At 49.2% G+C, this 142947-nt stretch overlaps 3 long non-coding RNA genes across 5 annotated transcripts; all 3 read right to left on the bottom strand.

Moving 5' to 3' along the window:
• Positions 1 to 54977: 54977 nt before the first annotated feature.
• Positions 54978 to 59342, bottom strand: LOC141408350 (uncharacterized). Its single transcript, XR_012422440.1, has 2 exons — positions 59214 to 59342; positions 54978 to 57791 (listed from the first exon to the last, which is right to left on the bottom strand). It is a non-coding gene; the product is annotated as an uncharacterized lncRNA (long non-coding RNA).
• Positions 59343 to 96598: 37256 nt separating this feature from the next.
• On the bottom strand, positions 96599 to 114580 carry LOC123568293 (uncharacterized). The gene is made up of 5 exons (XR_006691480.2): positions 111800 to 114580; positions 109890 to 109985; positions 107044 to 108153; positions 99156 to 99236; positions 96599 to 97768 (listed from the first exon to the last, which is right to left on the bottom strand). It is a non-coding gene; the product is annotated as an uncharacterized lncRNA (long non-coding RNA).
• Positions 114581 to 125094: 10514 nt separating this feature from the next.
• LOC123568392 (uncharacterized) lies at positions 125095 to 129815 on the bottom strand. Of its 3 annotated transcripts, none has more exons than XR_010580483.1 (3): positions 128684 to 129247; positions 126526 to 126900; positions 125095 to 126266 (listed from the first exon to the last, which is right to left on the bottom strand). It is a non-coding gene; the product is annotated as an uncharacterized lncRNA (long non-coding RNA). The 3 variants fall into 3 exon arrangements; XR_012421761.1 differs by having other exon boundaries at positions 125098 to 126266; positions 126526 to 126632; positions 129168 to 129815; XR_010580482.1 differs by having other exon boundaries at positions 125099 to 126266; positions 126526 to 126632.
• Between the last annotated feature and the right edge of the window lie 13132 nt (positions 129816 to 142947).

The raw sequence follows: 142947 nt of genomic DNA, 5'->3' as shown, positions 1-142947 counted from the left end.
AAAACAGTGATTCAAATAAGAAATGGAAAGTTTGTCCCAAGGTATATATGGTTAATAGTGAGTGTTACTGCTTTTTCTTTCTAATGTAAGCATTTATTGAGCTGGGACAGTAGGATTGGAAGGTTGGGGTTGGGAAGAGGGAGTAATGAAAATGATGAACATGTTTTCTCTGTTTACAAAGAGGCTTGCCATCTGAGTGGGGGAATGAAAGCAGACAGATGACATGAGTGACTGAAGACCCAGTGTGGAAGCTGCCAGCCTTGGTACTTCCAATAACAGCATTGGAATTAGGCATATGTGATAGGGCTGCCAATTCCTGACCAACTCTCAACTCTCCTCTGTTATATAGAATCTCAATTCGTTAGGGTTGGCAATTGGCCCAGCTAAAATACTTCATTTTCTAGTCTCATCTTGAAGCTAAGGCTAGCCACATAATGCAGTTCTGGATAATGAGATGAAGCAGGAGTGGTTGGGTTGAGCTTCCAGCAAAGTTCCTTAAAAGGTGGACATTCAGCTAGTGCACACACTAGAGCCATTAACCTTCCCTCTTGCCTGGATGTGATGGTGGTAACTTCAGTAACCATTGTGTGAGCATGAGTTCAAAAGTCATACCTTATAGTAGCAGAAGAAAAGGCCAGGATGAGCCCAGGATCTGGACAACATCGTGGAGATGCTGGGCTGCCCTGAATTTCCAGCCTTTGACCTTTTCATCATGCGACAGAAAAATGAGTTCCTATTTTGTTTATGCCTCTGTGATCTGGGTTTTCTGTTCTATGCAGTCATTCTAATTCCTGAATGCCATTGAACGTATCATGCATATATCAATGCTCTTGAGTTCTGTGTACCTATGGCAGGGAGAATGTGACCCCAATTTTATTGGGATCTGGGGCCAGAAGGTCACATGAGAAGGATGGGGCACTCTTAAGCCCCATTCCAGTAGGGTGGGTGATGGTGAAGTATCCTTCCTTCCTTAGGAGGACAAGGACAGCAATTGATCTAAGAATCCCAAAGAAGGAGAAAACAGAAATATCACAAGGAACAACATTAGGAGAAGTGGGTTGTAGGCACTGAGTGGTGCCAGCCCACCCTACTTCATAGCCCTTCTGTAGAAGGTGATGTAAGGGGAAAGTTAATTGGCAACATACATTGATTTGAATTTTCTATTTTTTTCAAAAAATTTGAAAAATTAAAATCTAAAAAATTTTAAATTTAAATACTTTAAAAACCTTATGGTTGGCAGCATGCACCTGGACCCAGCCTTGGCCTTGCAGGATCCAGGGATCGGTGCCTGGGGTCCTGGGTGGGGGAGGCAGGGGACACCCTTCTGGAGCTGGGCTTGGAGGGTCCCTGTCCAGCCTCCTACCGTTGGCCTCTTGGGGTGTCCCTGCAGGGCTGCCCCGTCTTCCTCATCTGTGTCCTCGAACTCTTCTCTCTCTGGCAGTGTTAGTGAGAGACCTTGTTCTATTCTGCTGTGTCTTTTTTAGTTTTCCTTTGTGTCTTCCTCTAGATTTCTCTTGATTGACCCCAGCCCTGGTTGGTGCCTGTCTGCAGACAGGGCAGGTAGGGCTGTGGGTTTGAGAACTCCTCTATGTCCCTGTGTCCTTTCTAGTCTCCAGGGCCCTGGAGAAACCTATGCCCACTGCCCCCCACAGGAGCTGGTGGTCACTGGGACCTGGTTCCAGATTTGGCTGTAGCCTCTGAAATGCGGGCAGAGGAGGAGGGTCCCAAGGGACTTGTGCTTTCTGTGGGTCGTGTCCCCACCCCCCGCCCTGCCTGGCCTCATCCTTGTATTTAATTACTTGAACAAGCTCTTTCTCATACCCCGTCTCCCCTCCCCTCCCCGCCCCACAAAAAACAACAGCAGCAACAACAACAAAACCAAAAAACCCCTTGTGGTGAAAAAACACATAGTAATACTTATCATCAGTAAAATATATCATTTTAACAATTTTTTTTTTTTTTTGAGACAGAGTCTTGCTCTGTCACCCAGGCTGGAGTGCAATGGTGTGATCACAGCTCACTGCAGCCTCCACCTCCCAGGTTCAAGTGATCCTCCCACCTCAGCCTCCTGAATAGCTGGTACTACAGGCATGCATCACCATGCTCAGCTAATTTTTTTTTTTTTGGTAGAGATGAGGTCTCGCTATGTTGCCTAGGCTGGTCTTGAACTCCTGGGCTCAAGTAATCCTCCCACCTCAGCCTCCCAAAGTGCTGGGATTACAGGCATGAGCCACTGCACCTGGCTTATCTAAATCATTTGAATGGATTTCTTTTTAATGTCACCCTTTAAATCCTGTTTCCTTGCAGCCTTCCACCTCAGAGGATGAGCCATGAGACTGACTGCCACAAGAAAGGAAAGGAAGGTAGCCATCTTTGGGCTCAAAGCTGACTTCCTTGACCTCATTATTGAGATACTGGTAGGGAAACTCAGGCTTTGTGGAAAGAGCAGGGGTTTTGCTAATGGAGATCTTCCTTTAACATCTTGAGGGTCAGGCCTGGTCACTTAGAGAACAGAGTTCACCACAACCCAGGTGGGAAGGAGGTGTGTTGGTCTGGTTGAGGGGCCACCGAAGGCAGGGGGGACTTGTTCTATCTCACGGTGGGTCTGGAAGAAGTCACCCTGAGGTCAGCCCTCCACCACCCACTGTCGGTGGCCAAGCCAGAGCGCAGGCTCAGTGGGGCTGGGCCCAGGGGGGCCTGAGGTTTGCTTCTCCAGGTGCCCTGGGCTCTGGAATGTCCATGTGAGCCCCGGGAGGCTGGGAATTGACTGAGAGTTAGGCTGAGAAGATTCTTCTGGGGGCTGTGGCAGCAGGGTAGCATACCCCATACCTAAGCATCCCAGGACTGACCACCTACATACACTGAGCATCACATGCGAGGCACAGCCAGACCTGAGGGCCCCTGTATGTGAGATGAGGCCTCTGCACAAGACACAGAAACCAGGATGGGGTTCTCTGGCCATGGACCACAGGCAAGTGGACAAGAGACATTGCTTTGGAGATGGAGGATTAGGAGGAGAACAAAGTCCCACATCACGCAGCTTTTGCTAGGTGAGGCTGCAGTCACAAATGGCCCTGTATCGCTATGTCCTAAAACATAGCAGTTTATTTCTCGCTCATCTTACATGTTGGTGGCTGACATTGCTCCCATGACTGAAGGAGCAATTCCCATCTGGGTCCTGCCCTTCCCAGGGCAGGGGAAAAGAGTAGGAGAGTGGGCAGAGGCCAACCTTGGGTTTTAGCGCACCTGCTGGGACATGGCCTACATCCTGTGCTCTCACCTGCCACTGGCCGAGGCTGGGCACGTGGCCAGTTCAGTGGAGTGGGGAAGGATGCGCCTTCCACGGATGTCATTGGAGGTCCCATGGCTACAGCGGGGATGCATGACCCACTTTCAGGAAAGGTGAGAGAGTCGGTGAGAATAAGAATGGAACCTACCAGAGGGCTAGGCTGCCCTCCTCCAGTGTGGGCTCACATCAGCCCCCTCTGCTCTCCTTGAGTCCCCAGACACCTTGAGAAGTGGGGTAGAGGCCGGAAGACTAAGGACTTACCTGCAGAGGCCGAGTCCCTGGAAAGACAGCTTGAATCACCAGATCAGACTGAGTGTGCCTGGCTGGACCGACTGTGGGGAGAGTGCCTGGGAGGATCTGGTGATGGCGGAGAAAAGCAGGTGGGTCTTCTCTTCACCTTGGAGGGCGGCATGAGTACCTTGGATTCCCAGCCACAGCACCGAAGGCACAGGATAAAGGGCTGCCTCCACCCCTCGCCAATAGAGGGGCTCTGCCTCCCTCGCTGCCTGGCCTCACTGCCCTCCAGCTCCCTCTCCTCATTCCTAGTCAAGGCACACACAGACATTCGTGGACTTTTTGTGCTGCAGGAGGTGTTTTCTCCAAGCTGATAGAATCAATTTTTTCCTTATCTCAAACCTGTTTTTAAAAAGACGATCCTGTTTCTTTTTTCTTTAATTGCAGAACATTTTAAATAACCTACTTTGAAAGGAATAAACAGAACCTATCAAAAACAGTTATTAAAGAACTATAAAATGGTTTCTTCACACTCGCCACCTTTTACTTCCTCCCCATTCAGGTGGGTTCGGGCTTGGTTAGGGCCTCAGTGGGTGCATCAAGAGGGGGCCATCTGACCAGGTGCCCGGCCCCCGCACCCACATCTAAAGGAGCTGGGCTCACCCTCCCCCAGCCCTGCAAGCCCATTCTCACCCATCTACATTTTGTTACTTTATAGGCTATCTGGCTTTCAGAGTTCCCTGGTCCTGGGGCTATGGGACTGGGCTGATTTTACAGCAGGTGCAGGTGGCCATCAAATGAGACTGGGAAGCCCTTTTTTCTCATCGGCCCCACGATGTCACACCACCCTTCTTTCAAGGTGCCTAAAATTCCACCATGATGACTCTATGCCTTTTGAGTCTTGAAGATGTGTTCAGGCTCCTCCCAGGAAGGTCCCGAGTAAAGCCATGAAGACCGAGGGGTGAATGAGTCCCAGCTCTTTTCATGTCTCAGTCTGCCCCATTCTCAGGATCCTCGGAGCACAGAACTGAAAGGAAAGCTCGCAGAGCCTGGAGACACCATTTTTGATCATGTCTTGTGTGATACATCAGGGCAGGCTCTTGGACACCTTCTGCTGTAATGTTCCCCTACCCGTTCCTGAGCCCTGGGTGGCTGATAAACTCATTTACTAAGAGGAGCTCATAACTGATAATGTTTAGACATGTGTCCTAGCCCAGGGGGCTCTGCCCTTTATTTATTTATTTATTTATTCATTCATTCATTCGTTTATTTGTTTTTTTGAGATAGGTCTTGCTCTGTTGCCCAGGCTGGAGTGCAGTGGCACAATCTTGGTTCACTGCAGCCTCAACCTCCCAGGCTCAAGCCACCTTCCCGCCTCAGCCTCCCAAGTAGCTGGAATCACAGGTGCACACCACCATACTCAGCTAATTTTAAAATTGTCTGTAGAGACAGGGATCTCCCCATGTTGCCCAGGCTGGTCTCAAATTCCTGGCCTCAAGCAATCCTTCTGCCTTGCCTCGCAAAGTGCTGGGATTACAAGCATGAGCCACATCGCCCAATAGGATCTGCCCTTTAGTAAAGACAAAAGACTCACCAGAAGCTGAATTGCCAATGGCAGGGAGGAGAGGGAGATAAATTGAGGCAGGAAGCATTCTGCTCCCTCCCATTGTGAAGGTAATACTGGGCGGTCCCATAATCGGTAAAGCATGTCAGAATCTGCAAAGCCATCTGATTCTGCCATCAGTTGATAGAGGCACCTATATAGATATATAGGTTGATGCAAAAGTAATTGCAGTTTTTGCCACTACTTTAATGGGCAAAAACCACAATTACTTTTGTATCAACCTAATATCACCACTTGCAAATGAAGAAACTGAGGCCCAGAGAGAATGCAGGATGTGGCTAAGGCCATGCAGCCAGCTGTTGGCAGAGCTGGGACAGGGACTGGAGACTCAGCCTAGGCAGGGGCATGCAGAGAGGGCAAAGCCCAGAAAAGGCCTAGGAGGTGGCAGATGGGGCAGGAGATGTGGAATTAGAGGGCCTGCCTTAGGATACTCTCCTTAGCACATTCTCATTAGTTATTGCCACTGAGCCTCAGTTTCCTCATTAGTAAAATCGGGATAATAATCCTCTGTGGGCTGAAAGTCTGTGTCTGCCCCACATTCCTAGGTTGAAATTGTAACCCCCGATGTGATGATATTAGGAAGTGTAGTCCTTAGGAGGCAATCACATGCTGAGGGTGGAGCCCTCGTGAATGGCATTAGTGCCATATAAAAAGACACAGACACAAGAGAGTTCCTGCCACAGGAGGATACAAGGAGAAGGCAGCAGCCTGCAACCCAGAAGAGAGCTCTCACGAGAACCATCATGCTGGCACCCTGATCCCGGGCTTCTGGCCTCCAGCACCAGGAGAAATAAATGTTTGTTGTTGAAGCCACCCAGGTTGTGGTATTTTTGTTATAGCAGCCAGAACTGACTAAGACAAACCCCTTTCCATCCTCACCTAACCGGGTTATTGTGAGGACCAAAAATGAGATAACGTGATTGAAAAATAGTTGCAAACTGCAAACTATTGACCCACATGCTCTATTCCAGGAAATGAGGGCAGGTCTCTCTTCACACCATTCCCACCCTTCCTTTGGGGGAGGCAGCGTCTCAAAAATAGCCTTCAGTCCTGTCCTCCCTGTTTCCCCCCGCTGGGAGCAGGGCTGAATATTTTCTTCTTGACAAACAAAAAGGCAAAGCTAGTGCAGAAAAACCAAAGCCTGCTTCTGCTTCCCCTTGGCGCCCTCTCTGCTCTCCGGGGCCAGGAGGGGAGGATGTTGCTGGAGGCCTGGGTTCAGGTGGGGCCGTCCAGAGTCCTTGCTGCCCTGCAAGGGCTGCCAGGGGAGGCCCGGATGATGTTTGTCATCTGTTCAGCTGGCCACAAAGGGCAGAGGCCACAGTGTTAATCCTCTGAGTTGTGGGACCCCGATCTGCCTCCGGAGATGGGGCAGGGAGGAGAGGATCCCCGCTTTGTCAGGCCAGGCCATCATCGCTCAAGAACACCAAGGAATCGCTCTGGACATGCCCAGAGAAATCCATCCTGTCCTCTTCGCCAGAAAGAATTATTCATTTCCACTGACACTTTTCTGGCCATTTGTAAAGTAGAGTTCAGAATCCTGTGAGTCTGTTTTTTCCCTTCTAATGATTTGCAGATAGGTTTTCAGGGTGTGTTTATCTTTGTCTAGGAACAGAGAGAGACCAGTTTCAGAGGAGAAACAAAACCCACAGTGCATCTGTTGTGTGGCACACCAGAGAGACCCTGGATGGGAGTAGGAGGGTTCTGGTTCCACTCTGGACTCAGGATCTTCACTTGAGATGGTTAGGGGGCTCACTGTTCATCTGTGCCTGCTCAACAGTATCTGAGAGGGGCATCTTTATACTCAGAATTTGGCAACAGTGGCAAAAAGGATTCATTGAGAGGAACCTAACCTATATCACAGAACAGACTGTATACAGTTTCCTGAACAGGCACAAGCATATCCACAGCAATCTCAGACAGCGTCTGATATGAGTCTGGTGGTCATAATCCCTCCTCCCGAGGGGACTGAGGAAGCGATGCTCCAGTCCATGTGCTAGCCTAGGTCTCTGGCAGTGGCCGGGTTCTGCCTTTCGTCCGAGCCTCCTCTTGTTCCAGACCATTTGGGTCCCGTGTGGTTCCATGCCAGCTGCACCCTCTCTTCTTAGGGCACTTGGCCCAGGAACTCTTGGTTATTATGTTGCAATTTCCCAAGGTGAAACTTGAATACAGGGTTCACAGGCATGTTTTCACAGCTCCATTTCTTTGCCTTTTGCTACACCGCAGGCTTGTCTGAAGACTGAAAACACAGAGGGTGGGGCTTTCAGCCAGTGTACGTTCTGCCAAATCGGTCTGCAGTGCCAAGAGCCTTCTTTCTGCCACCGCTGTGGTAGGTACAGTTGTGCTGGCAGCTTTAGATTTTGATAGGAAAGGCATGACTTCTGAGATGAATATTACATCAAAGAATTTTCCCTCTATTTTACAGTAAGACCATTTTCTGAACTAATTACTGTATGCGGCTACTCACTACCTGTATATGGGCCCATGTGTGTTACTGTAACATGCTCATGCAAAGACCAGGTATGAGATAAAACTGGAGGCTGCAGACGCCTCTCTTAGTCTGTGTTATAAGGGCTGGGTAGAGGGCCACCAGGGAGGATCCGGGAAAACTGATCATCATGTAGTTAGAGAATCTTCATGGAGGGCTGGGAATTCATTAGGTGTACTGGGCTGTTTTTGTGTTGCTATAAATATCCAAGGCTGAGTAATTTATAAAGAAAAGAGGTTTCCTTGACTCATGGTTCTGCAGGCTGTACAAGCATGACACCAGCATCTGCTCAGCTTCTGGTGAGGCCTCAGGGAACTTCTGATCATGGCAGAAGGTGAAGGGGGACGCTGATGTATCACATGGCCAGAGAGGGAGCAAGAGAGCTAGTGAGGGTAAATCCCAGACTTTTAAACAACCAGATCTCGTGTGAACTCACTTAGTGAGAGCTCAATTATCACCAAGGGGATGGTGCTAAACCATTCACGAGGGACCACGGCCATGATCCAATCCACAGGGCCTGCCTCCAACACTGGGGATTACATTTCAACATCAGATTTGGAGGGAACGAATATCCAAACCATATCATTAGGAGATGGAGAAGAGTGCCTGGCTGGCAAACACATCAATTACCTGGTTGGGTACAGGGAGAAACCCACTGAGGCAGAACCCAGGATTCATTCATTCAATTAACTAGATACATATTGGATTCATTCATTCATTCAATTAATTAGATACATATTTATTGAGTACTTGCTACATGCCAAGCACTCTTCTAGGGGCTGGGGATACCGCGGTGAAGAAAACAGACAAAAGTTACTGTCCTCATGGGGCTGAATTCCCAGTGCTATGTTGTGGCTCCATTTGTTTGACTATGAAACCTAGTTTAGGTCTGAAGATCTTAGCCTCATCATTGTGCTTGGTTGCAAATGGCTCAGGTAGGATCTTCCCTTCACTCCCTCCTTCTTTCCATTTTCCTTTACACAACCCTGGAGTTATTATCATGTTTCTCAGTGGTCAGATCCAAGACTCTTCTTAAGAAAGATCTCAAGTTCTGATGGCCATCACTCTAGGGCTCCCAGGTATATAGTGACCATCTCTCAGGGCTTCCCTGGCCTTTGGATCTGAGGTCATAGAAGATACCTACCTACCCATCTCCTCCCAGGGAGACTGACTTCCAGGGAGACTTTTTAATGTTTGCAGAATCTGTATTAAAGTCCCCTTTTTTATTGCTGATATTGTCTGCCTTCCCTTTCTCTCTCTCTCTCTCTCTCTCTCTCTCTCTCTCTCTCTGCTTTTTCCTGGTTACTTTCACCAAGTCTTGTTAATTTTACTCTTTTCATAGGACCAGATTTGTGGACCTTTTCCATTGTTTTCTGTTTCGTTAATTTATGCTCACAGCTTCATTGTAACTATCATCATCTATCATTCCACTTTCATTTGCTATTATTTTTCTAACTCTTTGAGGGGTGTGTGTGTGTGTGTGTGTGTGTGTGTGTGTGTGTGTATATATATATATATATATTTTTTTTTTTTTTTTTTTCAGAGTCTCGCTCTGTCACCCAGGCTGGAGCACAGTGGCATAATCTCGGCTAACCGCAACCTTTGCCTCTCAGGTTCAAGTGATTTTCTTGCCTCAGCCTCCCAAGCAGCTAGGATGACAGGCAAGTACCACCACGCCCAGCTAATTTTTGTGTTTTTAGTAGAGACAGGGTTTTGCCATATTGGCCAGGCTGGTCTCCAACTCCTGACCTCAAGTGATCTGCCCACCTCGGCCTCCGAAAGTGCTGGGATTATAGGCGTGAGCCACTATGCCTGGCCTAAATTGTTGATTGTTAAGCCTTTTCTCATTTCTAATATAAGCATTTAAGTCCACGAATTTCCTTTTGAGTCTGGCTTTAATTGCATCCTACATGTTTCACAATGTGGTATTTTATTATCATTCAGTTTAAAGTATTTTCTGATTTCCATTGTGATTTCTTCTTTGACCATAAGTTTTTAGAAAACTATTGTTTAATTTCCCACATACTTTAAATCATCTCTCGGTTACTTGTAATACCTAACATAATGTAAATTCTATGTAAATCATTGTTATATTGTATTTTTAAATTTGTATTTTTTGTATATTTGTATTATTTCTTGTGGCTTTTTTTCCCGAATATTTTTGATACACAACTGGTTGAATCTGGAACTCATGTGGGATTGATAGATCTGGAAGGCCAACTGTACTCATAACTTCTAAAGAAATGGAATCCTTTCTTAATATTCTTCCTACAAAGAACACTCTAGGCCCAGATGTCTTCAATTGTGAATTTCACCAACCATTACAGGAAGTAGTAAGAGCAATATTACACAATCTTTTCCAGAGAATAGGAAAAGAGGAAGCATTTCTCAATATGCTTTATCAGGCTGAAAAAGCCTTGATACCTGACAAGGACATTACAATGAAAAAAAATCACACGCCAATTTCTCTAACGAATATTTCTTGGATGAATAAAATATTAGCAAACTAAATACATAGCTATCCAAAAAATATTAAATCATGACCAAATTGGGTTTATTATAGAAATGCAAGTTTGGTTTAGCTTCAATGACTCAATTATGTTCATGTTGTCCTATTAAATAAACAAAACAAAAAAACCCCACACAGTTTAGTCAATCACTTTTATGAAATAAAGGAAAAAAGCACAAGACCATCCTAATTGGTATAGAAACATTATTTGATAAAATTTATTTTGAAAAATGTATGCTTTTGAATTTAACATACAATTTGAAAAAACTTTTAATAAAATGGGAATAGAAAAGAATTTTCTTAATCTGATAAAGAGAATTGTATTAGGGTTCTCCCGATAAATAGAACCAGGAGAATGGATGGCCAGTATGTATGTATGTGTGTATGAATAATATTTACGTATGTATGTATGTATGTTGGCTCATGTGATTGTGGAGGATGGCAAGTTCCAGATCTGCAGGGTGGGGTGGCAGACCGGGGTCCCAGGGAAAAGCTGATGTGTGTGATAATGCTAAGAATTGGTAAGGATGTGATGTAACTATTAGAACTCTTATATCTTGATGGTGTAAGCTGAAAACTATTTGAACACATGCATACCTTATGACCCAGAAATTCCACTTCCAGGTATATACCTCCTAAAATGCATTCATTTGATGCCGAAAGTCATGTATGAGAAAGTTCTTAGGAGTATTATATAGTTACTCAAACCAGAAACAACCCAATATCCATCATTGATAGGCTGGATAAACAAATATTGGTATACTCATACTGTTACCCAAAAGGGGTCTCAATCCAGACCCCAAGAGAGGGTTCTTGGATCTCATGCAAGAAAGAATTCAGGGCGAGTCCATAAAGTGAGAGCAAGTTTATTAGGAAAGGAATAAAAGAATGGCTACTCCAGAGACAGAGCAGCCCTGAAGGCTGCTGATTGCCCATTTTTATAATTACTTCTTGATTATATGCTAAACAAGGGGTGGATTATTCATGCCTCCCCTTTTTAGGCCGTATAGGGTAACTTCCTGAAGTTGCCATGGCATTTGTAAACTGTCATGGCACTGGTGGGCGTGTAGCAGTGAGGACGGATGACCAGAGGTCACTCTTGTGGCTATCTTCATTTTGGTGGGTTCCAGCTTCTTTACTGCAACCTGTTTTATCAGCAAGGTCTTTATGACCTGTATCTTGTGCCAATCTCGTGTTTCATCCCGTGACTTAGAATACCTAACTATCTGGGAATGCAGCCCAGTAGGTCTCAGCCTAATTTTACCGAGCTATTCAAGATGGAGTTGCTCTGGTTCAAACACCTCTGACAATACCATAGTCTACTATTCAGCAATGATAATTAATAAATATGGCCACACCAAATAACATGGATGAAACTCACAAACAATATTGAGAGAAGAAACTAAACCTAAAAAGTACATACTATATGATTCCATTTATATAATGTTCAAAAACAGACAAAACTAATATAGTGTTAAAGGTCAGGGTGGAGGTTACATCTGGGAAGGAGGAAGGGGTGGTGACAGCAAACGGGCATCCAAAGGGTTCTGATACTGCTCATGCTTCATTTCTTCAGCTGAGTGTTGGTCACACGGTGCAGCCACTTTGTGAAATTCATTAAGAGTACATTGAAAAAAAGTAGAGAACTAACAGAAGGTTGACTGGAAACAGCAAATATAGACAACTCTTTCCGGAAAGTGTGCTCTCATGGGGAAGGGAGGGGGAAATGATCAGGAGCTTTTTTTTTTTTAAATTATTACTTTTTTAAAGGATGGGAGGATATGCTTGTTGCCGATGAGAATAATCCAATAAAGAGGGGAGAACTGATGCCAGAGGGAGAGGCAAGAACTGCTGGAGTGATATTCATGAGGAATGAAGGCCTAGGCTGTAGTGCAAGAATGGAGGGCAGGTCTCAGAGACAGGGCCCCCAGGTGCCGGGCAGAGCAGACAGGAAGGGAGGTGTGGAGCGGGGACTCGCCCAGGCGCCTCCTTTTCTAGTTGCTCAGGCCCTCTCCCGTGAGCACCGGGTGCCGTGTGCATACTCTCATTCCCAGTCTAGGCCAGGGATTAAATGGATTCTCTGCTTCCTGAAAGGTAGACAGGAACTGTCAGGTGGGAGCTCAAGGCCAGGTCTGTGGCCTTTGGGCAAAGCACGCATAGCTGGGGAGGAGGTGGAGGTCCTTGCCTGAAGTGGGCTTTGCAGAGGGTGTGGAGGCGGGGGTGGTGGGGGGGGTTCTGTGGATTTCTGCCATCAGGGAGCCCCTGTCCTGGTTGCCTGGTTAGGGGTAAATCAGGGGACAGCCACCAGGTGTCAGCTCCCTCCTCCTCCTCCTGGCCCCGTTTTGTGAGCAGTGGCTGCTGGGCCACCCACTACTCTCCTAGGACCCCAGGGCTCTCCCTATGAGCAGAGGGAGGGAACTTTGGCCGCAGGAAGGACTGGAAGCCAGCTCAAAAAAGCACATTCCTTGGCAGGATAAAAAACTTTTTTTTTTTTTTTTTTTAAATAAGTGTAAGGACTTAACCTTTGCTAGGAAATGGTTGCAGTATTTTCCTTTAAATGAAAAGAGACCATTGTGATTGCAACTTTGGAAAACACACAACATCCTGGTGCCGTTCTCCAGGGCCAGCTCCGGAGTTCCGTGTTGGGCTAGCTCTGGTCTTTCCTCCGGATAGTCTCTCCTTGCACTGTTGAAGGAGACAGATGCCTGTACTGGTCCCGGGAAGGCCAACCTTGGGCTGCTCAGCCCTTCCCTAGCAGGCAGAAAGGGCTTGTTGTTGCTTACAGTGACCTCCACTCAGGTCCTGCTCCGTAATTTGCGGGGCCCCATCAAAATGAAAACGTGAGCCCGTGCTTCAAAAAGTACTATGAATTTCAAGATGGCGATACCAGGGCATTAACCCAAGTGCAGGATCTTTCTGAGCATAGCCCCTTTTAAGTGCGGGGCATTGTGTGACTGCCCAGGTCGCATGCCTGCAAGCTGGCCCAGCCTCCAGTGGACCACTCTCATTCTGCTGGCCAGGCCTGAGTTTCTGCAGCTTCTGCCTCATGGGGCACCTGCAGGCCTAGACACAGACCCCGGAGGATTCAGGGCAGGACTCAGGGCTTCCTTCTGGGGTCCCACCCCCATCTTTGGCTCCCATATACCACAACTGGCAACAATTTCCCAACCTGGCTCTTCACTCAATTTCTCTCCCCTCACGGTTTAGAGACAGTGCTTCCCAATTGTGAAAACATTCTGCATTTCATCTGCGCTTGCTTGTAACCTGGGGGTCTGGAGTAATTGGGAACACAGAACAGCTGCATTGAGTGCTGGGCTATTTGGCGCTCCTCGAGCTCTTTACAAGGCTCCTCATAGGCCTACTGTAAATAGGAAAGTACAAACACATGCCAATTTTGCAGCAGATTAAAACCATCTCCTGCGCTCCCTGGATCGTAACACATAGCAGTTTGTGTTTATTCAGCATTTATTAGCTTGCATGCTACTTAGGGACTTTCATAGTTCTCTGCTAGGCGAGGCCTTAGTATTTGGGCTTTCCAGAGTCTTGGAGGCACACCATATGGAGAGCTCTAAAGCCTCATTTCCAGGGTCAGCCTGACCCCACAAGGCCAGAGCCTCTACAGAGCTGTGCTGTGCAATGCAGTGTGGCCGCTCGCCACTTATGTCTCTTGAGAACTTGAAATGTGGCTGGTCTGAGTTGAGACATGTTCATGTAGAGTACATACTGAACTTTGAAGGCTTAGTACAAAAAAAGAAATGTAAAGGATCTCATTAATTTGTTGTGGGGAGGTGGGCAGGGATAGAGTCTCACTCTGTCGTCCAGGCTGGAGTGCAGTGGTGCGATGTCCAACCTCTCCAATCACTGCAACCTCTGCCTCCTGGGTTTAAGTGATTCTCCTGCCTCAGCCTTCCGAGTAGCTGGGACTACATGTGCACACCACCATGCCAGGCTAATTTTTTTGTATTTTTTTTTTTTAGTAGAGACAGGGTTTGACCATGTTGGCCAGGTTGGTCTTGAACTCCTGACTTCAGGTGATCCACCCCTTCTTGGCCTCCCAAAGTGTTGGGATTACAGGCGTGAGCCACTGCACCCAGCTCTCATTAATTTTTCACATTCATTACATATTGAAATAATATTTCTTACATAATGAATTAAAATGCATTACTAAAGTCAGTTTTACATGTTTCTTTTTCCTTTTTTAAAATGCAGCTACTAGAAAATTTAAAATTATATGTATGGTTTGCCTTTTTTTTTTTTTTTTTTTTTTTTTTTCCGAGACAGGCTCTGGCTCTGTTGCCTAGGCCGGAGTGCAGTGGCATGATCATGGCTCACTACAACCTCCACCTCCTGGGCTCAAGAGATCCTCTCTCAGCTTCCTGAGTAGCTGGGACTACAGGCATGCACCACCACACTTGGCTAATTTTTGTAATTTTTGTAGAGATGGGGTTTCGCCATGTTGCCCAAGCTGGTCTTGAATTCCTGACTTCAAGTGATCTGCCCGCTTTGGCCTCCCAAAGTGTTGGGATTACAGGTGTGAGCCACCGCGCCCGGCCTATGGATTGCATCTTATTTCTATTGGATAGCTCTGCTTTAAAGCCTCTCCTTGTTGTATTTACATGTATACACACACATACACACATACACACACACAGACACACCACACAAACACATGCTCCTGAGCTACTGGCAGGATCTTGGAAAGAAAACCAGGGACAGTGAGATCATGTGGCTTGACCCCAAGTGCCACCCTCTCTAGGAACATTCTTCAGAAGATCCCAGGGCCACCTAATACTACCAACCTAGAGGCTTTTGTTTGGCCAACAGTAATCTGTCTGCCTTGCCTTTTAAAATTAAAAAGGATTAATCTAACACCTATTTATTGAACACCTATATTTGCAAGGGACTATGACATAGTGAGTTCAGAGTGCAGGCTCCAGAGACCACATGACTTGGATTCTAGACCTGGCCCTACCAAATGAGCTATATGTCCTTGAACGAGTGTGCCTTCTTCATGCCTTGGTCTTCTCATCTGCAAAATGGGAATTATGACATCCAAAGGTCAGAATCAAGATGGTGACCCAGGTGCCTACTTCATGGGCTTGTTGTGAGGATTGAATGAGATAAGGCACAGAACATCCTTGGCATGGAGTCATCCTGCTATAGGCAGCCACGGGCCTGATCTGGCCCCTGGACTTGCAAAGGGCTCAACAGACTCTGAGGAAGGGAGGGAACCATGATCCCAGAGAGACTCTAAGACAGATTGGAAAGACCATCCTAGGCAGGATGTAATGTCAAAAGTTAGGATTCGGAAAGGTTCCCAGTCACAATGTCAAGTTGGAAGGCCCAGTGTAGGAGGGTGTAGAGTGGGGCTAGGATTGATTCTGGGAAGCCAAAAAATGAGTGAGAAATAGACAGTTCTGCTCTTAGTCACCTGAACTCAGAGCATCCCCTCACTGGGGCCAAACCAAAGGCCAAGGCTGAGGAAGTGGGCCCAGTCACATTCCAAGTCCTACATTGGGCCTAGGTAGGCAGATCTGGAGTGTTGGACCCGTTTCCTCCTTACAGTCTTGTCCCTGTAAGGCAACTGCATTAGGGTAATGCGGGTTGATGAAACAAATCCCAAAATTTCAGTGGCTGAACATAATAGAGGCTACTTTTCACTCACATAACAGTCCACTGTGGGTGCTCCTGGTCGGTAGGAGGCCTTCCACATGGTGATTCAGGGATCCAAGCTCTTTGTACCTAATGACTCTGCCCTCTCTTAGGCCTGAGTCCTCTGCACCTAGAGAGCAGACAGGAAAGAGTGGGTGGAGAAGACACAACCTTTTCTAACCACCTTGGCCTGAATGTAACATCTGTCATTAACTTTATGTTCAATCTGTGACAAGTAGTCTCATGGTTCTGCCTAGATGCAAGAGTGGCTGGGAACTGCGGGCTCTACACAATAGAATAGAGAGACTCATTTCTGGTGGGCATCTCTGCCAGCTCCCACTCTGTAGGGAGAGCCAACCTAGCAGCCTGGCCTCCCTCTCACCAGTCCCCCTAACTTCTCTAAGGCACTTGCCAGTCATCATGCCCAGGCCAGGCTTCTGAAGGGAAATAGAGGGAAAAAATTATGAACACTTCTAAGGGAATAATGACACAATAAGCACACTCAATGAGATAGCACATACACTATAGTCTCAGCACTTCAGGCATCCTTGAGTGGTTCCAAAGGCCTCCTCCTTCTTAGAGCCTTCAAACCACACCCAGGCACTGGCCTTGAGAGATATTGAGCTCAGTGAGCCAAGCCAGGCCTGCAATGCTGTTCTGAGGAGGATGTAGGCAGGTGGACGCGGGACCAGTAAAGTCTTCCTAGAGCTACCCTGTCCTGGCCACAGGCAGCTTGGAGAGATCTCAGAGGGACCTCCTGGTCTGCTGAGCCACTTTCCCGGTGTGCCCTGGTTATTGCACTCGCAAAATCCCGAGTCCTTACTGGCCAGGACTGGATCAAGGAGGAGAGGTGTGGGTGGGGTCGAGGGCAGGTCTCATTATCCAACACAGGCTCGGTGCTTTTAACCAGTGCTTCTCCCACACCTGCTGGCAGCTGGGGAGGGGCGCAAAGAATAACCAGACCCACTGAACCTCAGGTTGCTCATGATTTTGTGAACAAGATGACCAGATATTAAGGACTTCTGTCTGATGCAGAGAATGTGTCATGCCCCTCAAAGAGCGGAAGTGGTGAATGCCAGAGGGGCACTCATAAGTGAGTCTATCTTCACTTTGGGGCATTAGGGGAAGGCTTCCTGGAGGCTGAGTTTTAAAGGATGGGGAGGGGAAGAATCTCCTTGGGATTCCCAGCAGTGTTTCCCAGGACTTCATGGTTGCAAAGCTAGTGAGGCAGGCAAGGCAGAGAGGAAGGCAGGGCCAGTCACCTTCACTGGACAGGGGAAGAGACAGAGGCCTAGAAAGGTGGAGCTCCTTGCCCAAGGTTGCACAGGAATATTGCAAGTAGGAATGCAGACATCTGGCCTACCAGTTCTGGGCTCTTTGTATGAGCTTGATAAGCACGTTTCTCCCTCAAGGCTGGTCAGGGAAGGTCCCCGGGTGGGGCAGGAAACTCTCATGCAGGGAGCAGGTCCTCCCGGGGGCTTCTCAGGGCTGGGTGCTCAGCCTCCCCCAAATAACATGTGTTTCCTGTTTTCCTGCTCCCTCTGGCTCAGGAAAGAGAACGGGTTTTCCTGAGCGGAAGAGCCTCAAAGACCTGGCCCAGGCCCAGAGAGCTCTACCGGTCAGCCCACTCAGGGCTCTTGTTCCTCAGGGCGGTGGGCCCCTCACCCACCCACCCAGCCTTCCAAGGACACTCGTGACCATTATCTCCCCTCGCTCTCCCCGGACTGTCTTGAACCCAGGACCTTGACTCCCAGCTTGGTATTCTCGAAATACTCTTTGCTGATCCTTGGCCAAACCTGGAGTTTGTGCCGGTTTGGAACTGAAAAGTCAGCGCTGTGGGACAAGGACTTTGGCAAACCCTACAGCTGCTGGAGATAGAGAGTCCTTATACCTCCCCACCCCTGTTCCCACGTTGTTTCCTGTTGTCCTGGGATGGAGGCAGGGGACAGACGGTCAGTGGCTGACATCGTCCCAGCTTTCCAGCTGACATTCTGCGGACTTGGCACAGTCTGAGCTCTGTCCGTAGCTGCTCTGAAGCACAGAGTGTTTGGATGTGAATGCAACATCTTTCCCCACTGTCTGGTCCAGGTTTTCCCTGCATCTTGGAGGAAGAGAGATGTTGTGTGAAAATGGAGGCAGAGCGAGCGATCAGCCCAGGTCTGCAAAGCCACGGAGCCCAGCGCCCAATGCAACATCTTTCCCCACTGTCTGGTCCAGGGTTTTCCCTGCATCTTGGAGGAAGAGAGATGTTGTGTGAAAATGGAGGCAGAGCGAGCGATCAGCCCAGGTCTGCAAAGCCACGGAGCCCAGCGCCCGTGTGAGCTAGAAAGAGGCTAGCGGTGCCTGCTCCTTGTGACTCCTTATCCTGTTGGTGGGGATTAAGAGGAAACAATTTTCTCCATTTCCTTAGCAGCCTCATCTCTCCCTACAAAGAGAAATCTTCCCATGTTCAGGCCTGTTGGAGAGCCTGGTTCTGTGTTTAGGAATTGCTGTTAGGCGGGTGTGTGTATGTGTGTGTGGTGGTTTCTGTAAGGCGAGGCACTGGCTATGGATGAGCTCTGGAGTGGTGGAAGGTGTGTCTGTGTATGTGAGACAGTGTGGGTGCTCATATGTGACCCATGTCATCCTGGGGCTTTGTGAGAGGTGACATTCAGGCCCTTCCTTGGCCTGAAGCCCATGGACAGGCCTGGAGTCCACAGTGGGAGACAACCAACTCTGAAGACTGGGCTATCGACTTTGAAGTCCTCCTTCCTAGTGAGGGCTCCAGGCACAAGCCGCCCAGGTTTATTAGGTACAGGTTTATCTGGGGATAATTTACCTTGTTAACATAATTGTGCCAGAGGATGCAGCCCTGAGGCCCCCGCCTCAGTAATTACCCTTCTCTTGATCTCTTTCATCTCTAAGGACTGTGCCTTTATGCAAAGCTATGATGGGCCCCCACTTGCTCCTTCCAAGGCCCTGGGAGGGGCCCTGGCAATGCTTTCACATTTGTAAAATTTGCAAAGGTATATTGTATCAACCACAATCATTTAAGGCTGCTGTTTCTTTTCACCCTGACTTCCCTTCTGTCACATTTCCCTTCTGCCAGAGGGTATCAGAATAACTGGGCATTTTGGGGATCTAGCTTAGGGAAGCTTGAATTGAGGGATGCATTTAATGTGGACAAATGGGATGTATTTATGTGGGATGCAATATATGTATATATTTCATGAATGTGGCTCTTTGTCACTTCCATGTATCATGACAATTATTGGGGAGGATTTGTTTCCAGGAATACTCCTACCACCCATGGTGTTGACGCACCTGGGGTGATGCAGCGTGAATGTGTCCTGTGGCTCTTAGTATAGGAAGCGTGTAGGAAGTAGAAATGAAACAAGATTGAAATGCATGGAGCCAGAAGCTGGTCTGTGGAAAAGTTCCTGTAGTCTTACAGGTCATGTTAGAGATTTGCTCCTAATTGACAACTGTGGTGGCTAATTCTACGTGTCAACTGGACTGGACTAAGGGATGCCCAGATAGTCGATAAACCATTATTTTGGGATGTATCTGTGAGACTGCTTCCAGAAGAGATTTATATTTGAATTAGTAGATTAAGAAGACTGCCCTCACCAATGTGGGTGGGGATTATCCAATCTGTTGAGGGCCCAAATAAAACAAAAAGGCATAGGAAGACAAACTTGTTTTCTGTCTCTGTTTGAACTGAGACATCCATCTTCTTCTGCCCTCAGACAGTAGTGCTCCTGGTTGTTGGACTGAATTATACCACCAGCTTTCCTGGTTCTCTAGCTTGCAGATGGCACATTGAGGGACCTCTGAGCCTCCATAATCACATGAGCCAATTCCTATAATCAATCTGTGTGTGTGTGTGTGTGTGTGTGTGTGTGTGTGTGTGTGTGTGTGTATCCTATTGGTTCTCTTTCTCAGGAGAACTTTTAGTAATGCAGATTTTAGTATCAATAGTGGTTCTAGGAGAACAGAATTTTAAGGTCGAGTTTCCTGAATTGGTTCTGAGGTTTATGAGAATGGCCCTCTAATCTGATTGTTCATGGTGTTAGCTCTTTATAGAGATATGCAAAATATCTGCATTGGATACTTCTAATCAACCACTTATAAGAAGCAAGGAGCTAAGTGAGTTCATTTAAGATATTTCAAACATTTTTGGAAAACTGAGGAATATAATGATATTGGTTACTTGGTTACTTGTTCCTAATGTCATTGGACATAGTTGTAAAAGAAAAGGATGAGATCATGGATTCAAATTCCTACCTCAAACAGTGCATAAAAGATCTTCTAGTTGTGCCCTGAAGGATAACCTTATTTCAGGACTGAAACTGCTGAAAATCACACGCAAAACAAATCCTGTGATTGACTGAATGACAACTTCCCAGCCTCACATGGTCTCTACTGTTACAGTGAGGGCGCTGACTGGGAAAGAATGATATCCTGTAAGTTGGGTTGGTGACCTATGGGAAGACCTTGATGAAGCTGGAGACCTTGAGCCTCTTAGTTCTGATAAGTCTTCTTTACCATGGAAGAGGTTGGCCTACGCCCAGTGAAAGTGGCATCCCTACCCCCAGTGAAGTTGCCTACCCACTCCTAGCAAAAATGGCTTCCTCACCCACAGTAGTGGGGATAAATCCTCATTGCCTGATGAACCGGTAATGGCCCTCCCTGAAGCAGTTGCTGTATAAGACAGGGCAGATTCACCCCTGGGCCCACCTCATCACCACTCTTTGCTTCTAGACCTATATCTAGACTCGAGTCCTAGAAGCCCCCTAAAGGTGAGGTACATAGTGTGACCCATGAGGGGGTATACTGCACCCCAAAATAATTCCTTTATACAAACAGAAATCTGGGGAACATGCATGGAAGTGGATATTAAGAGTGTGGGGTAATGGTAGAAGGAACATAAAGGTGAATCAGGCTGAATTTATTGCTATGGGCCCACTAAGCAGAAATTCTGCATTTAATTTTGCAGCTGGGGGAGTTACAAAGGATTCTAACAGTTTGTTTGGCTGAAATATGGATCGAAAGGTAGGCCACCAAGAGTGAATTGGAAATGCCCGACCTCCCTTGGTTTAACGTAGAGGAAGGGGTTCAGAGGCTTAGGAGATTGGAATGTCCAAGTGAATCTGTCATTTAAGACCCCTTCACCCACACTGAGAGAGTCCAGAAGACATACCCTTTACCAGTATTTTGAGGAATAGATTTGTGAGTGGAGCCCCAGCATCCTTGGAGAGCTCTGTGATCACTCTTTTCTGTAGGGCAGACTTCACATTGGAAACTGTAGCCACTCAACTGGAAGAAACCTACATGCAACGGGGGTAATTGGATTCCAAGGTGACAGGGCCAAGTGGTGGCACCCAGCCATCAAAGGCAAGGTGGGTATAGTTACCTTAATGCACAGCAGAGGCAAAACACCAATCAGAATAGTCCGGCTCATGCAGACTAGTATGGCATTGGCTAGTTAATCATGGTGTACCTAGGAGTGAAACAGATAAGAAGCTTACTAAGTTCTTTGTTGATTTTTCTAAGCAGAAATGTTTTAAGTCAAGAGAACAAAAGTGTAACCCAAATCACCAAAACAGCATCACAGCTCCTCGATTAGTTTTCAGACTTGACCAATTTATAGACCCAGAATCCCTTGAATGGAGGGGAAGCTGAGTCTCTTCAAGGAAGGACCCCATGCAATACCCAAAATTTATGCTATTAGTCTTTCTCCCAGCCTTCTTCAAAGGGACCTTCAGCCTTCACCAGGGTAACTATGCATGAGGGAGAAGGAAATAATCAAATTTTCAGGGACTACTGTACACTGGGGCTAAACTGACACTAATTCCAGGAGAACCAGAATGTCACTGTGGTCCTCTAGTCAGAGCAGGAGCTTATAAAGGTCAGGTGATCAACGGAGTTTTAGTTCAGGTCTATCTCACTATGGGTCTTGTGGGTTCCCAAACCCACCCAGGGTTATTCCTTCCATCCTGGAATGTGTTGTTGGAATTGACACACTTAGTAGCTAGAAGAATCTCCACCTATGGAATGAGGGCTATTATGGTGGGAAAGGCCAAGTGGAAGCCAGTGGAGCTGCCTCTACCCAGGAAAATAGCAAATCAAAAGCAATACTGCATTCCTGGAGAGATTGCAGAGATTAGTGCCACCACTAAAGACTTGGAAGATGCAGGGGTGGTGATTCCCATCACATCCCCATTCAATCGTCCTATTTGACCTGGGCAGAAGATAGGTGAATCTTGGAAAATGATGGTGAATTATCGTAAGCTTAACCAGGTGATGACTCCAGATGTGGTTTCATTGCTTGCACAAATTAACATGTGCCCTGGTACCTGGTATGCAGCTATTGATCTGGCAAATGCCTTTTTCTTTACCTCTGTCCATAAGGCCCACCAGAAGCAGTTTGCCTTCAGCTGTCAAGACCAGCAGTATATCTTCACTGTTCTACTGTAAGGGCATATTAACTCTTTAGCCTGGCTGGGCACTGTGGCTCATGCCTGTAATCCCAGCACGTTGGGAGGCCAAGGCAAGAGGATTCCTTGAGCCCAGGAGTTTAAGATAAGCCTGGGCAATGTGGTGAAATGCTGTCTCTACAAAAAATTACCTGGGCATGGTGGTGTGCACCTGTAGTCCCAGCTACTTGGGAGGCTGAGGTGGGAGGATCACCTGAGCCCATGAGGCCAAGGCTGCAGTGAGCCATGATTGTACCACTGTACCCCAGCCTGGGTGACAGAGTAAGACCCTGTCTAAAAAAGAAAAAAAGAAAGAAAGAAAAGAAAAAACCCAACTCTACAGCCTGTCATGATTTAGTTTGCAGAGCTGTTGATCACCTTTGCTTTCACAGAATACCTCATTCATTCATTTCATTGATGACATTATGCTGATTGGACCTACTGGGCAAGAAACAGCAATTATTCTAGACTTATTGATAAGACACTTGTGTGTCAGAGGGTGGGAAATAAACCCAACAAAAATACAGGGACCTCAGTGAAATTTCTAGAGGTCCAGTTGTACGGGGCATGTTGAGATATCTCTTTTTATAAGGTGAAGAATAAATTGTTGCATCTGGCCTGTCCTACAACCCAGAAAGAGACTAATGCCTGGTACATCTCTTTAGATTTTGGAAGCAACACATTCCTCCTTTGGGTATGCTACTGTGGCTCGTTTACTGAGAGACCTGAAAAGCTGCTAGTTTTGAGTGGGGTTCAGAACAGGAGAAGGCTCTGCAATAGGTCCAGGTTGCTGTGCAAGCTGCCCTGCCACTAGGGCCATGTGATACAGCAGATCCAATGGTGCTTAAAGTGGTAGTGGCAGATAGGATCCTGCTTGGAGCCTGCGGCAGGCCCCTATTGGTGAATGGCAGTGCAGAGCTTTAGGATTTTGGAGGAAGGCCCTGACATAATCTTCAGATAATTACTCTCCTTTTGAGAGACAACTCTTGGACTGTTACTGGGCCTTAGTAGAAACTAAACACTTGACCATGGAACACCAAGTTACCACGAGACCTGAGCTGCCCATCATGAACTGGGTGTTATCTGACCCACCTAGCCATAAAGTTGAAAGTGTTCAGTAACACTCCATTATCAATGGAAGTGTATATATGTGATCAGGCCTGAGTGGGCATGAAGAAGTGGCCCAAATACCCATAGTCTTGACTCCTGCTACAGTACTTTCTCTTCCTCAGGCTGCACCTATGGCTTCATGGGGAACCCCCTACCATCAGTTGACAGAGGAAGAGAAGACTTGAGCCTGGTTTATAGACGGTTCTGCATGATATCCAGGCATCACCTGAAGTTGGACAGCTGGGGCACTACAGCCTCTCTCTGAGACATCCCTGAAGGACAGTGGTGAAGGGAAATCTTTCCAGTGGGCAGAACTTCAGGTAGTGCAACCTAGTTGTGTACTTTGCTTAGAAGGAGAAATGGCCAGATACACAATTATATCCTGACTCATGGGCTGTAGCCTATGGTTTGGCTGGATGGTCAGGGACTTGGAAGGAACACAATTGGAAAATTAATGACAAAGAAATTTGGGGAAGAAATATGTTGATAGATCTTTCTGAATGGGTAAAAAATGTGAAGATATTTGTGCCCCAGTGATTGTTTATCAAAGAATAACCTCAGCAGAAGACAATTGTAATAGTCAAGTGGTGGCCCAGTGCGGTGGCTCATGCCTGTAATCCCAGCACTTTGGGAGGCCAAGGTGGGCGGATCAACTGAGGTCAGGAGTTCAAGACCAGCCTGGCCAATGTGGTGAAACCCTGTCTATACTAAAAATACAAAATTTAGCTGGGTGCGGTGGCAGGTGCCTGTAATCCCAGCTACTCAGTAGACTGAGGCAGGAGACTCACTTGAACCCGGGAGGCGGAGGTTGCAGTGAGCCGAGATCACACAATTGCACTCCAGTCAGGGTGACAAGAGTGAAACTCTGTCTTAAAAATAATAATCATCATCATCATCAAGTGGTTAGGGTGACTCATTCTTTGGATACCAGCCAGTCAAGCTCTTTCCCTAGCCACTCCTGTCATTGACCAGTGGGCTCATGAGCAAAGTGGCCATGGGGGCAGAGGTGGAGGTTATGCCGGGGCTCAGCAACATGGATTTCCATTCACCAAGGCTGACCTGGCTACAGCCTCCATGGAGTGCCCAACCTACCAAAAGCAGAGACCAACGCTGAGCCCCTGATATGACACCATTCCCCAAGGTGATCTGCCAGCTGCTTAGTGGCAGGTTGATTAGACAGGACCACTTCCACTGTGGAAGGGGCAGTGTTTTACCCTTACTGGAATAGATACCCTGGATATGATTATCTTCTTTGCACATGATACTTCTGCCAAAACTACCACATGGTGATTTACAGAATGCCTTATTCACCATAATTATATTCCACACAGACTCACTTCATAACAAAAGTGACCCATATTCATGGAATTCACTGGTCTTACCATCCTGAAGAAGTTGGCTTGATAGAACAGTAAAATGGCCTTTCAAAGACCCACAGCACCAGTGTGGTGGGAATACTTTGCAGGGCTGAGACAGGGTTCTCCAGAAGGCTGTCTATGTTCTGAATTAGCATCTTGTATATGGTGCTGTTTCTTCCAGAGCCAGGATTCATGGGTTCAGGAATCAAGGGGTGAAAATGGCAGCAGAACCACTCATCATCACCCCTACTCATCTACTAGCAAACTTTTGCTTCCTCTTCCCACAATTTTATGCTCTACTGTTCTGAAGGTCTTAGTTCCAGAGAAAGAAATGCTTCCACAAGGAGAAACAACGATTCCATTGAACTGGAGGTTAAAACTACCACTCAGCCACTTTGGGTGCCTCATGACTCTGAGTAAACAGGCAAAAAGGGAGTTACTGTGTAGGCTGGGGTGATTTACCTGACTGCCATTGGGGAAATTGGACTACTACTCCACAATAGAGGTAAGAAGGAGTATATCTAGGATACAGGAGATCCTTTAGGGTGTCTCTTAGTATTACCATGCCCAGTGAATAAGATTAATGGAAAATAGCCAGGCGTGGTGTAATCACGCCTGTAATCTTTGGGAGGCTGATGTGGGAGGATCACCTGAGTCCAGGAGCTCAAGAACAGCCTGGCTAATATGGTGAAATCCCATCTCTACTAAAAATATAAAAATTAGCTGGGCATAGTGGTAGGCGCCTGTTATCCCAGCGGCTCGGGAGGCTGAGGCAGAAAAATTGCTTTGAACCCGGGAGGTGGAGGTTGCAGTGAGCCACGCTGTACTCCAGCCTGGGTGATAGAGCTAGACTCCCTCAAAAAAAAAAATTAATGGAAAACAATAACACTCAATCTGGGCCTGAATACTAATGGCCCAGACATTTCAGTAATAAAGGTTTGGGTTACCCAGCCAAGTAAAGAACCACAGCCATCTGAAGTTGAGGTGCCTGCTCAACCTCGGAATAATGGAATAATGTGTAGTAGACGAGGTAGTTGCAAATAACAGTTATGACCATATTGTTACCGGGAAAGGGTCCGGATCCAGACCCCAAGAGAGAGTTTTCCCACAAGAAAGAATCTGGGGCAAGGCCACAGAATAAAGTGAAAGCAGGTTTATTAACGAGGTACAGAAACAAAGAATGGCTATTCTGTAGACAGAGCAGCCCTGAGGGCTGCTGGTTGGCTATTTTTATGGTTATTTCTTGATCATATGCTAAACAAGGGGTGGATTATTCATGAGTTTTCTGGTAAAGAGGTGAAGAATTCCTGGAACTGAGGATTCCTCTTTTTTTTTAAGACCAAATAAGGTAACTTCCAGATGTTGCCATTTGTAAACTGTCATGGCACTGGTAGAAGTGTCTTTTAGCATGTTAATGCATTATAATTAGTGTAAAATGAGCAGTGAGAAGGACCAGAGGTCACTTTCATCACCTTCTTGAATTTGGCAGATTTTGGCTGGCTTCTTTACTGCATCCTGTTTTATCAGTGGAATCTTTGTGACCTGTATCTTGTGTTTGACCTCCTATCTCATCCTGTGACTAAGAATGCCTAACCTCCTGGGAATGCAGCACAGTTGGTCTCAATGGAGTTGTTCTGGTTCCAGTGCCTCTGACAATGTGACCAGTTACAGAAATGAAAATTTTAATTGTCGTGAGTATTTTATGCTTATTTTGTTGTGAATATGTTTGTGTGAACATATACATACATTAAGCAAACATCTTTCTTTTCTTATGTAACATGAGGTATTGCCCTTATGTCATTGACATGTCATTAATAAGGTATCCACCTTATTAACACCTTATTAGTATTTGAGTGCTGTTAATTTTATATCATAGTATTTAAGTTGTGGGATATCAGAAGAGTAGACATCACTTAAGGACTTTACCTCCTAGGGAAGGAATGATTGCATTTTCAGTTGTATGGGGGATAGTTGTATCATATTAGGCAGAATTATTGTAATCCCCCGATAGTTTCTTCCTTCCCACTTCAAGACAAAACCAATTCACTGAGACCATGGCATTGCAATAAAGAGTTTAATTGACGCGAAGCTAGCCATACCACGTGAAAGACAGAGTTATTACTCAATTCAATCTCTCTGAAAATTAGGAGCCTGGGATTTTTCAAGGATAGCTTGTCAGGCCAAGGAATGAGTGCTGCTGATTGGTTGCAGATGCAAACACAGGGGTGTGAAAAATGGTCCTGAGAAAATGTGCTGAGTCTGCTTCTGGGTGGAGGTATGGGGCTGGGTGGAGTCATCAATTGTCAGAAATGCAAAAATCTGAAAAGACGTCTCAAAATGCCAATAATAGGCTCTAAAATAGTGATGTTATTTGCAGGAGTAATTGGGGAATTTGCAAATCTTGTGACCACCAGAGTAATGACTGGTAATCATTTATGTCTATACCTTAGCATGAATTCAGTCCTCCTAACCTGGTGGTCTTTCATTAGCTTTACAAAGGCGGATTAAAGAGCTGCTATCATTTAAACTGTAAACTAAATTTCTCCCAAAGTTAGTTTGGCCCAAACCCAGGAATGCCTGAGGGCAGTGTGGAGGTTAAAGACAAAATGGGGGGTGGTTAGATCAGTTCTCTGTCACTGTCATAATTTTCTTATAGTTACAATTTTTTTTTTGCAAAGGCAGTTTCATTATAACCTTGTTATTGAAACTATCTTTGCAAATTATGACTGAGACGGTGAAAGAGGTTGAACTTAACTGACTCCATCTTGCTTCTAACCTCCAAGCTGTCCTTGTTCATTCCTGGGCATAGGCTGAACTAACTGTAGGAGAAACTCAGTTTATAGTGCATAGTTTAAAACAAAAGACCGTAACAGCCCTTTCCCAAAGCAGACCTCCCTCTTGCCTGGGGACCAGATTGCCTTTATAGGGCTACCATTAGCCACAAGATTAGAAATTACGGTTTAGGAGTCATGCAGCTGGATTCTACAAGATTCTGACCCTCCCTAAACTGCTCCTAAGATCAGTGCTTGGGGTATTTTGCAGACCCTGAACTTGATAGATCAGCTGGCATCACCTAGATCAATAAACTGGCTCGTCTGATATTGTGGTCCCCACCCAGGAACTGACTCAGCACAAGAAGACAGCTTCAACTCCTTATGATTTCATCTTTGACCAATCAGCCTCCTGGCTCACTGGCTTCCCTCCACCCACCAAGTTGTCCTTAAAAACTTTGCTCCCGGAATGCTTGAATGCTTGGGGAGACTGATTTGAGTAATAATAAAACTCTGGTCTCCTGCACAACCAGCTGTGTGTGAATTACTCTTTCTCTATTGCAATTTCCCTGTCTTGATGAATTGGCTCTGTCTAGGCAGGCGGGCAAGGTGAACCCCTTGGGTGGTTACATTATTGTCTTTATTTGGTGATAAAGTGTGGTATAAGAAGATGTGTATGGGTGCCAAGTTGCCAAGGAGTGGACTTGGGATAGTTAATTTGATGTGTTAATATGACGGAGCTAAGGGACACCCAGATGGCTGGTAAAACATTATTTTCAGGCATGTCTGTGAGGATGTTTCCGAAAGAGATTAGCATTTGAATGGGTAGACGGAGTAAAGAAGATCCCCCTCCACTGGGGTAGCGACCATCCAGTTTGTTGAGGGCAGAATAGAAGGAAAAGGTGAGGCCGGGCACAGTGGCTTATGCCTGTAATCCCAGCACTTTGGGAGGCCAAGACAGGCAGATCTTGAGGTCAGGAGATTGAGACCAATCTGGTTAACATGGTGAAACCCCGTCTCTACTAAAAATACAAAATATTAGCTGGGCGTGGTGGCGGGTGCCTGTAGTCCCAGCTACTCGGGAGGCTGAGGCAGGAGAATGGCGTGAACCCGGGAGGCGGAGCTTGCAGTGAGCCGAGATCGTGAAGGAAGTGTGAATTCACTCTCTCTGGAAAGAGGCCCTGATAGGGTTCTTCGATTTCTCACAAGAAAGAATTCAGGATAAGTCTGTAAAGTGAAAGCAAGTTTATTAGGAAAGTAAGGAACAAAGAAAGGCTACTCCAGAGACAGAGCAGCCCCGAGGGCTGCTGGTTGCCCATATTTATGGTTATTTCTTGATTATATGCTAAACGAGGGGTAGACTATTCATGCCTCCCTTTTAAGACTATATAGGGTAACTTCCTGAAGTTGCCATGGCATTTGTAAAATGTCATGGTGCTGGTGGGAGTGTAGCAGTGAGGACGACCAGAGGTCACTCTCATTGCCATCTTGGTTTTGGTGGGTTTTAGCCAGCTTCTTTATTGCAGCCTGTTTTATCAGCAAAGTCTTTGTGACCTGTGTCTTGTGCCGACCTCCTATCTTATCCTGTGACTTAGAATGTCTAACTGTCTGGGAATGCAGCCCAGTAGGTCTCAGCCTCATTTTATCCAGCCCTTATTCAAGATGGAGTTGCTCTGGTTCAAACGCCTCTGATATCTCTGTTTGAACTGGGACATATATCCTCTGCCCTTAAACATCATTCTTGCACCCTCATTTTCAGGCCTTCAGGCTCAGACTGATCTATATATTGTATTGGTTCTGTTTCTCTGCAGAGTATTGACTAATACAACACTTATCCTGAAAATTCATTCATTGTGAAGCCGAAATAAACTTCTCTAAACTCTCAGTAACAAAGTATATATTTTTAACAAGGATGTTAGAGGCAGCACCATTCTATCTCTCTGTAGAAAAATATATTATGAAATCATTGACATATAGCGAGGCGATCAAAGAGAACACAAAGCCAAAAATATAGAGAATAGAGTGTTATAAAGGTGTGTCAGCAAGTCGATTTATTAAAATATTGTATTTCTGGTTTTTGTGTATATCTCAGCTTTGAAAAATGTGTTGGTTGATGTGATTTCTAGGAAAGAATGAGAGGCTTTTTAAAGATGGTGTGACCTTGGCTCACAGCAATCTCTGCCTCCCGGGTTCAAGTGATTTTCCTGCCTCAGCCTCCCTAGTAGCTGGGATTACAGGCACCCGCCACCATGCCTGGCTAATTTTTGTAGTTTTTAGTAGAGATGGGGTTTCACCATGTTGGCCAGGCTGGTCTCGAACTCCTGACCTCAGGCGATCTGCCCACCTCGGCCTCCCAAAGCGCTGGGATTACAGGCGTGAGCCACCGCACCTGGCCAAATATTCACTTTTTTTTTTTTTTTTTTTTGAGATGGAGTCTCGCTCTGTCGCCCAGGCTGGAGTGCAGTGGCCAGATCTCAGCTCACTGCAAGCTCCGCCTCCTGGGTTCACGCCATTCTCCTGCCTCAGCCTCCCAAGTAGCTGGGACTACAGGCGCCCGCCACCTCGCCCGGCTAATTTTTTGTATTTTTTAGTAGAGACGGGGTTTCACCGTGTTAGCCAGCATGGTCTCGATCTCCTGACCTCGTGATCCGCCCATCTCGGCCTCCCAAAGTGCTGGGATTACAGGCTTGAGCCACCGCGCCCGGCCAATATTCACTTTTTAACCTAGTTTTGTATTAATAATTTTGTGTTCTGTTTCCTAAAGAGAGTCCCCTAAGTTGTGTAAGTTCCAGGCTTTACAAAACTTGGATCCACCTTGGTGCTGCTGACATTTGTCTGTGGGGATGGGTGAGGGAGAGGCAGGTGCCTTGAGACTCACCCAAGGATGCCCTGCCTCAGGGAGGCATAGCTAGGGAGCAGCCCAGGGGACTTGCCTGCTGTCCTTGTGTTCCCTGGGGCCTCTGAGTGGCCCGGGAGGACCTGCTGGAACCACTGGGCTCCTTTGCAAGGCTCCCGTGGGCTGTCAGAACTTCCTGAAGGTAGGGGCTGGGTGAGCTGGTCTCCTGCAGGCCCTTAGATCTCTTTATGTGTGTGTCTGTGGTCAGGGGAGGAGGGCCACAGAGAGAGGGGAGATGCTCTTACCACCAGTGTCATCAAGTGTTTCTATCAGTGATTATTTCCTGAATGTCCTTCGCCCTGCTAGATTGTGAGCTCCATTGTCTCCCCAGAATCTAGCTCAGAGGCTGGCACAGAGAAGTGCTTAGTTAACCCTCACTCCCCCAAAATGAACTGAATAAACACAGGCATCACTACCTCCCCACACATTCATGTGTGCAAACTGTGTGTAAGTATTTGCAGGGAGGGTGTTAACGAAGGAGGGAAGCAGGGCTCTGAGCCCTGTCACTTACTTGGTTTAATGTTCCCCTGCTTTTGCTGTGTTTTGACATTTTGGTTCCCTCAACAGAGGATGTGGACAATAGAAGCCAGGCTCGGTGGCTCTTGTCTGTAATCCTAGCACTTTGAGAGGCCAAGGATTGCTTCAGCCCTGGAGTTTGAGACCAGCCTGGGCAACGTAGTGAAACCCTATCTCTACAAAATGTAAAAAAAGAAAAAATAATAAGTAGGTGTGGTGACATGTGCCTGTGGTACCAGCTACTAGGGAGGCTGAGGTGGGAGGATCACTTGAACTCAGGAGGTCGAGGCTGCAGTGAGCCATGATTGCACCACGGCACTTCAGCATGGGTGACAGAGCGAAACCCTGTCTAAAAACAAAAACAAAAACAAAAGACGTTCCCCACGAAAGAAAAGATTTGGAAACTACTGACCTAGAATAAGACATTACAAAACCAGTTTTCATTAGTCTTTCTATGTGTATTTTAAATTATCACATACCAGTTGCAATACTATTAGTTTGTATTTTTATAAACCTAAAATCAGAGTAATTTGTCTTAAAACTACCAAGAGGGTTATATGCTACATTAAAACTCTAAAGAGATACCATTTAGAAAGGTTTAAAAATAATTTTTATTTTTTATATTTCCGTAATTCTCAAGAGGAGAAAAAAATGCTAATCAGAATAGCAAAATAGCAAAACTGTTTCTGAAGCTCTAGTTCTAGTTCAAAGAACATTAAGACCACAATGGTGTGGACATCTATCTCCCTCTATACCTCTATACCCGATGAGAGTAAAGAAGGCTTAAAACAAAAACAAAACCCTAAATACACACTTACTATCAGGAAAAATATCTCAGTCTCTACCCACTCCTGCCAGAAAAAAATTCAAAAATATTTTCTCAAAGTTATTAAATGAGATAGATCACCCCCTCCTCCGCCACAATCCTGGTGTTAGTATCTGTTGTCAGTTTGTAACTTTCTCCTTGCTGTTCTTCTGAGACCGCTGTTACGGCAGTGGGGAAAATTTGCACACAAAATGTGCTTCATTTAACAATGACACCTTTAATTTTTTTTCTTTTTTTAGGATTGTACTAAAAAAGAAGTAATATTTGATTTTTTATTTTCACAGTTAATTACATATTCTTATCTTTTGAATGATGATTTATTTTTTAAAATTTTGTCTCAATGATTTGTTCTGATATGATATGCTTAATGTTTATATTTCTATGAATGTATATTTTACATAATGTTTTATAATGGGTTCATTAATTTTTGAAGTTAAATGTTTAGTTTCACTGATTTAAAGTTGTATTAATAATTCTGAACACTTAAAATACAAGGAGCCTCTCAGAGCCTATTCTGGTTCAGAAGCCGCTGGTTAAAAAATTAAAGAAAATACCTGTATTAACTCTGTGTTTGGATGTTATACAACAACTAAGTACAGCCCATGTTGCAAGGGCTATATAAAAAATAACCCCCTCCTTACACAGAGGACAAAGCAATGCTTAGAGAAGTTAAGGGGATTTACCCCAAGATCACATGACTTTTTATTATTTATTTATTTATTTATTTTTTAGAGATGGGGTCTCACTATGTTGCCTAGGCTGGTCTAAAACTCCTGGGTTCAAGTGATCCTCCCATCTTAGCCCCCTAAAGTGCTAGGATTATAGGCGTTGAGCCAACATGCCCGGCCACATGGTTATTTACTGAGTGGCAGAGGATGGTGTATGAATTCAGCTCCTCCTATGCTAAGTCTACAGGATGTGTCCCCACCCACACTGCCCCGGCCCTTCTGACTCAGGAACACCAGCGTGGTTTATCCTTATCTGTCTCCCTGGCTGCATCCCTGTTGAAACCTAATGCAGGACCACAAGGCTGGGTTCCACTGCTCTGAGGGATGATGAAACCATAGATCCCAATATTCCCTCTCTCACTCATCAGCTCCCAGGAACCCAAAGGGCCACATGGGGGAGGGAGGGATGCAGGACCCCAAGAAGAAGGGTAATTGGAAGCCAAGAGCCACTTGCCAGTGACAGAACTGGGTGATTTCTGCTGCTTGTCGTCACATCGCGGTACTGTGATTCATGGTATCCCACACTGTTTGCTATGTGTTGAGTTGGTGCTGTATTCTCACTATTGGGTTATATGTTGCAGGGAGTGGGGAACCTTCTTTCACTGCCCAGTCCCTGGGTGGCATTGTGTGTCACATGTGAAGGCCTAGCTTAGAGCACTTTCCCAGAGAGACCCCAGGGCTGGTCCTGGTGACCCTGATATATCCCATAGTTTCACTCTGGGTCTGACTCGCTCATAAACAGCTCCACTCTCAACTCCCAATTCGCAAGCAAAGGGCCCCATTCCTAGGCAGGCCCACCTGCTGGCCGTTCTACTAATTAATGACTGCTGATTGGCCCAAGAGGTGCACTCATTATGCCCAGTAGAGATCAAAGCCAGACCCAATAATCTGCTAAACGAGATGTCAGATTAGGGCATTCTTCTGGGCTATTAGAAAGATTTTTCTCCCTGTGTAAAGGCCTGTCAGGGCGTATGACCCCATCACTCCCCATGAGCTGAGCCGAGGGGGCTCTGCAGCCTTTCTATTCCTCTTACTTTGAATGTGTCCTTTTAATGGGACAGCCCTACACCAGCAGCCTAGGCATGATCCCTGGAGAGACCACAAAGAGGGGAGGGGATCCCCTAGGGAAGTAGTGTTTTGGCAGAGTCACATCTGCCTCTTTATTCTTGGGGCTGCTGGGTGATTAGAGGGAACTGCGGACTTCCCTGGGACTCTTTGCTTTCAGTTGTATCATGGACACATGCCTCAGTTTACCCCATAGGGCTGGGGATCAAGTTTAATGTTGATACCACTTTCTCAGGAGCTAGCCCCAGACTGACACTCCTTTCAAACCATTGGCGCACCAGCCTGACTTTCTCAACCCAAGGGTAATAATAGAGCCCCAGTTTTATTTATTTATTTATTTTAAATTATTTTTGGAGACAGAGCCTCACACTGTCACCCAGGCTGGAGTGCAGTGGCGCAAACTCAACTCACTGCGATCTTGGCTTACTGCAGCCTCCACCTCCTGGGTTCATGAGATTCTCCAGCCTCAGCCTCCCGAATAGCTGGGACTACAGGTGTGCACCACCATGCCTGGCTAATTTTTGTATTTTTATTAGAGATGGGGTTTCGCCATGTTGGCCAGGCTGGTCTTGAACTCCTGGCCTTAAGTGATTCACCTACCTCGGCCTCCCAAAGTACTGGGATTATAGGCATGAGTCACCACGCCTGGGCAGGGCCCCAGTTTTTAGCGTTCATGCTAATAGCTATTAATGGTTACCATTGATCAAATGCAGAGTGTATCAAGCGTTGTGCTAAGTACTGATTTTATTTATACTGCCTGAAAACATTACCAGTTAGGTATTATGAAAACCTGCTCTAATACACCAGGAGAGCGAGGCTCAGTCATTCATGAGTCACTCAATTTAGCAGCAGTTTCCAGGCTGGGTCTTGACTGGCTGAAGTCAATAAGCAGGTTGATTGGCTTAGAGACAGGCAGATGGCCTAATTTTGGCCAGTGAGGGAGAACAAATCACAAGTCCTGTAAGGGAGATGTTGGAAAAGGAACTACGTTTTCCTGGATGGTGTGGTGTGAGGAGGGTAGGTTTGGAGCTGCTGAAGCCATTTTTGCTTTCACTGGAGAAGAATCTGGGCTGTTGCAGGAAGGGGTAGCATGGGACCACATGAGGCCAACATTGTGAATCTTTGGAAACATAGTTTGGGCAGGCGGATTGAGCTAAACTAGATGAGTGAATACATTGCTTTGATTGTTTGAGCCGGGTTGAGTTGGGCTTTTGAAACTTGCAAGTGAAAGACCAGCACACGAATCAGAGACTATAGCCTCTGTCCTGGAGGAACCACACCTGCCCAATAGGTCTGGCCCCCAAGAGGTAGCCCTGGAGTGTGCTCACCTGGGAAGTCAGGAGACTGTTGAAAGCAGGTGCAACAGTCACCACTTGTCCTGATGGCCGCTGCTCATCAGGGCAGTCCATGGACAGCTGCCTGCTCTGCCAGCCTGACTGTGGCCTGATCTGTCACCTCTGCTTCTCAAGCCACACTTTGCCTGATCACCCATGGTGCAGACACCCTCCTCCATCCTGCTTGGCCTAGTTAGGGTGCCTGGACCCAGCCCAGGCCTGGCCTAGCCCTCTGTGTGGGTTAGGATTAGGTTTGACTGCAAGAAGTTTGACAGTGGCTTAAACAAGAGAGAAGGCTATTCCTTTCCCACATGACAGTTCTAGAGGTAGTGGGGTTGGGGCTGGTGCAGTAACTCAACTCTACAGAATGCTCATTTGTACCTTTGCTCTTTCTAGATCAATCAGCATTGCCAGCAATTTGTCTATTTTATCAGTCTTTTCAAGAGCCGTGTTTTGGTTTTGTTGGTGCTTGCTATGCCCATTTTCTATTTTGTTGATCTCTGTCCTCATCTTTATTATTTCTTTTATCCAACTTTATTTAGGTTTGCTTTGTTGCTCCCTCCTCCCTAAATTCTTGAGCTGGACACTTAACCCTCTACTCGTTTTCTTATATGTGCTGTAAATGAAGACTGCAATTTTCCCTCTAACATCTCTGAAACTGCATCAAGAAATTTAGAAATGTTGCTATTTTCATTACTGCTCAGTTCTAAATATTTTCTCATTTCTTAAATGTTTTGAACCAGTAAGTCTCTCTCTCTCTCTCTCTCTCTCTCTCTCTCTTTGATACAGGGTCTTACTCTGTTGCCCAAACTGTAGTGCAGTGGCAAAATATCAGCTCACTGCAACATCCACATCCCAGGCTTAAGTGATCCTCCCACCTCAGCTTCCTGAGTAGCTGGGACTATAGGTGCATGTCACCATGCCTGGCTAGTTTTTCTATTTTTTGTAGAGATGGGGTTTTGCCAATATTGGCCAGGCTGGTCTCGAGCTCCTGGGCTCAAGTGATCTGCCCACCTCAGACTCCCAAAGTGCTAGGATTACAGGTGTGGGCCACTGCACCCAGCCAAGTCTTCCACTCTTTGCCAATTGTTTCCCTGTGGATATCTTACTTCCTGGATCACCATCCTTATAAGTTTTTCACCAGTCTCATTTGCCCCATCTGTTGTCACTACTTCAGGTAGCTGTGATGCTGAACAGTTGTTGCTTATTGTTTTCTACAAACACCCTGAGGATAGGATTTTTTTTTCCTCAGTGCCTGGACTATAAGACCAGTAAGCTTATAGGCTGTCCATGTACCAGACGTAGGTACCCCCAAGCCCTGACCCTGTTGTCCCCCTGGAGTATGGTGCTGCCTTTAAGTGAATATCTTTAGCTCTTTGCTCTTTAGTTATCAGGGCCAGTAACTCCCTGCCTCCACCAGTCTCTACAACATCACTCACCACAGTTAAAATTTTGGTTTTTAGTTACTTCTTTGTTTTTGGCTCCAGAAGAATTCTCTTTACTTTATTGAAATCCAGCTGTGCATTTAAAAAGATGTAATATTTTACTCAGTATCTCTAGAAGAATGAAGGACTTCATTTTCTTAATGAATGAATGTATTTCAAACATACAGAGAAATAATCATATAACAAAAGCCCATCTGCCTACTTCTTAGCTTTAAGAATGTTTATATTTAATCACATTTAATTTAAAAATGTTAAAGGAAACAATGGTATAATTGAGGTCCCCTTTATGCTCCTTCCTTATCTCATACCCCTCCTTCTGTCCCCAAAGGTGATCAATATTCTGAAGTGAGTGGGTATCTTTTTCCCTTATGTACCGATGCATTTTTCACATAAGGAGTATGTCAATTCATAAGTTTAAAATTTACATAATGCCATCTTTGTAAATAGTCTTCTGTATTTTTTTATTGTTGACCAAAATGATTATCTAGGTTTTTCCATGTAGATACATCGAGCTCTGTATGTTCACTTCAACCTAGGTATAGTATTTCATTGTATGAAAATATCTCAATTTATTCATCCTTTTATCTATTAGGGGATATTTGGATTATTTCTAATTTTTTGACATTACCTCGAAAGCTGCATTGTCTTTGTGCATATTTCCTTGAGTTTGCCTGCAAGAGTTTCTACCATATAGATCTAGAAGTGGAATTGCTGGGTGGTAGGATGCACATCTACAACCGCAGGTGATCTCCCTCATAGAGTCTCCTGTGGTTCTCTGGCTGGAAGTAATATTCTCTTGCCCCACTGTGGAGTGCTGTTTATTTCTACCTCATTGCATTACCTTCACTTTGCCTTGTGCCATTGTTTGTATGCATTGTTTGTTCCCTCTCACCATTTGAAATCTACAAGGTTCAATTTTCTTGGAGGACATGTACCATGGCTTGTTCATCAGAGCATCCCCCATGGGGGCAGGTACACAGTAGTCACTGGATAAGCATCACTATTTAAAACCCTATACCAGGTCCAAGTTCATCAGAGAGGCTTCAACTTTCCCTCTTTCTCCCTTTAGTATTTAAACTCAGTTAAGTTCCTCAACTATTTTTGAGCAAGTCTGGAGATGAGTACCATGAGATGGGTTTGGGCTGGGATCAAGGTTGTCTCCATGTGGAAATTTTGGCTAACCCCTTCTTCCTGCTGTGAAATGCAAGCTTCCTCATGAGTTGCCAACTCAGGCAAACATCTTTGATTGTGGGGAAGTGGGCGTTTGAGGTTTGTAATAATTTGGATATGGCTGGGGGGATGTTAGCCTTTGTTGAGCCAACCCTTTCTTCATGGAAGTGCAAAAAAGGTAGTGAGAAAATGGTGTCAGGAGAGACATTCAAACAAGACATTTTAAAACACATGTGAAGCTCGCTCGTTCACATATAAACAACTGCTTTGCTGGTTATAGCTGATTCTTAGCTCGTCCTCAAAGCAGTTCCCCAAGGGCCTCTGCTGGTCACACCTGGTTCCCATTTACTGTATCTACTTGAAAGTCATAAAACTGCCTTTCTTCAAAAGTACTGTAAAGCACAATAATTCACTCTGATCTGCCCCTAGGTTGTCCAGATCAGCTCGTCTGACAGTTTCATGTGATCACAGTTATCCACAGCCCTTCATGAAGGCACATTCTGTCCAGACAGGAAGAAACCATTGGCCTACCAGCTTAAAATGCCAGCAGAGTTCAGTGCATACCTCCTTGGGCAGATACATCTGCCCTGTACACTCAGTTGGCAGCCTTGTCTCAGGCACCATCCCCTGCATGCAAGATGTACACGTGGCACTGCTCACTGTTGCCAGGGCCTCTGGATGGAAGTTCCGCCTTTCTGGTCAATATGAGAAGATGGAGAGAGCTAAGAGTTGGTGGTGTTTGGGGGAGTGTGCAGCTCTCATACAGAGGAAAACCATGTCTTCCCTTCCAATGGGCAGGGGGGAAAGAGCCCTTTCTCTTCCTTAAAATCAAAGAAGGGGAGGCCGGGCGCGGTGGCTCAAGCCTGTAATCCCAGCACTTTGGGAGGCCGAGACAGGCGGATCACGAGGCCAGGAGATCGAGAGACGATCCCGGCTAACATGGTGAAACCCCGTCTCTACTAAAAAATACAAAAAAACTAGCCGGGCGAGGTGGCGGGCGCCTGTAGTCCCAGCTACTCGGGAGGCTGAGGCAGGAGAACGGCGTGAACCCGGGAGGCAGAGCTTGCAGTGAGCTGAGATCCGGCCACTGCACTCCAGCCTGGGAGACAGAGCGAGACTCCGTCTCAAAAAAAAAAAAAAAAAAAAAATCAAAGAAGGGGATACCAAGAGACCCTTTCTTAAAAGTCCCATTATACATGTTTCCTGGATCAAAAAATCATTTGCCCACATTTAAATTTCTTTTTGGAAAGTTTTAAAAACCTTTTGAAGGTGTTTACAAAATGCTTTTTATAGTTTGAAGGTACTTACAAAATAGAAGGATGGAATTTCCAGTTCACCCCTGTGTGATCTGAGAGTTGGCAGAAGGAAGGGGAGAGTACCTCTCTCACTCTGGGCAAGGCCGGGGCTCCTGTCTTAGTTTGGACTGTCGGAACAGAATACCGTAGATGGAGTGGCTTAGAAACAACAGACACGTACTTCTCACAGTTCTGGAGGCTGCAAATCCAAGATCAAGGACACAAAGCAAGGCAAAGATGCCGTGGGGAAGAGGCTGGTCTCTGCTTTGCCTCAGTTCCAGTATCCATTTCTTGCCACACACATCCTTACAAACGGAATGCCTAGAAAGCTGCGACTCACGTGGTCCCTTCTCTCTGTGATGTTGCTTCAAAAGAACAGAGCTGAGAAACCAAATCTTATGTCATTATAACTTCAGTTCTTTCCTTGTGTTTTGCAGTCCCAAAGGGGGATAGCGGACCACATGGAGACCTCTTAGTCCACCCCCACCATTTCTCTATCAGCCTCTGTGCCTCCCTGGCACAATTCTTTCTCCTCCTACCTCAGAGCCATCCCCAGCACTAGCCCAGCACCTCTCTGATCTTCCTCCCCTTTCCCTTTTGCTTCCAAGTTTGCATTGTGTTCCAAAGAAACACCTTGCAAGATAGGCACTCTTAAAGGGCGAAGAGTGAAGGGACGGTGTGCGCCAGTCAGAGCTCCCTTAGCAGGAAGGGAGAGAAAGGCTTGGGGTAATCTCTGGTTAACAATTTTTGTCCTGTTAAACAATAAGCACGTAGGTTCTTTGCAGCCTTATGGCCCTGACAAGGACACTATGTGACCCAGAGCTGGTTATTCCTCAAGTATTTTTGAGCAAGTCTAGAGGTGAGTACCATGAGATGGATTTGGTACTCATCTCTAAACTTCAGGTTCCTAAGCCTGGACAACATAGTGAGAACCCATCTCTACAAAAATTTTTTTTAAAAATCAGCTGGGTGTGGGCTGGGCGTGGTAGTTCACGCCTGTAATCCCAGCACTTTCAGAGGCCGAGGCAGGTGGATCACCTGCGGTCGGGAGTTCAAGACCAGCCTGACCAACATGGAGAAACCCCATCTCTACTAAAAATACAAAATTAGCTGGGCATGGTGGCGCATGCCTGTAATCCCAGCTACTTGGGAGGCTGAAGCAGAATTGCTTGAATGCAGGAGGCGGAGGTTGCAGTGAGCCGAGATCGCGCCACTGCACTCCAGCTGATTCCTGCCTCATGGTGGCCAGGAGGGTTGAATGGATGACCTGTGAGAAGCAGTGTCCCCTTGACCCTAGCGGCTCTGTGGACACCTGGGAACACAGGAGTGCAGCTACTTGCAGCTCAGGAGATACTACTTCAGTAGAGCCCCACCTCCAGCCCTGGGGGCTTCTTTTCAGCCCCTGAACCCAGCTCCTTCAGGGCCAGAGTCCTTCTCTTGGCTGTTCTGGGCTCCTTGGTTCTCTCGATCCTTTCTTAAGACCTGGCCCGGCTTCGCCTCCTGTTGTCTCAGGCGTTGGAGGAAGCGACGTTCCTCTAGTTCCTGATCAGTTTGATTTGATGCTCCTTGATGGTGCTCTTATTGTGCCCCAGGCTTTGCTGAGGGAGCCTCTGGCATTAATTTTTGGAGGTGTCAAATTTGGGACTTTCGCTGCTCTGCCTGAGTCAGGTCCCCAGGGTCCTCTTAGCCGGGCCATGATCCTAACTTCCCAGGGCCCTTTCCTCCTGCCCTAGACAGGTACCCTGAGGGCCAGCAATCCTGCTGCTCCTGCCACTGCCCTGGGACTGACTTTTGGAATCAAAGGTGGAAAGCTGGGAGAAGGAAGGAAGGAGGCAGAGAGGGAAAGAAGGAAGGGAGTGGAGGGGAGGGGGGTAGGAGCCATCCCGATCGCAGGGCTGCGGTGAGAAGCTCCCAGTGTTTTATCTGTAGAGGAGCAAAGTGCCTGGCACATAGTAAGCCACCCGCAAATACGCCAGGGTGGCTGTGGGTCTCATGTGTCGGTTTATGCATTTCTGAGAACCCGGGGAAGGAAGAATGCCTGCTGTACTTGCCTCCCATTGCTTGGTTGGCCTGAGGGCCAACAAAACCAGCACAATAGGTGAACAGTCTAAGCCCCATGCGGGCTCCCCTCGGGTATGGGCTGTTCCAATGGTGCAGGGCATGGATTCACCTTTGCTGTCTGTGAACAAAGCAGGACCAGTGTCAACAGGACACTTGAGCAGCTGGGACTGAGAAGCGGTTTAACCCACTTAGCGAATCTGCTGCTTAGAAACACAAACAAATAACGAGTGTGCTAATTACCAGTGACAACAAGGCTTGATCATTTCAACACCCTTCAGTCATCTCATTTAAATCTCCCAACAGCCTGCGAGATAGGACAGTGTTCTTCCTCTCCAGGATCTACAGACGAGGTCACGGAGAGCCAGCGGGGTGAGGAAACTTGTGCAAGTCAACACAGCTGAGCCCAGATTCATACCCAGGCCTGAGCATCACCTCCTCCTGTCTGTTTCCCATCCCATCCACTCATTCCTGGTGGTCTTTGGCCAGCGAGGGAGCTGGTGGTAGTTTGGAGTGTCCGTCTCTCCCGATGGTGGAGTGGTGGCTACTGTCTCAGCACCCACAGGAGGGGAGGCCACCCCAGGATAGTCCCAGCATTTGGGCAGTTCAGGTCTCAGGTTCCCCGGGCTGTTATGCTGCTGGTGAACTGGGGATATGGAGTAGGGCAGAGGCAGGAACAAGGGCCTTGGAGTCAGACAGGCCTGGGATTCTAAACCCAAGGGCTTAGAAACCATGTGACTCCAGGTGAGTCACCTTCTGTGCCTGAACTGCATTTCCTTCAACTGTAAGCTGGTTGGGCAGGGGGTATAATGTTTCCAGTTTCTGATAATTGCCTTGAGTAGGTGCACAAGAAATGTTCTTTCATCTCTGTGGCCACGGAGCCCTCACAGCCACCCAGGAGGAGGCTGTGCAGAGTGAGGGAGGCCTCTGTCTGATGGCAGGTGAGAGGAAGGCCAAGGGCAAAGAAGGCTGGAAAGGGAATAACGTCTCAGCGTCTTCCCCAGCCAGAGACCCCTTGAACGTGTCTGCAGCCCTCCGCAGTCTCTCAAGTGCTAGACACACTTAACTCAGGATGGTCGTCAGCCCATTTTACAGTTGAAGCTGTGGCCTGGAGGCAAGGGAGTTCCCTTTACATGCCCAGCTTGCTCTGGGCACTCTGGCACCTTATTTCATCCTGATATAGACCCTACGAGGCAGTCTATAGTATATCCACTTATTGCTGAGGCAACTGAGGCTCGGGGAGGAGTAATGACCCAGGGTCACACAGCTCCCAGATGGGGAAATAAGGTTGATGCTCAAGGGAATCTAACTACAAAGCCTGTGCTCATTCTGCTCTGCCACGAGGACGGGACAAATGCCCTGCTCCCTTCTGGATGGACTCCCAGTCCAGTGCTCTTTCCGTGGCCCATATTATCCTTTTCTGTGCAGGGCCTTCAGGGGACACTAAGTTAAGAGACAAATGGCTGTGTTTTTGCCTTCTCAGGGCCACCCCATTTCCAGTGGGCTCCCACTTGGCGATGGCTTGACTTCCTGGAATGAGAGTGAAAGATCAGTGCCCTGAGAACCCCCACTGGGCAGCTCAGCTCTGCAGCTCTCACATGACCTCTTCCCTGTTTGGAAGAGCCGGCTCTGGTTTGCACAGTCCTGCTTCCCAGCTACGAGCCCTTCCATTTGGCAGGGCTGCTGGGTGGGCGCTCCTCGGTCACCAGCACCGTGATTTGCACCTGCGCAGGATGGATGCCTGACCCGTCGGCCCTGCCTGGGGAGGCCAGGTGCTGCTCTGGATCTAGGAGCCCATACCCTGGGGCCGAGGTGGTCGCTTCTCCCAAGTGGTCATGTGTTTCAACGCTCTGATTTCTGTGGCCCTGGAAGGCGGGTGGAGGAGCGGGTGTGAAAGGGTTAACGTAATTTTGGCTGTGATTCCATTTTGGCATCTGCGAGTCAACTTAATAGGCTCTCAGTTTTCATGTTGCCTCACCAATGAAACAGAAACCAGACCACAAGGGGGTCTGGAGATGGTTAACCGGCGATGCCTCCTGGTGGGCAGCAGGGCCTCCTCCGAGATAGCACCAGAAATGACTGCTAGAAATTCGGCCGTGCTGGGCTCCTGGGTCACCAGGACAAGGGAAGGGGCAGGGAACTGGGGTGCCCCAGAAAGTTCAGCTCCGGGCAGAGGGGAAAGAAGGTGGCTGCAGGGTCCACAGATTCATGCTGGGATCCTGGCTTCTGGACCTTGAGATCTTTGATCCTTAGCCTGCCACGGGTTTCTGCCTCTCAGGATTCAGTACCTAAGAGAGCACTGAGCTGGGCACAGAGTATGTCCAGCTCAGTAACTGCCGGCCCTGCTGTACTTCTGGCTTCCCTCTCTCCTGCTCTCTTGCTCCCTGGGCCTTTGCAATGTCTGTGCTCTCTTCCTGAAGCCCCATTGCTTCTGTTCATTTCCTGACCAGCTCCTACTCATTCTTCAGATCTCAGTTTGAATGTCACTTCCTCCAGGAAGACCTCTGCAACTGGACTAGGGATCCTACCTTGGGCCCCATGTAAGCCTCTGGGTGTCCTGAACATTCCCTTTCAGCCTCGTCCCCACCCCATCTCTTAGTCCCCTGCCCTCACCCCCATCACATTTCCCTGGTCTTCCTGGGCCTGTGGGGCGGGGCTGGAATGTGGCTCAAAGCCCAAGCAGAGGTTCTGCAGAAGGGCTACCCGTTCACTACCTTGGATGGAACCGGGGAATGACTGGGGTCACCCCCTCGGATGGAGCCGGGGAATGACTGGTCACCAGTACCCTGACCCACCCAGGTGCCCTCTGGGAGCTGTGAGCAAGGGGATTGAGCCAATCCCAAGGTCGGGACTCTCCTGCCAGGATCGCTTTTCTCTCCGAGGTGGTTTTCATTATTTTTCATTCCCAGACTATTTTGGAAGCTGGCTGCCATGGGAACTGAGTCTTTGGAAAGCCCTGGCCGCTTTTCTCCTCCTGCCCCCACCACTCCCTCCTTCCATCTCCATTCCCTCTTAATTGGTTTCTAGTTCCCTGGCTTTCAGGCCCGTCTGTTTATTTTGATTACAACTCCACAGAACAAATCTTTAATGAACCAGCTTGTGGGGAGAGCCATTAGCAGCCGCCTGCCTCGAGGGAGTGGGGGAGGTGCCTGGTCAGGCTACAGCCTCGGCTGCCCCAGGGTGGAGGCGGTGGCCAGGCACGGGGTAGCAGCCCCACGTTTTGGGCTCAGTCTTCCTTCGGGTACAGTCTGGAGGTAAAGGAACAGAGTTTGCCCTTCCTAAGCTGTCTGGACCCTCAGCCAAGATGACCTCACAGTCTTTTAAACAACCCCGGGGGCCTTCAGAGGGTTCCCCAGTCCTCCCAGTGGCCCCGAGAGGGATGTCCTCTGAGTAACCTCACTACAGAGGAGGGGCGTGAGGCTAAGAGAAATTGAGAAGCTCAAGTCACCCAGCTAGCAACCCGTGGCTCCATAAACCCTGACCAGGGGCTTCCCCATCACACCTAGGATAAAGGCACCCTCAGTTTCCCAGGAGTATCACTTGTCCTTAGGCCAAATTGGCAGCTGATAGTCCAGGCTAGGCTCTACCAGGCCCTAGTTTTCTGGAGCAAATACCTCCTTGTCTTGTGCCTTGGTTTCCCCATCTCTAAAATGTAGACATATGGGCCTCACACTATTTATAGGACTTCTTCTTAGACTGGATGAGATTGTATGTGTGCGAGATCCTGGAAAGCAGAAAACGTGTGTGTGTGCGTGTTACTGTTATGAGCAGAGTACAGACGATCCATGTAGTTCCCGTATCTACAGCAGGCCTATTGCCTGGCCCCGTCTTCAGGGCGACCTCAGTAGATGTGGTTAGTTTTCCTTGTCATATTGACCCTGTTCTGCCAGAGCCATTAATCTTAGAAGCACAGGGTAGTAGAGCAGGGAGGTGTCTCAGAGATCAAGTCCAGCAGTTTTGGAACTTCTATGACTGGGACCTTGAGGAATCCAGGGGTGGGCTCCAGTCTCCTCCCCATCTTCAGTCCAAAGGGTTTTGCTTTTCTCTGCTCTCTGTCATGGGGACTTGTGGTATTTCTTTAGAAAGGAAGCCTCCTTTGCTGTTGGCTCTCCAACATATGTTCACACCAGACAGTGATCTCACTTTCCTGTTCAGTGATTGGTTTAGGAATAGGCACTTCCGGCCAGTGGAGGTAAAGAGAAGTCTGCTAGGGGCTCATGGGAAAGGTTTCTTGCTCTTAAAAATGGAACACAGGCCAGGCTTGGTGGCTTACACTTGCAATCCCAGCACTTTGGGAGGCCAAGGTGGTAGGATGGCTTGAGCCCAGGAGTTCAAGACCAGCCTGGGCAACATGGTGAGACCTTGTCTCTACAAAAGTCTTAAAAATTAGCCAGGTGTGGCGGTGCACCCCTGAGGAGCTGTGGTCCCAGCTACTCAGGCAGCTGAGGTAAGAGAATCACTTGAGCCCAGGAGGTTGAGGCTGCAGTGAGCTGTGTTCATACCATGCACTCTAGCTCGGGCAACGGAGTGAGACCCTGTTTCTAAAAAAAGGAACACAAAAAGATGAATTCTCTTCTTCCTTGACTGCTATTGTGCCTGGTGCTGTGGGAGCCAGCCTGTGCCCATGAAGGAAGCCAGAATCCATGGAGAACGCCTGATGACCTTGGGAAGCAGCTACCCAAACCATTTCCGAAGTGTCTCTGGACTTCTTGTTACCTCCAATGATAAATTTCTTTGTTGTTTAAACTGTTATGCTATTTTTGGTTTTTGTTTCTCTCTGTGTGTCCTTTTATGGTTTTGGTTGTTTAATTTTGTCTGCCCGCTTGCTTTTGCTATTTTTAGCCCAATGCAAATCTGCCCGCTTGCTTTTGCTATCTTTAGCTGAATGCAAACTAATTTATATAGTTTGAAAACTACAGACCTAGCTGAATCTCCTCTTTTCAAAGATGGGGTGACTAAAACCTAGGGGGATGGAGAATGACTGGGTTGAGGTCATGCCATGATTCATGGCAGAGATGGGTTGGGATCCCAGGATTCCTGACTGCTGGCCTAGCACCCTTCTCTTAGATTCACAGCCTGGGATCTTGTATGCAAGGTTGTCTCAGCTAGCATTGTCCTCTGGTCCCAGGAGGATCCAGACAAGCCAGGGAGGCCCTGCAAGGCTGAGGGAGTTGGGACCAAGGTGGGAAGAACAGACTGAGAGCCTCTTCCGCCGTTCTCATAGGCAGCTTCTGAAAAGCGCACAGCAGATGCATCACCCGTTCCTGTACCAGCTGTGGGCTCATGGAAAGAAGAAAACTGAGGCATTCAAGGTTTCCATGTAAATCAGTTAGGAGTTACATTTGGCTACTTAAGAGAAACTTTAAGTAAGGGATTATTTTTGTCCCATAGTTGGAAGCCTGGGTATAGGCAGTCCAGTTGGGTGCAGTTGCTCATTAAGAATCAAGACTTGGCCAGACGCAGTGGCTCACGCCTGTAATCCCAGCACTTTGGGAGGCCGAGGCAGGCAGATCACCTGAGGTCGGGAGTTTGAGACCAGCCTGACCAACATGGTGAAACCCTGTCTCTACTAAAAATGCACAATAAGCTGGGCGTGGTGGCGTGTGCCTGTAATCCCAGCTACTCGGGAGGCTGAGGCATGAGAATCGCTGGAACCCAGGGGGCGGAGGTTGCTGTGGGCCGAGATTTCGCCACTGCACTCCAGCCTGGGCAACAAGAGTGAAACTCCATCTCAAAAATTAAAAAATAAAAATAAATTAAAAAAAAATCAAGACTCTTGTAACCTCCCTGTTCTGCCATTCTTGACTTAAGCTTTTGTTCTCATGGTTACAAATGGCTGCATCACTTTCAGGTATCACATCTGAGTTCCAGGCTGGAGGAGGAAGGTGAGGAAAGCTGGGCAAGCCCATTCTGTCTTTTTATCAAGAAAACAAGACCTTTCCAGAAGCCCCACTGTAAAATTCTTTATATACCTCATTGGCCAGAAATGGGTTACCTGGACATCCTAGCTAGATTTGGGGGCTGCGAATATTTTTTTAAATTTCATAATTCAACTTGAAAGGTGAATATTTTTAACAGAGAAGCTTGCTGCCCCAAACAAATTCAGGATTTTGTGAGAAAGAAGAAAGGGTTAAATGGATATTGGGGGGCAATCAGTGTTCTTCCACACAACACTGCAACAGACACTCGACAGGGCATCCAAGCCAAGAGTAAAAGCAGAGGATAATATGCCCTCTCTGAAAGCTCTGAAGCTGCTCAGGCTTCTAGCTGCTGCCGCCAGCGTCTTCTTCTGTAAATCGTCTCTTCCGCAGATGTCAGACTCATCTTCCCACAGCACCCACTCTGTCATATTGCTTCTTTACCTGAAATCTTCCTTTGCTCGTAGGATGTGGTCCTGCTTCCTTGGCCTGGTAGTCAAGGTTCTTCCGGATCAGGCTGTAAACTACCTCTCTGGGCCGATTCACCTCCTAGCCCCATCCTCAGCTTGTGTTCTGCACCACTTAGGCAGTGCCTTCGCTTGGTTTCGGGGGCCATCTCCTGTCCTTCTTGTCTGACAGAATCCTACCACCTTTAGGGTCACCTCCTCCCCAAAGCTGACACAACTGCTCTAGACCTCCCTGTGGCTTCTGGAACATACCTTATGCTACTCAGATCAACTATTTGTCATATATAGCAACCACTTCAGGATTTAAGATTTTTGAAGGGTGAAAACCCACCCGCTCTGTTTCTATACTCACATCTTACATGTAGAGGCTCAATAAATACTTTTTCACTCAAAACAGTTCTTCTCTGGCAACGTCAAGCCGAAGGCCCTAGAAGTGTCCTTGGAATTTGTTGGGTTTCAAAATACAGACTTGAGAATATGCTTGCAGTGATTTGAAAAACTGGCAATGTTCAAGTTTGCTTAATCTGCTGTGACTGTTATTAATAGATAGGCAAGGATCCTATCTCCCTCGTCTACCGCTGTGTTCCCAGCACATAGCGTGGTAGCTGGCACTCATAGGCACTGAACAAATACTTGTTGAATCTGACATAAGAAGGTACTTCTGAACCACTAATAGTTGGATCCAATGTGCCTGATTCCTTATCTTCCCCTAAGACTTGGCTTGCAGCTTGGAAAGAGCTCTCCTCTATCCTGGTGGGAGGAATTGAGAAGCCAAACCCCTAAGACCCCTAAGAGAAGTCACCCAAGGCCTCTCCCCAACTGTATTTGTCCAGAGGTCGGGGTCCGGGCCTGGCACAACAATGTCACCAAGACCGCAAGTGCCCTCCCATGCTTTTGCACTCCCATCTCCAATGTTTTGTTTTGAAGGGCCACATGCACATGCTATAGCGACAGGGGAGGCTGGGAAGTCACACAGCTGGCGTGCTCAGCCCTGGTGGGAAGTGAAGAGCAGGGAAGGAAGGGTATTTGGGCAGGCAACAAACAGCATATGTCATCATTTTGTTTGAGGACAGGGAATAGGGGCTTGGAGAGATTGAGTGGTCTGCTCAATGTCCTATAGTAGGTCAGTGGCAGAGTTGGGGTCTGTCTGACTATAAACCCTGTTACCTCCTTTCTATTACCTTCATGGTGCAGGACAAAGGGGTACACTGCAAAAGCATATATGGTCTACATTTAATATTCTAGCTTAACATAACTACCCTAAGGTGTTAATTAATCCATGCTTGAAGGACATAGTAACTAATCAATAGACAAATGCAATCATTTCCCTTCAGAAGTTTCCTACAGTAAAAATCCACAACCCCCCTCCTCCCCCATCTCTGATATTATTAACCTAGAAGAATATACCCTGGCCAAACCGCAAAAACAAGAGGCTAAAATTCAACCCAGCCAGAGCCCAAATAATCAGTGCAGGACGAAGGGGCGCACTGCAGAGCATATACGGGGCTGGATGGAGCAGTTCAGACACCAGGAACCTCCATCATAGGGACTGATGAGCATGGCATTTCAGACACACGCCCTCTGGATCTGTAACTCCTTTCTCTTGAAAATGGACTTTATTGGGTAGGAATGAAATAGGATGGAAAGGAGAGACTATCTGCCTTTATCTTTGTAAAACTTGTATTAATAAAGTATAATATGCATTTAGAAACAGTACACAAATTATAAGAGTACAGCTCAATTAACTTTCATAATAGGAACACACTTGTGTTCAGCACCCAGCTTGAGAAACAGAATATTACCAGTACCCTAGAAGCCCCTTTCTTGACTCCTAGTCCTTCTATTCCCCTAGCTGGGGGTAACCCTTATCCTGATTAAAACAATTTTGGCTGTTTTGGTACTTTATATAAACGGAACCATACAGCATATATTCTTGTGTGCGAATTCTTTGTTCAGAATTATGGGCTGAGCATGGTGGCTTACGCCTATAATCCCAGCACTTTGGGAGGCCAAAGTATGCAGATCACTTGAGGTCAGGAGTTCGAGACCAGCCTGGCCAACATGGTGAAAACCTGTCTCTATTAAAAATATGAAAATTAGCTGGGCATGGTGGCACATGCCTGTAGTCCCAGCTACTCAGGAGGCTGAGGCAGGAGAATCACTTGAACCTGGGAGGCAGAGGTTGCAGTGAGCCACGATCATACCACTGCACTCCAGCCTGGGCAACAGAGTGAGACTCCATCTCAAAAACAAACAAGCAAATACACAAAAAACAAAATTATGTTTGTGAGATTCATCCATGTTGTGTGAGTTGTGGTTCATTCATTCTCATCGATGTATAGTATTCCATTTTATGAATATACTGTAATTTATTTTACTGTTGATGGGCATTTTGGAAAATTTTCAGTTTATAGTTATTATAAATAGTGCTACCATAAGCATTTTAAACATGGATATCGTTTTGTTGGATATATATTTGGGAGTCAAATACTGGGTAACAAGGAAGGTGTATATTTAGTTTTAGTAGAAACTGGCAAGCAGTTTCCAAAGTGGTTCTATTAATTTACACTGTCACCAATATGTAAGAGTTCCAGTTGTTCCAAATTCTTGCCAACACTTGATATTATCAGTGTTTTAAATTTTGTCTATTCTATCCAGTGGGTGTGTAATGGTGTTTCGTTATGGTTTGGTTTTCATTTGTATTACTAATGAAACTGAGCACCATTAACTGATTATTTAATGATTGTTGGTCATTTACATGGCTTTATCTCTTAATATTGACCTACACAGAAGGAGAGAAATGAGAAGAGGCCTTCTGAGAATGAAAATGTGTGACCACTAGGTACATTTGGAGGGCACACCTCTGCAACTTGAAAACCACACAGAAGCAGACAATGCCTGGGAATGAGGGCGGCAGTGTTATGGGTCCCACCGCAGGAGCGCCAACGAGATACTGATGAGAGGGAAGAGCTGTCTTTGGCTCTGGCACTTATTAGCTGCCACATTTTGGGAAAATGCCTCAATTTTCACCTCTGTCAAAGGGAAAACAAAAATAATGCCAACGTACAGGGTCATTGTGAGATTTAAATAGGGGGTGTGAACACTGTCTGGCACAGAGGTACACAGAGATATATAATCCACAGTGCCTGGACCAATAAGTGACAGCTGTTATTCCTATAGAAGGACTGGGGAGTGAGAACCAGAACAAGTGCCTTATCAGTTTTGCATCACGGCAGAATGTTGTGACTCACATCAAACTTCCTTTTTTTTGCTTAGAAACTTGCCCCTCATACATCGACCCTTGCCTTAAGAAATCAACCAGTCTAAGTTCTTTCCCTGCTTCTGATATCCTGCCCTAAAAACTTCCGAACCCAACACATAGAAATAAAATGAAATGCACTCATTTCTCCTAAGAAGATACTATTGAAGAATCGTTGGTTTAGTGTTCTCCCTTGCTATAGTAAATAAGTAAAAGTCAGTTTTACTTTTATCCTAACAGCTTTCTTTGAGCAAGGGCTTTCCATAATTTACATGTTATTCATCTAACCTCACTTACATCTTCTGTTTTGTCATGAACTTCATTTGTCTACGGGGTGGGAAATTATCACAGAATTGTCAACAGATGAGTATCCATAAGTCCATGGCCCAAACCAGCCCCAAGGATGACAAGTTTCAGGTCTTGCTAGACGGGTGGCCTTCAGAAGATGAGCTTTACCTTGGGTCACCATCTGAAAATGTTACAGACTCTGTTTTCCCTCCATTCTGACTTTGTTTTCCTGAGAGTTAATATGGGAGACAGAATCTCCAAAAACTCATTTTGCTGGGAACAGCAGGTGGAGGTAGCCAACCTCTCTTGTTGGGAGCCCAGGACAGGAGGTACAGACGAAACACACTTGGCTGACGGTTGCCAACTGGCATGGGGTCATCTCAGTCCAAGTCCACCCCTCCACAGTCTGGACGCCCGCTCTTTGAATGAGTCTCACAAATTCTCAAGCATATCCCACAAAACAGCACAACTCCATTGAGAATAGTCTGGAATTACAGTGACCACATTAAGGAACTTGTAATATGACCAGAATTTTCCATCTTAGAGATATCTTGGACTAGAGGTTGATAAACCTTTTCTATAAAGGGTGAGTTTAGTCAATACTTTAGGTGTTTGGGGCCATATAATCTCTGTAGCAAACTATTGAACTCTGCCATTATGGTGTAAAAGCAGCAATAGATGGTACATAAACATATGGGCATGGCTGCGTTCCAACAAAACTTTATTTACAAAAAAACACTACGGCTCAGAATTGGCCTGTGGCCTATAGTTTTCTAAGCCCTGTCTAGGGCACCTCACCCGCAAGCAATATAATTCTGGCAAAATAGTAAAGGTGGGGCATGGATGAGAATCAAGACCTCAAGGCCCATTTGGAAACCTCCAAATGAATTTTATACAATTATCCTCTGTGATGAAATATGAACACGTTCTCTAGTTTTTGTTTTTGTTTGCATGTTTGTTTTCAAATGTGTTGAAGCCTTTCTTTGTTGAAGTGCATCAGAAAAAAAAAAAAAAAAAAGCCATTAAACTTTGTATTTCCTACTAGGGAAGTCCTAATCTACTGATCCAGGGATAAGTGCCCTTATTTTACTGAGACAGTCATTAAAGAGCTCTGCAAGACATTCATGTTTACTCAAAATTTCCTCAGTCTATACCGCCTCCCCATCTTCAGACAAAAACAGAAAGGATAAATAGAATTCTCAAGTTAAAGTTAGCCAAACTTTCCAAAGCACTTGAATTTCCCGGGTCCAAAGTCCTGCCCTCAATCTTGGTGACAGTAAAATCAACACCTTTGGGAATTCATTAGCTCTCTCCTTATAAGTTGTAACACACCTACACAAATATCTAGGAATATCATCTCTGATCCTACACTCTGCCCTGTTAGAAGCAGATATAGCCAAATACTGTAAGAGATTCATACAATAGGCCAATCTTGTTATCAACATTCCCCTAATCAATCAACAACCTAAAACCTCCAATTGGTAATGAACTCCAAAGAGTTATTTTTAACTCATCAGTGTTTCTCCCATTTCAGAACATTAGGATTTTAAAAACCTACACTTAAAAAAACACACAAATTACTCAAAAGCATCATCTACTCTCTACAAACACCTCACATTCCCATTACTGTGGTGTTCAGTAGAAATGACAACTCATAGCCGAAAGCAGATTGCTTGAGGTGCTGAGTAAGAAACTTTTGAGGCATCAGACCTCTTTCCCTGGGTAGACAAACAGTTCCAAGAAAGAAAGGATCACTTGGAGACAGAGACCCTTCTGCCCACCTCTTCTCTGTGGAATTAGGCTTGGTCCTCCCAGACTTACTGACCCTTAAGTGACCCTTCCAAATCCAGATAATCCTCTAAAAGGTCAATCCACAAACCCATCACCATCAGCTCCATCAGAGCCTGAAATTGTCCTGGGCTGTGATGAAGGGAAGCTGGGGCCCTTCAAGACTGTCCCCCCCTCCTCTCCAGTAGCGATGGTCTTTTAGGTCTGGTGGGAGGGTCTGGCAGAAATGCCCAGGCCTGGGAGTCAGGAGGGTCTCTATTCTTTCCTAAGATGGGATTGTTGAAGGAAGAAGGAATTCATTTAGAACGAGCCTGGACTGAAATTTGCTTTGTTCTTTTGAGATCTATTCTGCTTTGCAAAGGTACTCCAAAGGGAAAGCTAAAAATGGCGCAAGGGTAATGCAAAGGTAATGGAAACATATGAAGGAGGATAAACCCTAGAAAATCCGAAGCTGGTTCCCAGACAGGAGCGTTGACTGGAGGGGAGATCAACAGAGACAAACTTAATCCCTGTCCTCAGAGAGACCTGCCCACTGGGCTTTAGCGAAAGCCTCAGCGCTTTTTCTCTTTTCCTGGAGAATTTTGACAAAATAGCCCTGAGCCCCACGAGGCAGAGGAACAAAAGGTCCTCCCCCAGATAGATTGGGGGCCTTTGTGAGTCTCATGAGCCCTGCATCTGGAGGGACTGAGTAGGGAGGGCAATTAGGAACAGACAAGTTGCGGGAGGGAGACAGAGTGTTTCCAGAGCCTGAGCGAACCCTAGAGATCATCGAATTCGACTCCTTTGCTGCACAGTGATTGACACTGAGGACCAGAGAGAGAGACCAAGACCTGCTCATGTCCCCTAGCACCCACCACATTACAAATGCACCACCCCTGACGCCCAATGACTCTCTTCCCAAATCTCCGTCTGAGTGGGGGAGTTTAGGGTTTGGTGGTCGTTCATTCATTAATTGATGTGTTTATTGAATAGCAGCTTTATGCCTAGCCTTGTGTAAGATCTGTGGGAGAGCCAGGGAAACTCACCATATGATCTTTGCCCTCCAGGAACTTAAATCCTAAACACACACACACACATGCATGTATGCACACATGCAAACACACATAGAAACACACATGCACACTCACCCCCATGAACAATGAACTTGTGACAGTGAGCCGTACATAGTCTCTTCCATAATGAACCATACAGACAGAAGGTGGCATAGAAGATCAAAGCACGAGAAATTTGTGTTTGCTGGGGTAGGGGTCACTGTAATTCCCTAAGAGCACTTCTTACCCTGTACCTTGATAACAGCCTATTTCATGTGTCTGTCTGTCCAGCTCCCCAGCTCTGGCTTGCACAATGCTAGTATTGTTGAGATTGAGTTGAATTGATTCGAATTGAAATGGGACGTTTTGGGCAGAACTGGGCTCCCCCGTGAGTATAGGACGGAGTCACTGGGGGCTCTCTGCCTGGTCTCCTGGAATTCAGACCCTGTCTAGAGCCTGAGGCCTTTCTCTGGGATGTCCAGGTTCTAGTGAGCTTCTGGGGAACCCAAGGGCCATGAATAACAACAGCACCAATCTCCAGACTGTCCTGTGAGGCGGGGTGTGCAGTGATGAGCTTCTCCAGTGTGGAGCAGTGGATGTGACAAGAAGGCACTTCCTAGTCATCTGCAGAATTGTGGCTGTGCTCCAAGACTTCCACGTCACAAGAAGGAGGAGCACTGTTCATGCCTCATTTGGCAAACACCCAGCATGGTGTCTAGCACAGGGCCACAAAGGAAGAGGCACAGTCCTTTCTCTGTTGGAAAGATAAGGAAAAAGTACCTGAAAGTGAAAGAACAAATCAAAGATGAATAATGAGGTGTGCTTTGGCTCCTGGGACTGGCCTTGCTCATGGTTGTTGGCAGCAGGACTTCCCCCCAGAACAGTGTCATCCACCTACACTGGCCACAGAGGTACCACCAGTGATGCTGCCATCTCCTTAAACATTTGTGGACTCATCTTGGGGACTCACCTTTTGAACCTCAACACATTCTTTTGATTTTCCTCAAGATGCAAATCTCTGTCCTTTGTGGGTGAACAGAATTTTTGGAAATTATGGTTCAAAAGTGACCCCTAGCTGACACAGGTCATTCGATTCAGTTCTCCTCAATTCAACACATAATTATGGGGTGTCTGCAGCACGTGAGGCACTGTAGCAGGCTCTGGGAATTTGATAAACCCCAAATCTGCCCTCTTGGAGCTGACAGCATGGCAGGAAAGGTAGACACTAAGTGTAAAGATGAGTAATGGCACATGTCGCCAGTGTATCAAAGGGGTGGGTGTTGTGGGAATGCTAACAAAGGCGGGCCATCCGAACAGACACCTGATGTGTGAGCGGCAGTTGGTCAGACAGAAGGGAAGGAAAGACAAAGAGTGTCCTGGGTTGGACAAAAAAGCATAAAGGATAACAATACTAGTTCTCATTTATTGAACACAAACTGTAAATCAAGCGATTTTCCAAGTAGTTTAAGTTTATGTCCATGATCTCATTTAATCCTCACAATAAACTTATGTGGTAGGTGCCATCATTATCCCCCAAATTATAGATGAGAAAACAGAGGCACAGACAGAATAAGCAACTTTCCCAATTAGGAAACAGCAGAACTGGAATTCAAACCCAAGCTCTCTGTTCCAGAGCCCCCTCTTAATTGCTGTGCTAGAGAGCTTCTACATGCGCAGATGGAATGGCACCATTCAAATAGGAACAACGAGAATTCCACTCAAGAGTATGGGGCGGGAGCGGGGAGGTGGGCAGGAGACTGTGGAAGTATGAATTGGTGCACTCTTTTAGAAAATAACGTGGCAACTTGTGAGTGGAGAGACATAAGTTGTGCCTACTTTTTGACGCAGTATTTTTACTTTTGGAAATGGATCCAAAGGAAACAATCAGAAATGTGCATAAAGGTGTACCATGGGAAATGACCTAAACGTCCTTCAGTAGGGGTTGGTTAAATGCATTATGGCACATTTATGCAACTAAATTTTATGCAGCCTTTAAAAAGTAAAGATCGTGACTGCTCCTCTTGGTTTGTGTCTCAGGCATGCTTTGAGGCAGCATGAGAGGAGTCTGTGAACGGAAGAGTTGGGCCTCTCTGTCAGCACCCCTGGGTAGTTCTAGGGGAGGCAGGGAGGCCAGGAAGAGGGGAAGTGAGACTCAGCTCCAAGCAATCCTGACCCAGGGGAGGGGAGGGTGCGACTGGCCAGCGGACAGCCTGAGCTCTGGCCCTGGCTCCAGGCTCTGGGTTTAAAGAGCTTTAAAAGCTTATTAAAAAGGTTCCTTCGACATCAAATGGCTCTTAAAAATCAATATTTTGATGATTTAAGTGCAAGAGAATCAGAAACATATGGATCAAATTGCCCTCAAATTATACACACTTAAAAAAATGTGTTGGTCTTTAGCAAGACCCAAATATTTGAAAAACAGATAGAGACATTTTCCTCGTCTCCTGACAGAGATCTGCTAGGTCAACTTGAGGAGTCCAGAGAGGAGGTAAGTGGGAGTGGGGTGGGGCTCAGAGGGAGAAGCATGGAAATGCCGCTAGCTGGTGCCTTCTATGTAGGCAGGGCTGTGAGGGGCAGCTATGTGGGTGTGCATGTGTGTGTGTGCATGTGTGCAGGTGTACATGTGTGTGCACATAGGCATGTAGCAGTGAACATGGGTGCACATTTTCCTCTGGGTCTCTTCATTCTGAGCCCATGTCCCATGGCTCTCATCCCTCCATGTCCTGGTCATATGTATTTGGACTCAATCTAAGTTTTAAAAAGTAAGTTCCTGCCAGGCGCAGTGACTCATGCCTGTAATCCCAGCACTTTGGGAGGCCAAGGCGGGTGGATCACCTGAGGTTGGGAGTTAGAGACCAGCCTGACCAACATGGAGAAACCCCGTCTCTACTAAAAACACAAAATTAGCCCAGCATGGTGGCGCATGCCTGTAATCCCAGCTACTCGGGAGGCTGAGGCAGGAGAATCACTTGAACCTGGGAGGTGGAGTTTGCAGTGAGCTGAGATCGCGCCATTGCACTCCAGCCTTGGCAATAAGAGCAAAACTTCGTCTCAAAAAAAAAAAAAAGTAAGTTCCTTTGGCTCCTCCTTCTGGGTCTGTCCCCTCTCCCCCAGCAGCACATATGGCACTGTCCATTTCTGGAAGGTTCAGGCCAGGAAGGACACAGGTATCACGTTGCCCAGAGGTGACCAAATGTTCCTCGACTGCAGGCTGGTTCTGCAAATGAAACCCTAGAGGTGAAGATCCGTGTATAACGCTAAGACCAGAGCTGCTATGGCTTCGATTCTCCACCACAGAGTGCCAGGAGCATTTGAAAACCACACATCTCATCCCCAATCCTCATTTTACAGTGGCCCAGAGCAGGAAAACCAAAGGTATAAGGTTGGGGCCAGAGGAAAAGTTGTCACACACATAAGTCCAGCTCATCTCAATCCAGACCACCAGACCCACCCCGCCCATGCCTTCTTCTGTCCTCCCACTCCCTCCTTCCCGCTGCATGGCATGGGGAGTGGCAGAGCCCACCGGACCTGGGTTTCAGTCTGGTGGTGCCACATGGTCTTGAAGGTACTCTGGCTGTGAGGGGCCCCTCCCATGTCCTCTTCCATCTCTGGGAGAAGGTAGTAGGGTGGGAGTGGGGAGCTCTGGCCATTGGAGCCTCTAAGAAGGAGACAAGCCACACCTGGAGGCTGGGCTAAGGCCCGAGGAGCTCCAGAGAGAACAGGATTGGGGCCAGCTGGCTCCCACCTTCAGCCCCTCCACCTCTCTGGTTTAGGCCTTTCAAAGGCCCCTCACCCTGCCGGCACAGGGTGAGTCCCAGGTGAGCTGTGTGCACGGATCAGGCGAGAGATTCGTGCCCTAAGGGATGATTGTGACTCGGCAGGCCCCTAAGTGCCCCTTGGGCACTCCACCTCCCTGGCTAGACCTACTTCTGAGCTGGTACCCAGCCCTCCCCACTGGACCCCTAAGCCTTCACTTCTCTCATGCCAAATAATATTTTAGGCCCCGAGAATGGCTGGGGGAGCATAGGCCTTTTTCCCAGGGGCCTCCCCAACTCGGCTGCTGGCACATTAGGCAGGCTGTGTGTTGTGTTTCTCCTCCGGCGGCCAGGGAGCCTTGGTAATTAAGGAGATGATTTCCACCTCGATGGGCAGTCTCATTGGCCAGGATTCAGGCTTGGGTCACTCTCCGCATCCCAGGTACACAGGGGCTGTCCAGTCTGAGGAGGGAGATAAGGGGACAGAATATCAGAAACAGAAATGGGGGCCAGATGAATGGGGCAGGGCATCCCAGAGGGGATGGGGCCATCTGCTGGTATCTGAGGCTGGCTGGGCACAAGTCCATGGGACAGAGCGGAACACCAGCAGCTGGCCACCAGCAATGTCCCTGCCACCAGCAGAGTCAAGGGCAATCAACCAGCAGCGTCTGCTGGTCCTATAGAGAATTCACAGCCCTCTCCCTGGACCTTCTTCAGGGAATTCTGGGGATAGGACAGAGGCTTGGGCTGAAGTGTGGAGACTGAGAAAAAGCTGGGAATGCACTGGGGTCTTGGATGCAAAGGGGGGGTCCCAAGGACTTCTGATCACTCTTGAGTGCCTCAGAAAGAAGGGCTGAGAGCTGGTGACAGATACCTGAGGACTGTAGCCACCGTGACTGGATAAGGTGGTGTGTGTCCTACAAAATGCAAAGACGAAAATGAGAAGGGAGGTGAAATTCGTTCTTCAACACCAAGGAAACGAAAGGGAGTGGGAAACAATGCCCAGCTCGGGGTTCCTGGTTTCAGACTTGTCCTACTCCTGCCACTTCAGCACTCAGCCCTGGAGGTCCCACCGTGGAAAGAAACAAGAGACTGGAGATACCGGCTCCCTGGGTTGGACTGGGCAGTGCCTGGGATAACAGTTCCTATGGGGGTCGGGAGTGCCCCTGTAGCATCTGGTCACTGTGCTGGAGTAGGCTGGAGTTCGTCCCCAGAAGGAAGGGTCATTTCAAGCATCTAGTTCTTGCTCCCAGGACTCCCAGTGGGCCACTGAGCTGACACTGGGCCCAGACTAGGGAGGCCCCTTACGTTCTTAAATGTGTCTCCCACCCAAAATCCTGCCTCTGCACGTTTGCTCCCCACATCCAAGGCCATACACCATCCTAATCTACTGCCCTCCTTGACGCAAGTTCCCCTCTTTCCGACAGTCTTTGCTGAATGCTGTCCCACATAGGTGTGGGTTGGGAAGGGGTGAGTGGTTCTTGAAGCATGCTAAGGTTTGGCTTAGTAGAGAGGGAAGGGCACTGTCCACTCTGCTTACTCCACTCCATCTCCCCGCCTCATCCTCTCCCCAGGCAGCACTGACATCTGGGTTCAAACTACTCCAGAGCTCCAGGCCAGCACCTCCATCTCCAGACCCACATCCCTAACAGCCAGCCAGGTACGTGGCCAAGGCCAATACGCCAGCCTCTCCCTGGATTCCTGCCGCCACCCTCCACTCAGCCAAGCTGTCCACATTCCTGGGATTCATCCTTAACAACAGCCTGGTCCTTTTTCCCCCATACCGGTTCATCACAAGCCTCTCTCACTCCCTCCTAAATATTTCTTACATCTGTCCCCTCATCTCCATTCCCCCGGCCCCAAGTCCAAGCTATCACTGCTCACCTGGGTGACAGCCACATCCTCTGAACTTGTTTTGTCTTTGTGCTTTAGTTTGTGCTTTCTGCACATTTTCAGTCAAGAGAACTTTCTAAAATGCTAAGCTGCTCATGTCTTTCCTCTCTTTAAAGCCCTGGCAGGCTCCCTACTGCTGACTCTATGAAGCCCTGGCTTCTTGGGCCAGCGGACTTTGCTCCCTGTGACCTGGGCCCATCCCTTCTCCAGCCCCTTCTCTGGCCTCTCCCCATATTCAAACTTCCTATCCAGGTCTAGTGAACTGCTAGCATGTCCCAGGCCTACTAGGCTCTCCCTTATTCCTTTGCACATGCTGTTCCCTGTGCCTGGCAGACTTGTTCTGGTCACCCCCTCTCTCAGACCACCTCTGATCTCTTAGTGAAGTCGTTCCTGACATTCCAGTTCCCAGATCATCTCATCCTGTGCTGGGTCTGAGCACGCATCACCAGCATTGCTTCTCTGACTCTCTCCTAAAAAGTCTAGGCACACTCTGAGGCAGGCACTGCATCTAAGAACCAAGCTCAGTGCCTGGGAAAATGTCCACAGAATAGAGTGAGTGAATATGTCTAAATGGCATGCACTGGCTGGCCCTCTTTTGAGGTCCCATCGGGTATAAGCCTCTGGCACACCCTGTCTACCGGGCATCTGGTCCTTGCATAATTCACATGCAGCCCAACTGTGGAATCTGATTATTTTTTAAGTTTAGGCTGTTTGGGGTACAGCCCAGAGCTGGAATGAAGAAAGGCTCTGAGCATCGCCTTTCCTCTGTCTTGGAGGGAGTTTGATAGACAAGGGCAGCTACACATCTGAGTGGGGGTCAAGGCTTCAAGGATTCCAGGCCTACTCCACCTACCCCAGCTACAGAGCCATTCAGTTCTTTATAGAGTCCATAAATATTTATTGAGTGCCTACTGTGTGCTCCCACCTGTAATCCCAGCAGTTTAGGAGGCCGAGGTGGGAGGATCGCTTGAGGCCAGGAGTTCAAGACCAGCCTGGGCAACAAAGAAAGACCCCATCTCTACAAATAACAACAAAAAATTAGCTGGGGTGGTGGCACATACATGTACTTCCAGCTACTCATGAGGCTGAGGTGGGAGGATCACCTGAGCCCGTGAGGCCAAGGATCCAGTGAGCCATGATCACACCACTGCACTCCAGCCTGGGTGACAGAGCAAGACCTCATCCCCCTTCCTCCAAAATCGACATGAACTGGAGGAGAAACAACAGGGAGGCTAGAAGGCGCCGACTGTTTCAGATAGGTGGCCGCAGAGCTTCTTGGAGGGTCAGTGTTTAAAACCGAGGCCTGAAAGACGGGAATGAGCCAGCCATTCAGGGCGCTGAAGAGAGGGAAAGAGCTCTAAGGGAGAGGCAGCCTGTACAATGACTTGAGCGATTTTTATCTCTTTCTGAACCTCAGTTTCCCCATTTGTGGTGGGGACCATAATGCTTCCCTTGCCTCCCCACAGGGCCTTGGCAGGGTTTAAAGGAGCCCATGCCAACAAATAGGACATAGCTGTTTGGACTCAGAGGCCATGAGATTCTGTTCCTGTGTTTATGGCAAGATGGCTGCCCCTTCCTGTTCTCCATGGGAGGCACCACCATCTATGTCCTGGTTAAAAAGTAAATCAGGGGCACACGTTGTCAAAACTTCCTGAGGCTGTGTCATGAGTAAAAAGGGGAAAAAAAAAAAAAAGTAAAGCAGCCTGGGAGGGTCTCCCTTTAAGCCTTATCAGTCTCCCGCTCCTCTGTATGAATATGATAATCAGACTCTATCAGGAGACCAGATTTTTGAGGAAAGACAGACTGTGGGGATCTGAGACAGATGGATAGAAGACACTACCCAGAGGAAATGTGGGGACCGGGTTTTCCCAGCAGTGAGCCCTTCAAGGGGAACCCCAGAGCTGGTACAATGCCTGGCACAGAGTAGGGGTTCCATGCAGCACTGGTGACAGGATGAGCCAACGTTCCCACAGCCTCACCAGCAGAAGGGAGACTTCCAGGCAACAAGGGTTCCGAGATCCCAACTCCCTTCCCCTCTCCCTGTCCTTCTTCAATTCTTCTGTCGTCCGCCCCCGCGTTTCTTGCAGGCTTTGGGGGGTATTCATGCTCTCTGTTTCCCAGTGGACATGTGGTCGGGCCAGGGGGGCTGTGTGTGCGTGTGTGTAGGCACGCGGGCTGTGAGGGGGCTGGGGACAAAGGCCCCGGAGTGAGATTCAGGGCACAGCTGAACTGCCCTGAACTCTCCTTTTTGTTTTCAAGGAAATGCATAATCCAAGAACCACCCACGGCCCTGGCGGCTCTGCTAAGCAGGGCTGGAATGTGCTGCCTTTCCCGTTAGTAATTGTTTTTTTTCTAGTTAGCCTGTAACCCTTCCCTTGCCATTCCCCTGCTGCAGGGGTGAGGCCCGCGGGGATGGACACCTTGGCTGCCCTCCTGAGACGTCCCCTCACTCTCCACCCCACTCCCACAGGGTTCAGGGTCTGGTCCTGGCAGCATCCTCGGACCATCTGCCTTCGTGATGACTCTTTCCTCACGGAGAGGGGCCAGGGCTGCTGGAGACTGCGGAGTCCTGCCTGGGGCCTGCAAATGCTTGTTACGGAGTTTACGTGTCCGGTTGTAGCCAGGGCTGTGACTGGGAATGGGTGTCAGTGCAAGCCGGTGGAGGAATGTGAGTTTGTGTGGGTGACTGTGACCTGGGGTACGGAGGACTCAGAGAGAGAGAGAGTGTGTGTGGGGGGGGGTGCGGGGGGACCCTATGAACATGGGTACACATCTGTGAAAGCCAGCAAGCATGGTTGTGAATCCAGTGTACGTGCAAGCGGGTGGTGTGAGTGTGTGTGTGCCTGTCCTGGGAAGAAAAAGCCATGTGCACCGAGCTGACTCAGCACTTCTCTTCCCTGCCCACCCAGTTGAGCGCCTGAGCCTTTGCTCCAGGGAGGAGGCAATGCCCTCTGCCCCCTTATTTGTGTTGTTGGCTGCCTCACCCTCACCAGCAGGAGGGGGGCAAACGTGGCACCCTGGGCCCGGTCCCAGTTAGCTGAGCTGCGTATCTTTAATCCCTAGGCATTAAAGAGGTCAGAGGCTCATGCTATTTCCCGACCCCTCCCTGCCAGGTCCTGTCTGGAGCTCTCTGAAGTTCCTGTAGCTAAGGCCAGGCCTCTGCTCAGATGGAGGTGGCCTCTGTGGAGTAAGAAGGGGTACTGGGGTGTCGCCTGCTGCACCCTGAATCCCACCTTCTTGCAGCACTGACTGCTGCTGCCTCATGCTTGGTGAGACCTGACCTATGGCCTTTAATTCTTAGTGTGACCTCTACCACCCTGAGCGGGGAGGGGTGCTGGGCTGGCCTCAGTGCGCACATCTCTCAGGGAGGTCTGCTCCTCCAGAAGTTGCAGCTCAGGATCACAGAGGCGCTGGGAAGTCAGGAGGTGGGGACAAAGCCCAAAGTCTCCCGTTGCAGGCCTTGGGGCAGCGGCCAGCCTGCGCCCTGAGCAGCTAGCCGTGCAGCAGTGCCAAGGCCCAGTCCAGTGTGGCTGCTGAACATTTGGTTCAAATCAAAGACCTTTTCCAGCCAAGAGAGGAATGCTGCCGAGTGGGATTTGGGAATGGGCCCGGCAGGGCGAACACTGCCTTAATTGAGGCCCTTCTAGACTTTTAATTACAAGCAATGTTTTCCCAAGCTTCCTAAATTGACCATGGAGACCTGCTGGTGTTAGTGTCCATGCCAGGGACAGAAAAAAAAAGTCGTTGTTAAAGCTTTTTCAGCAAGTTTATTTTAGCAAATGTTTTGAGGTGGAAAGGCTCACACAAAGTGGAGGCCGGAGTCATTTTTCTCAGAGGGCCAGGCACGACACGGAGAGATCCACACCCACAGGTGTGATCAGACACACAGGCAGAACACGCGCACATGGGCACCTGTCGAGAGAGGCACGTGTACAGGCGGAGGATGTGACCGTGGCGTGGCTGTGGAGGCTGTAAACACCAGGCTGGAAATCCAGCCCAAGCACCTGGGGCGCTTTAGAACGGCAAACACTATTGGCAGCCCGGCCCGCCTGCTCCCACCTTCACCTCCTCCCACCCCTCCAGGCTGGCTGGGCCTGGGCCTGCTTCGGAGCCCCTGTGCCCTTCACCAGGCCTGTTTACAAGGCCCAGGACAGCTGCCAAAATCCCAGCTATGTCCCTTTCCTTGTCTGTCTCCAGCGGACATGACTGACTTGGAAGGAGGGTATGCCCTTGTCTGTGGAAGAGGACCCAGTGGAATCCTCGGGGCACCTTCTGAGGGAAACATCTATGGCTGTTCTGGGGAGCAGCTGGTCCAGGTTACAGATGCAGAAAACAGAGGTGTCCCTGAAAAACAGACACCCTTGGAGGAAGCTCCCAAAGCACCAGCCCTGCTTGTGCGCAAGAATTGCCCGGACTCCAGGACTCCCTCAGAGCCAATCTGGATCCCCAGGCGGGGGCCTATGTGCTGGTTTTATAGCACGGCTCACCATTGCAGCCTCAGCACTGGAAGCCTCAGCTCAGAACCTGTTTGTTTAACAGTGACTGTTCACTGCTGGGCTCTGGGAGCCCTGACAGCTGGAAAGACAGAGCAGGTGCCCCGACATGGGTGATTTTGAAAGCCCCAGAGGGTCCCTCTCTACTCTCTTTTCCTCTTTCCCTGATGTTTGTGGCCCATGTCTGTGGGCCTGGACACCCAAGCAGCCTCCAGAATCCCTCCCAGTGCTCCACAACGAGCCCATAGTAGAAACGGGAACAAGTAGGCTGCCTGAAGAGGTACGGAGGCCAGAGACAATGATGCCTGCTTCACCATTTTGCCAAGGGTCCCCTTGAGTGTGGGCACTGCCCAGACACAGGGAGGCCAGAGGCCAGGAGCAGAGGGAGGCCGTTCCCTAGGCCCAGCCCTGCCAATCAGGGCGAGCCTTGATGGCCGTTACAGGCCGTTGCTATCATCCCTTATCTGGGGCTCCTGGCTCTTACACCATGTCCCCAACCGCCCCTGGAGTGTGTGTGTGTTGAGGGGGGCCTGCTGCTCCCTCCCTAAACAGACCGTTACTTGGTTTCCGTTGTTTGGGGAGGGGGTGGGGAGCTGTCTGCTTAATTAATCATTTTAGGCCACCCTGGGAAACTCATTAAGCCACCTCTCAGGGCTGGAAGCAGGAACACAGCCCTCAAAGTTGGAACTTTTTGGTTTGCCATATCAGGGTCCAGTTTTCCTTCCACTCATGTGCACACATGTGCATGAGAGTGTGCGTGTGTGTGTGTGTGTGCCTGTGAGAGACAGCAGGAGTACAAGGGAGAGTGCCCTTGTAGCTATGATTCCGTGTGTGTTTGCGTTTCTTAGATGCTGCAAGGAACTTCCCCTGATTCTTCTTAATTACCAGCCTAGAAGAAATTCAAGATGCTTAGAGCAAAGGTCAAACTCCACCTGTTTTCCCTGCACTTCATTTTCTGGCAGTTCCCACAATAGTACAGATAAGTAAAAGATTAAGGCAATCTTTTCTAATTAAAGTAATTAAAAAACGGCGATGATTGCACCTTTCATCTGAAAGGGAAAATATTTACTCATCCAACTGCAGGCCCTTAAAAGCATTCAGGAGGTCTATTTTGACAAACGGATCCTCCTCCCCTCCCCCAGCCCATTCTGCTCGTCCTGGACACACACACACAAAGGCTGGTTTATTTAGCAAGCGGAGGCTTGACAGGGGCACCCTGCAAGCTGGGAGCCTCGGGCAGTTTTAAGCAAATGGCCACTTTGGTTCAATCCCTGCTAGGCCCTGTTGAGAGGTTTCTGGGACCGTTGGGATTTTGATTTGACCAATCAATGTTTTACTGTTGTTCCTTCTTCCTCTCTTTCTCCTTTGGGTGGTTTCCCACCTGTCTGCTTCTGATAGCTCCACTCTTCCCTCTGACCTGGCTGGGATGGAGACCTCAAAAAGGAAGAACCGGTCAGAGTCTTGGATGCAGTCCGTAACAACCATAACAACCATAGATTACATTACTGTTTTGCACAAGCCTGTGTGCTTGACATATAAGTACTTGCTCAGTGCCAAAGGGGGCGCTCTCGGGGTGTGTGGCCCAGGCCCCAAGAAGTGCAAAGTCTAACAACTGTCCTTGGCTCCCCCAGGAGAAAGCTAACTTGCGTATAGGCTGCTGTGATTCACTTTGACTTTTTGAGGCAATATAATCAGCCAGTTTCCTGGTGCATGGGGTTTGATCTCACAGATTGCAATTTTTCCCTAAGTAGGGAGCCCCTCTGGTGACATGTGATGGTAGGGACAGAGGTACCTTACTCCAGAGGAGTGGGAGGTGTGAAGGCCGACAGAGATGTTAATACCCAGTCCAGCAATCTGGGGAGCCCTGATCGCTGTCCCATGCTGCTCTCCTCTTACATCCCACCTATAGGGGATGCTCTGGAGCCTGTGCTGCTGGAGCTTGGAGCAGCATGGATAGGCTAATCCCCTTTACAGGCTGTTCCTCAAATCCTCAGAATATGACATAAAAGAATATCCCGGGAACCAGCTCCAAAAACACTGGGGCCCAGCTGTCGCCTGAGAAGGGCCTGGTTTGCCTCTGCCTGCCCCAGGTCAAGCTAGACAGTGTCCTCAGCATGACCTGCTGCCCTCCACTGTCCTCCCGGCAGACATACAGCCTCAAAGAGCCAGTATGGGCAGGTCCAGCTCTGCAGTGGACCCTGCTCTCCAGGGTGGGCTGAGCAGGGAAAAGGAATGCGTTGTGTGTACACGCATGTACACAGATGGTTGTGAGCACATGTGTGCGCTGTGTCTGGCCTGTTTGTGGATGAGCTTGCTTGGTATCAAGAACAGCCTCATCAGAGCTTAGGGAAAAGCCTTTGGGGCTCTCTGTACTGCCAGCTCACCCAGTGTCAACCGCACCCTGTTTGGGCTCTGGACTATAGCAAAGCCACCCCCAAACCTCTCTCTTTCCTGGCCTTGCCTCTTGAGTCACGGCTGGAGTGACAGCTCTGCTTGTGTTACTGCTCTGCCTGATCACCCACAATGGAGATCAGGAGAAAGAGATTCATCAGCACACCTAAAACACAGGGTCCCAGTGGCCCACCTCACACTCAGGGGGCTTGATTCAGGCCCGGCCTCAACCGGACTCTTCCTGCTGGTCCCAGACACCCTTTGCGAAGCTGTGAGAGCTCCCAGGAATCCTCCTCATCTGTGTGCACAAGGGCCCACCCCATGAAAGGGCAAACAATTGCAGGATTCCTGGGTGCCCTGAAGCCCCTACTCTGAGCCCAGGCTGAGAGCTTTTGTCCCACAGTCCCTATAGGCCAGATTTGTCACTGGGCTCTGATAGGCTGCCCCTCACCTTGTCTTCCTTCCAACATCAGTCCAACCCCTCCTTGTGGGGAAGACAGGAGGAAGCCTCCAGTGCCAGCCGCCTCCACCCAATGCTGGCTCTGCCTGAATTCTGCAGGGAACCTTCAGCACAGCCCAGGGCAGCTGCTGTTGGACCCACTCAGGGAATTGTGTCTGACCTGACCTACGCATTTGGTGGTTAGCTTGCTCTGTGGAAACAGTCCCCAGGGGACTGGAATCCTCGCTGCAAAAATAAATTCTCCCTCTGGACTTGCTTTTCTCGTCTTGCTTTCTCTGCATTCTGGCTTTTTCCTTTTTCTTTCTAGGGTCCTAACCGCTTGTATCTTCTTCCTTTCCTCCCACTGAGACCCAAACAAACCCGGTAAACAAACTCTCAGGCCACTCTCTTAAAGAGACAGTATGTGTTTGTTGCCATCTGGATGTACAGTCCTGCTCAGGGGCTGCATGAGATCTGGGGGCAGATGGGCTGTGAGGTGTTAACGATCACTCAAGAGACTCACAGGAAAAAGCTGGCCTAGAGCAGTGCACCAAGGAAATTACCCTCAGAGCCCCCTCTCCTTTCCCACTCTCACCTGAAAATACAGAACGGGAGGGAACCAGTGGGGTTTCCCCGTAGCCAGGCTCCCTGAGTGGTATTGTTGAGACTATTGTCTGCTTTTGTCTATATGACCTGAAAAGGATTCCTTTTTTTTTTTTTTTTTAGACAGAGTCTCGCTCATCCAGGCTGGAGTGCAGTGGCGCGATCTTGGCTCACTACAACCTCCACCTCCCGGGTTCAAGCGATTCTCCTGCCTCAGTCTCCTGAGTAGCTGGGATTACAGGCACCCGCCACCACACCCGGCTAATTTTTTGTATTTTTAGTAGAGACAGGGTTTCACCATGTTGACCAGGCTGGTCTCGAACTCCTGACCTCAGGTGATCCGCCCTCCTCGGCCTCCCAAAACGCTAGGATTACAGGTGTGAGCCACCGTGCCCGGCCAGGATTCCTTTTTTCTTAAGTGTGATTTTAAAAACATATTTTCAGGCTGGGTGCGGTGGCTCAAGCCTGTAATCCCAGCACTTTGGGAGGCCGAGACGGGCGGATCACGAGGTCAGGAGATCGAGACCATCCTGGCTAACACGGTGAAACACCGTCTCTACTAAAAATACAAAAAACTAGCCGGGCGAGGTGGCGGGCATCTGTAGTCCCAGCTACTCGGAGGCTGAGGCAGGAGAATGGCGTGAACCCGGGAGGCGGAGCTTGCAGTGAGCTGAGATCCGGCCACTGCACTCCAGCCCGGGCGACAGAGCGAGACTCCGTCTCAAAAAAAAAAAAAAAAAAAAAACATATTTTCATGTCGGCCTCCTCCCCCTCCCCACCACCAGAACACATCTCTGAAGTGACCATATCAAACAGAGGCAATGTGAGGAGAGGGATAGATCTAGCTTGCACATCACTTTCCTGGAACTTGGTGACTTTGTGCCTTGGAGGAACTCTGCTCTTAATTTGTCATTGTGTGTGTGTTGCTGGCTTGGTGAGTGGAAGTCACTGGGGGGCAGGGGAAGTGTGTGCGTGCTCTTGAGTGTGCATGTGTGAGCATGCGTCTGCACCGGTGCCAGGCAGCTGCCTTGAGGGTCTCTGCCCGGAACAGGGTTCTCCACTGTGCGGAGCATGTGGACAAGCTAAGGATGCCCCTCACTTCCCATGTGAGCGGTCTGAATGGAAAGACTGGCATCTGTCTCCCGGAGAGTGGGGCTGTGCTCATTCCTGTTGCCCAACTGGCAAAGCAGCCACAGGGCCTAGCCCAGGGACAGACAGCATCCAGGCCAGGGCTTCCTGGGGATCCTGTGAAGATCCAGGTTCCTTTGCAGTAGGTCAGCAGAGGCTGACATTCTGCATTTGTAACCTGCTTCTTGGTGGGGAGCTGAGCAGCTGCTCTCCAGCCTATGATCTGGGCAGTGAAGCGGGAGAGAGGTGGCATGGTGGTCCTTCTGCCCACTGAGAAGGGAGGGCTGCCTCTGCCGCTGCCCCTTCCCTGTCCCCTGCACTGGGGGCTGGCCACTGCCAGGCACAGGTACTGCCCTCAAGGGATGACAGCTGACAACGTCTAAACCAGGGCTCTGTGGAACAAACCCACACCTAGTGAAGGTGGGTTTCCTCTTTAAGAGAATACATTCCTCAGCAGGATAGTGGCCCCAGGCTCTCTCCCACTACCACTTGGAAGCCAGGCAGAAAAATTGCCTGGTGGGCAGGATTACAGGATTAGTCAGCTTTCCCAAAACAGACCCACAGGCTCTTAGGTGGAAATGAGTTTTGGTCTGAGCCCTTCTTTCCTGGTGACAGATGTGTTTGCTGGGCCCTCCCCTTGTCTCACTCCTCGAGTCTCGCCTCTTCCTGAGTGCTCGGAACTCCCATACTCCCTCACTCAGGCCCCGGGAATTGGGGGGAAATGGGTTTCAGTGGAAATGAGCCCTAGGATTCAAGCGTCCAGGCCCTGGGAGGAGGGTGGCACTGCTTGGACCAAGGGGCTGGCTTTACCGACCCCTCCCCATCCCTACCAAAGAGCAGCCCTGCTGAATCTACCCTGTGCTGGAGGGACCGAGCGGAGCCCAATAAGCCATGATGGTCCCAGGCCTGTCGGTCCTGCCCCAGATTCCCATCGTCCCTCTGTCCCCACTGGGTCTTTGGGTGCCTCGGCCTCCCTGAGCTGGGCCTGCCCTGCAATCTCAGAGTCTGCAGTGTGTGAGCTGGCCTGTGCCAATTCCGAGCTGGTGTTTGCCAGAAACCAAGGGACTGATGACCAGTTGCTGAGGGCAAGCCACCGTGCTGGGACACTCAGATGTCTGAGGATGTCACTGTGGATAGATCCAAGATTTGGATCTAAGCGAGGGAGGATGTCTCATAATTCTCTGCATGGGACCAGCAGCCTTGCTTGGATTTAAAAGTTCCTTGCAGAGAATCATATACTCACAGCTGGTATCCTATACAGGGGATGTTCTCCTTGGAGCATTTTTCTTTTTCTTTAGAGAAAGCTGGTAAAAGAAAATATACTTTGGTTCTTTTAATAGCCCCTATAATCCTTGGAGTCAGTGTGATCCTCCTTTCAGCTCTTTGGCTCCTCAGGAATATGGTGGGGCCCTCCTGGCGATCTGTCTGGAGGCCACGTTCTGCCACCATGTGATAGCCACGGGGGGCTGCCTGGACTGGCTCCTCTAGGCTGTTATATCCCAGGCCATGCCCAGAAACCAGAGTCCTGAGCTGAGGGCAGATTTCAGAGCACAGCCAGGCCCAAGGCCAGAGCTCTCTTGAGGCTAACGTCAGAGCTGACTGCAATCAAAGACAGGGCTGAGCTGTCAAACTTTCTCAAGGAAGGGCTGATACTTCTTTTAAGGGTACAACATCACCTGTGGACTAAATAGTTCTCATGAGTCATTGGTGGACAGAAATGTATAGATCTCCTAACTTTGGCTTGCATCAAGGCCTGTAAAAACACCCATTTCTGGGCCCTGCCTGAGAGGTTCTGATTAAATAGGAGAAGCTGAGAATTTGTATTTCCTTTCATTTTATTTTAGAGATGGGGATTTCACTCTGTCACCCAGGCTGGAGTGCAGAGGCGCAATCATAGCTCACTGTAGCCTTGAACTCTTGGGTTCAAGTGATCCTCCCACCTCAGCCTCCCAAGTGGATGGGACCACAGGTGTGCACCACGACACCCAGCTAATTTTTTAAAACTTTTTTTTTTTTTTCTTGTACAGATGAGGTCTCGCTCTGTTGCCCAGGCTGGTCCCAAACTCCTGGCCTCAAGTGCTCCTCCTTCTTGGACCTTCCAAATTGTAGGGATGATAGGTATGAACCACCACCCCCGGCCTAGAATTTGTACTTCTAACAAGTTCTCAAATGATGCTGATGCTAAAGGGGCCACACCTTAAAAACCACTGTCCTAGTGCATTTCTCCGATTTGACAGATGTGGAAACCACGGCCCAGGGAAGACGCAGCTTGAGCAAGGTCACCGGCGGGTAAGAGTGCAGCTACAGTAAAGGCCTCCCACCCAGGTTAGTGAAGAGTCACTGCCCAGCCCTGCCTCATGGCCTTAAGCCCAGGATCACGCAGCTGGTAGTCAGCCCTTCTTATAGGCCGCCATGGCCCACTGGGCACTCCTTAGTGCTTAGAAGACGAGTTAGTACTGGTAGCACCCAGTTGGTGCTGGAAAAGGAAGTGGCATGTTTTGGCGTGTCCTGGCCTCCAGGCTGAAAACTGTTTATTTGGACAATTAAGAACATGGCTTCAGCTGAACCACAGAATCAGACGGAAACCTTTATCTTGGGTGGCACGTTCTTGGTTTCCTCCCATGCCCTGGCAGGCTTGTGGTGTGGGGCCACGCTGGCCAGGGTGGGTCTGGGAATGGTTCCAGTGGCTCTGGCCTCCACCCTGGAGAGGTCGGTTAAGTGTGTCAGGAGCAAGCCTTTGGTTGCCGTTTGTGTTGATGATGCGGATGGAAAGGGGGGCGTTGGGGACCCCCAAGCTCTTTAAACCCCTAGGGCCTCTGGGGTCCCTTGAGGTGAGGCTTCTTCTGCAATTGACCATAAAATTCAGTATCTGCCAGACCACCTTCCCCTATTGCAGATCTTGTCTCCAATGATCTACCCTCCTCCCTCCAGCCAAGAAATGAGTGAGTTCACATCACCTACTCCCCATTCCAGCACCCCAGGGGGGTCCTTGGTTCTGGCACCATCTCCTTTCTGTCCCCATCCCTTTTCAGCCCCCATCCCTCTAGGGTTCTGGGCCTCTACCTCCATGAGAGGTTTGAGGGTAGACAAGTGAGATGTTTGCTTACAACCCTCCTTGAAGTTTAAGCTTCTCCCATACTAGGAATGGGGCTTAAGGCCCCAGGGCCTAGGATCCCCACTGAGGATTATGGTCGAGGCCAGAGAACAAAAGCCAACAGCTTGGTGCCACTCCACTCTCCAGATCTCCCAATCAAAGCAAACAGAACAAGCACCAGGAGTTGCAAAGATCCATTCTGAGAATTTGCTATACAGTATACATTGGCTCAGTCACTTCGGCAACATGAGGGCCATAGTGGACTCAGAGAGGGGCCCTTGCCTGGTGAGAGAAAAGGACAAGCTTAGAAATAACTAGAGAAGAAACTGGAGCTGGAGAGGCAGATAAAGAGCTGTGGGGTCAGACGAGGGTGGGGTTGCTTCAGCTTCATTCTTGGTGGCCAGAGGTGCTCATAGGAAAAACAAAACCCAAGCCGCAGCCTCCCCCAACACCAACCCCCAAGTAGCGCTGAAAGGAGCTGGCCCACTTGGGCCACAGCTGGTCACGCTTAGCCACTGTGTTGAGACATAGTCTCATGACTGCCACTTGGGGAACGGCCACTCTGCCTCCCTGTTTGGGCTGTGCTCCCTGCCCCCTACAGACAGCAAACAGGCCTGCCCGGCTCTCAGACCTTTCCGAGCTCCCGCCTGTGTCCCTGTGAACATCAACAGGGCTTGTTTACAGAACCTCAGGTTTGTTTGTTTACAACTTTTATTTTAGGTCTGGGGGTACATGTGAAGGTTTTTACGTAGGTGAACTCGTGTCACGGGGGTTTGTTGTACAGATTATTTCATCACCCAGGTATTAAGCCCAGTACCCAATATTTATCTTTTCTGCTCCTCTCCCACCTGCTACCCTCCACCCTCAAGTAAACCCCAGTGTCTGTTCAGAACTTCAGATTTTAAAATCCTACATGTTATTCTGTTTCTAAATGACTGTCATCTGCCAATCTTGTCTCCCTAGTTGCACACTATAAAAACTTCTTAGGCTGAACATGGTGGTTCACACCTGTAATCCCAACACTTTGGGAGGCTGAGGCAGGCATATCACCTGAGGTCAGGAGTTCGAGACTAGTCTGGTCAACATGGTGAAACCCCATGTCTACTAAAAATACAAAATTAGCTGGGTGTGGTGGCACACACCTGTAGTCCCAGCTATATGGGAGGTTAAGGCACAAGAATTGCTTGAACCCAGGAGGTGGAGGCTGCAGTGAGCGAGATCACTACACTCCAGCCTAGGCTACAGAGCCAGACCCTATCTCAAAACAAAACAAAAACAAAACACCTTCGTAGGCAGGAACTGAGTCTGCTGCCAATCACAAGCTCCACCCATCACACCCCTCCTCTCATGCCCCACCTGGATCTCAGTTGTGGCTGATGAGTGATTTTGGCAGTCACTATCTAGGCTAATGACGCTTGTCACAGAGCGCGCGCGCGCGCGTGTGTGTGTGTGTGTGTGTGTGTAACTGCAAGAGACTGCAGGAGATGGGGGCACTGGAACACATCTGTACTCTATCTGCCTCAGCTGCTACCTTGGGGCACATCTTCTACACCCAGTGCCCCCCTCACACTGGGGACAGGGCTGAGGGCCTGGGAGGCAAGAGGGTGATGTCTTCCACTGGGATGTGCCTTCCCCAGCTGCTCAGTGCACAATCTCCTGCAGATTCCAGCAAAGAAGGCAGAGGGAGGGAGCCCCAAGGGGCACAGTCAGATCCCCACTCTGTTTCTCCCTCCTGGCTCCAGACCCAATTTTAAAAGGAAGAAGCAGCAGCAAATAAAATCACTGCAGTGCTGTTAGCACTGTTAGATGAGGAGGGCAGCCCGGGGCTGAGCTGAGGGCGTTGGGGGTCAGCAGCCCAGGGAGGTGAAAATTAAGCAAGAGTGTGAAGAATTCCGCATTGCTTCAAAATTAGTCAATTGCTTCCACATTTATACAGACGCCTAAATATGACACGGTGAGGGAGAGGGGATCAGAAACAGGATTACACAACAAACACCTGGGAGGATCCTGTGGGTTGCCCATCAGCCCCTAGGCCAGTGGCTCAGGGAGGTGACAGCACATCCCCGTCCTCCTCTGCCTTTCCCTCCCTGGTCTACTGGTCCCACCCTACCCCTTTCTGGGGCAGCCTGGAGGTTCTGAGTGGAGCAGGAGCCTTCCCCCAGGATGGGTCCTCACCCTGCCCCATTTCCCGGAGACCTTGGGAAGGTTTTCCAAGTTCCTGGCTGGGGTCCTTAAGGAATGAGGGGAACTCTCCTGCTGCGGCTTGGCTGGAAGGAAGGGAAGGAGGGACAGAGAGCCGAGGACTCTCTGGGCCCATCCCTCTCCAGCGAAGAGGAGGGAAGGGTAAAGAGAAGCTAGAAGAGGAGAGAGGCAACTGGCTGGTTCGGAGGTCTTGTCCTGTGACCTGCCCCTCAGCAGAATCCCGTGGGCCCCTCATGCTTTGGAGAAGAGGCCAGACTTCAGGGACAGTCAGTAACAACCATCACTCTGGTTTATTGAGTGAGTGCCACACCCCAGGCACAGAGCTTAATGCTTCACACACGTGTTTCATGTCATTGTCACAACACCCTCCCCAGGTGAGAATTATTGTCCCCCTCTACAGAAGAGGAAACAATTTCAGGCCAAGGGGCTTTCTTGAGGTCACGTGGTTCTTAAGTGGCAGGGCTGGGGCTGGACAGCAAAGCCTTCTTGCCCTCTATTACCCAGCTCCGCATGACTCACTCCGGGGGGATGGCGCCTGCCTCATGGAGTCCAGGGCAGGCTGGGGCAGACAGACTGTCGCCGGGCCTTGCCTGTCTCTGGAGGCATTGTGGACAGCGTGACCCTGCCTCTGAAGGCTGCAGTGGCTTCCTTGAGGAGGGAAGGCCACTTCCCACAGAGTGGGGCCCACGTGCTAATCATCAGGGCAGGCCTGACTCCTCACCCGAGGTGTGAACGAGCCTGGTGTTGGGACCGGAATGAGGCACTTTAATGGACAAGTTGGAATCTGTTTGTGAGCAGCAAATTGCCCCCGTCCCTGGGGCCATTTTCCACCATAAATCTCAACTATTGGAATCTGCAGATCCCCAGCGCTGTAGCCTTGGCCAGGGCAACAGGAAGGTTATGGGAGCTCTAACAGGGCCTGGCCCCCAACAGAGGTCACAGCCCTGGCCCACCTCCCACCCTCCTCCCCCACCATGCTTGGCACCGAGGGTCCTGCCTTCCTCCTTGAAAGCCTGCTTTGGTCTTCCAAGCCATGCACGCTCCTGATGATCCTTGGACCACCAAGCAGGCTGTTTCTTCTGGCTGCTGGTTCTGTTGCTCCCACCACATCTGGTCAAGGGTCCCTCTCCTGCGGGTGTCATTTGTGGCTGCAGCCTGAGGGGTCACACTATGTCTATGACTTCAGAGCTGCGTCTGTCTCTTAAGTCCTGACTTCTTTCCCATATTTCTAAGATTCTTCACCAAGGTGTCTCACAGGCACCTCAAAGTCTTGCCGTCCAACCAAAACTCGTCTCCTCCTGGTGCCCCCACTCCCACCCCACCAACAGATCCAGAACCTCTCTGGAATTGCCTTCAGCTCCTCCTTCTCCCTAGTCTCCTAGTAAGCCCCGAGTCCTGCGTCTCTACCCCTAGAGGCCCCATCTCCATCCTCCTTGAAATCCCAAGTCTGGAATCATTTATTGCAAGAGCCTCCTGATTGTCTGTCCCTTCCTGAAGTGTAACCCAACATCCTGAGCCATCATCCAAAGCCGGGCCCAGAGTGTGTTTCTTCCCAACTTAAAACCCTTGGCTGGGCGCGGTGGCTTCCGCCTGTAATCCCAGCACTTTGGGAGGCCGAGATGGGTGGATCAACTGAGGTCAGGAGTTCAAGACCAGCCTGGCAAACATGGTGAAACCCTGTCTCTACTAAAAATATAAAAAAATAGCCAAGTGTGGTGGTGGGCGCCTGTAATCCCAGCTACTTGGGAGGCTGAGGCAGGAGAATCGCTTGAACCTGGGAGGCAGAGGTTGCAGTGAGGCAAGATTGTGCCACTGCACTCTAGCCTGGGTGACAGAGCGAGACTCTGTCTCAATAAACAAACAAACAAAAAACACAAAACCCCCCAAAACCCTTGAGGGCTCCCCATTGCCTCCAAAGTAAGGCCCAAACTTGTTATACAGATTCACAGTCCCCTCCTTGAATCAGCTCCCAACCTTGCTCTCCAGCGTGGTGGCCCCCTCTTGCTCCTGTGAACCTGTGTTGCAGCTGTTCCAGATTCCATGCCATCCCCACTGCCGCAAAGTCAGCCTTGTGCTTACTGACTACATGGTGTGGCTTTCTCACGCCTCCTGCTTGGCATGGACAGTCCTGTCTCTGCCCATCACATTCCTACCCTTTGTTCAAGACCCAGACACCAAATGCTCAAACCCAGATGCTGGTTAAGAGCATGGAATCTACAACCAGATTGACCAGGTACAAGACCCAGATCTATTTCCTCTAGAGTTTGACCTTTTGAGAAAGTTTTGTAACCCTTCTGTGCCTAGGTTTACTCATCTGTAAAAGGAAGACAATAGTAGTAGCACGTGCTTCGTTGGACATTGTGAAGATTAAGTGAGGCTACGTGTAAAGCACTTGAGACAGCATCCGGCTTGTGGTCAGCACTGTATATCAGCTATAATACCCCAGACTGTGAAGCCTCTGCTGATCCTTCCGAAGTTTCCTCTGGGCCACATCAATCTCTCTCTTTCCTCCATACCTCAAGCATTTTCCTTGACACCAGTAGCAATCCGTACCATATCTGCCCGGTTGTGAAGTTAAGATTCTTTGATGGCAATTGGACAATTGTCCAAAACCCATTGGATCAAACAAAGGGATTTTTTTTTTTTCTTTTAGAGACAGGGTCTGTCTTGCCTAGGCTGGTCTCAAGCGATCTTCCCACCTTGGCTTCCCAAAGTGCTGGGATTAGAGGCATGAGCCACCATGCCCAGCCCAAACAAGGGGATTCTTATCATGAGCATACAGTGGGCCTTACAGCGTCTAGGGGCAGGAATGCACAGCACCTCAGGAAACCCTGGCACTGGCATCTGGAAATACTGCTTGGGTAGGGTTCTCTCTCTGAACGTTCATTTAATCATTCTCTCTGTAGTCTGTGGCCTTGCAGACTTGGCTGGAATCCGCTGTTTATGGTAGTCAAGGGTACATGCCACAGTGTGACACGGAAAGATGGGATCTCCTCCTGCATCCCAGTTCAGCCCTGACCAGCCTCTCTAGGGGCAGGGGCAAAGGGAGGAGTCATGTTATACAGAATGATTGCTGAGGGTGTCTCTCTTTGGGTGAAAGGGTTTATTAAGAGGAATCTATGCCAGAGACTACAAATTGGTCCCCAGGATCTATTTCCCCATCTTTCTCAGTAATAGAACTCCCGGGTTTTTGCTGTCCTAAATAAAGATTGCATTTCCCAGCCTTCCTGGCGATTGACAGGGGCATGTGATTAGGTTCTGGCCAAAGCGACATTAAGGGAGGAGAATGCCCTTCTTTGCTTCCTCTGGCTAGCTGGACTCTGGAGCCAGGCTGGCAGAGTTCAAATCCTAGTCCTGCCACCTATGAGTTGTGTGACTTTGGACAAGTTACCTAACCCTTTTGTGCCAGTTTCCTTTGCAGTAAAATGTGAATAAAAAGAAAATCTATATAATTATAGATATTCTGTGAGGATTACATGAATTCATATTTGAAGAGTGAGTAGAAGGGTTCCTGGCACAAGCTCTACAAGTGTGACTGGAATGAAGACGATGATGAGGATGAAGATGAGGATGGCAAGGCTGGAGCTCAAGTGCCACACTGTGTCCTGGAGCAGAAGCCACGTGTTGAGGACAGTCTGGACCCTTAACGAGGGTTGAGCCATGACACCAGCCTGTGACTGTTTACCTCTTGAGTTTGTTTACAGGAGAAGAAAATAAACTCTCACCTTGTTTAAAACACCATCCTGTTGGCTTTTCAGTGTGTTTGTAGCCAGATCTAATCCTAACTGATACAGGAACATTGTGGGTTCAACACACATCCCTGCCCCTGCACCATGTTGTCGTTCTTTAAGATAATGTCTCACTGTTCCTACTTGGGTTGTACATTCCTTGAGGACAGAAAAGCTTCCCACTCACAGCGGGTGCCCAGAAAGTAAGTATCGAATTAATGGAAGAACAATGTGAAAATCATCCTGGTTAGGTAGACAAGGAATTCTTTGGCTAGTTGCAGAAAATCAGTGATAGTAATAACAAGATTTATCAAACATAATGGCTGGTGTGCTTTTTTTTTTTTTTCCCCAAGTCAGGGTCTTGCTCTGTTGCCCAAGCTGGAGGGCAGTGGTGTGATCATGTCTCACTGCACCCTTGACCTCCTGCCTCAAACGATCCTCCCATCTCAGCCTCCTGTGCAGCAGCACACCTAGCTAATTTTTAAATTATTTTTATAGGAACGAGGTCTTACTATGTTGCCCAGCCTGGTCTTGAACTTCTGGACTCAATTGATCCTCCTGCCTCCGCCTTCCAAAGTGTTGGGATGACAGGTGTGAGCCACCATGCCCAGTCCCTGGCATTCCAAATACTTCAAGTGTATTTTATAGTTTAGCTCTCATGACAATCCTATGAAATAAGTACATTGGCCCTCTACACCTGTGTGCTATGCATCTGTGGATTCAACCAACCATGGATTGACAATACCCTATTTGAGGAAAAAAAAAAAAAAGATGGTTGCATCTGTGATGAACATGAACAGACTTTTTTTTCTTCTTCATTATCCCCTAAACAATACAGTATAACAACTATGTATATAGCATTCACATTGCAGGAAGTATAAGTGATCTAGAGATGATTTAAAATATAGGGAGGATGTGTGTAGGTTATATGAAAATACTACACCATTTCATATCAGGGACTTGGTACTGTCACATTTTGGTATCCTCGGGGAAGTGAGGGTGCTAGAACCAATCCCCCACGGACACCAAGGAATGACTGTACTGTCGTCAGTTCCATTTTACAAATAAGGGAACTGGGCTTCGGAGAGATGGAGGTCAAGGTCATAGATGCAGCCAGTGGAGCCTGGCTCCAGAGCCCAGCACCTTCACAATTTTGCTGTGAAACCTTCTCAAGGGCTTTTCTCTGGCTCTGGAAAGGAGAGGCTGCACAAGCCAACAAGAACACAGCACGTCAGAGTGACCTTGCTTCTCTCTCGATTTTGGAGATGTTTTTGGAGGACTGAACTTCAGGGAAACAAAGGGAAATGTCAGGGCTTTCCTGAGGTCAATGGGGGTAAAGACCCAAATGGATGACGAAGCCTTCCCTGACCCCCTAGTCTACACTGACCCCTCTGTCTTCTCTGTACTTCCATAGCCTGTCTGTTGGCACGGCCAGCAGCTGGCCCTACTGGCTAATCTCCTACAAAATTGTGACATTGGTGGGGTTTGTCTCCTCTCCTATCTGCCTGTTATTTGATTTTCAGCCTCTTATGTCCTGTTTGGGCCCTCACATGTTCTCTCAGCAAGGAAAGCTTCATTTTGAAAGATGAAAATAGAGAACACAAAACTTAATTCCCCAAAATGAAAATTTAATGGTGGGATTTCAGGCAGCAGAGATTTGGGGGTTGAGGAACTTGCTGTCTCTCTAATCGTCTCGTTCCTCCCCTTTCCCTTCCCCTCTCCCTCCCCTTCCTCTTCCTCATCCTGGTGCCTTTTTGTGATTATTATTTAACCACTTCACACCCCCATCTATTAGTCTGGATGGCCCACTTCCAGTCCTGCGTGGCCCCACTCACACGGGTCACCCTGTCACCCTGGGCTCAGGCACAACCCCCTGCCTCCACGTGCATACTGCCAGTCCCCTGAACACTGCTTACATCTTTGGTTTTATTAAACTGTTTGTTCTGAGAGGACAAAGACCACACCTAATGGCCAGGGATGTAGTTGCAAGAATTTTTACTTTGAAAGGTGTGTTGGTCTCCATGGCCTCTGAAGGTTCTTTCCACCCTGAGCCTTAAAGCTTCTCAGCTCTTCCCCTTGTTCTCCCCATCATGCCTGCTTCTGAGTTGGGTAGAAGAGAGGTGCTTAGGAAGGATGTATTGAGCTGCTGTCTAACTCTTTCTGTAAGGAAGGGCGCAGGCCCCTGAGACAATGGTGGAAAAGCTCTCCTGCTTTCAAAAGTCCCTCAACATGCAGGCCCCTTGGAGGCAAAGCACCTTCAGGGTTTTAGAATCAGAATTTTTTCTGGGCCGCAGGACAACCTGCTCTGGCACCCGCTCTGGCCTGGCCGGCCCTGGCCTCCTCTGGGTCAGTATCTGGGCAGCCTGGAAACCACAACTGGCGCTTCCCAAAATGACTCGACATTCAACGTGGACTCAATTCCAGTTCCCCTTGGCTCCAGGAGGCCTGTCCCACAGGACCAGGTCAGGGCCACAGAGGCCCCAGCTTTTCTCGGATTCACTGCTGCCCAGGGGCAGCCATGCCAGAAATTCTGCAAATTGCAAGCACAAGCACTCTCAAGCAGTAGCTTCACAGTTTCCACAACCTCGTCCACCATACTCCATAATGTCCAGATGGAGTGAGTTCATCTCAGACAGGAACACATTTTTCCTCTGGTGACTTCTCCCCTGACTCAAGTCTACACCACCAGGAAACTGCTTGGGACAAGGCTGGGGCAAGGAGGCAGAGCCCGTGGGGTTGGGACTAGGGCATAGCACCCTGCCCCGTGAAGCCTAGATCCTTGGCCCCAGCACCCCTAGAAAACATGGCTCCTCAAGGAACCACATTCTAGACAGAGCTGGAGAAGTTGATGGGGCCTGGGTTTAGGTTTGCATTGTGACCAAGGCACCCTAGGAGATGGCACCCATGTTCTCAGCGCTCAGATGGGACTTTTCTGTCTGCCTCCCTCACTTTTCTGTCTGCCTCCCAACACTTTGTGCCAATGGGTAGAATGAATAGAGTTGTGATTACAGACACAGGGGACTCAATAACCATTTCTTCACATCTGCTTGAGACTATGTGGCCTTTGCATCTTGCCAGGCATGAGTTATTCCTCTCTTAGCCCATGGAATCCATTGCCTGGCACGGCCTCCACACCTTTGCACCATCCACATCCTCCCCGTCCACATCCTCCCATTCTCCAAGGTGGGCTCCATCCTACCTTCACCTCCTTCCTTCCCTACCCTGGAGCCCTCAGGGACCTCCTTTTATCCCTTGAGCTCTTAACTTTCAATGTCTGCACCCCTCTCATGTGGCAGTAATCCCCATTCAACATGCAACATTGTTTATCATCTGAGGCGGCTATGAAGGGCTTTGTATTTGCCTCTTCTATCCCCGAGCACACTTTATTTTTTTCTTTAGTTATCATTATTTTTTTGAGACACAGTTTCAATCTGTCACCCAGGCTGGAGTTCAATGGCAGGATCTTGGCTCACTGAAACCTCTGCCTACCAGGTTCAAGAGATTCTCGTGCCTCAGCCTCCCGAGTAGCTGGGATTACAGGCACCCGCCACCATGCCTGGCTAAATTTTGTATTATTAGTAGAGATCGGGTTTCACCATGTTGGCCGGGCTGATCTCGAACTCCTGACCTCAAGTGGTCCACCGGCCTTGGCCTCCCAAAGTGCTGGGATTACAGGCGTGAGCCAGGGCGCCCAGCCCCCAAGCATACTTTAAACCAGCTCTGTTCAGTAGACTTCTAATGTGAACTACTTAGGTACTTTAGAATTTTTCAGCAGTCAGATTTAAAAGTACCAAAAAAAGACAAAATGAGTTTTAATATATTTTATTTATCTCAGTATATCAGAAAAAGTTATCATTCCAATATGGGACCAATATAAAAATTATTAATTAGATATTTTACACTTTCTTGTAGAAAGTCTTCGAAGTCTGGTGTGCATTTTATAGAAAGCTCTTCATCTGATTTAGATTTAATAATGACCTCTCCTTCTCTTCCACCTGCCCAATACCAAGCCAGAACAAGATGTAGTCCCACAAGCAGGGTATTCTGGGAATTGTAGTTCCCAGCTTCTCTCAGAGCTGCAGAGAACACCTTGGAAAGAGATAGTGGTGATGAGTTGACCACAGACAATCTGGCCCGTCATTCCATTGGGTGAGTGCTCCTAGAATTGCACAGGAGCCAGTTGCCAGGTGTGGGGAGCAGCAGGGCTACACAGGGAGGGAGGGCAGTGGGCACAGCAGGGGACCCTGAGTGAGCTGACTCCCGGGGCAGAGGGGAAAGGAGCTTCTGGTGGGGGTAGGAGAAGCAGAGATGGAAGGGCACGGAGGGACGAGTGCCTAACGCATTCTGGACAGACAGGTGCTCCAGTGTCATGAGGCGGCCAGGCCCGCTTTTCGGTGAACCCCCACACTGGGGTGGGGTGAGGCTCACAGGTGTCACTCCCCCGACTCTGGGTGCTAGGAGGGCTGGAGCAAGGTGGTTGCCCCCAAGGCCTCAGATACTCTGCTTCAGTGCTTCAGTGTGGGTGGACTCAGAAGCCGTAGGGACCCCACCCCTCCAGAAGGCTTCCCAAGTGACTCTCCCGTCAGCCTGGACTCCTGACTTTGTCGCTTGTTCCCACATGCATGGGCACAGCTCGTTTGCTGTGCTGCACGGGGCATGCCCCCACGCACAAGGAGTCCTTTGGGGTCAGAGGCCCAAACTGTCTTCTAAATCCCACAGCATCTTGGAAGGTGCCCTACACATCTGTGCTGAAGGGAGCTGGGGTGGAGGCCAGGAAGAAAGGTTTGCAGGCATCAGCAGAGCCACCGAAGCTGCTCTTGTCACCGACAACCAAAGGTCTGAAAGAAGGGGGAGAAGTCCATCCAGGGCCCCTTCCCTCATGCCCTGAACAGCCAAACTGGCTCGTACAGACCTCAGAGACCCAAGGGACATCAGAGATCAGCTGGAACCAGTCCTCAGGCTTTTGAAAGGAGCAGCACAAACACACACAGGGGTGGGGGGCGTGAGTGGGGAGGAGATGGTGGTGCTCCTGGCTGCAAGGCACTAAGAGCATTGGGCCACACTGCTGGTGCCCAGCCCCAGCAGGGGCGAAGCTCAAGAGGGAAGCTAGAGTGTCCTCTTGGAGAGACCCCCACTGAATTAGAACACCTGTCTATTAATGAGGAGACCCCTGAATGAGGACGCCAGCCTCTGACCAGTGGCTGAAACCCATCTTCTAGGCATTAATCCAGAAGTTAGATATACCGTGAGCCTTCTGCTCTTTCCTAAGAATCATGGGATTTTGGCCGGGTGCAGTGGCTCACGCCTGTAATCCCAGCACTTTGGGAGGCCGAGGCGGGCGGATCACAAGGTCAGGAGATTGAGACCATCCTGGCTAACACGGTGAAACCCCATCTCTACTAAAAATACAAAAAATTAGCCTGGCGTGGTGGCGGGCGCCTGTAGTCCCAGCTACTCGGTAGGCTGAGGCAGGAGAATGGCGTGAACCCGGGAGGCGGAGCTTGCAGTGAGCTGAGATGGCGCCACTGCACTCCAGCCTGGGCGATAGAGCGAGACTCCGTCTCAAAAAAAAAAAAAAAAAAAAAAGATTCATGGGATCTTAGGGCTAGGTTGAGTTATGGTCTGACACTCACCTAGTCCAAGGCTGTCACCTCGCAGATAAGGAGACCAAAGCAAACGTGGAGTCCAGCTGGAGGTGGGCCTGGTCTCCTCCACAGAGGCCTTTCCTTCTGTGGCCAGTAGTGCCACAGAGGCCCTACTGGCACCCCCTCATATGTTCTCTCTTTCATCCTCTCTCGGGGCTGGAGTCTTTCCCCTCATAGCCCATCTTCTAAGACACAGTAGTCCCCAGATGTTACCCACTTGAGCAGCAACAGAGCAGGCGCGGAGTGCCTGATGCCTCCGAGAACCTAATGAATGGCTCAGGTGTCACGTGCGGATCTGGAAGGGAACACACATGGGACAGAAAATCAGACCCCATGGGCTTGTTGAGCCCCCCAGAGTCAGACCGTGGTGTTTGAAGCAATGAAATAGGGTTAATTTGGCAAGGCTTGTCCCTGGGCACAGTTTCCCTCCTGTGCTCCAGTTTGTGCTTGCAATTCAAGTTTCTGGCACCAGATGGCAGCGTTGCTCTGTTACGAATGACTTAATAGAAAAGTTTTAAGTCATTCATTCATTCATTCCACAAGTATTTACTGAGTGTTTTCAATGTGCCAAGCACTTTTCTAGGTACTTGGGATAGGGCAGTGAACTAAACACAAAAATCTGTGCCTTCTGGGAGCTTCATTCTAATGCAGGAAGACAATGAATAGATGAGAAAAACATTTGGTGTGTCAGATGATAGGTGCTATGGAGAAAAAGAATAAAGCAGGTAGGGATGAGAGGAGGAATGGGGGCATTGTGAAGTTAAAGAGGAGGCCAGAGGTAATAAGATCAGGGAAACAGAGCTGGGCAGAGCAATGGAGGCTCTAGGCAGTGGACGAAGCAGAGAATGTTTGCATGGGAAAGGGCTTTAGAGGGGGCTTTGTTATATTTGACAGATGGGGAGACTGAGGCCCAGAGAGCTCAGTCTCAGGTGAAAAATCTGCCTCAAGTGAAATGACCTGTCCAAGTGAAAAATCTGGAGGCAGGCAGCCTAGAGTTCCAGATCCACCACATCCTACCTCGCTGCCCCCGCCACCTCCTAAACCTGCCTCAGTCCTCCCTCAATGCAGCAGGACTAGGAACTCACCAAACTCTGTTTGCTTTTTTTTTCTCTGGATACCTTTTCTAGCCTACCTTTGCTGTTACCATGTGTAGTTACCGAGTTCTGGCCAATAGCTATTGGGCAGGAGTAATGTACACCTATTCCAGGCCTGGCCCCTAACAGTTCCTGTATCATCTTCCATGTACCACCTCCCAACCCTTCTCCATCAATGCAACTACAAGCACAAGACTCCAGAGCTCTAGGGGATGAGGATGTTGCTAAAGAAGGGGGCCCTCTATGACTGCATGGAGATGAGTACCCTATCACTGTGCTTTGGACTGTGGTGTGACTGAGTCTGGTATGTTGAGCCATTGGGATGTGGGGGTTGTTTGTTACAGCAGCTTTCTTACCCTAACGAATACACTCACCATCACTGAACTGAACTGAATGCAAAGCCCACCCAGCCTCAGCTCCCAACACTATGTGGAGGACATCTGATGCTTCTGTTGACCCTTTCTCTCTCTGCCTGGTCTGAAGCCTATCTAATCCAATGCCATTACCTCACAGATGAGGAAACCAAAGCAAATATAGCTGGTCATAGCTCCTTTATATTCCAGGAGCCAAACCAGTTCTTGGTGAAGTTCTTTCTTATGGTGCCTCCCCACCATCACCCAGAGCTGGGCACATGACCCAGGTGATCATTCTGAGCACACAATCCTCCTGGCCAAGTGACTGGTTCAGGGACAGATATATCATGCAATCAGTGTTTTGCTTAACATTCAAGCTATGGATGCTGGTAAGAGGATCTTTCTTCCTCTGAGATGCTGAGTGATGACCAAGAGAGTTGGAAGCTGCTGGAGCCATTGCCCAAGGATATGAGGAAGAAGCTGTTGGGGGAATGAAATTAACATGTCAAGGTGGCCATAGAGCCAGAGAGAAAATCATACTCCACCATATTGTTGTTCCAATCTTGCCTGAAGTCAGGTCTTCCTTCAATTTTCCCCGTTACAAGGGCCAGTTAATTATCTTTTTTAAAATTTTGATTCAGTTTGAATTTCTGTCACTTAGAGCACAAAGAATTCTGATTAATAAATAATTATTGAACTCATATTTACTAAGCCCTACTGCGAGCCAAAAAACTGGGATAAAATCATGAGCAAATTAGACACCAGCCCCTAGGATCCCCTGCCCACCATATACAAATATATGTGACAGGTGGGTTTGATGCCAGTGAGAAGTTGTTGAGAAGTTAGGTCTCATTTTTCCACTTTCTAGGTTGCTGGCTTATCAAGATAAAGGAAGAAATATTTGCTTTTTCCTTTACCCTTCTGGAGCACCTGGCCTTTGAGTTCTTGAGGTTTGAGATTTCCTTATCACGAGGAGGAAAGTAACAGTCTCTGGTCTGTGTTTCCGGCTGAATGGAGAAGTTGCCAGGCCAGGTGGGCTGCCCTCTGTGATTTGAAAGGCCTACGCCCCTTAGGAGGTGGTAAACAAGGTGTCAGTCAGAGTTGACCAGGGGAGGGCCATGGCCTTCAGGGCTTGCGAGGCTCTTTGGACTGAAGGCGAGAGGTGTTAGGGGTATTGTAGGGGCACCAGAGATCTGCCCCCATCAAGTGCTGTGGTGGCAGGGCCCTGGATGGTGGTGGGGGCTGCCCTGTGCCTTGGAGAACTGGGCCCCAGATGCCCAGGTTCAGGAACCTTGAGCAAGGTCCCCAGGTCAAGCCTGCCTTGAAGTCACCCTAATCCCTCTGCTGTCTCGTGGATAGCACCAGGGACTATCATGGTTGACAGTTAAGTCCCTACTATGTTAAAAACACATGTTTTCATGGGTGGGGCAAACTCAGGGGTCTTTCTATATAACCTTCTGCATCAACTTTCTATAACCTTGACAAAGGAGGGTTTTAGCCAGATGCAATTTAATGTGGAAGCTTTAAGAAATGTAACATTTCTTGAATCCTAAATTTTGTAGCATGATATCATTTGTAATATATTTAATTAAAAACTGTTGCAAACTGTGAGGGGAAATGACTGGGCTCCACGAATCCATATAACAGGAGGATGTGATCAATTCAGGGGCATAAATATTTTTTGCTCAGAGGGACTAGCTCTAGAAAACCTCCATGCAGTTTAGGCTTCAGTGAAATATTTAGTTCCTGAAATTTGTTTTTTACCAAGACAAATGGTAACAATCACTTAATTATGTGCAATCGCTTTAGGCTGTCTTGAGCCTCATTGTTCAACATCCCAGAGGAAGACAGACCCCCTCCAGCATCCACAGACCAAATCTGAAGCAAGACTCTGGTTGGTAGCATCAGGTCACATGTCCCTCTCTGAACCAACCAAGCCAAGAGAATTGCGTACTTGGAATGGCCAGCCTAGATCACTTTATTCAATCCCCACAACCACCTCCTGGGGTAAATATCTTTAGCCCTCATTTTACAGATGAACAACCGATGTGGAAATAGGTTCATTTACTCCTCCAAACTTGTGATGAACAACCTTACCAAAGTTCTCTCTTCACAACCTGAGACTGGGTTGTGGGGAGTGGGGATGGAAAAGATTCTGAGAAAGACTTTTCATCTCTGATCAAATAAGAAAAGCACATAAAAAGAGCTCTTGCCACATTGACCATCCCCCTACATCCTGACTTTGGAAGGAGATTTAAAACAATGTGATACCTGGAGTAGTGGCAGCTGTCTAGAGACCATATGGGGCTAAGGGAGAGAATTTAGAGACATTGGCATCTTGGAGTTGCAAAGCCAACTTGAGAATTGTCTGTCTCTAGACTTCTTCTTTTTTTTTTTTTTTTTTTTTGAGATTGAGTCTTGCTCTGTAGCCCAGGCTGGAGTGCAGTGGTGCAATCTCGGCTCACTGCAAGCTCCACCTCCCGGGTTCACGCCATTCTCCTGCCTCAGCCTCCTGAGTAGCTGGGACTAGCCTACCTCTAGACTTCGTAGGTAACCAGTCAATTTTCTATGGTTTAAGTCCCTGTTAGCTGAAGTTTCTGTTACTTCCAGAAAGACACATAGGTTGTGTTAGATGCCCTTTGAGGGCTGGTGGGCTGGCATCATCCTTAGAGTACAGATGGGACCTAGAGAGGGTACGGACTTGCCTGAGGTGTCCCAATGTGGAAGAATGTGCTCTCCCAGAGGGTGACTGAGCGAGAGGTAGGTGGTTAGGACAGGGGAACCCCTGGGGCAGCGTGGGACAGTCTGGGATACCAGGAGAGGAGCATTGAACCCAGCAAGTGTCTCAGCAAGAGGAAGCCTGCAGGCCTGGATTTGGAGAAGGTACAGGGAAGGTTTGGTGGGACTTTGACCAGAAGCACGCATGCAAACTTGCAGGTGAAACAACAAAAGCAGGCCCCTTCCAGCAGTGACTTCCCGTGGCTGTGCTACAGAGAGCCTGCAGGAAGGAAGGAAAGGCAGTGGCTGGGATTCAGCTGTGACTACAAGGACCTAAATTTAGATCAGACATCCAGGAAGACACCAGGAAGCCCGCTAACGATGGTCTCTCACTCCATGCAATGCTTTGTCCTGTGCAGGCACATTCAGCCACAGTTTCTCATTTGAGCCCTGAATAGTCCTTTGTGGAAGGCAAGGATGAGAACACCAACAATGGCACAAAGTCATGTGATGGAGTAAGGGCGAGAACCTGCTCCCACGAGCCCCAGTCCCATGAGGTCTCTCTCAGCCATCTCTCTGGACCAGCTGCAGTGCCGGCTTTCTGGCGGGGAAAACGTGGCCTTGATTTGTAGCACTTGCTGATTTCCATGGTGTAAATACTCCCCGTGTGGCTGGTTTTGTCAACATTTAAACAACTTTCTTGAAAAATTGCTGGCATTTAACAATGGCTCTTGGAGCTGGTATGAATTTGCTCCAGCACACATTAGGCCCTGCCAGCCACATTCTCGCATCCAGTGTCCTGGCCCCCTGCCCTCTTCTCACATCCAATGTCTTGGTTAAGGCCCACAGGCCTGCCTCTCTCCTGCCCTGACCCTGGCTTAGTGTTTTAGCTCTTGGCCCCAAAACCTGAAGCCATCATGTGTCCCTGGTTTGCTGCCTCTGCTCCCCTGAGTCCTGACTCCTAAATTCCTCCCTCTGGTCCCTCTTAGTGCCCTGCTGGGTGGCTTGATGTGAGACCCACTCCCTCCCACCTCAGCCATGGCTGCCTCTGGCCATTGCCCACCTCCCTGGAAGGGCTTCAATGCTTCACTATTGGGACTAAGATGGGACTTAGTCCCATGACTTGGGAATGGGATGTCCATATGGCTGCAGATGCAAAGGTCCTGGGAGCTCTGACATGGTTTGGCTGTGTCCCCACCCAAATCTCAAATCGAATTTCCACGCATTGTGGGAGGGACCCGGTGGGAGGTAATTGAATCACGCGGGCGGGTCTTTCTCGTGCTATTCTCATGACAGTGAATAAGCCTCATGAGATCTGATGGTTTTAAAAATGGGAGTCTCCCTGCACAAGCTCTCTTCTCCTCTCTGCTGCCATGTAAGATGTGCTTTTAACCTTCTGCCATGATTGTGAGGCCTCCCCAGACAGGTGGAACTGTTAAGTCCAATAAACTTTCTTTTGTAAATTTCCCAGTCCTGGGTAGGTCTTTGTAAGCAGCATGAAAACGGACTACTACAAGCTCCTTCTGAATTTCTTTCATTTTTTGAATGCCCCACTCTTCCTGCACAAGCTCTGAGACCCCCTTAAAGACTGGCCTCCCTCCCTCTTGCCTTCTTAATTGCCACCCTCTCCTCTACCTTGATTCATTTATCCTCTTTCCTTCACTGAGAGAGACGTCCCAATGCCCCACGCTGACCTCCAGCTCCTCCAGCTCTCAGAGACCCTCTGTCTGTCCTAACCCTCCCCTCCAGATCCATCCGTCTGGGGTCTGTTGTCCTGTGCTCCAAACCTACTCAGTCTCCTCTCTCTGCCTTGATTAAGGTCTTATCGCTATCCCACAATCCAAATTCTAACCACTACCATCAGGGCTTAAGTCAGCCCCACCACCTCCCAATCCCACCCTAAAGTCCCGCTGGGACTTCCAGCCCAACTCCTCAGCATGCTCAAGTATCATTTCCTCCAGGAAGCCCTCCCTGACCTTCTGCCCTCTTCTCTCGGAGCTGAGTGTCCTACTCGTGAATCCTGTGCAAACCTTAATTGTGACTCCCCTCCTACTGAGAAACAGCCATTGACCCGCCGGTCTCTCCCATCAGGCCATGGTTTTGCAGGAGGAGGAGTTATGTCAGTCTGCCTTGGAACTCAACACCGTGTTTGGCCCATGGTAGGCGCCCCACAGAAAACACAAGCGGCGTTGAGGGCTCCTGTGGTGAGTGGTCATCTCTCTTTTAGCATGCTAAAAGCGCTTTCTGTGGGAGTGCCTCCTAGCCCCTCTGCTTGAATGGAAGTTTCTCAAGGCCAGGACCCTGTCCCGTTCCTCAGGGCCCCTCCCCACACGTAGCTTCAGGCAGGCCCTGCTGCTAGGCGCCACAGAGAAGCTGGACAGGGTCAGGGGTGTGCCCTCTTTCTCCAGGTACACTCAGCAGTTGACTGATTAGTCTCAAGAAGCAATTAAATTTAAGAGAGGCTTTTCACCTGCTCACAACTCCACACCCTATCTGATTATGATGTTATGCCCCTTGGAGGGGCAGAGAAGGGCAGTCATTAAAAGACAAACATTTGGGCCGGGCATGGTGGCTCACCACAGTAATCCCAGCACTTTGGGAGGCCGAGGCAGGCAGATCACTTGAGGTGAGGGGTTCGAGACCAGCCTGGCCAACATGGTGAAACCCCGTCTCTACCAAATATAAAAAATTAGTCAGGTGTGGTGGTGGGCTTCTGTAATCCCAGCTACTCGGGAGGCTGAGGCAGGAGAATTGCTTGAACCTAGGAGGAGGAGGTTGCAGTGAGCTGACCAAGATCATGCCACTACACTCCAGCGTGGGCAACAGAGCAAGACTCCATCTCAAAAAAAAAAGACAAACATTTGAAGGGGCTTTGTGCTGTCTGAGAAGCCAAATGGCAGGACAGCCACTTTTTTTTTTTTTTTTTATTTGAGATGGTCTTACTCTGCTGCCCAGGCTGGGGTGCAGTGGCATGATCTTGACTCACTGTAGCCTCAACCTCCCAGGCTCAAGCAGTTCTCCCACCTCAGGTTCTTAAGAAGCTGGAACTACAGGTGTGTGCCATCAGGCCTGGCTAATTTTTGTATTTTTTGTGGAGACAGGGTTTCACCATATTGCCCGGCTGGCCTCGAACTCCTGGGCTGAAGCAATCCTCCCACCTCAGCCTCCCAAAGTGCTGAGACTGTAGGTGTGAGCCACCACGTGTGCCCCCCTCCTTTTTATTGGTACAGATGAGGTCTCACTATGTTGCCCAGGCTGGTCTGGAGCTCCTGAGCTCAAATGATCCTCCCACCTTGGCCTCCCAAATTGCTAGGACTGCAGGCGTGTGCCACTGCGCCAGGCCAGGCCAGCCACTTTAAGCAAAGGCAGCAAGACTGGGAGCTGGACAGGCCAGCTCCCAAATGACCCACCCCACCCTGGGAGCTGGAGCTCCACTGAGGGGTCAGAGGTCAAAAGGATCTTTGAATTCATCTAGAGGGCTGGGGACAGTTCATGAGGGTGAGGCAAGCCCTCTTCTGTGACCCCTCTACCCACTGAGCATCCTCCTTAGCAGGGAATATGGACTCCAGCTCCCAGCTGGAACCCACGAGCAGAAATGTTCTTTTGGTTTTCCTGTTGGAATCCCACGAGCAGGAATGTTCTCGTGGTTTTCCTGTTGGAATCCTTCAACCAGGAATGTTCTCGTGGGTTTCCTGTTGGAATTCCATGAAAAGTGCTTTCATTCTTGCAGCCTTGTGCCCCTGAAGTTTCAGGGGCATGGAGTCCTGGGGGATCCCCAAGCCTGCCCCCTCCCAGCCTTTGCCCTTGGCCTCTGGGCATCTCATTAGTGTGGACACCTTCTGGAGGAGGAACCCTTCACCACATATGCTGCTGCCACTGCCAGGATTTCTGAGCTAAGCTATGGTTGTTTCTATCCTGCTGCTATAAACTGAGTCCACCAGAAAGTGACCAGTCCTGATCTGGGGTGAGGAGGTGGGATGGGGTAGTGGTTTGAGGGAACTACATTGCTTGAATCTGAATCTTAGCTACCCGCTAGTTGGCCATACCATGACCCGAGACACTCTAAGCCTCCACTTCCTCGTCTGAATGATAATAGAATCTATGCCGTAGAGTTGCTGGTGGGAATAAATGAGATAACTCTCCCACTACCTGTCCCTGAGCCCAGGACTAGGCTGTACCTGCCTCACCTTGGTGTGGTCCAGCCACTGCTTGCCTTCAGCTGAGCCAAATCTCTCCCCACCATTGGTTTTTGTTTTTTGTTTTTTTTTTTTTTTTAAGACGGAGTCTCACTTTGTCGCCCAGGCTGGAGTGCAGTGGCATGATCTCAGCTCACTGCAACCTCTACCTCCCGAGTTCAAGCAACTCTCCCATCTCAGCCTCCCAAGTAACTGGGACTACAGGTGCCTGCCACCACATCCAGCTAATTTTTGTATTTTTAGTAGAGACAGGGTTTCACCATATTGGTCAGGCCGGTCTCAAACTCCTGACCTTGTGATACGCCTGCCTCAGTCTCCCAAAGTGCTGAAATTACAGGCATAAGCCACCAGGCTGGGCCAAAGCTCTCCTTTTCCTTCTCAATCCCTCATCCATCCCACAACTTCATATTCCTGGGACTCCTTCCTGCTCCCAAGAACTCCAGCCAAGTGTCAAGGGTCACAGGCAGGTCCCCAGGGGCCCTACCCCTGACCCCACTCACCTGCAGATACCTCTCCTAGCATGCTTGGCTGACTGAGGAACCTTCTTTGGGCCAGGGACCCAGGGCAGAGCAAACTGCTTAGATGGCGTATCTAACTCTACTGAGGCTCAGCTCCTGAGATGGTAGCTCGGTGAGTCCCACCATGGCCCTTCGAATGAGAGCGGCTGGGAGAGCTGCCCCACCCACTTCCCCTGCCCGCCGTCATCTTTGTCTACATCTGCATCCTCATCTTCATCCTCCTCCTAGCCTTGTCCTCCTCATCCCAGCCTCATCCTCCTCATCTTCAGCCTCATCCCCCTCATCCCAGCCTTGTCCTCCTCATCTTCAGCCTCATCCCCTCATCTTCAGCCTCGTCCTCCTAATCCCAGCCTCATCCTCCTCATCTTCAACCTCATCCCCTCATCTTCAGCCTCGTCCTCCTAATCCCAGCCTCATCCTCCTCATCTTCAGCCTCATCCCCCTCATCCCAGCCTCATCCTCCTCATCTTCAACCTCATCCCCCTCATCCCAGCCTCATCCCCCTCATCCCAGCCTCATCCTCCTCATCCCAGCCTCATCCCCCTCATCCCAGCCTCATCCCCCTCATCCCAGCCTCGTCCTCCTCATCCCAGCCTCATCCTCCTCATCCCAGCCTTGTCCTCCTCATCCCAGCCTCATCCTCCTCATCCCAGCCTCATCCCCCTCATCCCAGCCTCATCCCCCTCATCCCAGCCTCATCCTCCTCATCCCAGCCTCGTCCTCCTCATCCCAGCCTCATCCCCCTCATCCCAGCCTCATCCCCCTCATCCCAGCCTCGTCCTCCTCATCCCAGCCTCATCCCCCTCATCCCAGCCTCATCCCCCTCATCCCAGCCTCATCCTCCTCATCCCAGCCTCGTCCTCCTCATCCCAGCCTCGTCCCCCTCATCCCAGCCTCATCCCCCTCATCCCAGCCTCATCCCCCTCATCCCAGCCTCATCCTCCTCATCCCAGCCTCGTCCTCCTCATCTCAGCCTCATCTTCCTCATCTTCAGCCTCGTCCTCCTCATCTCAGCCTCATCCCCCTCATCCCAGCCTCATCCTCCTCATCTTCAGCCTCGTCCTGCTCATCTGGGCACTTGCATATTCACATTCTTTCTGAATTCCACAAAAGTCTAGTTAGGCAGTGGCGCATAGACCACCTTCCTCATTAGGAAAGAAACCGACACACAGAAGGAATAATAATGCTGAAAGCACACCTTTTATGTTAATGTAAACATTTTTGGGATAGGTAAATCCAAAACCCTGACATGACGAATTGTTAAAGAAGTGTACAGTTCCGAGTCCTGCTCCCACACCATCCCCTTCCACTCCCGCACCTCCCACGAGGTAACTTCATTTATTGGTTTCTTCTACATCTCCCCAGAATGTCCTTATGTAAAATCCAAGCAAAAATGACCATGTGGTCTGATCTCTCTGCTTCCCATCCAGATGGGAGTGTGCTAGCCATGCTGTTGTGCCGTGCTTTTCCCCACAGAATCTCTCCCCATCAGGCCCTAGAGTGTGCCTTCGTTTGTTTTATGAGCACTGACGACCTGCATTGAGCGTGGCGGTCGGGCATCGTGCTAAGAGATCTACATGGGTTACCTTATTTAATCATCACGCAAACCTAAATGCAGAGTATGCTAGAACCATCCGCCTTTACAGATAAGAAAACTGAGGGTTGGAGAATATGCATAGTCCAGGTCACATGCCATCAGATTCCAGAAACAGTGCTCTCATCCTCCTTGCTGCCACGAGATTCTGGAAGGGCCAGCCTCTGATTTTTTTTTTTTTTTTTGAGACGGAGTCTCACCCTGTCACCCAGGCTGGAGTGCAGTGGTGCGATCTTGGCTCATTGCAACCTCCGCCTCCTGGATTTAAGCTTCTCCCTGCCTCAGGCTCCTGAGTAACTGGGACTACAGGCGTACACCACCATGCCTGGTTAATTTTTGTATTTTTAGTAGAGATGGGGTTTCACTATGTTGACCAGGCTGGTCTCAAACTCCTGACCTCAGATGATTCGCCTGCCTCAGCCTCCCAGAGTACTGGGATTACAGGTGTGAGCCACCATGCCTGGCTCTAGCCTCTTGATTTTTTTCCAACCCTCACTGGGTGTTTTGAATGCAAACGCTTATCGGGTTCAGCTGAAAGCCACAGTTGAACCAGTGACCTTAGATTGTTGATTAACACACCAATTGCACCATTTCACCACTCACAAAAGGAACAGGTCAGAATGCTATCTAAGTGGTTACAGATATGTGTCATAGCTTCACCAGATTCCCAACGTGTAAAAATGATTATCCTTATTTCCTGGATGAGGAAAACGAGGCTCAGCAAATTTAAGCCAGGATTGCAGCTTGGGTCTTGGGACTACCTCTCAGTGGCCCCCACGGTTGGCTTTCCTTCTCCTACCTTGGCCCCTGAGATGGGGGAGGGGTTGGCTGCCAGGGCCCCTCTCTGGGGGGAAGGTAGTGGGGTGGGCCTGGCTCCCCAGACAGCCACAGTGGAGGCAGGGCAGGCACTGGGTCAACCCAGGTGGGTGGGAGGAGCCCAGGTGGGTGGGAGGAGGTGCCATTGAAGGCTGGTGAAAAAGGGGTGAAGTGCTGTCACTTCCTCCCCAACTTGGGCCTCCTGCGACAGAAGGGCCCCGAGCCCTTGTGGTGATCCTGGGGGCACTACAGCAGCTGCTGACAGTGATTCTTCACCAGGAGCTGGCCCTCGGGGGCAGCCAGCATCATGGCCTCTCCCTGGTTACCTGCTTGCCCTGGATGTGTGTTAAGGGCTCCGGGTGGGCCCTAAGCCCCAGCCGCTGGCTCATCTGGCAGCCACTGTGTTCCTCTGGGCTCGGCTTGACCATCCCATCAAAGGAAAAGCATGGCATGGGTGGGAAGGCTTAGGGCTTGGCAGAAGACTGACCTCGGCTCTCAGAGTGGGGAGCCCTGGAGCCCCCAAATCTAGCAGGAGGGGTGGCCCGAAATCTAGCAGGAGGGGTGGCCTCATGTCCTTCAGGGGTCCTGGATATAGTCAGCACTGGGGGTGCCACAAGCGGGCCAGGGTGGTCTCAAGGCCATCCAACTTAGGGACATATGGATTCCTTCTCTCGGACTCCTCTGCCTGCCCGCTCTGCTCTCCTTTCCAGCATTCACAACCCTGCCTCTCCCTGCAGAATGCCTGACTCCACACCATACACATTAAAGCTGCCATCTATACTGCCCTCATGGTGTGCCAGGAATTTGCCAAGTATTTTACACACACACACACACACACACACACACACACAATGTCAGTCAATCCTTGCAATACCCAAGTGAGGAAAGTATTATTACCATTCTCTCCATTTTACAGATTAGAAAACTGAGAAGTGAAGAGTGTAGGGAAGTCTGCGTGGCTCCAGCCAGGCTGGTCCTGGAGGACCTCTACCTTCTCACCCCCAAGGATGTGGGCATGGTGTTGATGGAGAAAGGAAATGGCTCACTCTTGGGGGTGTCCCTCATTCTGGTCCTCTTGAGCAGTCATTCTTCCATCTGTCCTGATGGTCATGGCTGGGAATCGTGACTGGGAATGGGGTCAACAGGAAAGAGCTTCCTCCCTCTTCTTCTTCCTTTGTGTCTTTTCATCTCTGCCCACTCTCTACATCTTTTCCTTTCTCTCTTCTCACTTCATGTTTCTTTCATCTGCATTTCTCTCTCTGTGTGTCTCCTCTCTCTCTCCCCCACCCCCACCTCCAGGGTCTTGCTCTGTCACCCAGGCTGGAGTGCAGTGGCACAAACAGGCTCACTGCAGCCTCGACCTCCTAGGCTCAAGCGATCCTCCCACCTCAGCCTCCCAAGTAGCTGGGACCATAGGTGAACAGCACTACACCCAGCTAATTTTTAAAACTTTTTGTATGGACAGGGGTCTCACTATGTTGCCCAGGCTGATCTCAAACTCCTGGACTCGTGCCTCGGCCTCCCATAGTGCTGGGATTACAGGCATGCGCCACTACTGCCAGCTGGATTCTTTCAACCCCAGCCTAGGCAGTCACACCTGGCCTGCACTCTTTCAGCCCTCTATCTGCCTCTGGGTGCACCCGCTGCACAGAACACCCCAGCCCGTGGACGTGGGAGATGGATGGTTATCAAGCAGCCATTTTCTCTGTGTGTGACTTCTCACACTCTTCTATTAGGGATGCCCCATTGCCCCCATCACACTGGGACCGCCAGGGCAGGGTTTGTGCTTCCCTCACCAGTTGGAGACACCACCCCCTCTCCTCGGATCCGCTCTCTGCCCTCCTCACCCTTCCTTGTTTCACTGGCTGTTCTTTGGGCCCTCTGGGTCTGGGGCTGTGTGCTTGGTGTTGGCCATCACAGAGCAACGGAGACCCAGACACACCCAGAAAGAACTCCCTGGAGGGCAGAAGGGCAAGCCAGGGAAGAGGTCAGCCTTGCAGAGTGTTGCTTTTTTGGCTTTTCTGAAAGTTGCGAAAATGTGGCTTTGTCTGAGCAAGTTAAAACAAAAAAATCAATGGTACCTCCCACAGATGATACTGTTGCTCAGGCTCCTGGAGCCAGAGCTGGTAGACAAATAACACATTAAAAATAGCCTGTGTTTCCCAATCTTATGGCCTCTGGGGGCTGCAGGGAGAGGCCTTGGCTGAGCGGAGTTTTCTGGCCCATTGTTTGCCTGCCCTGGGTTAGGGGTGGGCGTGGGGGCTGTTCGTGGGCACAGCAATTCCCGGTCAAAGAAGGGAGGAGGGCGAGTTCTTGGCGAGGATGAGCAAGATAACGCACACTTGAATGGAGTAGCTGTTTGATGTTTATTTTTCCTTTCCCAGGCCAAGACATTTAGCACACTCCATTTTGAACTTCAGTTTCCACCAACTTTTTCCCCCAGCCTTTCCTTTTTTCTGAAAGTGTGCAAGGGAGACTGAGATACAAGGTCTTATTTCCATCTGGGCTCTGGCCCAGGATCCTCGACCAAAAAGTTACTTAAGTCATATTTCCATCATTTGCAGATGGCTGTGTATTTATTTCTCACCAAAGTAAAATCCCAAATGGGCTGCAGATATTTGCACGAGTCGAAACTCCTTCCTCCTGGCAGGGCTAGGAAAGGGGCTTTGATCCTTCTGAGAAAACAGAAATGTTGGCCCTGGCCCAGCGATGATGGTGCATTTGGGGGTTCCCATAACTACCCAAGATCCAGGCCCTGATGGGGTGAAGTGAGCTCTGGGGGCTAAAGGAGCCATATCCTTGAGATGGGCACTGGGCTTTGGAAGCAAGCTGGAGACGGCTGAATGATGAGGGCAGAAATCAATGCAGGTGGGGTCACCGAGCAGGTGAGTGACCCAGAGTAACCCTCTGGAGGACTAGCCACCATCTGAACTCTGTGAGCGAGTTTGTGTGTGGAGGAAAAGCCAAACTGTGGAAAATTACTTGGGGAGAAACCGCCGCTCCCAGACACAGGGCCTGCTGTTAGACCTGTGATGTCGGCCCCATCTCTTTCTTTGCGCCCTCATCCCCAGGGCGCTGAGCCTGGCACAGGGAGACAGCCGTGGCCTGAGTGCCCAGGCTGGTTCATCCCTGGGTCAGGAAGGGCAGCCCAGGATGTGCTGTGGCAGGGCCTCTCCCTGCCACCAGGGGCGCCCTCACCTCCAGGGCAGAAATCCATTCAGGACTCACTGTCCCCCTCCCCACATCCCACCTCCTGGCTCCTAGGAGGAGAGGGTCTGAGTGAGCATGGTGAGGGCCTCTCCGAGTAGGGGAGGATCCCTTAGAGCTGAGGAGGGCAAATTGGAGGAACCACGAAGGTGAAGAGAATGGCAACAAGCTGAACGCCAAAGCTCGCTTTCCAATGGCTTCTCTCCTCTCCCCATTCCTGTTGCACACTTTGTGGATGTCCAGTGCGCATCTGCATCGCTCCCTCTGCTTCTTGGCTCCGTTTTCGTCTGTTTTGGCTTCAGGCATCCCTTGCAACAGTGCTGATCTCTGTAAAGTGAATCCTGTGTTCCCGTTGCCATGCGTTATGAGACTTCAGATGTGTTCCCTTAGCTTTGGGAAGGGGCATGTGAGCCCCCAGGGGAGCTGAAGAACAGACCCTATGCATGGATGACGCGTAGAGGAACAGACCCTATGCATGGATGACGCGGAATACTGCGAATGTCACTGTGCCACTTCCAGAACTTTCCAGGGTTCCTCAGGGCTATCCTTCCTGAAATGCTTTTCTCAGCCCCACACAACTCCTCTTAGGCTGGGGATGTCTTGCCATCACTCTCACTACAGGGCCAGAGTGGGACCCTATGCCCCAGGGTCTGAATTTCAGGGTGGAGCCTCCCCTGGTAAATTCAGCACTACTTTGCAGGGAGCTGGGACTCAACACCTCTCACCTCCTGCTTGGTTCTTCCCGGTTCGCATCTCTGGCTCTCTTTGGCTCTTTTCTCTCCAGGTCAGCCAGCAGGCCCTCCTCCCCACCCCGTCCCCTCCCTGTCTCCCCACATCTTGGCTCCATTCTCTGTTTTCCTTTAGGGCTTGCTTTCAAAGAGCACCAAGTTGGCCACTAGCGTCTCTGGCCTGGCCCACCTTGAAGCCTGACCCTGACTCATGGTCCTGGTCCCGACAGGACGTGGTTCACACCGGTTTAGAAAACTCTGGATGGCAAAGTCACAAACCATCTGCACCCTCTTCTTCCGCCCCAGACGTTATTTATGTGTGTGGCTTTGTGTTCGTTGCTAAATGCGGCCTGTGTGAAGGCTGTTAATTAACCCTTTGAGAAATGCGCTTCCCATCGGGGCAGGGACAGGAACAAGGAGCATGTTTCTAATCATCGAAGATTTATCCTGCTTCAGATGAGGCATTTAATGAAGGCAGGGGAAGGGGCTGGAGGAGATGGCCTCTGAAGCGGTTTAAAGAAAGCCCGTTTTGTGCACACAGATTGTCAGAAAGGCAGGAAATTCTAAATCAACTGTGCTCCTGGGCCTCCGTGAGGGGACAGGAGGTGCAGACCGGGGGGGGGGGGGGGGTGCGGCAGGGGCCTGTGGGGTGAGGGGAGGCCTGGGGGCACAGGCTGGCTATCAGGAAGCGTGGCCAGGTGGCTCTCCTGGGATGAGTTGTGTAGTCACTCATCCCTTTGGCCATCTGTAAAATGGGACCTGTCCCGCCTGCCTCCTCCAGGGCATCCATGGAGGGACTGTGGAACAGAGTTGGAGGAGCCACTTACAATACAAACAGTCATCAAAGAGTGACCATGCTGTGGGTGCCTTGGGAGGTGCGTGGGAGTGACAAAGTGAAAAGAGGGACTTTCCTTCCCAGTGCGGGAGGGTGAGCTCTGGGGTCAGGGTGTTCATAAGCTTTCCAGAGGGGCCCTCTAGTTCCTCACCTGTAAAGTGAAAGGCATTCTGGAATCGTCACAGCTGGCTGTAGGATTACGGGTTTCCTGACACTGATAACAACCTTTCTCCTGAAAAAGGAGAAATTCACTTTTGGGTTTCACTCCCCCTTGGTTTCCAGGCCAAGGCGCATCACGGTTCCCACCCTTCCCAGATGCACTGAGGGTGGTACTGGCTGGAGGGGTTGGGGGAGGAGGGCAAGCGGGAAGTCCCAGGACATCCCAGCTGGGCGTGGGCTGAGGGATGGAGTGGGCCACCAAGGCCCGCTGATATTTATAACTGCGACTCTTTACATTCTGCATAAAGGCATGCCTAAAAAGCACCATTGAGGGAGGGCTCAGATGCCTGCCCGCACTTAGCCAAGCTTCCTGTCAAAGCAGAATGAGCCCAGAAAACAAAAAAATGTATTCACAGCTCTGAGCCTTCCCCACTTCCCAGGCTTATTTCGTTTGAAAATATTCAGAGTTGGAAGGAGAAAAGGAAGAGGAAACAGAGTCCAGCCTGACCCCCTAGGGACCATGAATCTACTGCTAGGTTGTGTAACCTCTCGGAGCCACACATTTGCCAACTTGTAGGTGGTTGTGAGAAGGAGGAGAGAAGATGGGTAGGAAGAACAAGGTCAGCAGGAGATGCATGAGTGGGCTCCCCTTCCACTCCCCTCTTCCCACTTCCCTCACTCTCCTCCACCCCTCACTTCCACCCCTTTCTTCTCCCCCAACCAGTCTCTCCTGAGGTCTGCCATATCACCGTCTCTGCTCCATCCCTAAGATGCCCAGATTAAACCAACCTAATACCTTTCAATGATCTCACCCAGAGAGGCCCACACAATAATGAACCCTATGGTGAACAGAACCCAGATACCCCTATTTCAGCCTGTCGCATACACAGTGGAGGTGTGCGTGTTTCAAGTTTGTACTTAGTTGACTGTGCCTTAGCAAGCTTCCAGGGATTCCCCTGCAAACTGAAGTTTGAGGACCATTGTACTGGAACACGCAAATGCTCCTGAAGCCTTCAGTGAATTCATCCAGAAGTGAGGCCGGGGGAGGGCTGATGTTTTCCGTTTGGAAGTGGCTCCTGAGGAGCGCTTTGCTGGGAAGAGCACCAGCTTCTGGCCACTTCCTCCCTTTCTGAAGCTTCCCCCAGTGCCTCTTCCCAGGGACCCAGGAAGTCTGCTTTCCACTCCAGGAGTCAGGATGGAAGCTGCCTCTGGGGTGTCCACACCCCTACTGGGTGTCAGACTCCTGGCTCCCTTCATGGTGGGTCCACCTTGTCAGTGGTGAGGTAGGGAGAGGAGTGAGAGGATGTCTCCAATGTTTCTCAATCACAGCCCCAGCCCCAGCTCCCTACCCCAGGACAGTAAAGCTACTAGTGTCCCTGGCACCTGGTCTTTCCTAGCCAGGACATGTGTCTCAGTAGAACTGTCTGTATTGATGGAGATGTTCTGTATCTCTGCTCTTCAATACAGTGGCCATGAGCCACCTGTCGCTACCTACTGAGTACTTGAAATGTGACAAGAGGCCAGGCTCAGTGACTCACGCATGTAATCCCAGCACTTTGGGAGGCCAAGGGGAGTGGATCACTTGAGGTCAAGAGTTCAAGACCAGCCTGGCCAACATGGTGAAACCCAGTCTCTACTAAAAATACCCAAAAAATTAGCCAGATGTGGCAACACACGCCTGTAATCCCAGCTACTCAGGAGACTGAGGTGGGAGAATCGCTTGAACCCAGGAGGCAGAGGCTGCAATGAGCTGAGATTGTGCCACTGCACTCCAGCCTGGGTGACAGAGCAAAACTCCATCTAAAAAAAAATAAAAATAAAAAATAAATGTGACTGGAGTGACTGAGGAACTGAAATATGAATTTTCTTTCCTTTAAATTCCTTTAAATTTAAATGACTATGAGAGACTTGAGGCTACCATATTGGACAGTGAAGTTCTGGGAGCTCCTTCGAAGCCTTGGCCTCTGACGCCTTCGTTCCCTGCATCCTCGGCATCTGCTCCAGCCCTATGGAGTCCTGTCCCATTACATAGGGGGGAAACGTAGGCCTAAGAGAGGGGTACTCTGCCATGGATAGGAAGCGAGGGTAGTACTGGACCCCACCCCCTCCTCTGCCTTCCAGCCCAGGCCTCTGGCCAGCAGCCCCATTGGACCCTGGCCTCTGGCCGAGGTGTGGGAAGTTGAATGTGATGAAACCCAAGACCCCTTGGCTGGTGCCCAGCTGTGGTTTTGCACTTGAGCTGCAGAGCTGGGTGGAGGCAGCTGGAGAGGACTGTCAGAGGATGGGAATTCGGGTGAGCAGGAGCTGTTCCCAAGGGGGTTTCCAGGCCAAGCAGGCTTCCAGGTTCTGTTGGTCTCTTCTGGCAGCAGAGGCCCTGAGTGACCCAGATTCTCCTAGATGCCCCACCGTGGAGAGGGACAGAGAGGGGATCGTGGAGGTGAATTAGCATGTGTGGCTGTGTGTAGTCAGTGAGTGGAAGTGGGGAGGGCAATAGCACTGGCTTTTCTAGGGAGGAAACTAGCCAGCTTGCTCCACCCTCCCCACCATCACCAACCAGCTACATAATTTACAGGGCCCAGTGCAAGATGAAAATGCAGGTCCCTTGTTCAAAAATCATTAAGGAGTTCACATAACATGGGAGCATGAATCCAAGTGTGGGGACTTTCAGACAGCAAGGCCCTGTGCAGCTGCCTTGGTTACCAGCCTGTGAAGCTGGCCCTGCCATGAGTGCCTTCATCCTTTGAGTCCTGAAAGAACAGAGGATGGCTAGGCTTACTTTGGGAGGCTAAGGCGGGAGGATCACTTGAGGCCAGGAGTTTGAGGCCAGCCTAGGAAGCATAGCAAGACTCCATCTCTACAAAAAATTTAAAAATTAGCCTGGCCTGGTGGCATATACCTGTAGTCCCAGCTACTCAAGAGGCTGAGACAGGACAGCTTGAGCCCAGGAGTTTGAGGTTTCAGTGAGCTGTGATTGCAAAACCCTATCTTTGGGCCAGACATAGGCAAAAGCTGGCCAATTCCTCCGCCCCCAGCCCCATCACAGCTTCTGGAGACCTACGGAAATGGTTCCAAGTCTCCTCCAAGATACATATTCCAACCCCCTGAGTCTTCTACTAGTCAGACTAAATGCCCTTAGGCTGGGGAAGGGAGATGGTTCAGTGCATGCCCTGATCCCTGCCCCAGTCAAGGAGGGGGACGGCCAGGGAATGATAGCAATGCATTTATCCAGCGCTTCCTGCATGCCAGGTGCCTTGCTAAGGATCTCACCTGTATTATCTCATTCGATTTTCCTAACTCTCTGACGCAGATAGTTTTGTTTGCTTCCTTTTGTTTGCACACAAGGAAGGGCTTTCTGGGGTAAGAACAATGTTCCACGTCTTGACTGTGTGGTTATTACATGGGGGTATACATTTGTCAAAATTCATCAAGCTGGGCACTTAAAATCTGTGCATTGATTGCGTGTAAATTATCCCTCAATAAAGTGCATTTATTAAAGAAATGTATTTTTTAAAGTAAGGCACACAGACTTTGAGAACTTGACCAAGGTCAAATTCCTAAGGGATAGAGCTGGAATTTTAACTTAGGTACCCAGGAATGGTGCCATGCCTGTGCAAAGACCCGGATCGAGGGGTCAGAAGGATAAGATTTCAGACGTAGTGGCTTCTTGTTCTTGAGCAAATTACAGGGCCTCTCTACGCCTTGGGTTTCTTATCTGTAAAATGGGAACAAAGATAGTATCTGTGTTACAGGGTCATGGTTTAGTGCTGTGAGGGACATGTTGGAAGGGGGAGGACCCTGGGGAGCTGTACAGGGTGCTGCTTATGTCCTGCTGTTCGCCCTGCAGGCTGGCGGCAAAGCTAAGGGGCAGCCTCCCATGTGGGCACCCTCTTCTTCACCCTTATCAGCCCCCGCAGGTCCTTGAACCCAGGTCCCTGCCCTATTATGAGGAAGCATGTGACATAGTAGGTCAGTCATGTCTGGTGCAGGACCCAGGGCAGCAGGGGTGGCATACAAGGTTTGGGGTCCTGCTATGGGGGGGGTCACTGATGAGCTTCTATCGGGGAACTGATTCGGGATTTAGAAATGGGGAGAATGGGGCTGGGCACTGTGGCTCACACCTGTAATCCCATCACTTTGGGAGGCCGAGGTGGGCGGATCACGTGAGGTCAGAAATTCAAGACCAGCCTGGTCAACATGGGAAGCCCCGTTTCTACTAAAAATACAAAAATTGGCTGGGCATGATGGTGTATACCTGTTGTCCCAGCTACTCAGGAGGCTGGGGCATGAGAATCGCTTGACCTGGGAGGCGGAGGTTGCAGTGAGCCAAGATTGTGCCACTGCACTCTAGCCTGGGTGACAGAGCGAGACTTAGTCTCAAAAAAAAAAAAAAAAAAAAAAAAAAGTGGAGAATAGGAGAAGGTACCTGGAGGGAGTGTGCTAAAGACCCTGTCTTTCTTAGAAGGAGGATGAAGTTTGCTGTAAACTTTGTTAGAAAAAAATATCAAGTTAAGAATATCTTGGCCAGGCACAGTGGACTCACACCTGTAATCCCAGGTGTGAGGAGGGAGAGGCGGGAGAATTGCTCAAGGCTAAGAGCTTGAGACCAGCCTGGGCAACATAGCAAGACCCCATCTCTTAAAAAAAAGAAAAAGAATGTCTTAAAAATTAAGGGTCTCCACGAAAAGAATATAAATAGAATGTGTTACATCTGCCCCCTGGCCTCACCTTGTCCACATGACCTCCCAATACTGGGCTGAGCTGTGTTTATATATTTACCTGTGGGCTCCACTCCACCCTAAGGAGCTTAAGTTGTGTTTATCACTTTGGTCTCCCCACCCCTGCCCAGGGCCTGACACATACTAGGGGCTGAATAAATGCTGGTAGGTGAAGGGCTTAGGATTGGGGTTAGACTTTTCTAGCCCAAAGACTTAGGCCCAAGCTCTACCAAACTACCCCAGGGGTGGGCCTGACCCATTGCTCTGGTGGGAAAGTGGCTCTGGGCTCTGGCCTCTTCCTGACGTAGGCCAGCTTCAGCAGCTATAGTCCTCTAAGTTCTGTTTTTGGGAAACTTCTGTTGTTTTTATCCCCAAGGAACCACCTTGAACCACCTTGGTCCCCAAATCCTGATAGTACCTCCATGAGTAGAGTAACACATTTCATGGATGAGAAAGTCAAGGCTCAGGGAGGTTAAGAGACTCCCCCACGGACACAAAGCAAGGTACTGACAGAGCCAGCCCAAGAACTCAGACCTCCTGGCCCCAGTCCAGCTCCACTATATACCCCATTGCCACTAATGCTGTCTCAGCCCCCAGCCCCTAACGCCCACCTCGGTAATGGAGCCGGGCTGGGTGGAGTTGGCTGCTGAAAGGCTGGAGGCTTGGCTTAGGCCAGCGGCTCCTGGAAATTGGGCCGTTTTCCTGGGGCGGAAATGAGAAGCAGATGTGGCTCAGAGCTGGAGTGCAGACTCATGCCGTGTCAGGGGGCTCAGGTTACATGGGAGGACACGTGACAGAGGTTCCAAAAACAGCCTGAAACCCCCAACACCTACAATGCGATCCAGCCTGGGCCTGGGGAGCTGAGTCCCACCCAGATCGCCTCCCGATAGTCCCTGAGAGCCTCGAGGAGAGGGTGAAATGGAAGGCGACGGGGTGAGCGAGGCCCCGGGCTGCTGCGGCTTCTTGCTCCAGCTCTGTGTGTAGGGTTGTTTGAGCCCCTGCACCAAGTCCCTGTCTTTAGAAAGATACCTAGGAAGGGCAAGACACCTTTTATTGGGATTGCCAGCAGCCTCCCCGCCCAGGGCTGGCTTGATGCCTATGCCCAGGCCACCAGAACACCTTTTGCAGTCTTAGGTTGCACCACTTTGCTTCAAATCTTTGGGGTAAGGGATTGATCCTGCTCACAGTTCATGCTTCTCTTGGAAACCATCAAGTCTTATGCAGTATTCAGGCAGCCTCTCTGGAGTGGAGATGAATATCAACCACTTCCAAACTGGCAGTGGGGACTGGACCCAAGGGGAAAGGGGTGGGGCAGGATTGCGGAGACAGTGAGGTCCTGGCACAGGTGAGGAGTCCAGGAACAATCTGGCAATAGTATCACTTGGCAGAGGGACCTCTGATCTGCTCAGCCCTTAAGTCTCTCCCTTGACCAATGGAGCAGGGCCCCATTCATTTATTTATTCAATAGATGGTTCTTGCATACCCACTGTGGCCAAGGCAGTGGCTAAGCCCTGAGGATCCAGAGGTGACTAAGCATGAACTCAGTCTCCAGGACCTCCCCAACTGCCAAAGGAGTCCCCACAAAAACCAGTGAACAGTTTTAATGGATGGATTGATTGCTTGAACATTGAGTGTACACCATGTGCCAGCACCCTGCTAGGCTCACAGGAGCCACCAGTGAACAAAATAGGTAAAGACCCTGCTCTAGTGAAGTTGACTTTTTGCAACGGAGATGGAGGATAAAAAATAAAAATTAAAAATTGGTTAAATAATGTGTTTAGAAGGTGATGCATGCTATGGAAAGAAAGAAAAGTGGGTTGGGGAAGGAGGGCCAGGAAGTTGGGGCTGGTTGCAGTGGTGCCCAGGGCAGGGATGGTGGGCTTCCCTGAGAAGGCAAGACTGCAGCAGACATGAAGCTGACAAGGGAGATGAGGATGGTGTCTGGGGACATGCCAAGGCCCAGAGAGAGGAGGGGCCTGCAGTGTTCAGGGTTTCAAGGAGGCTGGTGCAAGCTGGGGTGGAGAGAGAATGGAGGGTAGGAGTGAAGGTCCAAAGGGAGGGTGGTACAGAGAGGGAGGACTCGGAGGCCACTATGCAGTTTTAGCTTTGACCATGAGTGAGATGGGAGGTGCTGGAGGGTTGTGAGCAGACAGATGTGTATTGACTGGCATTTTCAAAAGACCATTTGGACTGTTGGGTCCACAGCAGACTGGAAGGGGCAGGGGCAAGGGCAAGGGCAAGGGGCAGTCGGGAGGCGACTTCGACAGTCCAGGCCAGAGGTGAGGGTGCTGCAGCCAGGCAGAGGATGGGAGAATTGCCTTGGGAGAAACTTGAATGTGGTCCCAGAGTAACTTGGAGAAGGGAATGATGAACTCTGACTAAGGACGCTTTCCCTAGGGAGGTGACTCAAGCAGGATCTTGAGAAGTGACTTCAGCAGGACTGCAAGGAGCTAGAGCATTCCAACCCTGTGTGTGACAGGGGCTGAAGCCAGAGGGTACCAGGCCCAGGAGGGGAGCCCTGCAATGCTCACCTCGGCTGCAGCGGGGTGCAGGGCACTTGGGCCAGGCCAGGGAAGAATGGAGCTTACTGCTCTGCCCAAGGGTGTAATCCTGTGAGCACTGGGGAGTTGGTGATGGGTTTTTCAACCTGAGGCTGCAAATCCACAAGACCCACTTTCCAGTCAAGACAAGTCCCCCTGTCGCCATGAGGGGGTTGGAGGCAGGTGGAGACAGGAGGACCAGGTGGGAAGAAGAAGATGAGCCCCTGCCCGTTGCAGTGCTAGAGAGAGGTAGCGGTAGTTAGATGAGGGATTGATGGAGAGAGGCCTGTCTCTGTCCTGGGGAAGATGACGAGTCAGTTTGGGATGACTGCATTGGAGATGCCTTTGGGAAATCAGACAGAGTCCTGGAGCAGCTGACCAAGGTGTTTGGAGCTCACCAAAGGAGACAGAGCCCAGATACCCATCTAAGAGTCTGCAGGGACAGAAGGCAGTAGAAGCTGTAGAAGTCCCGCTGGGCGCAGTGGCTCACGCCTGTAATCCCAGCACTTAGGCAGGCCAAGGCAGGCGGATCACAAGGTCAGGAGTTTAAGACCATTCTGGTTAACACAGTGAAACCCCGTCTCTACTAAAAATACAAAAATTAGCCCGGCATGGTGGCGTATACCTGTAGTCCCAGGTATTCAGGAGGCTGAGGCAGGAGAATCACTTGAACCGGGGAGGTGGAGGTTGCAGTCAGCTGAGATCGCACCACTTCACTCCAGCTTGTGCAACAGAGCGAGACTCTCTCTCAAAAAAGAATGAATGAATAAATAAATAAATAAATAAATAAATAAATAAATAAATAAATAAATCTACCAGCCAGGGGCATCTCCAGTTGCTGATTTTATTTTTTATCCTGAGGAAGATCTGATTAGAGGTAGCCTCCCTACTCTTTGCCTCACTCCCAAGGCCTTTGAGAGAAGGGGTGAGAACAATCATCTTGAGAGTAAACAAGGGATCCCCCTGGAGGCTCCAGGAGCGAGTGAGTCCCCTTGGATAATACTGAGGAGTCACAGGCAAGGGTTCCCCGAGCAGGCTCCAGTTCAGCCCTCGGGTGTGTGTGGTGTGTCTCTAGTGTGTCTGGGGTCTTGGAATCAGCTTGTCTCTGGATCTCTGCATGCAAGTGTGTGTGCTTCGGGTATGCGAGTGTTGTAGAAATAGCACTTATAAAACAGTAAAGGGATGTGTTTTCATTTTCCATAATTCTCTTTCTCCTATGGCCCTTCAGGGTGAAGGCTAAGGTGAGGTTCATTGCCCGGGGAAGCAAGTGTCATGCGAGTCCGTCCGTGTGAAGAGACCACCAAACAGGCTTTGTGTGAGCACCATGGCTGTTTATTTCACCTGGGTGAAGGCGGGCTGAGTCCAAAAAGTGAGTCAGCGAAGGGAGATAAGGGTGGGGCCATTTTATAGGATTTGGGTAGGTAAAGGAAAATTACAGTCAAAGGGGGGTTGTTCTCTGGCGGGCAGGAGTGGAGGTCACAAGGTGCTCAGTGGGCGAGCTTTTTGAGCCAGGATGAGCCAGGAAAAGGAATTTCACAAGATAATATCATCGCTTAAGGCAAGGACCGGCCATTTTCACTTCTTTTGTGGTGGAATGTCATCGGTTAAGGCGAGGCAGGGCATTTGCATTTCTTTTGTGATTCTTTAGTTACGTCAGGTCATCTGGGCGTAGATGTGCAAGTCACAGGGGATGCAATGGCTTGGCTTGGGCTCAGAGGCCTGACATTCCTGTCTTCTAATATTAATAAGAAAAATAAAACAAAATATTGTGAAGTGTTGGGGCGGTGAGAATTTTTTGGGGGGTGGTATGAAGAGAGAATGTGCGATGTTTCTCAGGGCTGCTTCAAGTGGGATTAGGGGCGGCGTGGGAACCTAGAGTGGGAGAGATTAAGCTGAAGGAAGATTTTGTGGTAAGGGGTGATATTGTGGGGTCATTAGAAGAAACATTTGCCGTATTGAATGATTGGTGATGGCCTGGATACGGTTTTGGATGAATTGAGAAACTAAATGGAAGATACAAGGTCCTAATAAAACAAGGAGAAAAATGGGTATTAAAGGACTAAGAATTGGGAGGGCCCAGGATGTCCAATTAGAGAGTGCCCAAGGGGGTTCAGCATAATTACTTGCTTGATTGGCAAGTTTTTGGGCTCTCTCTTTGAGTTTTTTTATGCTGTCATACACCAGGCCAGATTGATTTAGGTAAAAACACACTCTTCATTTAAGAATATATAGTCCTCCTTTTTCAGCAGTGAGTAAGTCAAGGCCTCGGCGGTTTTGGAGGACAACTGCAGCTAAAGAGTCAACTTGGACCTGAAGGACTGATAAAATTTGTGATTTTTAGGGCCTCTAACAGTATTAAAGCAGTGGCAGCCACTGCACGCAGACATGAGGGCTAGGCTAAAACAGTAAGGTCAAGTTGTTTGGACAGAAAGGCTACAGGACGCGGTCCCGGCTCTTGTGTAAGAATTCTGACTGCACTAACCATGCCTAGGAAGGAAAGGAGTTGTTGTTTTGTAGAAGGGATTGGGGTTTGGGAGATTAGCCGGACAGGATCAGCAGGGAGAGTAAGTGTGTATTTCTGAGAATTATGCCGAGATAGGTAACAGATGAGGAAGAAATTTGGGCTCGACTGAAGTAATGGGGGCTGTCTGTGAAGCCTTGTGGCAATACAGCCTAGGTAATTTGCTGAGCCTGACGGGTGTCAGGGTCAGTCCAAGTGAAAGCAAAGAGAGGCTGGGATGAAGGGTGCAAAGGAATAGTAAAGAAAGTATGTTTGAGATCCAGAACATAATACTGGGTTGTGGAGGGAGGTATTGAGGATAGGAGAGTACATGGGTTTGGCACCACGGAGTGGATAGGAAAGACAATTTGGTCCATAAGGTGCAGATCCTGAAGTAACCTGTAAACCTTGTCTGGTTTTAGGACCGGTAAAATGGGGGAATTGTAAGGGGAGTTTACAGGCTTTAAAAGGCGATGCTGTAGTAGGCGAGTGATAACAGGCTTTAATCCCTTTAAAGCGTGCTGTGGGATGGGATATTGGCGTTGAGCTGGGTAAGGGTGATTAAGTTTTAATGGGATAGTAATGGGCATGTGATCGGTTGCCAGGGAAGGAGTAGAGATGTCCTATAGTTGTGGGTTAAGGTGGGGGGATACGAGGGGAGGATGTGAAGGAGGCTTTGAACTGGGGGAAAAGGCAGCAATGAGGTGTGGCTGTAGCCCAGGAATAGTCAGGAAAGCAGATAATTTAAAATGTCTCGATCTAATAAGGGAGCTGGGCAGGTGGGGATAACTAAAAAGGAGTGTATAAAAGAATGTTGTCCAAGTTGGCACCAGAGTGGGGAGTTTTAAGAGGTTTAGCAGCCTGGCTGTCAATACCCACAACAGATATGGAGGCAAGGGAAACAGGCCCTTGAAAAGAAGGTAGTGTGGAGTGGGTAGCCTCCGTATTGATTAAGAAAGGGACGGACTTACCCTCCACCGTAAGAGTTACCCAAAGCATCTGTGATGGTCCAGGAGGCATCCGAGGCGATGGGGCAGCGTCAGTCTTCTGCCATTTGCCGAGAATATCTGGGAAGGAGTCAGTCAGACAGCCTTGGGCCAGAGCTCCAGGGGCTCTGGGAGTGGCTGTCCGGCAAGTTGGACAGTCCGATTTCCAGTGGGGTCCCGCTCAGATGGCACACAGCTTAGGAGGAATCCCGGGCATTCTGGCACTTGTAGCAAGCTCCTGGGGGAGGAGGTTCTGGAGGAACCCATGGCAGCTGCGGTTCAGGCGTTTGGAGTTGTGGAGATGTGTGCTGAAGATGTGACTGGGGTTTGTCTCACAGTGGAGGCAAGGAATTGCAACTCAGAAATAAGTTGCTACTTGGCTGCCTCTACTCTATTATTGTACACCTTGAAGGCGAGGTTCATTAAGTCCTGTTGTGGGGTTTGAGGGCCGGAATTTAATTTTTGGAGCTTTATTTAATGTCAGGAGCAGACTGGGTAATAAAATGTATATTGAGAATAAGACGGCCTTTTGACGTTTTAGGGTCTAGGGCTGAAAAGCGTCTCAGGATTGCTGCTAAACAGGCCATGAACTGGGCTAAATTTTTCATATTAGATGAAAAAGAGCCTAAATGCTAACTGATTTGGGAGAGGTCGGATAAAGAAAAAGGAACATTAACCTTGACTATGCCTTTAGCTCTATCCACTTTTTTAAGAGGAAATTTCTGGGCAGGTGGGGGAGGGCTAATTGTGGAACGAAACTGTAAGCCAGATCGGGTGTGAGGAGGGGAGGTGATAAAAGGGCTATAGGGTGGGGGAGCAGAGACTGAGGAAAAATTGGGACTTAGCTTGGCCTGGCGAGGAGGGGAGAGGTCAGATGGGTCTGTAGAAAGGAAGATTAGAAAGACTCAACGACGCTTGGGGTTGGGGCTGAGGGGACAGGAGGGAGGGAAAGAAGGAAGATTTGGGATGAGTTGCATTGGGAACAGAGACTAGGGAGGGACCGATGTATAAAAGAATGCCTGGACGTCAGGCACCTCGGACCGTTTGCCCATTTTACGACAAGAATTATTTAGATCTTGTAGGATGGAAAAATCGAAAGTGCCATTTTCTGGCTATCTGGAACTACTGTCGAGTTTATACTGGAGTTAAGCAGCATTGTAGAAGAAAATAAGGCATTTAGGTTTTAGATCAGGTGTGAGTTGAAGAGGTTTTAAGTTCTTGAGAACGCAGGCTAAGGGAGAAGAAGGAGGAATGGAGGGTGGAAAGTTGCCCATAGTGAAGGAGGCAAGCCCAGAGAAAAGAAAGAGTAGAGACACGGAGAGAAGGAGTTTGGGGGTTCTTGCCCTCCAGAAAAGTGGGGAAGGGGTCGGGGCGTGGAACTAAGGTATTGGGGCACAAAAATAAGAGATCGGGGCACAAAAATAAGAGGGGGCATAAAAATATGAGGTCGGGGCGCAAAAATAAGAGGGGATGCAAAAATAAGAGGTTGGGGTACTTGCCCCTCCCCCAGAAAAGCAGAGAAGGGGTAGAGACAGGGAGGGTAGGGGTTGGGGTGCTTGCCCCTCCCCCAGAAAAGCGGGGCTTGCCGCTTAGGGTGAAGGACCAAGGCAGGCGTCCCTGCAGCGTGGTCAGACACCTCTGAAACCTGGGTGAGTAATCAGAGGTGTCCCTGCAATGATTAAACACCAAGGGAAGGCTACCTTCCCCAGTCCGTGACCGGCGCCGGCGTTTTGGGTCCACGGATAAAACGTGTCTCCTTTGTCTCTACCAGAAAATGAAAGGAATTGAAATTAAGAGAAGGGAGAGATTGAAAGGTGGCACCAAGATTGAAAGGAGAAAGAGATCGAGGGATAGTGAGAGAGGTTGGAGAAGAGAGTAAAAAAGGGGCTGCTTACCTGATTTAAAATTAGTGAGATGTTCCTTGGGCTGGTTGGTCTGACGACCAGAGGTCACAGGTGGATCTTTCTCACGGAGCAAAGAGCAGGAGGACAGAGGATTGATCTCCCAAGGGAGGTCCCCGAGTCACGGCACCAAAATGTCATGCGCATCCGTGTGAAGAGACCACCAAACAGGCTTTGTGTGAGCAACATGGCTGTTTATTTCACCTGGGTGAAGGCGGGCTGAGTCCAAAAAGTGAGTCAGCGAAGGGAGATGGGGTGGGGCCGTTTTATAGGATTTGGGTAGGTAAAGGAAAATTACAGTCAAAGGGGGGTTGTTCTCTGGTGGGCAGGAGTGGGGGTCACAAGGTGCTCAGTGGGGGAGCTTTTTGAGCCAGGATGAGCCAGGAAAAGGAATTTCACAAGATAATATCATCGCTTAAGGCAAGGACCGGCCATTTTCACTTCTTTTGTGGTGGAACATCATCATCATGGTTAAGGCGAGGCAGGGCATTTGCACTTCTTTTATGATTCTTCAGTTACTTCAGGTCATCTGGGCGTATATATGTGCAAGTCACAGGGGATGCGATGGCTTGGCTTGGGCTCAAAGGCCTGATAGTAAGTGTAGTGTGAAATCGAAGCAAGTGATCCAGGACAGATGAGGCAGGACGGGATGGAGAGATGCAGCTACTGAACAGCAGGACTCAAGGAAGAGAAAAGGTGAGAAGCAAAGAGTCAGCTCTGTCCCTCACCCCAGTGGAGACTCAGAGGGCTGTGTGGGAAACACCCCAGCCACATTTGCAGGTAAATTTCACTGCACAGGGTAGGTGGAATTTGACTCTCAGATTACAGCTGTGGGGAATTTCAGTGAACTCCTTTAGGAAAGCAGTGATTGAGGAAGGTGTAACACAATATGGCGCTGCCCGGGAGGTAGTTTAGAAATGTCAAAGGAAGCAGTCTAGGAAGTGGCTCTCGGAACTCTGCCTCTTCTGGAGGGGTAGAATGCAGTCAGGCGGTTCTAGGTCCCAGGGAAAGGGTAGAAATCAGGGCCACAGGCCGGGTGTGGTGGCTCACACCTGTAATCGCAGCACTTTGGGAGGCTGAGGCGGGTGGATCACCTGAGGTCAGGAGTTCGAGACCAGCCTGACCAACATGGAGAAACCCCGTCTCTAAAAAAAATACAGAATTAGCCGGGTGTGGTGGCTCATGCCTGTAATCTCAGCTACTTGGGAGGATGAGGCAGAAGAATCACTTGAACGTGGGAGGCGGAGGTTGTGATGAGCTGCGATCACGCCATTGTACTTCAGCCTGGGCAAAAAGAGCAAAACTCTGTCTCAAAAAAAAACCAAACAGAGAAAGAAATCAACACAGAGGTAGGATCTGCACCACCAGCCTTGTGCAGGGACCACTTCATCAATACCCCTTTCCATCCCCAACCACCACCAATACCACCAGGGATCCCAGGGACCAGGCCCAACCAGCCCTGTCCTATCATGCATGGGGAAGTTGTGTGGGAAGAATGCAAAGAACTCCACACCGACCTTGAACTCCTCTTCCCACCACCATGAGGTCTGTAAATGTCTCCCTGCATCAGGAAGACATCTGCTAGACATTTGGCTAGCAGAAGAGGGAATAGGGAGAAAACGCTGAGTATTTTATTGAAAGGAGGCTTGGTTGAGCATGCAGAAATGGAGAAACTTATAGTGGGCAAGTTAAAGATTTCTTTTCTTTCTTTTTGTTTTGTTTCGTTTCTTTTCTTTCTTTTTGTTTTGTTTTTGTCATTCATTCATTTATTGCCTGTCAACAGCAGGAAATATCTCATTAGATCTAGATGAGAAGAGTACAAGAAAAATTAAGGAAGACGCAGGTTTTACTCATCTTGTGTGAGTCGTAGTGTGTGATTTTCAACTCCACCACATATGTGTCTGCACAAGCTTGTCTGGCCAGCTTTTTACTTTCAATTCCAGTTGTGAGACTTTTCTTTGAGACTTGCTGTGCGCTTTGCTTTGGCCAGGAGTTGAGAATCATAAAATCACCAAATTCTGTATTAATTATCTATTGCAGCATAATACATTACTCTAAAACATATCTTCTAAAAACAATATACTCATTTTATCTCATAGTCTTTCTGTGGGTCAGGCATTGGTAAACAGAGTAGTTCCAGCTCAGGGTCTGTCGTGAGATTGCAGTTGAGATGACAGCCAAGGCTGCAGTTATCTGAAGGCTCAACTGGGGCTGGAGGCTCTGAATCCAAGACAGGCCTGCCAGGTTGTTCTTCCTGTTGGCAAGAGGCCCCTGTTTCCTCACCACATGAATCTCCCCACAGGACTGCTTGCATGTCCTCATGGCATGGCAGGTGCCTTCCTCCAGAAGAAGTCATCTGAAAGAGCAAGGCAGAAGCCTCAGTGTCTTTTATGACAACCCAACCTTGAAAGCCACACCCTGGGGCCAAGTGTAGTGGCTCACACCTGTAATCCCAGCACTTTGGGAGGCCGGGCCAGGCAAATCACCTGAGGTCAGGAGTTTGAAACCAGCCTGGCCAGCATGGGGAAACCCCATCTCTACTAAAAATACAAAAATTGACCGGGTGCAGTGCCTCACATCTGTAATCCCAGCACTTTGGAAGGCTGAGGTGGGTGGATTAGCTGAGGTCAAGAGTCCTAGACCAGCCTGGCCAACATGGTGAAACCCCATCTCTACTAAAAATACAGAAATTAGCTGGGCGTGGTGGCACATGCCTGTAATCACAGCTACTCAAGAGGCTGAGGTAGGAGAATTGCTTGAACCCCGGAGGTGGAGGTTGCAGTGAGCTGAGATTGCGTCACTGCACCCCGGCCTGGGTGGCAAGAGTGAAACTCCTTCTCAAAAAAAAAAAAAAAAAATTAGCTGGGCATGGTGGTGCAAACCTATAGTCCCAACTACTTGGGAGGCTGAGGCAGGAGAATCACTTGACCTCAGGAGATGCAGGTTGCAGTGAGCTGAGATTGTGCCACTGTACTCCAGCCTGGGTGACAGAGAGACTCCATCTCAAAAAAAAAAAAAAAAAAAAGGCCACACCTCCCTATGTGGTCCAGGCTTTCCAAAAGCTTATGGTATTGCAGGGTAGATGTAAAGTCCCTACTGCAAAACAAGACGTCTGAGGTCCAAGCAAAGTGGTGTGGGCTTTCTGAGGACAGAGTGAGCCACCCCAGTCAGGCAGCCAGGGAGGCTTCCGAGAATGGGCAGAAGAGCCCCCGCCTCCCTGTCCTGCCCTGAGTGGCTCTTCCCTGGAGAAGGCGGCTTGGTACCTGTAAACTGGTCAGATGGGGAAGCCTTTGGGGGCCTGGTCAATTGAGGGGACTGGTTTCTGTCTGCTGGGTGACAGGGGAGTGTGGCGTGGGTACAGAGAGGCTGCTAGGGAGCTCCCAGAGGGAAGGCAGGGTAGAGCCCTGGAGGGACTTAGAAGTGAGGCAAGGAAGGGAGAGACAGGGCTCAGAAGGAGAGAGAAGGCAAGAAATCGAGGTCTTCTACTTGGTCAGCATACCATTTTTCTGGGCTGTCATCCCTGACCACAGAGTCATTCATTCATTTATTCCTGTATGCCTGTCAGGTGCTGGGGTGACAGAGACAAAGGCCAGGTCCCTGTCCTCAGAGGTCACAGTTGAGTAAGGGATGATACACAGTACAGGGGTGACATCTGTGAAGTATGACGGGTGCATGGGGAGCATACATTGCTGGGAGAGGGCTGGGCTGGTCAGAAGGGGAGGCCTGGGCTGCTTCTTGTAGAGGTATGACAGGCACGAGGTATCCCTGGTACGAGGTATCAACAGGCACATGTGGGAGAGTGCTGAGAGATGGAGCTGGAAGGGCCAGAAGAGGTGTGGCTCTGCTAGTTGGGTGGGGTGGTTTGGATTTCTTCCAGAAGACAGCAGAGAGATTATACAGGAATTTAAGCAGCGCTGTGGAGGGATCAGCTCCAGGGTTTAGAAACATTAGCTGGGCAGTAGGAGAGAATGGTCTGGAAAGGGTGAGTCCAGGAGGAGACAGCAGTAACCCAGGCTATGCATGCAGAGAAATAGGGATAGGGAGAGGTGAACAAGTTCCAGAAGTCTTTTTTTTTTTTTGAGACGGAGTCTCGCTGTCGCCCAGGCTGGAGTGCAGTGGCCAGATCTCAGCTCACTGCAAACTCCGCCTCCCGGGTTCACGCCATTCTCCTGCCTCAGCCTCCCGAGTAGCTGGAACCACAGGCGCCGCCACCTCGCCCGGCTAATTTTTTGTGTTTTTAGTAGAGACGAGTTTTCGCCGTGTTAGCCAGGAAGGTCTCGATCTCCTGACCTTGTGATCCGCCCGTCTCGGCCTCCCAAAGTGCTGGGATTACAGGCTTGAGCCACCGCGCCCGGCCTAAGTTCCAGAAGTCTTTCGAAGGCCTGGCAGTCTCCAGTCATGCCTACAGGCTGAGCACAGCCCAGCTCATCTCAGATAAAACCTCTAATTCAAGTCCTACACGGAGCCCAGGCCTCTGCTTTGAAGAATCTCTTGACCCCAGTAGTCCAGCTCGGGACTGGCCCAGCGAATCCCAACCCCAATCTGCCGCCCTCATCCCAGAGGGATGCTCAGCCTACTGGACCTTGGCCTTTCCCTGGGGGACGGTGGGGCCTGTGAAGGGGGGAAGCCCTGAGGGGGGAAGCCCTGGGGCGGAACTGGTAGGCGTGGGGAGGCCCCCCAGGGCGCTGTGGCCACAGGGTGGCTGGAGGAGAGGAGGCAGGGGGCTGGGGAAGTGAGCCAGTAGGGAGCCGGGCAGGGTTCCAGCCCTGTGGGGCGGGCCTGAGGAGCCCTGTGGGGACCTAGAAAGTGAGGAGGAAGGAAGCAACCGGCCGCAGCCGCGCGGCACAGCCGCACATCACAGAAATGTGATGGGGAGGACAACAGGCGGTGATTCCTGGAGTGGGAGTTACCCCCTCCCCCAATTCTCAAACCCCAGACAGGAGTGAGCTGCGCTGCCCACTCCCCACAGCAGGTGGCGCCATCTTGCTGGGATTGGACTCGGGGCCTGTGCGGGCCTGGCTGGGACGCGCTCTGTGGAGAGGGACGCAACTGGAGCAGCTGGGGGGCATCTGTCATGCGCCTGGGACCCTCACGGGGCCTCCCTGCTCCAGTCCCGCCCGCCTGCCGGCCTGTCCCCAGCTCTCCTGCTTCTCCACTCAATCCCTGTTCTCCTTCCTGTTCTCCTCCAGCCCTCCATTCCTGCTTTCTGCTGGGGTCCCGGAGAGGGTCTGGTGAGCTGGTTCACTCCGAGGCATCCCCACGGGATAAGGGAACTCCAAGCCCAGCCCAGAGGGCGTTTGGTCATGGCTCGGCACCGTGGGGAGCCTCTCTAAGCAGCCCCCACTCCCAGGGTTTGCCTACATCCTATGCCCTCAGGAGGTGCTCAGTGCCCGGAGCTGGGGCTTGGGGTGGAGGGGTTCCTAGGAACATATATATGAGAAAGTGTCTCACTCTGTCTGTCACCCAGGCTAGAGTGTAGTGGCGCGATCACGGCTCACTGCAGCCTTCACCTCCCATGCCCAAGTTATTCTCTCACCCTGTCTCTACCAAAAATACAAAATCACAAAACATACAAAAAAAACCACACACACACACACACACACACTCACAAAAATTAGCTGGCCGTGGTGGCGCATGCCTGTAGTCCCAGCTACTCCGGAGGCTGAGGTGGGAGGATCACTTGCACCCAGGAGGTGGAGGTTGCAGTGAGCCGAGATTGCACCGTTGCACTCCAGCCTGGGTGAGGGAGTGAGACCTTGTCTCAAAAAAAAAAAAAAAAAGCAGTAACCCCGGCTATGCTTGGGTTGAGTAGGGACAGGAAGAGATGAATAAGTTCCAGGAGTCTTTGGAAGGCCTGGCAGGAAAAAAAAAAAAAAAAAAAAAAATGGGGAGGAGGGAAGGAAAGAAGGAAGAAAGGAGAGAATGAAGGGAAGAAAGGAAAAGAGGAAAGGAAGGAAGGAAAGAAAGAAACGGGGTCTTACCATGTTACCCAGGCTGGTCTTGAACATCTAGGCTCAAACGATCCTCTTGCCTCAGACTCCCAAAGTTAGGATTACGGGCAGAAGCCATGAGCCCAGCTCCTAGGAATCTTTGCTATGGCAAGGGGGCTTACTAATGAATGACAAAATAAATTACAACAGCTCTTGGGGAACATGCCTAGCATCTCTCAATCTCTCATCTTGCGTCAAGAAGGAAAACCTGAAGGGCTCAGGGGACTCCTACTGGGCCTCCCGGCCCTCCTGATTCCCCACTTCCTTTCTTGTTCTTGGGGCTGGGTTTCACACTGGTCACAAAGGAGGGGAGTGTCCCCCTTGCCAGTGGACAGATCTGTGTGGGCTGGTGATGGCAGAGCTGGCCTAGGTAGGGCACTGAGTTGGGGGTGACTGGTGGGAGTAGTGGGGCATGGAAACAGAGGATGCCCACCGCAGGACCCTCTCTGAAGGAGCAGGTGAGGGCTGGAGGGCTCAGGAGGGAAACTTCCATAGTTTCTAGGGTGGCGTCTTAGGGGCAGAGGGAAGGAAAGGGTCTGGCTGGTGTGAGTGGTGGCTGATCCAGAGAGGCTGTCGCCCAGCCCAGGACCCGTGGCTCCCAGCCTGCCCTTCTCCCCGGGTCCTGCACTCCCTAAGGACAGCTGCTATCATTTGTAGACTCTAACCTGGTATCGTGGCTTTGATAAGAATGAGGATATTTATGAGACAACAGGGCAGAATATTTTAGAGAAGGACTATCTGGTAGCACAGCGGTGTCTGTTCCCCTGGGACACCTGAACTCCGATACTACCTGCCCCCAAGTTGTCACTCATTCCCTCCCCTCAGCTGGGGTGGGTGGGAGGTGTTGTGGGTCCCTACATCTCGGTTCGATTTCAGCCTGAAATAAAAAGCCAACTTGTCACCCTTAGTCTTCCTAGGGATGGGATGCCTTCCCTGGGACGAGCTTCTGGTTCTGCTTGAACTTTTAGGCGGTCAGTGCAGCATAGACGGTAGTGAGTTTATGTTGACTGTGAACTCTTGTTTCAAAGCACACCTGGGCAGGGACAGGTGGGATGATGCCGAGAAGGCTAAGAGGGAGGAAATGTGAGCCAAGGGAAGAGATGAACATGTATCTGAGAAGGGAGGACCAGAGCAGTCAGGCAAGAAGAGGCCGTCACTGGCAGCTGCTCTGTCACTGCTGGGGAAAGAATGGCCAGGGCGCCCTGGCAGTGAGTGTGGGGCTGCCACAGGGAGGAAGGGCTGGGAGGCTGTGGGGAATGCACTTAAGGCTGGATCAGGAGGCAGTCAGAAACGTCCTTATCTGCTCCAAAACCTGGGGGCATGCCGGGGGCGGGGGGCGGTGAGGGGAGAGGAGGGATGATGATGAGTTCTCAGACATCTTGGGTAGCCAGCTGGAGGGAAGCTGGGCTGGCAAGGCTGACTTTGGGAACTGTTTTGTATCTGGAATTTTCTGACCAGTGTAGAAGTTGTCTCCTGAGTTGCTGTTCTGCAAGAATGTATTATATAACTTCTTGCCTGATTTGTGGCTGAGGGTGGCATTGCCAATAAACCTACTAACATGGCCCCTTGAGTGTGGTAGGGTCGGGAGTTGAGGCTCCCAGCCCACAAGGAGCTTCTCATGCAGCTGGGGAGGCAGCGCGAGTGCTCAATGAGATGTGAAGCTGTAGAGGAGCGTCCATGTGGGAAGTGCCAACAGGACGGGATGAGGGTGGGCTCAAGGCAGACTTCTTGGAGGAGGAAGGAGATTCTCAGATGGAGAAAAAGGATAGGTTTCCAAGATTATGAGAACATTGTAAGCAAAAGCACCAAGAAGGAGTGGAAAGTTTGGGGGATGGGGAGAGATGTGAGGACACTAAGAGCTTGGCATACAGAAGACACTCGAAGGAAGGAAGGAAGGGTAGGAGAGTGGGAAGAAGGAAGAGGGAGCTGAGAGTTGCTCTCATAGGGATGGGGGCAGGTCCCTGGTGTGACCAACCTCCATGAGCCAAGTTACGAAAGCACCTAGCTTGAGGAGCCCCACAGTGGACCCTCAGCTCACCAGCCTCCGTCTTAGGCTTGCTCACAGACATGAAGCTGGGGCTCGGAAACAGGCATGAGACTTCCCACCCACCCTTGTTTATCCTCCTCCAAGGCCTAGTGTCACCAGTGCCTTGCTGGGTAGCAGCTGCTCCAGTTCCCTGATGGAGATGGGGCTGTGTGTCACTCTGGGGTGACTGAGGGGCCACTAACCCTCCACCAAGATGGCAGCATAGCCAGACAGGAGGGCTTTTGTCTCATCTTGACCCTCCTGGGAGGCCTGGCCATGGCCCGAGTTTGCTCAGTGTTAATTATTGACCAGGTACCCAGGGACAGGGCCCCGCTGTCCAGCTGGATGGAGGGCACGTGGGGGTGGGGCCTGGGCCTCCCAGGGCATCGGGTGGGGCTCACCTGGGGCCAGGGGAGTGGAGGGCGCCGGCCTTGGGTAAGGATCGAGGAGCCCCAAACGCCTCCCCCACTGCTCCCCAAGCCCAGGATGAAATGTGGCAGAAAGTGCCCAGGCCAGGGTGGCTGGAGATTCTGCATGGAGAACATTCTCATTCTTACCCTCAGAAGGACAGGGAGGAGGGGGAGAAACACCTTTACCCCGAAAAGGAAGGAGACGACGGACAGAGAAGACCCCAGAATGAAGGTGTGAGGGTCCCTGAGCTGTGTGGAGCTGCATGCTTAGACCTGGAGGCCCCACCCAGAGCAGCACATGGCCACAGACACCCTCCTCAGGCCCTCTGATGGAAAACGCCAGCCCAAGAGGGTGTTAGGAGAGCTGATTCATTCTGGGCCAGAGGGAAGAGGGATGAGAGGCCCCCCAGCCCTGGCGGGACCACCTCTGGTTTCTGGCCCTGTGTGAATATGGCCTTGTCCACCCCATCAGGGAGGCCTCAGCCAAGAGCAAGGAGGAAGGTCCACAAAGCGATGTGTATCAAGAGGCAGGAGGTAGGAGAGGAGGGGAGACTGAGTGATGCTGTTTAGAGCAGGACCAGCTCTGGCGCTTGTTATATGCGTATGTGATCTTGTTTGATCATCCTAAATGGTGATGAGAGCAGAGTGCTATTACTATGGCCATTTCATAAATGAGTAAACTGAGGCATAAATTGTGCCACTTGTCCAAGTCCTGGAGCTGGGAAACAGCAAAGCAGAGGCAGTCTGATTCCTGACCTGGGTCTGGTATAACTCTGTTACCTGCAGGGAGCAGGGCAGAGGGACAGTGCAGGAAGGTTGCAGAGAAGAGGCCCAGCGAGCCCAGGCCTCTGGCTCAGGGCATGCCTTTGAGGTGGAGGCGGGGTGGGAATCTGGCTTCTCCATAGGGAAGGAGAATGTGTGCGCTGGCCTCTGGGTGTCAGGCAAGTGTGTCTCAGGCCGGCCTGTTCCCACAGCCCCCACCTCTTCCCCTGGGGCTTTACCTGTGAGAAGTCAATATTGATGTTTTATGGCCCAGGGTAAACACACATTTTTTTCCTCCCATGGAGGGTTTATCTGGTCTGGAGGGTTAATCAGTGACCACTTGGAGGTGGGGGAAGCCTCTGAGAAGAAAGCAGCTATTCAATTCCAGCCCTTCACCCAGCCTCTCCCCTTCCCTCCTCCCCACTACTACCTCCCCTCCCATCCTCCAGTGGGGACTGACCTGGCCCTGCAAGTGGGTGGGGGTAGGACATTTGAGAGTCTGAGGCTGGAGTCCTTGTGGGTGTGTTCAGGGGACTGTTAAGTAGGATGCGTCCAAGGAGAGTGTCCCTAGAGCCGCATTTGCCCTGAGCGCAGTGTTGGCAGGGCAGGTGGGCCCTGCATGCGGCTCTCATGGGCCCAGCCTGGTTAGGAGTGGGAGAGAGAGAAAATAAGTCTCGTGTCACAGAGCACTCAGAGTTGACCTGAGATAATATGGGTTGCTCCTCTTGAGAGCAGGGGCACTGGAGCACAGCATGGGGCCCGACCCTGCCTCTAACATGCTGTATGGCCTCAGACAGGTGGCTTCACGTCTCTCGGCCTCAGGTGCCTCCCATCTCCTCTAGGGTGGTTTTGAGAATCAAATGAGATCCTGTACTTGCAGAGGGGAGAACATAAAGACACTATGTAAAATTCAAATGGACCGTCGCCTCCTCTACCTTCCTTGGGAAGAGCATCGTTCATCTCAGGGCTTGATAGCCTTCTGCCTACAGAAACACAGTGATGGGTCAAGGGTTTAGAAAACTGAGGGCTCCTGAACATGTAAGGCTGAGATGAAGCAAGAGCTGAACGGTTCTGCGTGATAAAGCGAAAGGAATGCTGAAGCTGTGAGGGCCACTCAGGGGTGTGGTCAAAGCGCAAGAAATGGATGAGAACAGAGAGATAGCCGGCATCAGGAGAGAGAGGGAGACCTAAAGAATGTGGAGTAAGGACCGGCCAAGAAGTGCTGCCAGTGAGAATCCCTGTGGTGGGGAATAACCGACACATTTTGAAGACGTGATATGTGTTCTTGAAGTTGTTTTCAACCTTGTGCTATAATCACCCTCCATTCCTCCTGAACTTGACCAAACATTGGCCACACACAAGAGCCTTGGGTGTGTAGTTCATTGGGAGGGGCGAAAGAGAGATGGGCATCAGCTTAGAGAGAGGCGGTTCAGAGAGGGTACAGCAGACACAGGCTGAGAGCCACAACGAGGAGCAAAGTGACCTTGGAGAGCCCATTGAATTGAAGCACTCACTCCAAAGAACCCTCAGGGATGTTGGGAAATGGAAGGTGATTCTACAAAACCAGTGAACTTGAAGACATGAAGGCTAGAGACACCTTAGTTAAATAGATAAAGGGTGCTTTAGACACAAGTTGTATTATAAATGTCCATTATGATGGAATTGAGTTACGGTCTGAGAAAATGGGAGTTGAACATATGTGGTCACCTACCCTTATGGGCACTTGGCTGGGCCTATAAAGATGGTAAGATGTGGTCCTTGCCCCTCAAAGAGTTCTTTCAAGAGGAGACAGACTGTAGCAGGCATGACTGATTATCTCCCTACATCCCTTCCTCTCCCTACTTCTCATTTGCTAGAACCCCCATGTTTTTAGCTGGGCACATGGCAGCCCAGAATAAGGACTACATTTCATGGTCTCCCTTGCAATTAAAAGTAGCCCTATGACCAAGTTTTAGCCAGAGGGAGGTTGTCTTAGTCTGTTCCAGCTGCTATAACAAAACACCTAAGTCTGGGTAATTTATAAACAATAGAAATGTAATTTCTCACAGTTCTGGAGGCTAGGAAGTCCCACTGGCAGATGCAGTGTCTGGTAAAGGCTGCTCTCTGCTCCTTTTTCTTTTTTAAGACGGAGTTTCGCTCTGTCGCCCAGGCCGGAGCATGGTGGTGCGATCTCGGCTCACTGCAACCTCTGCCTCCCAGGTTCAACTGATTCTCCTGTCTCAGCCTCCCAAGTAGCTGGATTACAGGCACCCACCACCACGCTCAGCTAATTTTTGTATTTTTAGTAGAAACGGGGTTTCGCCATGTTGGCCAGGATGGTCTCGATCTCCTAACCTCAGGTGATCCACCTGCCTTGGCCTCCCAGAACACTGGGATTACAGGCGTGAGCCACCATGCCCAGCCACTCTCTGCTCGCAAGATGGCACCTTCTTGCTGTGTCCTCAGACAGTGGAAGGGCAAAAGAAAGGGACTAGGGTGCTCCCTTCAACCTCTTTTATAAGGTCACTGTATTAGTCCATTTGTGTTGCTATAAAGAAATACTTGAGGCTGTGTAATTTATAAAGAAAAGAGGTTTATTTGGCTCATAGTTCTGCAGGCTGTACAGGCATCACACCAGCATCTATTCAGCTTCTGGTGAAGCCTCAGATAGCTTACAGTCAGAAAGCTTACAGGAAGGAAAAGGAGGAGCCAGTGTGTCCCATGACAAGACAGGGAGCAAGAGAGAGAGAGGAGGAGGTGCTAGCCTTCTTTAAACACTCAGCTCTCACATGAACTTAATGGAGCAAGAACTTACTCATTACCACAGTGAGGGTATCAAGCTACTCATGAGGGACCGGCCCCCATGACTCAAACACCTCTTATTAGGCCCACCCCCAACATTGGAGGTCTCATTTCAACATGAGATTTGGAGGAAACAAAATATCCAAACCATGTCAGTCACTAATCCCATTCATGAGGGCTCTGCCCTTATGACTTAATCACCTCCTAAAGGCTTCACTTTTTAATACAATCACACTGGCAATTAAGTTTCAACACATTAATTTTGGGGGACACATTCAGACCATAGCAGAGGTGAACAGAAGGAACGTATACAACTTCTAAATTGCATGTTGTGTTGCATCTTCTGCCCTTCCTGTTCACTGGAATGAGAATTTGGGGGTGAATCATGTTGGATCCTGTGGCTGAGGACAACATTCTGGATGGTGGAGGTTCAAGACAAAAGAAGCTCAGAGCCCTGATGACTTCGTACAGCAGAACCATCACACCAGCTCAGCTCTCTCATGGCAGAGAAATAAAATTCTCTTGTTTAAGCTGCTATCATGTGTGGTCTTCTAGTTATAGCTGCCAAAATCTATTCCATAACTAATTCAGTATATCTGAAAGTAGAGTGCTGTCATAAAAGAGTCTCATAGACATGACACTGGCTTCATAGTGTACAGGAAAAATAAAATTCTAAGGCCCCTCAACTAGCTGATTGGACCCCTCCTCTCAGCCAAGGGTATTCCAAAGCTAACCTGAAAAACTAGTTCAGGCCATGAGGGGAAGGAGAAGCCAGGCGTGTCTCATTAACCTCCTCTCTTTTGGAATTACTGCTAGAACAGACTCTTCAAGTTTGATAAGAAACATTTACAGTCTATTCTCTCTGACGCCTGCTGCATGGAGGCTTCATTTGCTTGGTAAAACCTTGGTCTCCACAACCACTTACTGAAACCCAGACATTCCTTTCTATTGATAACTCTTTCAACCAATTACCAATCAGAAAATCTTTAAATCTACCGATGACCTCCACCTCAAATTGTCCTGCCTTTCCAGACCAAACCAATGTACACATTACATATCTTGATGGATGTCTCATGTCTCCCTAAAATGTGTAAAAGCAAGCTGTGCCCTGACCACCTTGGGCACACGTTGTCAGGCACTCCTGAGGCTGCGTGATGGATGCATCCTTAACTTTGGCAAAATAAACCTTTCAAATGGATTGAGACCTGTCTCAGATATTTTTGGTTTACAAAAGTCAGGTGAAGACATTGATATTGCAGACTAGCAAGTGGGTGTGTTTTGATTTAATTTAATTTAACTTAATTTAGCAGAGCTAAGTAATTAAACATGAGGCCAAAGTACGTAAGAAAGTGTCAGTCTTTTATTGCAAATATGCACACACTCTCGGGTGAGGTTCTCTGGTCCTCAGGTGTGGGGGGCCAGGGAAGTCGCGCCGGCGCTCTTGGGTGAGGTTCTCCGGTCCACAAATGCGGGGGCCGAAGAAGTCACGCAGGCTCCTGCCAGTGGCAGAATTTTATGCGTTGGTACTGGAAGGGGGAGGGCAGTGGGCGGGATAAGGGCGTGATAGGGGCGTCTCCATAGGCGTGGCCGGGTAAGTTTCGATCTCTTCGGATTGATATCATCTGGCACATGCTCGGTTGATCTGCATCTTCCTGGGGCGGGCTGCATTTTCCCGTGCACGGGAATGTTGGTGAGGAAGAACCTGGAAGCAACATGGATTGTGCCTTCTTGTTCACCTTCCTCCATCTTGTCCTTTCTCCCTCACCCAAACAGTCCAACCTCTTATTGATTATAAGAATTTGGCGGTGGCTCAAGCCTGTAATCCCAGCACTTTGGGAGGCCGAGACGGGCGGATCACGAGGTCAGGAGATCGAGACCATCCTGGCTGACACGGTGAAACCCCGTCTCTACTAAAAAATACAAAAAAAACTTAGCCGGGCGCGGTGGCGGGCACCTGTAGTCCCAGCTACTCGGGAGGCTGAGGCAGGAGAATGGCGTAAACCCGGGAGGCGGAGCTTGCAGTGAGCTGAGATCCGGCCACTGCACTCCAGCCTGGGCGACAGAGCGAGACTCCGTCTCAAAAAAAAAAAAAAAAAAGAATTTGGGGCGCCATTGTCTGCCTGGCTGCTTCCTGCTGTTAGGGGGCGTAGTTAGGGTCTGAGGTTGGCAGTTGGGTGTAGGGATGCAGGAGCATTTGGTTGAAGGTGACTCGGGTGATCTCTTGGACCTTGGCTCAGAGAAATTTTATTAAAATGGGAGCAAGACATAACATAAGGCAGAGGATTAGTATGGGAATTAGGAAATCACAAAGGACACCTTGCCAAGCTAGGTCTTCTATGAGAGTAAAAAGTTGGGAAACCTACTGGTTGGGGGATGGGTCGGGAAGGAGGGTATCTATGGGGTTTATGAGGGAAAAGTCAGTTAAGATGAAGAATGGTGAGGAAGCAGGAAAATTTGAGGAGGGTGTTGATCCTTGAGTAGAACCTGGTCACCTGGAGAAAGGGAAGGGGAATAGATGTTTTGAGTTAGGTTAAGATGTCTCGTCCCAAGAGGGGGGTGGGACAAGAGGGCATGATGAGGAAAGAGTGGGCAAAGCATGCATAGTCCAGGCAGTAATTTAACATTGGGGTCTGGTGAGGGTTAGATGGTTCACCCTAACTACTGAGATAGTGGATGGCTGGCTAGGACCTCCATAGGTTGACAAAACAGAATAGGTAGCCTCCGTATTGATGAGAAAAGAAATTGGCTTACCCACTATCTGTAGAGTTACCCTAGGCTCAGCGAGGGTGACCGGGGTCTCCGAGTGTGGGCACCGTCAGTCGTCGTCCAGGTGTAGGAGCTGGAAGGAGCCTTCCGGCCTTTGAGGAGAAGCACCACGTTGAGGCACAGTGCCTGCCCTGCTGGCAGGGCAATCAGACTTCCAATGTCCTTCCTGTCGGCAGGTTGGGCACGGCGTGGTAGGCAGGCGAGGATTTGGACACTGTTTTGCCTAATACCCAGTTGTGCCACACTTAAGGCATGGACGAGACGGAGTGGCCGGCTTGGCCTGGGGACACTGGTTTGCCTAGTGTCCTGGGTCTCCGCATTTATAGCAGGAGCCCTTGGGAGACTTGCTCTGTGTCTTCCCTGCCGGCAGAGTGGGCAATGTTGGTTGGAGGGCAGCCACTAGAGCTTGCACCTGAAGCACAGCCCTTCTTTTCTCCTTGTCTAGCTCTGCGGCCTCAGCTGCTTCTTCTCTGGAGTTAAAAACTTTAAAGGCCAATTTTACTAAGTCCTGTATGGGGGTTTGAGGCCCATCTTCAACCCTTTTTAGCTTTTTTCGAATATCTGAGGCTGACTGGGAGATAAAATAGGAGGCTAGGACAGCTGCTCCGGCTGGGGAGGTGGGGTCTAGCCGAGTAAATTGGGCTAGTGCCTTTGTAAGGCAATTTAGGAAGGAAGCCGGGTTCTCATCTGGGTGTTGGATAACTTCCTTTAATTTATCAAAATTGACCACTTTGTTAAAGGCTGCCTGCATACCGGCTAAGAGACATTGAATCATAATGTCTCTCCTATGGCAGCCAGGCTGCTGTGGTTGGTAGTCCCAATCTGGTTCTATGGACGGGACAGCCATCTCTCCTAACGGGAAGGTGGCGTTGGTTAAATGCCATTGATCTGCATGTTGCCTGGCGGCTGCGAGAATGCACTCTCTTTCCTCTGGGTTAAGAGTGGAAGTAAGAATGACATGTAAGTCATGCCAGGTAAGGTCATATGCCTGGCCTAGGTATCGAAACTCTTTGGAATATTAAGTGGGGTTGGCTGAGAAGTCGCCAAGTCGTTCTTCAATTTTGGAAAGGTCAGCCAGGGAAAAAGGGACATGGACTCCAACCACGCCTTCGGCTCCAGCAACTTCTCGGTGGGGGGGGGGCAACAAACTAGCAGGGGAGGTTGGAACAGACTGACCAGTAGGGTAGGTTAAGATAGGCTGACTGGTAGAGGGGGTTGGGGCAGGCTGACTGGTAGGGGCTGACTAATGGGGGCCGCTACCGCGGTCTTGGAGTGAGTGTGGACAGAAATGGGAGAGGTAAGAGGAGTGGCTGAGGGAGGAGTGTCGGGCGGGGCGATGGGAGCTCCATAGGGAGGGGTGAGAGGAGTGGCTGAAGGAGGAGCATTGGGAGGGGCGGTAGGAAGTCCATAGGGAGGGGGGTTGAAAAGTCGGGAGGGAGGTCGCCTGCCATCGGCCCCATCTGAAATGGAGGTGGAATCCTCCTCAGTTGCTGAGGTGGGGGCCAAGGGCTGGGTTTAGGGGTTTAGGCTAACAAGACCTGGGCCATTTAACACCGGGCGCACAGGTCTGGGCAAGAGCGCAAGTCCTAAAAGCCTTGAACATAGATAATTTCTGACCACTTTCCGAGCCTCTGGCAGAAATTAGAGAGATCTAATTAAAATGTTACGGTCTAAGGTGCCTTCAGGCGGCCGTTGAGACTGGTTGTCTAATTTATATTGTGGCCACGCCACAGTGGAGGGTAAAATCAGTCGCTTTCATTTAAGATGTTGCTGTAATTGTAAAGTTTTGAGATTAGTTAGAAGACACCCTAAAGGGGTGTCTCTAGGTATTTTGGATTGGGGATTTCCTATTGCCTTTCTCTCGCCTATAGGCGGAAACCGAACTCTACCTGGCTACAAAGCATCCTTTGGAGCCACTAGAGACCGGCACTAGAGACCGGGAGGCTCCTGGAGCCGGAATGGAGATTACCTCCAGGCGGACGTCTCCGTCCTGGACGGGTCTCACACGGACTGGAATGGAGTTCCTTTGGGCAGACGTCTCTACCTTTGGGAACTCTCCTGTGGGTCACCTGTGACCAAAAAACCTTGGGCCTGCACAGGACTTCTGGCCAAGGAGTATGAGAGGGAGGCAAGAGATACTCACCCCTAGGAGACTTGGAGGTGTGGAAAGCAATGTCTAGGTCCTGGTCCGTCCACGGCGTGGAAGGAGGAGGCTCCTTGGACCTTAGGGGGCCCTGAGGAGGGGTCTCCTCCCGGGTTTTTGGCATGCCACAGTGGAGAGGAAAATTAGCCGCTTTTGTTTTAAATCTTGAGCTAAATGTAAGGCTTCCAAGTTTTGGAGGAGACACCCTAAAGGGGTATTCGTAGGGATTTTCGATTGTGAGGTTCCCATTGTTTAACTACCAGAAATGGAAACCCACCTCATGCAGTGGCAAAGCATCCTTTGCCGCTGCTCGAGACCAGGGGCTCCTGGAGCCACTAATGGAGAATTGAGGAACTTCAAGATGGACGTCTCCGAGTTGAAGACCTCACTGCGCCACAGGGTGGCTACGTCCTTGGGCGTACGTACGACTCTAGGCCAAGGACACGGAAACGGACGGAGATGGTTAACAAAGGGAAGTACTCACCGAAGGAGAAATTCTCAGAGCGGCACCAGTGGAAAGCTGGAACACTTGTTCGGTGTTGGTGGCTGGTTGGGTTGGGAGCCGGTTTGCTGGGGAGGAGGTTCCTCAGACCCGTAGGGGATGTTGAGGAAGGGTCTCTTCCCAGGTCGGGTTTTGGCACCAGCTGTTTTGTTTCTCTATTACTACTATTAATAGACGCAAAGACTAAATATCAATAAAGGCCAAAAACGAGCGAAGAAAGTGGCAGCCTTTTATTTGCAAATATGCATACACTCTCGGGCGAGGTTCTCTGGTCCTCAGGTGTGGGGGGCCAGGGAAGTGGCACCGACGCTCTCGGGTGAGGTTCTCCGGTCCACAAATGCGGGGTCCGAAGAAGTCACGCTGGCTCCTGCCAGTGGCAGAATTTTATGCGTTGGTACTGGAAGGGGGAGGGCAGTGGGCGGGATAAGGGCGGGATAGGGGCGTCTCCATAGGCGTGGCCGGTTAAGTTTTGATCTCTTCGGATTGACATCATCTGGCGCATGCTCGGTTGATCTGCATCTTCCTGGGGCGGGCTGCATTTTCCCACGCACGGGAATGTTGGTGAGGAAGAACCTGGAAGCAACATGGATTGTGCCTTCTTGTTCACCTTCCTCCATCTTGTCCTTTCTCCCTCACCCAAACAGGTGACCCTTATTATGCTCTGGCAAAAGACTCGGTAAAACTGTCATCTGTGGTCCTCTGGCAGGGAGACCACATGATCTCTGAGCCTGTAACTCTAGGACAACTTGAGAATCAGCGAGTATCGACTACTTGCCGCTTTCAGCAAATTCCTGGAAAAGAGAGGTGAATGCAATGGAGTTAAACCTGGCCAGTCTGCAAGAAGAGAGGGAAGGAAATATAGTTCGGCCAAGAGAACCCACTGCCTGTTGCCTGTAATCTAAGTTGACTGGGAGTCTCGGAATTTGGAGCTTTGAAGAGATAGAAGACCCAAGCGCCTTCTAGATCCCAAAGGGAAGCAGTGACCTAAGTTGGTGCTGCAGAGACAGCTGTAGTGGGAGGTAAGATGATGGCCCTGAGCCATTCTCAGGCTTTACCAGTTAAGAATTCTCTACCAGACAATGGGAGCCAGCCAGTAGCCAAGATCAGATTAAGGGTGTTCCCTTTCCACCCAACCCTATTGTCTCAGATGGCCTGAAGATAACTGCCATTCAGCTGAGAGAGGGGTCTGGGGAGAGCACAGACGCCAGTAAAAATAGAACCAGAGTTTTCAGACTGGCAAACTCTGTCAAGACAAGACCTTTGGCTGGAGTTACCTGCACATGGAACTGACTAGAAGCAAATAGTTTGGAAGCCTGAAAGAAGTATGTTCTCCAATGCCCACTTCAGATGTAGGATGATAACCTAATGAGAGCCCCCCAGAGGGCAAAACCAGGGGCCAAAGAAAACACTGGACAAGGGAGTGACTTCCAGAAAATGGAAGAGCAAAGAGTCTTTATAATTTCTAACTGGCATTATTTGGTAATTGCTATAGACTGGGGCCATCTGTGCAGTTCCCATTGTTTGATTTTCCAAAAGAGATGTTTTTTAATTGTGGTATGTGGTTCCTGTTCTATCACTCCATCCCACGATATTCCATCATTATGTGTTTGGGGAGGGTGGGGGCAAATGACGTGTCTTTCAATGTGCTGGTCTCCAGGCCACAAGTAGCCACATCCGGGCCTGACTGAGGTGTACGGCACAGGACAGTGTGGGACTTGAGATGGTTTTCCTCCAAAGGTAGTGTTTGTCTTTTGTGTGTGAAAAGAAAAGTGATAGTTGGGTGGCTAAATTGGTGAACTGTGGCAGAGACTGATAATGTACCCCAAGATCCACTTTTCCCTTGCCTCTCATAATAGTCTAGCACCTGACTTTTAGTGAAACTCATGGACCCCGGATAAAATGCATTCTCCCGTCTCCTTTGCAGTCATATGTGGCTGTAACTAAGTTCTAGCCAATGGGATGTGAATCAAGTGCTGGTACAAGTCTAGATCATGCCATAAAAAGGCAGGAGACACTGTCCCCTTCCCCTGTCCTGATGGCTGGAAGGTGGACTGTTGGAGAGGCACGCTTGACCGTGGAAGGGGCTTGCCTCTCAACAACATTGCAGAGCTGAACAAGCCATGCCACTTAGGACTTGGATGCGAGACAGAAATGAACTTGGTTAAACCACTGGTATTTGGGGATTCTCTTGTTATAGCAGCTGAGCATTAAACCTAATGTAGTTGCACCTTAATTAGTACAATACAATGAAATAAACGCACTAGTATGGGCATGTGCAAGGCGCCATGGGAGTGCAGTGAAAATGGTGATTAATTAACTCTGTCTGGGAGAAATCTGGGAAGTCTTCCAGTAGGGGGTGATATTTGAACTGAGTCTTGAAGGGTAGGAGAATTATCCAGATGCACAAGGAATGTGAAAGGGGAGGATGTACTTGACAGTTGGGCAGTTTGAGCAAAAGCTTGAAGTGATGAAAGCACCTGGTGAAAGGTCCAGAGTCATAAGGAGGGGGCAGGGTCCTGGAAGACAGGACTGTGAGGGAGATGGGGTGGTTGTGAGAGAGCTTGAACCTCCTGTTACAGAATTTAGACTTTACCATTTGGAATCACTCAGGGGCTTGACGAGGAAGGAATGCTATCTGATTTCTTTTCTTTTTTTGAGATGGAGTCTCACTCTTGTCACCCAGGCTGGAGTGAGGGCCCCGATCATAGCTCACTGCAGCCTTGACCTCCTGGCCTCAAGTGATCCTCCCACCTTAGCCTCTCAAATAGCTGGGACTATAGGCATACACTACCATGATCAGCTAATTTTTAAAAATGTTTGTAGAGATAAGACTTGCTATGTTGCCCAGGCTGCTCTTGAACTCCTGGTCTCAAGTGATCCTCCCACCTTGGCCTCCCAAAGTGCTGGGATTACAGGCGTGAGCCACACCACTTGGTCTGATTTATTTAAAAAAGGTAGGTCTGGCAACAGTGTGTAAGATGGATTTAAGAAGAGGAAGCCCAGGGCAGATGGAGGGAACTATGTAAATGTCACATAAGCCAATTCTGATTTTCCCACAGACAATATATTAATAAAGGATTATGTTCCTGGCCATGGGACTGATATACAAAATTTTATAGAACTGACCACAAAATCAAACTCAGGCAACTATAAGGGTACACCCATAATCTGTACATCACAAAATTTTCTAACTAGTATATGAATAATTAAGTAGGACCACATAGTAATGAAATATTAAAATGCATTATATAATATAATATCCTTATTCTCACATTTCTGCCTTGCAAAAGCAATCAGTTATTTTTTAACAGCTTTATTGAGGTATAATTGACTTATGATAAACTGCACATATTTCCAGTGTACCTCAGGTGGTAAGTTTTGACATATTTATACACCCTTGAAACCATTGTTTCAAACCATTGTTCTGAAACAATCAAGAAAATGAATTTTTCATCACCCTAAAAGTTTCCTCCTATGTAATCCTTCCTTCTACCTCTTTCCCATTCCCCCCATCCCCAGGAAATCACTGATCTGCTTTTTGTCACTATAGTGTCAATGTTTTAGAGTTTTATATAAATGGACTCAAACAGTAGGTATTTTTTTTTTTGCCTAGCTTCTTTCTTTCAGCAGTTATTTTGAGAGTCATCCCTGTTGCAGCATGTATCAATATTTCATTCCTTTACAATGCTGAGTAATATTCCATTGTATAGATATAACACAGTCTGTTTATCCATTCATCTGTTAATGGACATTTTGGTTGTTTCCAGTTTTAGGCTATTAAAAATAAAGCTGGTATGAGCATTGATGAATAAGTCTTCGTATGGACACTTTTATTGCTCTGGACAAATACCTAGGAGTGGAATGGCTGGATTGCACAGTATGTGTATGTTTAACTTTTTTTTTTTTTTTTTGAGATGGAGTTTCGCTTTTGTTGCCCAGGCTGGAGTGCAATGGCACGATCTCAGCTCATCGCAACCTCCTCCTGGATTCAAGCAATTCTTCTGTCTCAGCCTCCTGAGTAGCTGGATTACAGGCATGCGCCACCACGCCCGGCTAATTTTGTATTTTTAGTAGAGACAGGGTTTCTCCATGTTGTTCAGCTGGTCTCAAACTCCCGACCTCAGGTGATCCACCCGCCTCAGCCTCCCAGAGTATTGGGATTACAGGCGTGAGGCACCGCACCTGGCCACAGTATGTATATGTTTAAGTTTTTTTTTTTCTTGAGATGGAGTCTCTCTCTGTCGCCCAGGCTGGAGTGCAGTGGCGCGATCTCTGCTCACTGCAAGCTCTGTCTCTGGGTTCATGCCATTCTCCTGCCTCAGCCTCCTGAGTAGCTGGGACTACAGGCACTCGCCACCACATCTGGCTAATTTTTAAATATTTTTAGTAGAGACAGGGTTTCACCACGTTAGCCAGGATGGTCTCGATCTCCTAACCTTGTGATCCACAGGAATTGGCCTCCCAAACTGCTGGGATTACAGGCATGAGCCACCGTGCCTGGCAGTGTATGTTTAACTTTTTTTTTTTTTTTTTTTTTGAGGTGGAGTCTCACTCTGTCACCCAGGCTGGAGTGCAGTGGCAGGATCTCAGCTCACTGCAAGCTCTGCCTCCCGAGTTCACGCCATTCTCCTGCCTCAGCCTCCCGAGTAGCTGGGACTACAGGCGCCCACCACCTCGCCTGGCTAGTTTTTTGTATTTTTTTAGTAGAGACGGGGTTTCACCATGTTAGCCAGAATGGTCTCAATTTCCTGACCTCGTGATCCGCCTGTCTTGGCCTCCCAAAGTGCTGGGATTACAGGCTTGAGCCACCACGCCCGGCCATGTGTTTAACTTTTTAAGAAATTGTCCAAATGTTTTCCTAAGTGGTTGGTGGTTGTACCATTTAAGTTCTCATCAGCTGTGTATGAGAATTCCAGATCCTCCACATCCTTGCCAACACTTGGTATAGTCTTTTTTATTTTAGCTATTCTAATAGTTAGTGGAATGAAATCTTTTATCCATTTTTTAGACTGCTTTCTTCTTATTAAATTAAAAAAAATTTTTTAGAGACAGGGTCTCTTTCTGTCACCTGTGCTGGAATGTAGTGGCAAGATCATGGCCCGCTGCAGTCTCAAACTCCTGGGCTGAAGCGATCCCCCTGCCTTAGCCTCCCTAGCAGCTAGGGCTACCAGCATGCACCACCACACTCAGTTAATTTTTTAAAAATGTTTGTAGGGAAGAGGTCTTTGTATGTTGCCCAAGTTGGTCTTGACCTCCTGGACTTAAGTGATCCTCCCATCTCAGCCTCCCAATTAGCTGGGACTACAGGTGCATACTGCTATGCCTGGCTAATTTTTAATTTACTTTTTAATTTTTTGTAGAAATGGGGTCTTGCTATGTTGCCCAGGCTGGTCTCAAACTTCTGGCTTCAAAGGATCACCCTGCCTTGGCCTTAGAAAGTTCTGGGATTGCAGGTGTGAGCTACTGCACCTGGCATTATTAAAAAAAATTTTTTTTTTTGAGACAGAGTTTTGCTCTTGTTGACCTGGCTGGAGTGCAATGGCATGATCTCAGCTCACTGCAGCCTCTGCCTCCCAGATTCAAGTGATTCTTGTGCTTCAGCCTCCCAAGTAGCTGGGATTCAGGTGTTAGTAGAGACGGAGTTTCACTGTGTTGGTCAACCTACCAATTTGTTTTATTATGGAACATACTTTTGGTGTTATAGCTAAGAAATTTTTACCTACTCCATGGTCAAAAAGGCTTTCTTCTAGATGTTTTGCAGTTTTAGATTTTACATTTAGGTCTAGAGTCCACTTGAAGTTATATTTTATATATGGTGCAAAGTATAGTTTACTTTTCTGCGTCTGGATATGTTCCAGTACCATTTGTTGAAAAAGACTATCATTTTTGTTTTGTTTTGTTTTTGAGGCAGTGTCTTGCTTTGTCACTCAGGCTGGAGGCTGGAGTGCAGTAGCACAAACATGGCTCACTGCAGCCTTGTCCTCCCAGGCTCAAGTGATCCTCCCACCTCAACCTTCCAAGTAGCTGGGACTACAGGCATGCACCAGCATACCCGCCTAATTTTTATATTTTTGTAGAGACTGGGTTTCACCATGTTACCTAGGCTGAACTCCTGAGCTCAAGCAGTCCTCCTGCCTCAGCCTCCCACAGTGCTGGGATTATAGGCGTGAGCCACTGCGACTGGCCAAGACTATCCTTTTTTGCACTGCATTGCCTTTATGCTTTTGTAGGAAATCATTTGTCCATTTAAATGTGGATCTATTTCTGGACTCTCAATTCTGTTCCATTCATCTGTTTGTCTTGTCTTTATACCAATATCACACTGTCTTGATTACTGTAACTTTATAATAAGTGTTAAAATCAGATGGTGTTTGTCTTTCAACTTTATGCTTCTTCAAAAGTTGTTTTGATTATTCTAGTTTCTTTGCACTTACATATGAATTTTAGAATTAGTTTCTCCATTTACATATATATTTTAAACTCTATTTTATATACACAAAACACAAAGAAGGAATTAAAAATTATAATAATCTTGCCACTTAAAGATAATTCCTGGTAATATATTGGGTGTATACATCTATAATTATTCTATGCTTTGAAACATTTGCTTTATTAAATGTTTATGTAGCATTTATGATATGCTAAGCACTGTTTATTCCATCAAGTTTATTGAAATATAATTTACATACAATAAAATTCACCCTTATCAAGTGTACAGCTCAATGAGTTTTGACAAATATATATAGGAATGTAACCACCATCACGATCAAAATACAGAATAGTTTCACCACTCCAAGAAGTCCCCTCGTTCCCTTTTACAGTCATTCCCCTCTTCCTACCCCCAGGAATCTCTGGTCCGATTTCCATCCCTGTACTTTTGCCTTTTTCCAGAATGACACGTATGTGGAATCACAGTATGTAATCTTTTTGTGTCTGGCTTCTTTCACTTGACATTGCTTTTGAGATTCACCCACATTGTGTATATGAGTAGGTTGTTCCCTTTTAGTGCTCAGCAGTATTCCATTGTATGGACGTACCACAGTGTGTTTATCCATTCACCAGTTGATGGACATTTGGGTTGTTTCCAGTTTGGGGCAATTGTGAATAAAGCTGCTATAAACATTTGTGTGTATTTGTGTATATGTGTGTTTTCATTTCTTTTCCCTAAATATCTAGAAGTAGGGGTGCTGAATAGTTTGATATGTGGATATTTATCTTTATAAGAAACAGTCAAAATGTTTTCCTAGGTGCTGTACCATTCTGTATTTCCACCAGCAATGAATGAAAGTTCCAGTTGCTCTGAGTCTTCCTCAGCACTTGGTATTGTCCATTTTTTTAATTGTATCCATTCTGATTGGTGTGTAATGCTGTTGCCTTGTGGTTTTCATTCGTGTTTCCCTAATAACTAATGAGGTTAAACATCTTTTATATATTTTTAAAAATTTATATATCTTTTTTGGTGAAATGTCTGTTCAAATTTCGGGGCTATATTTTAATTAGAGGTATCTTGCTATTGAAGTGTAGGAGTTCATATACATATATATTTATGGATATGTGTACATATATATTCTGTGTAGTGCTATTTTAAGTGCTTTACAAATATTAATTAATCTTCTTAAAACCCCATGAAGTAAACACTGTTATTTTCCTTATTTTACAGAAGAAGAAACTGCAGTAGAAGAAGGTTGAGTAACTAGCCCATCACTCAGCTAGAACTGGCCACCGGGGTGGATCCGAGATAGCCCCACTCCGGAATTGCCCATGCTATTAACCGTGACTCCATGCTGGCTGTCCACACGCATGCCTTTTTCTTGCCTTAAACTTGCAATGATTCATAAGGTGAGGGACCACCCACACTGGGGTGGCAGCATATAGATGTCCTCTGTTGGAGAGATTTTCATGGAAACTTTTTTTTTTTTTTTTTTTGAGATGGAGTCTTACTCTGTCACCCAGGCTGGATTACAGTGGCACAATCTGGGCTCACTACAGCCTCCGCCTCCTGGGTTCAAGCAATTCTCATGCCTCAGTCTTCCGAGTGGCTGGGATTACAGACGCCTGCCACCATGCCCAGCAACTTTTTGTGTTGTTGCTAGAGACGGGGTTTCACCATGTTAGCCAGACTGGTCTTGAATTCCTGACCTCAGGTGATCCACCCGCCTTGACCTCCCAAAGTGTTGGGATTACAGGTGTAAGCCAGCTCGCCCTGCTTTGGTTCAATTTATTTTGAGTCTTAGTATTCATAATGGCCATTGCTATAAGAGAGAACTTACCAAATGATAGAAGTGCACCATTCGCTGCACCCACTATTTCATGGCATTTATATTTCACTCACGATGCAATCAAATTGACATTTAGCTGGTAAATTTCCATTTTTCCCAATTTCAAACAGTTGTTCTTGAAAAATAATTGGAAGGTTTTGTTTTTATAATTTTAGCAAACTGATTCAAAATTCTCTTAAACTCTTTATTTGAAAAATTTTCCAAGCTTATTATTATTATTATTGTTATTATTATTGAGACAGAGTCTCGCTCTGTCGCCCAGGCTGGAGTGCAGTGGCATGATCTCGGCTCACTGCAAGCTCCGCCTTCCGGGTTTACCCCATTCTCCTGCCTCAGCCTCCAGAGTGGCTGGAACTGCAGGTGCCCACCACCACGCCTGGCTAATTTTTTTTGTTTTTTGTTTTTTGTTTTTTTTTTCTGAGACGGAGTCTCGCTCTGTGGCCCAGGCTGGAGTGCAGTGGCGCAATCTCGGCTCACTGCAAGCTCCGCCTCCCAGGTTCATGCCATTCTCCTACCTCAGCCTCCTGAGTAGCTGGGACTACAGGCGCCCGCCACCTCGCCCGGCTAGTTTTTTTTTTTTTTGTATTTTTTAGTAGAGACGGGGTTTCACCATGTTAGCCAGGATGGTCTCGATCTCCTGACCTCGTGATCCACCCGTCTCAGCCTCCCAAAGTGCTGGGATTACAGGCTTGAGCCACCGCGCCCAGCCCTTTTTTTTTTTTAGTAGAGATGGGGTTTCACCGTGTTCGCCAGGATGGTCTCGATCTCCTGACCTCATGATCTGCCCTCCTCAGTCTCCCAAAGTGCTGGAATTACAGGTGTGTGAGCCACCACACCCGGCCCCGAGCTTATTTTTTTAATTGTGTAGATAGAGTTTTTAATAACTGACATATTTACATTGTTTTCAGCACTAAGATCACCTTATGATGGAAACATTTCCAAATAACCATTTTCAAAATTCTCTCTCCCTAGCATATTTTTTAGTTGAAAGCTGTTTCTCTCTCTTATTGTTAAAATGTCCACTATAATATGGTAGGACAGACCGTTTTTGTCTGAAATACCCACTGAGGTCACACACTGCTCATAGCCACTTGTAGAAAAGGTCAGTAATCTAGAACCTACTCACCTTTCTGTCAAAGAAAACTGCACACATTGTCCTCGGATTTGATACCCAGAGAACATATTGCCTAAGGAGGAACTTTCCGTTTTACCTCTCGCATTCATGAAGTATGGAAATATTCTGTTTGAGGCATCATTTCTATAAAACCAGCCACACTGGTGATGTGCTGGGACGATTACATGGTTATAACGAAGCCGTTCACTGAAAGGGAGTCAGAGTGACTCCCTTTTCAGACCTTCACTGAAAGGGAGTCAAAGTGCCCCCCGGCACATCCCACACTGAGGAACTCACCTTCATCCCCGGAATTCCTACAGAACCTTTTGGGGACTCAGGACGGTCTGAGGACAGACTGACAGACTCAGGACAGACTGAGAGAGGGCATTGTGTCAATCCATTTATTAAATATTTGGCAAATCATTCTTAAATTTCTAGATGGAAAAAAATAACTAACTCACAATATTTTTACCCCTAACCCAAAAGGTCATAATGCACATTTCCCTTGGAGACCAAGATAGAGGGAGGGAGCTTCCGTCTTTTCCCATGGGATAAGCTGGGAGATGCCTGTCCATTTTCAAAAGCCCAGCAGGTGGGACTCTGAAGGCAGAGGAGCCCTCTTTGTGGAGAGTAACAGCTTTTCCTTCTAATCAGAAGGAAACCCAAGCTTCGGAGTTCGTCAGCTCCTTGCACCATCTCCTAAAGGGGGTAGGGGATATGGCAACCCCTGGAGGGGCGAGGGGGGAACCAGTGCAGTAGGCATTATCCCTGAGAGGCTCCTCCATGCATCCCTCATGGGCAGGGCCTCTGATCATGGCCAGTGGGCAGGGGTGTGGGTGCTGGGTGCAGGCAGCAGCTGTGGGTGTCAGTAGGGAGCAAAGCCGAAAGGAAGGCCTTGTTGTCCTGAACTTGGAGTCATCCCAGGAGGGAGGGCCCAGAAAAGGGCCTCTCCCTGCCCCTCCCAGCTTTACAGAACCTAGTGCTTAGAAGATCCTCTGTAAATATTTGTTGGATTTAGTTGAATGGAGTTGAAATCTCATTTCCTGATTCTGGTAAGGTTGGAAGTGCAGGCTGAGTGGGTGGGATCCAATTCATTGGGGGTTGGGATGGGAGGGATGCAAGGCCATACTGGGCAGCTCAGCTCTTGGGACAAGTCCTGAACCTGGAAGAGCTTCAGCCATTCCTGCCTTTCTACCCTGCGACTCCTTGTGTGAGGGTCCCCAACCCCGAAGAGCTTCCTGATCGTCCAGGATGCCAGGAAGCAGAAAGGAAGGCAAGGCCAGAGACAAGGAGAGGCTGAGTGAAGGAGGCAGCCACACCCAAAGTGCCAGGAGCATCTGGGCAGCCCTCACCCCACAGGAGAACCCACTCCGCCCTGCCCTGCCCTCTAACACTGTACCAGGCAGAATACAGCACCTCCACTGTGTGTGTGTGCGCGCGCATGCGCATGTGTGTGCGCACAGCCTGAGTTTCCCTTGGACAGAGCCTTGGTCCCAGTCTTGGTGCTTTTTTTCCCAAGAAAGCTCGGCAGCCAGTTCTGCCGTCTCTGGCCAGGCTCTTGGGGAAGGCAGCCTGTTTGGGCACCTGGGCTCCCACGTGGGCAGAAGTATCACCTGCCCTCCATGTGATGCGCACACTCACAGACCCACATGCGTATGTACTTGCAGACTCACCCAGGCACACACGTATCGCCACACGCAGACACGCAAGAATACACTTGCCCGCATTCAGTCAGACCTCCTGGTGTGAACACACGGTGTGCACCATGGGAGACAGCCAGTGGCCCCCACATACATGCCTTCCCTCAGGCACACAGAACCAGCCCACAGGTCCCACTAGGAGGAACATGAAGCAGACGGGGTCCCCCAGGCTGTATGCTTCTCCTAGGCCAGTGTCCACCACAGTCAGCCACATACAGCTGCTGCCATGACACAGGCTCCCTTTGTGCTGCCAGGCCCAGGGGTACAATGGGGGTCTGTTTCCTCCCCAGAGCTCAACACCATCCCTCTCCCCACAACACCGCCTGGCAGCCTGGGGCCTGGGAGCCCAGCCGCATGTTTCAGAGGGTTCAGAGGGTTCGGGAAACTCCCCAAGGCCGCGTTCTGCATGCAGAGCTCCAGGGGAAGCCCAGTCTGATGGGGGAGCTGTGACTCCTGCCCTCCAGGGGCCCCAGAGGAACTGTGGCTCCCTCTGCTCTGTGAGTGGGGAGGGGAGAATCGGGGTTTGCACTTATCATGATCCTTGATCCTCCGGCATCCAGTTAGGCCAAGGTTGACAGTGGAGGTCCTGCTGGAGGGGGCGGCTGTGCCTGCGGGCCTGGCCTCTGCGGCCCGGGCTGGCTGCCCCGACCACTGCTGAACTGCCCCTGTGCCGAGGCGGGCGCAGACCCCTACAATGCCGGGGAGGAGAGTCTTGATTTCTTATAAGGACATGGCCACTCTGTGAATCCGAGTTTTGGGGATTTGGAGGCTGCAACCTGCTGTTCACTTGACTCCCTCAAATGTCCCATGACCAAAGCCACAGTCACCACCATACCCTCCCTTTCTGTTTTGCCATCCTTGCTACTTTTTCTAGCATTCAACACCACCTCCCACCTGCAAAATATTCATTCAGTCTCTCAGTCACTATTGATGGAGTACTCACTGGGTACAAGGAACTGCTCTGGGCATTGGCTACTGGACTTTCCTCATTTTACTCTTTGTGACATCTTTGGACAAGTCTTAGGTTCCTGGCCAGCTGATTCTTCTTGCTTCCTTCCACATATACTGCTTTTTCTTTTTCTGTGCTGTTTGCTCATTCACCTATGAATTAATGCAATCCACATTTATTGGGCATTGGGCTGACAGATAAAATAATGCAATATTTTTATTAATTGTTATTATGTTATTATTACTATTCATTGTTTATCTGAAGTTCAGAATTAACTGGGCATCTTGTATTTTTGTTAAATTTGGTAGCCCTCATTGAGCACCTACTATGAGCTGTCCTCCACAGATACAAGGACAGCAGAGCCAGTGCCTGCCCTCAGAGAGCTCCCAGTCTAGTAGGAGAGGTCCTATTATAGACAAGAAAAGAGATCCGTACCTCAAGGAAGGGTGGGGGCTCTTACAAGGGGATTTAGGGTACCATGGGCGCTCAAGGAAGGGGCACCCAACCTGGCCTTGAGTGGGAGATGAGAAGGCTTCCTGAAGAAGTTAACTTACTTAAGTCTTAAAAATTAAGTAGAGAATCAGGCACATTGAACACTGGAATGGGGGGCGACAGGGTGCAATTTGGTGCATTGATGCAGGAAGCCCCACAGTGAAATGGCTGCCTGCTGGGTGGGGTCAACTGGCACAGGACTGAAGGTGTGTAGAGGAGCCACTGTCAAGGCCAGCTTGCAAGACTGGGCAGACAGGGACAAAGGACCCAGAAACTGTGTGTAGCCTCTACTTTCTATAAAAGGATGAGGCAAAGAAGAATTCACAATTGGAGGTTGAGGGCTTGGTGTTCAGAAGGAAAAGCAGCAGATGTCATATTGACCTTGTGTCAGGATCACATGGACATTCTCCAGCTGGGACCTGGATAGCCAACCTGTGGCTGCATGTGAGCAAGGGGGATATGGCAGGCACAGACCTGTGTGTACACGTGTGAGCACTGCACGAGGCACATGTGAGCATACAGGGCCGTGCAAAGGGGCTGGGTGCTTGTGTGCACAGCACTTGTTATGGCTTTAATGGTCTTGGTGTGCAAAATTAGGGTAGCAACGAATGTAATGAACATGGGCATCAGCATTAGAAACCCCAGAGTATGAATCGTGACTCTATCACTTATTAGCTGGAGAACTTTCAGAATCATGTCACCTCTCTGAGCCTTAGTTTCCCTTTTTGTAAAAATGGAGGAAATTTCATCTAACCTTTCCCTAATGAGCCAACAAATAAATAAATAGGACTAATGCTATTTTTTTCATGGCTGTTATTAAGATTAAATGAGATGATGTATATAAAATAACAGGCACGTAGGCTGCCTAAAAGTTTATTTTTCTTCCCCCTTAAACACTCTGCCTGCTATTCACTCAGCCATCACCACATGAGTAACAATATAAAAAGTGAACAATATACTATGCATATGTTGTATATACATAATATATATAACAATATGTAATGAATAACATTATAATGTGAACCAACCAGTTAAGATTTTCTAAGGTATTCATAATTAGGAGATGGAAGATAGTATTCTTTGTCTACCCTAGCATGCTTTTTCTGTAATTGCTTTTTTCCCTTAAACTAAGAAGCATAAAGACTTGCTATCCACCAATGGTTAAGATTTAAAGAAACACAAACTCTTAGGCATGGTCGGTTATTACCATTACTAAGTTTCTACTTAG

The sequence above is a fragment of the Macaca fascicularis genome, chromosome 13 (genome assembly GCF_037993035.2).
Source record: "Macaca fascicularis isolate 582-1 chromosome 13, T2T-MFA8v1.1".
Taxonomy (NCBI): domain Eukaryota; kingdom Metazoa; phylum Chordata; class Mammalia; order Primates; family Cercopithecidae; genus Macaca; species Macaca fascicularis.
Note: the sequence above shows the minus strand (reverse complement) of the source record. Positions and strands in the feature narration are given on the sequence as shown.